Source organism: Cottoperca gobio, chromosome 7 (genome assembly GCF_900634415.1).
Source record: "Cottoperca gobio chromosome 7, fCotGob3.1, whole genome shotgun sequence".
NCBI lineage: Eukaryota > Metazoa > Chordata > Actinopteri > Perciformes > Bovichtidae > Cottoperca > Cottoperca gobio.
The window spans coordinates 9615681-9743180 of record NC_041361.1 but is presented as its reverse complement, the minus strand read 5'-3'; the positions used below and the strand labels follow the sequence as shown (position 1 = coordinate 9743180).

At 40.4% G+C, this 127500-nt stretch overlaps 2 protein-coding genes and 1 long non-coding RNA gene across 4 annotated transcripts in view; 2 read left to right on the top strand and 1 right to left on the bottom strand.

Annotated features, from left to right (window-relative positions):
* LOC115011313 (uncharacterized) overlaps positions 1-2650 on the top strand; it is a 78311-nt gene extending 75661 nt beyond the window's left edge. Inside the window, exon 3 of the long non-coding RNA XR_003832572.1 lies at positions 2571-2650. This is a non-coding gene — a long non-coding RNA (uncharacterized LOC115011313). The remainder of the gene's footprint in view (positions 1-2570) is intronic.
* A 35675-nt stretch (positions 2651-38325) lies between these two features.
* LOC115011061 (chemokine-like protein TAFA-2) lies at positions 38326-105390 on the bottom strand. 2 transcript variants are annotated; one of them, XM_029435993.1, is made up of 5 exons: positions 104861-105390; positions 71021-71121; positions 47766-47915; positions 42863-42987; positions 38326-39256 (listed from the first exon to the last, which is right to left on the bottom strand). In XM_029435993.1, exons 2-5 carry the CDS (start codon positions 71118-71120, stop codon positions 39245-39247), a joined length of 387 nt encoding a protein of 128 aa, XP_029291853.1. In that variant the 5' UTR covers position 71121; positions 104861-105390; the 3' UTR covers positions 38326-39244. The 2 variants fall into 2 exon arrangements, with proteins under 2 accessions (XP_029291853.1, XP_029291854.1); XM_029435994.1 differs by lacking the exon at positions 104861-105390 and adding an exon at positions 88737-88767.
* A 13289-nt stretch (positions 105391-118679) lies between these two features.
* LOC115010789 (rho-related GTP-binding protein RhoA-D) overlaps positions 118680-127500 on the top strand; it is a 17740-nt gene continuing 8919 nt past the window's right edge. Inside the window, exon 1 of the mRNA XM_029435578.1 lies at positions 118680-118837. The gene's annotated coding sequence lies outside the window, so the exon portion shown is untranslated. The remainder of the gene's footprint in view (positions 118838-127500) is intronic.

The following is a 127500-nucleotide window of genomic DNA, read 5'->3' as shown; positions in this document are numbered from 1 at the left end:
ACTCGCAGTAGCAAAGCTGCATTGTTAGTCATTCAACTGTGTTTTTCATCGGATAATGATAAGATATAATCTTCTGTGAAATAAGTTTGACTAAATAATAAAATTATAATTATTGGTTTTGGCTAGAGTGAAAATGACTAAAATGTTAATAACTAATAAGCATTTTCGTCCTAAGACTGAGACTAAATCTAAAAAAGCTGCTATAATTTACACTGTTGCTGCGGGTTGGCCCTGTTCTTCAAATGCGGCGTAACTAAATCAGGCTATCATGCTATTATCTGGCTAAATTATCCCGTTAATTCTCTTCTAGCTAATTTGATTCTTTGACCGCCATTAGAGATTTGGTTTGTTAATCTTAAATGAAGTTGTCTTGAGTAACAGTGCACTCTTGAAATAAAAGCAATATAGAGTTGAAACCATGAGTGCCGAGTGCTGATCATGTGCTTGCAGTTATATGAGGTAGGCGTTTAGGGAAATTTCCCTGGGGAGGGAAGAATAATGTAATGTGTGCTCCTCCATTGTTACTGGTTTTATTGTGTTCTACATTGTGCTCCATAATGTTTCCGTTTTTACACCTCCATGGTTGTTATGCAATAAGCTATAGAGAGATGTTGTTTTCATGATTAAGGAAACTTAATTGCATGGCCAAGCATCAGCAAAGACTGACAAATAATAATAAGACCGGTAAATAATTAACCTTTCAGTTATATAAATTAATTCCAATGAAAAATTGATTGATTGTTTTAATTCACATAGATTATTCTGTATTTATAACATACATTTTCATAAATGCCATGTTTTTTTGTTACATTGGTCTTATAACAGTCAGAGTTTTATTAGTAAGAGTTTATGTCCTTTGAGTATCTTTTTTGTTTACTCATTTCTTATTTATGTTATATGAAGGTATTTAACACTTTGTTGATGGTAATAGTTTCTTAATAACCTACATGTCGTCATGTAAAATAAGCATACATCTAAGAAAAGGATAAAAACCCTTGAGCACGAAACACTACCGCACCCTTTGCTTTGTACATCTACGCTCTATCTATCTATGTCTGTCTGTTTCTTTCTCCCCCTCTGTCTTTCTACCTTGTTGCCTGTAAGTTCCTCTCAGTATTCAGCTGCGATATAGTACGGACTAAATGAAGGAAAAGGTCAATTGCTGTTGTCAAGTATACCCTTATCTGGATTTATGACAATCGTCTGGCAGAGAGAGAATATGCGAGGAGGGGCCTCGTTCTGCCCTCTGTATACATTGCTTCCTTGTCCATTAACTACACACTTGTCACATAAACACTTGCACAAATATCTCCCTCTCCCTTTTTCTGCGTCTCTTTCTTTTTTTGTCTCTCTCCCATACACATATACAACCCTGTCTAATTAATTCAGGAACATGCTGGCAACCAAGAGCTGACCTGAAAAGAACTCTCCTCTTTCACTTTACGCCTCTCACGGTCTGCTCTTTCCCTCATCAAACTTTCTTTGAAAATTTTTTTAAATATGGGTTGACAGAAAGTGCAGCTACCTGTAACCTTCGCCATCAAATCTAGATCTTGCATAGTACTGTGAGCCAGATATTAGCTGTCTACTTATTTTTCCTGCCGCTTTTCATTGAACAGGAGGCCTGCCTATTGATGCTCGTTAATGCAAGTTTTTCTCTGTGTGTGGTGTGTGGTGTGTGTGTGTCTTTTAGTGTGCATTTGTGTTTTTACTCTGTAATTACTGCTAAGTCTCCATTCTGTAGACTACATTATTTAGCTCGACATTTTTGTCCATGAATGGGCAGATGTTCCTTCTTCATCTGGTTGCATTCTTTTATCACATGTCCCTGTCAGGACTTGGTGTGTGTGTGTGTGTGTGTGTGTGGTGTGGTGTGTGTGTGTGTGTGTGTGTGTGTGTGTGTGTGTGTGTGTGTGTGTGTCATAGGTGTTTGTATGTGTGTAAAATGTCCATTTATTTGGCTTGTGTGAACCCTTGTTTAATTTGGGATTACTTTGTCACTTACCTTGATCAGTGGCGGAGGATGTAATGAGATTTGTAGTAATACTACCGTGTAGAAATACTCTGATACAAGTAAAAGTCTTGCATTCTGAATTTCAAAAGTATCAAAAATATAATTCAAGTTTTATTTCAGAATTATTATTATATTCTAATTAGTAATGCATTCATGTTTAAAATCACTTTAATGTTGCAGCTGGTGAAGGTGGGGCTTATTTGAATTACTTATGGCTATATACTGCTGGTTATCTAGAGAATTCCCCACATAATTACATATAATAAGAATAATATTACATCACATTACAGATAATTTAGCTGACGCTTTTGTCCCAGAGCGACTTACAATAAGTGCAAAACAATCCGGAGGATACAACTCCGAACAGCAAGTACATTAGCTTCAATAGGTGAAATAATTTTAAGTGCAGAACATAGCTTCAAATAAGCCAAAACCAATGTTAATGCTACATACAGAAACAATACAATTAAATCTCAACCATTGGCTTCAAATAAGCCAAAACCCATGAAAGTGCTACATACAAAGAAAATATGTTTTTTCTTCTTCATTTGCCCAGGTGCAGTCGAAACAGGTGTGTTTTCAGTCTCCGATGGAAGATGCGAAGACTGTCGCTGACCTCACAATCAATGGGGAGCTCGGTCCACCATTTTGGATTCAGGATAGCAAACAGGCGGGGTTTTATTTGAGCGGTATCTGGGTCCCACTCGCAGTGAGGGAATAGCGAGCTGATTGGCCGATACAGAGAAAAGTGAGCGAGCTGGGGTGTGTGGTTCGACCTGGATGTAGGAAGCCAGCACCAGAGTCTTGAAGCAGATTCTGGGCAGCCACTGGGAACCAGGGAAGGGGAGCGGAGGAGCGGTGTAGTGCAATACATCATCATTAATCCTTGATTATATTTTGTATTATTAAAAGTGATTGGCAAAGTAACCAAGGTATATAACATTAATATATGGAGTAAAAAGTACAATATTTCTCAAGTTCTCCATCGCTTCAGCTTGCACAGTAATGAAAAATGCTCAATTATGAAATAAGTCCCTCCCGCTGACATCAACGTATATTGGGAGCGAATGGTGGGGCCTTGAATTTCTCTATTCCCTGCTCAGTTTCCTGGGTGGTTAAGATAGAGATGGAGATGGCAAACACATCGAAATTAGATCAGGGTGATTAAATGCTGCACTCGACTTCCACAGCGTTATTAAAGAACTCTCCTCTGACTGACACTTTCACTCACTTCAGTTTGGCAAGAGGAAGATGGAAGTAAATGATTACAGAGCTGGAGTTCTCAGAAAGACAACGGGAGAGAACAGAGAACTCCAGGAAAGAGGCTCACGCATTGCTGTCAGGTATAAGTGCGGGATAGCATCTTTGTAATTGCCTTTTCCATTAAACGGTCCTTAAAATCATAGTTTCATACTGATATATCTTTGCTGCTTAGCATTTTGTATACTGTTTTGATTCATTGTTACATCCCTTCATACTATCGCGACCATTAGTCTATTATTCATTGGACACATCATGTAGATCAGTTCATCTATTTCTCTAAGTAAAGTCATTTAATTGAATCTGGAAAACAAATTTAAGTGTGATTTCTTAATATAATAAAAAATGTCATAACTGAGAATTACATGAACATTTGCCATTTTTCATACAGTCTTAATCCTTTAAAACACCGTGTTCATGGTCCTGGATAGTCTGTGCAAATCTGTTCAGGACTCTATAGTCTCTATTGTAAAAAAAACATGGACAAAGAGTTCCATCCATGGCCCTGAAACTCTGATATAATCTGTCGTATCGAACTGTCTCTGCTCTGCTGTAGCGTCTCTCCTTAGCTTTAACTGTAAGTGACTAAAGACGCTCTGTACTTGGTTAACTGTTTTGACATGAGCCCTGTCAGATGACCCACAACCACACACACACACACACACACACACACACACTGTCTCACATAAAGCTGAAAGCTGTTATTAGCGTTGTAACCACTTTGTATCTCAGAGCCATATACATGTCGCTGATGGCTGTCACCCTTACGGACTGCGCACTGCTGGATGATAATGTCTCTATGACTGACGACCAGTGAGGTAATTGGTTAATAGTGGAGAGAGCATTGCTTAATTACTTCCTTCATCTGATGGGTTAGGAAGCAGCACTGAGGTGACATTTGGCTACATCATGTCCATCCCCTTAGTCAATTAGCCAACCCAGTGAAAGGGAATGAATGAGAATGGAGTGGATGCATTAGTCTGTTGAGCGATGGTACACATATTTTACCTGACTAGAAGATTAGTTTAATTCTGCATATTTATGCATGCATGAACACAAGTTGTCTCTAACTTTCTCACTCACTTTTTCCACTCTACACACACGCACGCGCACAAACAGACACAGACACACATTATAATTAATGTAATCGCCTTTGCCTGTCTTTCCAAAATCATAGAAGAAGCTGGGCAGCCTCCTGCGGCTAGAATAGAGAGAGAGAACTTGTTCTTATTATAGAGCTGTCTGGATAAGTGAAAGCATATAGAGATACAAACCGAGCTATATACTTTCCAGTCACATACACACATATATACACGCTCACACATTCACAAACATATTCTCTTGCTTATACTGTACAAAAACACAAGGAACCGATGTACAGATATATACACAGTAACACACACATTATGTAATGGCCTGTGGTTGTATATCTCTCTTTGATGTGGACCCAGTGGACATAAATTTATGACTCCTGTCTCCACAATGACTTTTCGTGTCAAAACGCTGTGGAGCACCACACAACAACAAATACTGCATATGTGTGCACAGCAGGCTGAGAGGTTGTATGTGTCCTCATGTCATCAGAATGATACATGCACTTACATATATATTATATTGAGCTGCACAAAATGCACCCAAGTTGAAAAAGCTTCTGGAAATACTGTATGAATAATATGTGATGGATATACTAGTTACTACCCAGAGATATTTGAATATGGAGCTAAATCCAGGCCAAAAGATTTAATCATTTTAAACTGAAAGTTCAAGTTTTGATCTTGATATATATATTCAAACTAAAACAAGTGTATTAAAAGTTTTTTCCAGGTTGAATATTATTTTGATTCAGTTCTGTAATTCTTTGGAATACATTATTTATTTAAAATGTTTCACTCTCATAGATATTTTTGATATTGGAGTTCTTTTTTTTTAATTTGCAGATTTTATGTTTTCAGATTCATCTCTTAGTTTTTCAAGTTTCAAATCTTATCTTTTCGGCTTCAGATCTTTCTTTCATATTTAAGCTTGCTTAGTTAACGGAACTTTATCACAGGCGTCAGTTTTTACTGCCAATCACGAGAATATGGTGGACAGAACGTATTGAATCATACTTCTCGAGAGACCTACGTTTCCTGAAGGCAACATGGTTGAAGGTCCTCAGCCTTCTTTGTTCTGCTGTCACTGGAACTGAAAACATACGGTCTGAAAGTGAAAAAAGATCTGAAACCAACATAAATCTGCAAAATATCAAAATATGTATAAAGAAAAAGTGAAAAATGAAAATAAATAATTACAGAACTGAATCAAAATAATATTCAATAACAAACAGCCCAAGCCTAACCACAGACACAAACAGCCAGTTTGAATGTTTCGCTTTATACTGACAGGTTTCTACACATTGTCCTCCCCATTTATAGTTTAAATGTATTTTGAAATGATCAAACTTTTGCCTGGATTTAGCTCCATATTTGAAGACTTTCCTCTGTCTAGTGTGATTGCTACCTATAGCCCACAGTTCTTGGAGTGTCTAGTTACCAGTTTATTAGATACACTTAGCAAAAACACATGCAGTCCAATATAACAGTCCTGCAATTAATCATACCTTCATGAAGTTTGTTATGTTCAGTTTTTGTACAAACAAAATTGAAAGAGGTGTTGATCAACTGTATCATTTAGTTTGTGGTGCTGTTGATCTGTTTATACAGAGAGTTTGTTTCTGTTAATTAGCCTACCCTCATTGATAAAGATATCAATTCAGTAAACTGGCTGTTTGTGTCTGTGGTTAGGCTTGGGCAGAAAAAGCAGGTTGAGGTTAAGGTCAGGGAAAGATCATGCTTTTGGTTAAATGTTAATAAACACATTGTGTCTCAAGTCACTGCGGACATTTTCTAGATTAAACCAAAGTGCTATGAATACTAGTAGTTGTATATTGTAATTGGATACTTTGGGTGCACGACATATGAAATACTGGGGCATGAAGGCCCCATGTACCAAGGCTTGATCCTTACCGCAGCGGCCCGCAGCACTTTGCTGCATGTCGTCCACTCTCTCTCCCCAAATTGCAAATGAGTTGTGTTTAAACCTTTACCATGTCATCAGCTTAAAAATGAGCTGCCTCCCTTTTGTTAATCACAGACACTGATTCTGGCCTGTATACAGACTCTCGTAATACTATTGTAAACAGAGCAGCATTAGGAGTTCTCAAGAACCCCCCCAGCCTTACTCCAAGGGCTAGCAAGAGGAGCCCTTGGGACAAATCTGGATTTAGCACCAACGCGGCAGCCCCAGGAATATTACCAACACAGGAAGCAAACGCTTGTCTCAATCAAATTCATATGCAGAAGGATTTATTTTATATTTAAGATTATAAAAGATTGTATGAGCGTCTCAATAACAGGGTCTCGTCATAAGTAATCTCTTATGAGAGGAGGGAGGGAAAAGGGGAGGAGACTACTTGTATTTGCGGCCAGTAGTTTACGATAAATCTTGGCATCATAGACCTGAGTATGTATACACTTTCGGCCTTTGTAAATGAGCTCATAAAACACAAACTGTGCATTTCAAGTGGCTGCACACGCACGGGCCGCTTAGCTCGTTTAAGCGTGCATGTCACCAGGGCTGCCAACCATAAATTAATGAATCAAGTTGAAAATGTCAAAGCAGGTCCCAGATCACTCTGCTGTGGCTCAGCTGTAGAACACTGTCAGCACCAGGCGGCTAACTGATAGTAAGAGGCCTCACTCACAAAACAAGCACAGTCGCACACACATACAGACACTCGCACACATGCACACACACTTCCATTTCTCTTGTTATAAAAAAGGTCATTCTTGTCTCTTCTCCCTTTCTCTCGCTTCAGTGGGTGATCAAATCTCAGCACTTTAGTATGTATCCTGTAGTGATTACGGCATGTGTTGGTACATTATTATTATGTACAGTATGTCTTGCTGACATATTTTTTTCTATTTGTATATGAAAATGTGTTTTTCCTCCTACAACCATATTGACATTCTGATTTCATATCCATCAGTGCTTTACATCTTGCTTAGGTCCACCATACCCCCATAACATTTCCTTTGTTCAGATTATCATTAGTAGACAGCGTATGCATTCATGTATGTGTATGGGTAAAAAAAAAAGTAATCACACAGCTGTATTAAGGGCAGCAGGGTGATACTATTCTCTACTTCACTCTCTTCTTTTCCTCCCCACCTCATCTTTCTTTGCCTTTCATCACCCTCTTCTCTGTACGTGCCTGCAGCAACACGTGATTGATAAGGAGAGTACAAACAGTATGACATGAAAAGCAACTGATAAAGAACATCGTGTACTAAAATATATGTGGATGCTTAAGAAAGACATACGCATGATTAAACCAATCATTTAATGTATAAATGCAGAAATATAGATTCCTGCTTCCCACTTGTTTTTCTCATTTCTGATGACACACGTGGTACGGTGTGATTCATTATAAGCATCAAGATCTTACAGGAGCACCTAAACCAGAACCACTGGCTGACAATTTCAGTTGGCAGTAAATCAGAGAAAGTACAAGACATTTTTCTCCTCTTGGCAACATCTTCGCATGTACAACCAGAGCAGTTTTCCAGCTCTGTAATCAATTCCGTACCACTTTCATGAACACATATTTCAGAGTTGCTCAAGCACTAAAGCACGATCCAATTATTTTCTAGCTGCATATAAGTGCTTTTTTTTGCTTTTACACATGCTTAGATGCAAAATACCGTCTTAAATGCTGTCACACGTGCACTGTACGGTTGGATTGTCACTTGAATGTAGAGCCATGCACATCTGTCAGTGGTGATGTGGCTAATGAAGCTTTCCACAGTTAGTCATTCAGACGGTCAATCAACACTCAATTATCTCCAAGACATCTTTTAGAACTAAAGTACAACATACACCACCCTCCTGTCACAGTCTCACCTCACGCTCTCTTTGTGTTTGTTTTTTCCATTTACAAACACTTAGAATATAGACATTTCAAACCTCTACAAAGCGGTTTAACTTCAAAACATATTCAGTGCATGCTTTATGTGGTTTACTTAACAGAGTTTATGCATTGAACCATTTTTCATGATCAAAAACCTCCACTTACTTTAGAGGGAGAAGAAAGTGAAGGTGAAAACATTATACATCATTATAATTTTCACCCCAGGACATCCCACAAAAGGTGCAGAGTTTACCTCTGGTGATTTGGGAGCCCACAGAAGATATTGCATGTCTTGCTAGTGTACATGAGGCACTCCTCAATTACTCTTAACAGTGTATAGTGTTACCTTTGAGTACGGGGACATTATGAGGGTGGACTGTTTGCTTTACAGAGTGTCGCTCTCCTTGCGCAATGTCCTCCTTGACTGTTCTGACGACAGTGCAATCATTAGATGGAGTGACTCTCAGTAGATAAATGCCCTCATATGACAGCATACAACACCATATGTTTGGCAACTGTTATTCTAGGCATTTGGTTTTCTCCATATGCAAAAGTGAAAGATGACTCATGAGATCACGTTGCTGTCTGTTAGGCCAGCTCTCGTGTTCCTTATGCCGACATTTCCCAGTCTGGGGGTCTGGATCCTCACAAGTGTTTGCTACTGTATTAAGTTAGAGGTCACAAGCTGATCACCTATCCACAAAATAATAAATAAATAAAAATTCTGCTACAGAAAACAATGTTTATTTTTAAGATTGTTCTTCAATGGTTGCTTCTTTGGAAATGCTGTACAGTTTTACATCTCCAGGCCCATAGAAACAATCTGAGAAGAGAAAAGAGAAGATCAGCATGGGACTGAACTGCTGCCTGTGATGATGTGTTGTATGAAGGGTCAAACTCAAATGAGTCAAATGAAATCAAAAGGTTGGAAACCATTGCTTCAAGTTAACTGTATGTTACCTAGATAGTTGTGACATATCTGCAGTAACATCAAATATTTTATTTGACTATTTTAAAGCAATCTGTGCTTTAATGTAATTTAATAATTGAGCAAAAATGCTGTAATCGTTGTCCTAGAAATAAATCAAATTTATACAGATATTGCGTCACTCTAATCCATTGTGTCTTTGATTGAGTGTGTCTATAGTGGAAAGGTACTGTATAGTATGGGCACAATCGTTAAAAGCATCAAGTCGATTCTCCCACAGATAGCTGATGCTCAGGGCAGGGGAGGAGTACAGTTTTGTCACCTTTCTTTGCCGTCAGCCTCAGGGCCAGATGCTGTTTGAATATTTACTGTCGAATGTGGTCTGTCTGACACATACATATTTCACCTTCTTCTGTACTTCATATGTGTCCAAGAGCTGTGAATCAGCAGTGTGTGTGACTGTACACAGCGGCAGTAAATGTTGGTTGATCATTTACCTATTGCCAGAAATCAAGCATGCATCAAAATAGTGCAAATAAAGGAGAAAACATCAGCAGACCAAAAACTGGACATGTTTTGACAATTTGATTGAATAGAGGCATAACTGAGTTGGCATGCTTTTTGAACTTCTCTAGGCCTGAAGGGGATAGGATCATCAGGTTTAGGAACATCTAAACAGATGGTTGACATATAGGATGTAAAAGGGCACTCTGAGAGCGTGCAGACCTCCAGCAAGGCCAAAAGCCCTATCTGGCAAAGTTAACGCACAATAACGTGTGCCTCTGTCCCGTGATTAGGATCCACTCCAAAATGTAATGGGTTCTTCCTTGGCCCATGATACACCCTTCTAAAACATTAAGGTAACAATGTTGTGTTAATTGTTAATCACGTCTTAATCTGGTATTGATCACATTAATGACATATTAATGCTCTAATATGCAGAGGACGTTCAATGACTTATGTGTGAGGGCAGTGCTTGATTTTATAGTATATTCTTGTGTTTTACCTCCGGCAGAAGGAAGCCTGATGTGTTTTTTTTAAATACAACGTTTTACCTTTTCAAATCTTTTCAGAATGGTGGCTGATAACAGGTGATAAAATGCTGACCCAATAATAAAAATGGTTCTCTAAAGCTGAGTGATGACTTGCAGAAACAATACTGATGGCTGAAAGAAACAATTGCACACACACACACACACACACACACACACACACACACACACACACACACACACACACACACACACAGATGCTCACTCTCACATAGCTGGGTCTAAATAAAGTACTGTGGTTGCACTCTGGGAAAAAAAAGTTCTCAAAACACATTAACATTTTACATTTTGCGCACTTAGCCAGGGCTGCTATCATGACTCACTTAAGACAAACACTAGACTATAAGCTGTTTGCTTGTTGAACTTGGGAAATGCAGCTTGATTTAGCACATTATGCTGAATCACATTATTCCACTTTGTCCTCTAAACCTTTAATGGTCTCGCAAAAATATATTTACTGTAGTATCTGTGTGCATGTTTACAGGTACAGTATGTGTTTCTGTTTGTCCACCACCATGCTGATGTCCACTGCTTTTATGAGGCTTTTGAGTTATACCCTATAATAAGAGGGCATTGTGGGCATTTTTGGTGTCTACGCTGTTTTCCAGAAATATAAGCCCATCTGGAGAAGTTGTGCAGTGATAAAGTTGTCAGTTGAATATTACCCACCCTGAGAGAATTTACTCCCTTTTATAAGTGTGTGTGTGTGTGTGTGTGTGTGTGTGTGTGTGTGTGTGGTGTGTGTGTGTGTGTGTGTGTGTGTGTGTTTGCTCAGCCTTGTGGTCATGACATTTACTGCCTTCATTATTGCTACATGAAGGCCTTTTGACTGACAGACGTTAATTGCACTTTTTTATTTATTTTTTAACCTTCTTTCTGGTTTACAGCATTCGAGACATGTCTGTGCTCTGCTAATACTCAGGAGTTTTTCCTTCCGACACATTTGAAGAGCCACAGATGCACCCTCCATGACCCACATTCTTACCCCACATTTCCACCATTCTGCCCAAGAGACTTGTTCTCTCGGAGGGGAAAGTTCTAGGTTCAACCCCCTTCTCCTCCCTGGATGTCTGGACTGTTTGCTGGTGGTGAAACTGCCAATGATGGATGCTCGCCGCATAAAAGCTGTGTGTGTGGTCCCACAAATGAAGTCTTTTATGGGGAGCATAGAAGGGTGTTATATGGAGTTTATTAACCACAGGCTGAGTCTCACCACTGCATGTGGATCAGAGTTTATGATGATTATAATAATAGCATGTGGTAGATTAATATGCAATAAACAGCCTGAAAAAGCTATAGATGCAGAAAAGATACATTTCGAGTTATCTCTCCTCTCCCTCTCCATCTTCTTCATCTTCTCCTCTCTCTTATACCGTATTTTTGCTTGTTCTTTTGCAGTTGCAGCACTCTGTGTACTGTGATTTGTACTTTACCAGTTAAAAGAAAAAATAGGAATAATCATGTCATGTGTTGCCTGTGATAGATTTTACACACCGCCAGTCCTCAGCTGTTTGTGGTTGGGTTATGCTCCGTCTGGCTGACTCTCCTCTCAATGCAGATTATTAATGGGAGAGAATGAGAGACACAGAAAGAAAGAAGAAAGTAAAGGAGAGAAGTCTACCTCATCTTCCACTGAGAAACTTGGCTCATACACTATTCTCCTTGGAATGTCTTAGGGGATGCTGGGAGTTGGAGGCACTTGAGTTGCTTGACTGTAGTTCTTTAGCTAAATTGTGCTCCAGCTGAATTGCCTGTGGGTTATCCCAAAACAGCAGCCGGCCTCACTGGCAGCTCACAATTGTCGCCCACTGTCACTTCAATGCCCGCAGTATAATACAGCAAGTCCACCATAGCTTTTAATGTGGTAGTGAAACATTATTAACGGGTCATCAGCCCTCTAACACCTAACAGTGTTGACGGGAAGATGGAGTTTGACTAAAATATTCCCTGACAGCGTGTCTAAATATGTGAGAGATGATGAGAGGGAGGGGAGAGGGTGATGCTATTAAACTGTTTTAGAGACCTTTTTACTGAGAGAAAAGGTGGTAAATCAGTCTGAGTGAGCTCAGAGGCTTTGCTTATTGCAGGGGTTTGCAATTTGATGTATCATGCAGAGGATTGACTATGACTGTACGAGTTTCTTAGCAGCCTCACAGTAGTTTTGAAGCACACAAATACACATGCATATACTTTTTTATTTAACAGATTCTATATATTCTGATAACCAATCATGACACAGTTCTTGTAATGCAGAAACAGACAACTACATCAAAGACTGAAACTTTTAATCTACATGTAATTGTGGACAAAGGAGATGAAGGAGAGGTAAAACACACGGAAATCCAACGTGGCACTAAGCACATTTTTTACAACACGTGAACACTGCGACAGCTGGAAGACACGGTGAAATCTGATTACCATGACAACACAATCTGTTCAGTGCCTTGTGCTTTTGCATGTTATAAACTGCTGTTTGAATTAGTAGACGACTGAAGTAAAAATAAATATAAATATATAAGTATAAATCATTTATTGTCACAACTGCAGCATTGAAGGATGTCTTGACAGCTAACACATACTTGACTTAAGCCCTTATCGCATGGACAAGTATTACCTCTTCATGGGATTTAGATTACCCACTTTTGTGTTTTGTTTGCCGACATTAATCTCCGGGTACAATATCAAGGCTGTGTGTAACATCCGCTAATATAAAACATATTTTACTATATGATATTTAGATTTCATATTATGGATATTATTATATCATATAGGCCTATTTATGTGTCTATAATATTCACAAAGTCCTCCTGCTCCGGTGCTGTGTAGCCAGACGAGCCTCTTGATTATTTTTTTTTACGGTAAGTGCTGTCAAAACTTTCATTTATAATTGCCAACGCAGCCTCCATAATTTTCAACAAGGAAAGAGGTAGAAAAAAGACACAGAGTAAACAAAAAAACACAGATTTGTAGGGGATTTAGAAGGCTTATTTTAAATGTTACTGCAGCGTGTTAATACTTACTGTTGGCGTACATCACCTGTCAGGCCAAGTTGGATTCCTCTCCCTCTTAACTCCAAGCCTCCAACAATCCCTGGTCAAGTCCCTAACCAGATGCTAATATATGCTAATCCACTCTGAATTTACATGCCACTTTTAGCCAATGAGCTCAGCTAGAACAAAAGGCTGGAGGTAACCTTTCTCTCATCACTCAGCCGCTGCAGCTCAGGATAAAAGTATTTTCAGAGTAGAAGATATGCACAGAGACACATTCAGCCTAAAAAACAGCTCCCGTTGTGCATCCTTGATTTTCCAACACAACTTCTAAATGTGTTAAAGTGAGAAAATGTCCCAGTGAAGTCCGAGCAGGTGGTTTTATATCTGTGTGCATTTCAATGGCACTTCAGCTAACAAGACAGTCCTGTGGAAATCTCCCAGAGAAGAGACTTTTCTTCCCTCCAGATTGAATTGAAAGCATGTGTTCCTGCACCACTAGAGTTTTCTTTTACACTTCTGTGTGAGTGGAAGGCTGAGTGTGAAAAGCCTGGTTAACGTCAGTCAGGGCCTTGGGGGATATCAGTGCTGTATGCTACATGTCAGAGGCTTAATGATGTCTCACAGTCAACTCCAGCTCAACTTAGCCTCCACATTGTGAATGTGCACGTGGCTCACATGTGTGTGTTCGAGTGTGTGATTATATGTCCGAATGTGCCTGTGTGTGTTTCTAAGATCAAAGGTTAACTACATAGGGCCCGATGTCAAAGGCAGGTCTTGGGTGGTGAAAACACTGCCGACTCCACTCAGCAGTTACCATGGAGACAGCGCTGCTAATTCTGGACAGCTCTGCCACTGTTATCAAAGTTACCTGCATTGATTATGTCCCTTTTTCAAATCTCTGTTCAATTGAAAGGCTTTTTAAATTTAAAGTCATGGATTATCTCAATTGTTTCCTGAATATAATTCGGCGTCGTAGCAGACATGTCAGAGAATCAGATGCATTTCAAAGTTTCAGATATATTCAAACTTATATTGAAGATTAGAGTTGCTTATTTTCTGCAGCACATTGTGCTTCCACCTGGAATGAAATGTGCTATATAAATAAAGTTTTGCTTGCTTACTGGCGCTGCTCTATAGCAGTTTTGGAACTGTTACATACACCAGCAAAGGGTGACAAGCCTCTTTTACCTTTTACCCAAAAGGCCCTTTTTTTTGGAGCAGAGATCAGATGGAAAAGGAGAGGTCGAAACATGCTATGTACCACTCTGTACATTAGCTGTAAACAGACTAGCACCAGACACACTGCCCTCATAGCTTCTAAAATTCTCTATGCGTTCTATCTGAACTCTTTCTCACTTAAGTATTTACTTTTGTGATTCCAGTTCGTTGTGACTTTACTAATTCTTATTATATGTTTTTGTAACTATATTTTTTCGTCAAACTCTTGTTTATGGTATCTTGTTTGTTTCGGATTTGTAATCACTTTCCTTGAACTATTTGTCCAATGCAGTTTCCACAGTTTTCACATGGCTTCCAGTTAAAACCTTTCAACCTTTTAGCTCACATAGCTGTGCAATTACATGCAATGAGGGCAGGAGATATGATCTGAACTATACTAGTATGCAAGTTCTCACACACACACACACACACACACACACACACACACACACACACACACACACACACACACACACACACAGACACACACACACACACACACACACACACACACACACACACACACACACACACACACACACACACACATCCCTTAGAAGAGTTTCAAAGATAAGCTATTTATGGTCATTTGACAGTTTAAATCAAAAGAGAGTAAACTCACATTTGAGATTATTTTTCTCTCTTACCAAAAGTACTGATATTCTTACAATAACTAGACAAGAAACTCATTAAAAGTGGACATTGGAAGTCGCAATCTTTTAAATTGAGCAGACTGGAAAAGCTATCAAAACCACCAAAATATTTTCTTATCTAAATTGAAGTGCTTTAAGCTCAGCAAGACATGCTTTTAGATATTAGAGCTATGAAATGACAAACTCAGGACCTTTCATCTGATATTTAATTTGATTTGTAAGCTGTTATTTTACTCAGATCTTTCATTTCTATTGAAGCACAAGAACTGAATAAAAGTGGTAGTTCTGATGCTCTGAGGACACATGAGATCTCTTCTGCAGAGAGAACAGAATCTCTGGATGGTTCTGCAGGCTTTGTGCTGTTTGTTCAACTGCTTTGTCAAATCATATTGAATTGCTAATCCTACAGTAGCAAGTACTTTGTTATGGTGGTGAGTTGCTAAATACTAATCACTTATTAAACTGATTAGAGGCAGTTTGTAGCATGCCTCATGTACTTTAATGGCTGATTAAAATACAGTATGAGTCATCATGGACATCATGAGCACAATATAATTGCATTGTAACTGTCTTGACTGTTGATGTTACTCAGACGGTATGATCAGACAATAACAACAACTAATACAGCTGCTACTATTAATAATAACAGGATCATTTCAATCGCAGTGCCTCACAAGATCAAAAACGGTCAAACAAAACAATGACTAAGAATGGCTCCTTCAAATTGTGTTTATATAACTGTGTTGTCTACATATGTTGTCTCCTATGACCTTGTACTTCCAGGATTTATAAAGTTATTCAGTCTAATCTAATGTAATCTAGTCTAACCCTAACCCTAACCCACTAAGTAGCAATGCTACCTGAATTACGTTTGTATGTCTGCTCACAGCACTTAAGGTTGTAGAAAGATTGAGATCTTTGTTAAATATTGGAAAATTCACAAGAAATTCTGTGTTTATTTTATTAAATGTTACCAATAGCAAGATCCCTAACCTTAACCAAAGTGCCTACAGTACATCGAAACACTCTAATGCGCTAATACATTCAGGATGCAAACCCTGGTCCAGCTGTCAAAGTCCTTTGTGATTGGATTAAGTGCAGTGGACCTTAAGACGATCACCGCCCACGGCATCTTCTGACCACCCTGCCAGTGAGCCAGACCTGCGGGCCAAACACCACAGAGGGCGGAGTGACCGTCCAGGAGGAGGGGTAAGAGAGCCGAGAGGGGAGCTAAATTAACCCAACTAGGCCCTAACGCTATTCCACTACCCAGCATGCTCCTGACCGATGTCCACTCGCAGGAAGATAAAGTCCCTTTCACACATGCAGTCAATCCTTGAAATTTCCTGCATCGGGTCGTGTGTAAATGGAAGCAGGGAACGATATTCAGAGAAATCTTTACCGCCAATTTCCCACCTGGGATCCGGGTGAGACGAGAGGAGGCGAACTGTGTTTGCATCGGTGGTGCTTGGTGCTTAAACGTCGACGTTGATGGACAGTGTTTCCCTGATGTCAAGATTTGAGGTGTTGGAGATGCCGTCCATGTTATCTGCCCAGAGAATTCACCATTGTTCTTGTTTGTTTACATTCCTCCTGTTCTAAATGAAAAAAAATGCACTTGAGAATTACACTACTACTAAGAGGAGAAGCTGGACCAGAGTGACATGGCGCTTAAGGAAAAGTCAGGGGGTTACCAAAGTCAGTAGACTTCATCCACAATAAATGTCTTTAAACAATGTAATAGAAGTTCATTCAATCGTTGTTGAGATTTGTACTGTCGGACCAACATTTCCATTTCTATTCATTACATTATATTCCCTATATGGACTACTTAAAATGTATTAATGAAATGTAGTTTAGACCGAGTTAACTTGAGATGTATGCAGTGGATCCCTGAAGTTAAGGCTGCTTTATGTTTGCTAAAGTGGACTACTGGCACTGCCAGTGGTTAACACAAACCCAAAAGACTTGACTAGTGTGTACAAAGAATTGTTCGTACGTGCAGTAGTGTGTGTGAGTGGATGTGTATATCAGCCTTGCAGGGGGTTTATACTGTGAGAATCTCCAGGGCCAAATATCTGTTGAACTCTCTGGGGCCCCACCATCGCATCCACAAACACGCACACAACCATGACACAACAGCCAACAAACAACTCTATTTGCCTTTCCCCAGACACAGCTTCCTTCGTTGCAGCATTAAAGGGGGAGAGATTATTCCCTCTATTTCCAGGGAAATGGATTTTATATCAGTTGTGTGTTTGTAAATCAGACCTCCATTTCCAAGAAAGCAGGGGGTATTACTCTTATCTCCTTGACTGTATTTGTAAAAGCTCAACAATATAGGTTACAACTTCTCAGATTTCCTACCTGGCTGCCTTGGGAACATGCTTTTCCTGTTACAGCTGGTATATCTGCAATGGAATAAATCAATTAAAGTGCAAAGGCAGAATAAAGAAACATGAAAATGTTTCCTGCCTCTTTTGAAAATAGATTTATTTTTTTACCTCGTTCCCAGATCTTTAATGATTGGTTATCTCTCTCACTTTGTAGATTTGAACCAAATCTCTCAACACTAAGTTAAGGAATACAGTATATCATTTGCATTTAGACTGATATGTTACTGGAGGGAAGTGAGATCATCCTACTGACTACGCTTGCTGTATTAAGTTCAATTTTGCATGCCTTCACTTGTCATGGAAAGTTTAGAAATGCTGATCCCGGTTTGCTGATAAAATGGGAGCTCTGGGATAAAAGATCCTGGACTCCTCAAACATTGCTTATCCTGATTCTTACCCACACACACCCACTAGGGCTCAGTAAAGTTGGGCGCAGTTACCATCAAGGTTTTTTTTGCGGTTCATCCTAGACTTGTAAGATATCATACCGACAAGAGGAGAGAAGAAAATGCAGAGAGCGAGGGAGAGAGAGCGCAATCGCAGATGGAAATCGATGAAGACGACGAAGATTTAGGTAGTCTGATTGAAATCTGCAGGGCTTAAGTCATTTATGAGATCTGCAAAACCAAATGTGATTACCCATACCTCCCTGGACTTCCCTCACCATCCCCCCTACTCCTTCTCTCTTTTCATTCTTCACTGGATCTGTCACTCAACCCTGAAATATTCATGCCCGGCTCTGAAAAATGAATGCATCTGCCGAAAGGAGCAGAAGTTGAAGAGAGAGAAGTTAGTCGTTTCAATAGATACTCTCTCATGATGAAAGTGACAGAGGGCTTTGAGTCAAACTATTGCTTCAGGAAATGTGGATTACGTGACGGCTCGCCGTGGCAGTAGTCTGTTATTGTGTGTGTGTGTGTGTGTGTGTATTTGAAATTAATGTTACATTGAATGTTTGTACATGTATGTGCATCATGTTTGCATGTGAGAAAGTAAAAGGTAACATGCAATTTTAGGCGAAGCAGACTCAAAGACAATGCAAGTTGATTGGGAGTGTCAGTGAATGAGTGAAAGATCTGAATACTTCCTGAGTTTGTATTACTACCACATGGATAATTGAGAGATGAGCTCTGCTAAATTTGACCCCAGGATTCTACTAGTTGATGATAAATGTCAACAAACTCATACACCAAGTAACAACAGGGTGAGGCTGGGTGTGTTCCAATCAGTGCATTGTTCTTCATCAGAGGGTCTCTATCACCACTACTCAATTCTCTCTCTCTCTCTCTCTCTCTCTCTCTCTCTCTCTCTCTCTCTCTCTCTCTCTCTCTCTCGCGCTCTCTCTCTCTCTCTTTCTCTCTCGCTCTCTCTCTCTCGCTCTCTCTCTCTCGCTCTCCTCTCTCGCTCTCTCTCTCGCTCTCTCCCTCTCTCCCTCTCTCTCTCTCTCTCTCTCTCTCTCACTCTCTCTCTCTCTCTCTCTCTCTCTCTCTCTCACTCCTTCTATCTCTCTCTGTCTCTCTTTCTCTCTTTCTATTTAATTGGCTTCAGAGTTTCTCCGCTCTGTCTCAACAAAGTACATTTTGTATTGATCCTCTTTCTTGGCTTCACATACTCTGCTTCCCATAGTTATCCCATCTACTGCTGGTGTCTCTATCAGTTGTACACACACACATACACACACACACACACACACATACACACACAAACACACACACACACACACACACACACACACACACACACACACACAAACTTACACTGGAGAACACAAACTCTTAAATAGTGCCTCTTTATGTCTTATGTAAAGCCTTGGGAAATTAAGTTGGGCAGGGTTTGTCAGAGATAATCCTGGAGGTATTTTCTTTTAGTCTTTGTTTTTTCCAAATCACTCCACTGTGCAATTAGCTCTGGTGTAACTTCATTGTAAAATTAAACAAATATATTTATTTTATTTTTGACAGTAATGTCACCCCTTGCTATAAAGTTCATTGTGTGGATTAGTGGACTGGCAACCGACTAGTCTGGACATGTAATATTTCATACCTTCAGTGTAGTATTCCAGAGTAGCATAACCAGGTGCAAACCTATAATCTATTGATATAGTGAAGAAAATGGTTATCTCGTGACCTCAGCAGGAAACAAATCAAACCACTATACACTGAAAGGGGTTTTACTAGACGTGGGGTACTCATGAATTATACGTACCAGCCAGGTTGTAGACAAAACACAGCAACACTGACACACAGTCGACTTGTGTACCAACATACTTATAACATCAACTCGTCTGGAACAAGATGTTGGGATTGATATTCATGCTGTTTCACGCTCATACACCGAAATACACTTGCAGTTGTACGGGGCGTCCCACAGGTAGCTAACGCAGAATAACATTGTTTCCAGAACACTGGGCTATTAATCATGGATGAACTCCTGCATCACTGACAAATCAGCCTAATCTCACAAGGGAGGGTGTGAGTGTGTATACAAAGGCACAAATACACACAGACACATATGCATGCATGCACACAGATGAGTGTGTGTGTGAACACACACATGCATTTTATCAGTCTAATCTCATAGGAAAGAGCATGCTCTGACTGGCAAACAGAGAATTAATGCAGAGCAGGGGTTCTCCCTCCCTCGCCCTTCTCCTGTCTCAATGTTTACTTATCTGTCTCTCTCATGTCCTTCTCCTCTCCTCACGTCTTCTCTCTCTTCTTTTCTCTCTTGTTTCTTTTTGTGGAAAACAACAAAACAACATCTGCAAGCAGTCTGCAGATAGTCTGATCAGCAGCAAGCAGACATAGCAACAAACTGGGTATTTCTTCTATTTTTACCAAGCAGCACATCTCTCACATCTAGGGGATAAAACAGGTGCTTCTTCATACAGCGCACACAAAGACACATAAATGCACACATGCACACACACTTAATGGCTAAGCAGACTAATGGCCGGAGGAAAACGCTGGAAGAGAGGCTACACTGCAGCAGATCAGTTGAGTATACACTATGCATGAGGTGTGTGTGTATGTCTGTGTGTCTGTGTGTGTGTTTCTGAGTGTGTGCATGGTCAACGGAAAGAGAACAAATGAAAGAGGTCTGTACAGAGAGCACATGTTTGGCTAAATAAATAAAATGGTGCAGGCTGACTAAATCTGTTCAAAATGAAGGAGGAGTGGATGGGAAAAGGTTTGGCATAAGGGGTTCATGCAAAGTGCTGAAGGTAAAATGTATTTCATTCATGTTGGCAAGTATGGACACCTGTGCCATGTGCACATATAGTAAGTTGTTGTGGATAGAAACACCTGTGCATATATGCTGGCTCATATGGATCACAAACGGCTATTTGACTTCTTACGCCTCCTTCAGCTGTGGCTTAAACACTTGCATATCTCACAGCCCTGTTGGAACACACAATGACATGCTGTCCCCTTAACGCCCACCTCTGTTCCATTCCCTTTTCCCTTGGCCCTCTGACTGGCTGCTTTGTACCCTGACAGATATACAGCTCCTGGCTGCCCTACAGGACTCTGGGGAAATGAGATACAAATGCCACAGTATCTGCGGTATCACTGCCCAAAACCAATGCTGTAGCCTGTGGCAATAAAACAGCAGCTAGGACACCGACACCACAATGGTTGGGATAAAACAACACAATACATGACAAACCAACATGATTCTGGACACACAGCAGAGCTACATATTGCACAGGACTGCTTTGATTCTAACTCTTCTCATTTAGCCTGGCACGTAGTTAACTTCCTTTGTTCCTTTGGTAATCTGTAAATGTGTGGCTTTGGTGCAATTAAGGGGTTAAGCTTCAAAGCATTATATAACTCATTACGAATGCAGGGCATATCTTCTTTTCACTGCTTGTCATGTAGTGTAAATAGTCTTTTAATCCCTGATCCAAACATGGAAGACACACAAATGTTCTTACACCACTGTATATCTAACACAGTGTATCTATGTGTCCTTTAATTTGCCTGGCTAATGCAGCACTCTAGCATAGTGATAACAGAGTGTAATCTTCTTAGGTGTGGCGAAAGCTTAATCAATATTAACATATTCCTCAGCTCCCTCTCCATTGAATAATTGATATCCCCACACAGTCTTGCTGAGAATGAAATAAGATGTAGGAGTATTAAAATAACTTCCCCGAGATAAAAGAAAATTGATTAAAAAAAGATGGCTGAAAATTAAAGAGAAGGAAAGGGAGCCTAAGGGATTGGACTTTGCATACAAATGAAGAAAAGGGGTTTGGAGGGTGGAGAAAAAAGGAACTTTAGTGAAGTTATGAGCCCATTTATCTAACTCCAGTCATTGCACACTCGGCCGGCTGGGTTTTTTACCGAACCAATCAAAGCAGTTAATCTGAGGGATCTCCTCTGTAGCCTCACCTCCTTGTAGTCTCTGACCTCCTTGTAAAACATGTAGTTATTAATCAGTGATTACTCATCTGTAATTTCCGCATGATTACCTCTTCATTAAAACTTGCAGCAGCGACATCTCAGGGTTCACCTGACAGGCTACCTCTCTGTTTCCAACTGTAACATCTTAAGCATTCTTCAAGCCCTAACTGTGCGTGCCTGCAGGCTCTGGCCGACCTAGGTAATAATGTCCCGGCAAGAATGATAATTAGAATTTATTTAAGTTTTTAAAACTTATTTCCATGAGGTCCTTCAGTTCAACTGCTGTATTTAAAGTTTTTAAACATATTCTAACTAGCCACAAATTGCTTTAAAAGTAAAAAAGAAAAATCGTAATGCATATAAGTCCCTGGTCTGGAGACTATACGCCTCATCCTCCACAGATGCAGGGACAACACAGGGAGGGATTTTCAAGTTGGATGATGCAGTGAGAGGATCAAGCTTAAGAGGAATCATGCATTTGGACCACCTCAGCGCTATCAGATCACTGCTGACACCTCACCTACCACCCCCAGGGTTTTAGCACAGATCACAAGTTGAGAAGGCAGACAGATGCTTGTGAGTTTGTGCTTGTGTGCGCGCGACTGTCTGTGCAGGTTACATGCATGTTTTGTGAGAGGTAGAAAGAAGGACAGAAAGTTCTTCAGCTGTCACTGGACGGGCACAAAATCAGCCCATCTCAAGGTTGCTCCACTCTCATAGGCGAGACATGAAGGACAAATGTTTGTGTGAAGCGTTGAGCGACACGTCTGACAGCTGTGTTCAATCAGCGAGGGGAAAACTGATGGGTGAAAATGAGATGTCAACAAGATGAGGATGAGGCCAATATGGAACAAAGATAAAGGCAGCAACCACACACACGCACACACACATGTACAGCGTTATATGATATGAATACACAGGAGGTAAACAGCACTGCTCTGTGTGTCCTCTGCAGAAAAATAATCACATGTGAGAGATGATGACTTCAGAGTAAAATGAGACGAGTAGGTGCAAGAAGCATGTATCTGTAAGCATGTATCTTGAGCTGTGTGTGTGTGTGTGTGTGTGTGTGTGTGTGTGTGTGTGTGTGTGTGTGTGTGTGTGTGTGTGTGTGCACGCCTTAAACTGGTCTCTCATTCATTCAACACTGTATCAGATACCCTCCATCTCCATTTGACAGGCAGCTGACTTGCAGCGAGGTGAGATAGCTGTTCCGATCAATGTTTTCGATCTACACAGACTGACAGTTACTAACACACTCACAGAGCTATCCTTCATGATTAAACAATTAAGCTCATACTGTCTATCCTCTCTATCCTAAACTGAATCAACCATCTGTCACAATTAATGGTTGAAAGATTCACTCGAAACACATCCCTTAATTCTTGAAAAGCTGTGGTAGATGGCCATAATGACAACTTATGTATTTCAATTAAAAAATGATTAAAATCTTTTTGATAGCCTGTTTTAGTGTTATACTTTTAATAGCAGGCATTAACATGTGGAATTCATGGGGGAAAAAGGGAAATTGTAGCCATTGTGTCTCCGTCTCATGCTTCTGACTAATCAAACTCTCGCCCTTTAAATGTCTGTTCTAATTACGCTGCATCGATACAAAGACTGACTTTACTATCTGTCTGAGGGCCTGGCTGTGCTCTGTTACAAGTAGAGAGGTACGACAAAGAGTGGAATTGACAATGTCTAACTATTGCTACAAACTCGTAGCAGGCTGACACAATTTTCTTTCTAATTTTTTGGTCAACCTCCCTTTACAAGAGTTTTGGTTATATGTATAAAGGTTGTGTCTGATGTGACTGAAATCACTCCTTTCCTCAGTCCCTCTCTGTCCTCTGTCTTTTCACTCTCTGTTCTATTTCCTTTCTCTTTTTTTTCCTCCCTGTCTCTGCTGCCCTGGGCTCCTGTCAGCTGAAACAAATAGCCGTGTCTCAAAGAGCCCGAGCGCTGGGCAGGTGTCAGTCAGGCTGCAGAGCGCAGATATTGATCATGGTTGGGTACAAAGTCAATACTTTTTTTTGCCAGCAATATACACACATGTAATGTTCATGCAGTACATTGGTTGTACATTTTCTATCCAGAAATGTATCTATCCAGTATGAAATATGTCTGCAATGACATGCAGTAATTTAAAATGGAAGTATAACCTCTATAAACTATATATTGCATCGCTCATCTCAAGTCAGTAAATGTATAATTTGTTGCAGTCTTCACACTTAATGTTGGCACATACTGCTATTTAAGATGCAAAAGGTAAAGTGTTCCCACCATCAAGTCAGAGATCTTTGGTAGTTTAGGGTCGGATGAATGTATTGTACTTGATAAGACCGTATCATGCTTTGAAAGACTACTTCACCGATTAGCACTGCACACCTACAGTATATCGTGCTCAGGCTCACGATGGATATCGATGGAGCAGAACCAGATATATCACCCCTACTTGTTAATTCCACGCGTTCTTCTTCCTTGATTAAATCTTGCACCTACAATACCCACGTTGCAACTCAAAAGCAGATGCTAGTAGCAGCTAATGTAGCTTTGAGCTGCTAGCGTCAAGCAGAGCTCAGGAGTGGGCTACCTGCAGTCACTTTTGTGATATGAACAAAGGTGGGAAGGTTTGTCCTAAACATTAGTTTGTAACACTGTTTCCTTCACTTTTATAGAGAGCAGGGGTATAAATGATAGAAGTAAAGGTAAAGCTTCAGAGGACTGTAATCAGAGGTGTAGCAAATCATGAATCTGATGTAGTGATTTAAAACATGTCAATGTGTTTAGTCAAGAACAATTTTATTTCTGTTCAGAATGCAGATGACCATCTAGTTTCCAAACCTTGTAAACTCCTGAAAGCATCCCCCTTGTAAGGTTCCTATGGCTACAGATGACAAGAATGGTGTCAGCTAATGTTGTTCCTGTCGTTGTGTGAGTCAGACCCTGTTTACAGCCAAACCCCCGTCTGGCTTGCTCTGCCTTCTGGCCTCAAAAGTAGAGCAGCATTCGGTCAGCCATCTTCGCTCACAGTTTCAGTTTCTCACTGTCTCATAGTCTTCTGTGTTTTGTGCTGCTTGACTGAAGCATTGATGAAGGAAGACTTTTGTCTGCTTGGATTTGATTTGATCTAGTCTAGTGTAGTTAATATCATTTTCATGACTTTCAGTTGATTAACTGTTTTGTTCTAAAAAATTACAGATTAAAGAAACATTCATTCCAGATTAAGAAAAAACTACATATACATTAAAAGAATGTGTGCATCAAGTTTAATCTTCAAGTTCATTGTTTTGTATGACCAAGGTATTCAATCATTTTAGCATTTTTTGCTTGATAAATGATTTAAGTAATTAAATAGGTGTGGATTAATATTCTATACATTTTTTATTAGTACATTAATATTTTCATCACTAATTTGATCAAATATTTCACTGACATTCACACAACTAATCTGACCGCACACAATGAATCAACACTAAATTTAATTCCAAATGGAAGAAAAGAATAGACTTGAGTCTGTTTAACCTTTTTGTGTTGACATCCCAGACAGGACAGGTGTGTAAGTACAAATCAGATAGGTGGTGTGTGCTGCGTGTACGGAGCTGAAAACCTGTGACAAATATAAGTGAATCACCTGAAGCATCACCATCTGACAATGCACAACACGCAGAGTGCTTACACTCCCACCAGTAATTAAAACCCAGGAACACTAAAACCATCAAAAAGGAGGTATTTTAACTAATAAATGTAAATTAAGCCAAGTCTTGAGCTTTACGGGGAGAACTTATTCCTATTGTTATGTTTTCTTGCTCACCCATGGGTTTGCTGATTATTATTGTACACTAAAATGAATGAATGAAGAAAAAAAAGAGTCTAGAATTCATATCATGATATACAGTATATCGATATCAACTGAGATGGAAAAAGAACAAACAATGTTTTGCTATATCACCCAGCCCTATATAGATATAGTTATTTCCTGCCTCACAGTAATTATGTTGTTGACCAGCAAGTCAATAAATGAAGCCAACCTGTCTCCCACCAACAGCTCTTAACACACACATACAACAAAGGTGCTCTGACATAAAGGGTGTGAACATTTTAAAACAGTGCAGGATCTGCCGGGTGTTTTACAGGTCCTTTCTTGTCTAACAGATGTCCAAACCACAATGCAGCTATTTTCTACTACCGGTTCTCTGCCCTTTTTAGTTGACATGCTTTGGAGCTGACTTCTTCCGACTTTTGGAAAACTTGGAAAGAGAGCCTCTTCTCCCTCATACAGGAAGACCGAGAGCAGGAAATGTTTAAAAGCACAAGAAACACAGCTAAAAACTATTTCCATCATTAGACACACCATCATCTCCAACGTCACTCACTGCCCTCCCCACACACACACTAAAACATTTATACTGCCATGCCTGTCTGCTGATGGTTCTGCCTGTGAATTATTTACCAGTGGAAATGCAGGACAAATCTAATTGAAGAGAAGGGAACTCCTTTGGAGATTTATTTCCCCCTTTTTATAAGGTAAATGCTTTTCCTTCGATGCAGCCAGATTCTGTTTGTGTGGTTTTGTATTCTCAAAGCTCGCTGTCTGTAGCTGTGCGCAATTACCACAACGTTAATGACTTCTGCTCTGTGAGCAACATATCGGAATGCTACCTTTAACTTTGTAGTTTCAGTATATGTCTGCTTTTAATTACTAACACAGTCGGAAGCAGTGCGAGGCAAATGTTGTCATCTGGCCAATGTTAAAGGATACAGTAGGAGATTTCAATTTTCACACCTGTGTAGATGACTTCTAAGTCTTCTTTTTTGAAGTTGGAGATAGAGAAACCAGACGGATTTTAAACAAACCCTGTCCTTGTTGTAATGAAAGATGGGTACGAAGCCAAAATACAGTTTTCTTGAAGGAAAGTTGCGATTTATACTCAATCATATATTTTGCTGTTTATTCTTTGAATTATTCAATTCAGATCTCTACAACAGCAAGTATGTTCTCCATCCATAACATAACCTTAATGGGAATTCCTGAAATTTGAGGGGAAAAAAATGGAGTTGTTTTATCAGTAAAGATAGGATGCAGAAAGAGGTTAATCAAAACAGAGTGTTTGAATAAAAAATGACTTTGCGGGAGCTGGTCACTTTGTTCTTTCTATTCTATTTCCAGCATGGATGCTGCTTTACCCCACTGTTGCCAGATCCCATGTCTTTCTCATCTGAGAGCCCAAATAATAAAAGCACAAAAACATCAACCACAATGGGGGAAAAGCTGACGCATCAGATAAGATGCTCCAGACAAATCGTTATCTCTTGGTAATTGACTTAAAGGGCCTACAAAATGATATTTCGTCAGTGTTATTGGGCTTGGTATATGATAGAGGTTGCATATCTATTGTGAAATGTGCCATATACAGTATATATTTTTAATATTGATGTTTTCGTAATAAATCACGATCATAACAGCATAAAAATGTCTTCCGCTAACAACAATCAATCACTGCGCCGAGAGCATCCACTTCGGCAATGTTCGGGCGATGACGTCACAAGTAGAATACAGCCGCCGCAGTAACAGCCCACCAGTGTTCGTCTGCGTTGACGCGTCCAGCAAAGACTGCTGTCAATTATTAGGAGAAAGAACGGACAACAATCGATCGTCAAGGATAATTGTGAAGCAATGTGTTGTATGGGGATGTGGGGCCGTCTCCAAATCTAGCTTTCTGTGGCCAAAAGAGGATAAAATGTTGCGTTTATGGACAAGACAAGTGCGTCGATGAAGCCGACGATTTGTGGGCAGCACTTTGAGAGATCGTGTTTCGAACAAACTATGCTCGCCAAGGAAATGTAGGAAAAATAATTTAAAAGTGAACGCAGATGCTGTGCCTACAATACTGCCGAGATCCCAGCCAGCACTAGCCAGCACGCCGATTCAAACATGTCCGCCGGTGCAGAGTCCTCCACCAAAGAGACGACGAAATGCATTCGCCAAAAGGGAGAGAGCAAAGGTAAGCCGTGCTACTTGTTTACTGTATTTATTGTTTCAAGCATAAAGCCATAATCGGTCTAAGCCTACTGTATGTAACGAGTTGACATACAAATGTAAACTGTAATTTAAATGTTTCCTAAATTTCCCTCGGGATGAATAAAGTATCTATCTACACCAGGCCCTAGCCAATATCTGTGTGTTATTGTTTGTGGTATTAATAACTTTAGCTAATTATACGTCATTAGCTTAATTAAGTATAGATTCAATGTTTATAACAGGCTTCCCCATTTTATTCTGTAGTTTGAGTAAAAGTGTGAGTCTATTTAACTTTTAACTATCACCATATTATTACAGAGGTATTGAAACATTGGTGAATGAAGCCACTGACAGAACTGAGGATACCTGTATGATCAGTGACCATCTATTGGACATCCACACTGGGGAGGAAGCTGTGTGTACAGCAGTAAGTATACAGACTGTACGTCATCTGTACATTACAGTTGTAGTACCAGTAGACCTGCACATGACGTGTTAAAAATACAATCACCACATGCATGTACATAATTCATATATTTAATTGTTTGATTTGATATCATTGCTCTCTAAATCACTTCAACCACATCTTTTATTATGAATGTTATTAGATATTTTCTTTACGCAGACATATATAAACATGCAATACAATTTCAAGCTGGTTTGAAAGATTTATTAGTAAAGTTGTGTTTTGTACATTTCAGACGTGTCAGAAAGAAATTAATGTGCAGACGGATCCCCCTCCACGGACACACCACAAGTCCATGCAGGCCCGAACACGCGTTAGGTCAGCTGGACTGCAAGTTCCAATCCAATTTGTTTGTCCCAAAGGTCAGCATCATAATATATATATATATATACACACACACATACACACATACATACATACATACATACATACATACATACATACATACATACATACATACATACTATATATATATAATGCTTGATTATAAAACATTTGCAGAGTATGTTACTGAACTCTTGATCAAGACTACGCTTTGTGCCAAGACAATGTTGATGAGGAACCTTTCGAAGTCCCAGCTCCACTCAGCAGTCGGTGGAAGAACCAAACAAGAGGGATGCTGTTGTGCTGTATAGAAGCAGATTCAATCACTGAACTGACATTGTGTTTTGTTATTGACTCTAATAAAGTGCTGATACTTGAACGACGTGTAGTTGTCAGATGGAAACGTAGCACAGATCTTTTGAATGGCACATGATGGTATTCTGTGGTTCTTACCAAGTATTCCCCAACAAGATCTCACCAGCTGGCGGTATGCCACATAGCGATACATTCTGTAACATACAAGATAATACATGTCAATGGTAATCACTTCAACCTTATTTATCTATTTATTCTGTGACTGTGCCAGAGTGACCATTCGACTTCCCATAAATACATCAAAGTTTCTGAGCTCTACACATTTGTACACACAAGTAACTTACTCATTACGTGGCTGATCACCTGCTTGTTGTCTGTCCCTCTTCGAATACCTTTGGCAGGTTGTCTGCAACACCCAAACATCCAGACACTTTGATTTGAATCCTGGGTGATCTGTTATGCAGGTTATGTTTGCACCATGTCCCTCATATTCATTGAATTCCTCCATGACATCCTTTTCTTGGCAGCAGCTCTTCAATTGCTTCCATAATTGTACAGTTTTCACATGTACACCTAAATGTACTAAAGAAGAGTGGTAAGGACATGTACACAATATGCAATATCCAGAAAAAGGCCAATATTAACGTCTTCTTAATGTCATACTATGTATATGCCTGTGTTTGACGACAGGCTCGTAAGCAGCTCATGAGCCTGTTATGGTCGTACGGAGGTCGGATCCATCTAGTAACAACTTGTTACCCGTTTCACGTAAGTCTCGTAAAGTTACGACATCGTAACTTCCATGAACATCTGGTAAGTGTTCCGGCTACTATAGGCAGCCGTAAGACGGTCAGTAGGCAGACTATACTTTATAAACCAGCGCTGTCCTCCGGTCTGTTTGTTAGCTAATAGCTAATGCTTTATATACAGCCTCGTAATATATGACTTTTGACATCAGACACAACGATAGAACCTCAACCGCAGAAACTTCGAGAAAGAATCAAGTTATCAAGCTTTACAGACCTCGATGTGTCCAAGTAGAGAAGTAATTGAATATTTAGGGATCGAGCAATTTGCCGACAACTAGTCGGGTTCATAACAATTCAAGGAAACCAAGCTATCGCCTCGATATAGGATAGCTTGCGTTTACGTTTTATTATGATGTATTTACTATATATTGAGAAGTTCTATGAACTATAGTCAAATGTATATACCTGTCTGTGTTCTGTTGCCGCACATGATCTCCGCCAAATCCAGAATCACCGTCACCATCATCCACATGTTCGCTCCCGTCTGTCTCCATCTTGAATACTGTGTCTCTCACTGCTCTGTTTCCACCACGTTAAACTCGCCCGCATGATCTAAATCCACGACACCGGCATCCTCTTCAATGAACTCCTCTTCTTGAAGGTGCAACAAGTGACGACTCACTGTCACTCGATTCTGTCGAAATATCCGAGCCAGAGTCCGACATCGCCACGTCTGCCATGCTGCCGTGCTGTCTGTGTATACTGGTGGACTGTGTTCTACTTGTGACGTCAGATCTCGGCATCGGGTGTTTCCGGTAGCGGCAATGTAAACATCGGTGGTCGACATACTAAATCATGATTTATTAAATACTGCGATTATTGTGTCATAAATAACACATCATTTTACACCACAAATAGCATTTACTATCATCAGTAGAAATTCATGTTTATCATTTCGTAGGCCCTTTAAAATTAGCATTAGGTGGAGATATACAGTACCTACTGCTGCTGCTAACAAACAAACGTCCTTGCAGGACGTCACACTTTTGAGCAAAACCCAAGATGCTTACAGCACATTCCAGATTAAGAAAAAAAGAAAGTGTTTGCACTGCAGGATAAATATTGGCTGGGGACATCACTGTTGTGTGCCTGATGATGAGATTCCCTGCACATAGCAAAATAAAATCTCTCACTTACACAGTATTGTACATGTACACAGTCCCACAGTTACACGCACACACATGCAGCTCTCCCTCCTTTGAAGTGCTGCATCACTAGACTGTAATGGAATTCTATAGCTGACTGCTGACTGGAGGCTTTGGAGGGGGATGGATGGCGAAATGAAAGGAGAGGTAGGTGGAAAGGTGGGAAAAATTGATTGAAAGAAAAATGGTAGACTGTTTTTGTGTTCATGCATTTGAAGAATTGCGCCCCCTGTTTCCACAGGGTTCTGTGCATGTGTGTGTTCGTGCGTGGTGTGTGAGAATACTACCAGGGTGATGCCATCGATATTAAGTGTGATACGCAGAGGTACAAAGGTTAATTTTCTTCTAATGCCCGTTTTAAAAACCCCACCTTGCTAACTTCAAAAAGGTTCCCCAGGGTGAGGATGTAAGTGTAAGCGTAACACCTCCCACCCTCCTTCACTTCCTCCTGTTCAGCCTACGTTTAGGCAGGGGACAAGAGGGCACTGTAAATTACCTTTTGATTCATCCCTTTTAATTATGCAAATAGACTTCATTATCTGCAGTGACTCCAAAGTGTTGTGGAATGTATTCATTAGTCTGCGTGTGGAGCTGCGAGAGAGTTCATCGAGGGGTATTCGAGTGTGTTCAATTGTGCATGCTCCCTTTTTTTATAGGTGTAAGTGTACAATATATTCAATGTGGACATGTTTGTGTAGACATGTCTGTAATGTGCACTTCTTCTTTTAACTCTTTACAGTCAGAGTAAAGTAAGTGTTTTTAAGTTCCCTAATGAGACGTTATTACGATTGAAATGAATATGTGGGTGGGGAATGAAATCAGATTCTTCAGATTTTAATGGCGAGCTCAGAAGTGGGTGTAACTCGGGTGGGATACAGAGCTGCAGAGAGATATTGAGCTGTAGAGGACTATCCGCCCACCCACACTTCCCTCACCTGTGTTGTCAGACAAGGAGGTAGAAATTAATAAATGAGACTTTGACCACATTTTCCGGAAATGTACACAAAGTTTCAACTGAGATCCTAACACAAACCTCTGACCCATGATATTGCTATAAGGACTACACCGGCATCATAAACATGTAGGAGAAAACATGAGCAGCCCAAGCTGACGTTCACAGATGTTGCGGTCTCCACGTGGTATCCCTGTTGCCAATGTTACACTTTGCATGTCAGCTTTGGTTCAACGTACAGCGCAACATAAACCGGCTATGTGCTGTAACCTCCTAACGCACACGTAGGAATTCAGCTGTGCACATCTGTCTGCGTCCATACTTATTTCACTCCATTAAACTTGTATGTTCTCACAACAGAAACTCTCCTTTTTGAGTTTTGGATTCAGCACAAACTGTATGTGACTGTAAATATGCAAAAGAGGTCATTAACTTAATAAACAGTGTCTATAAACAACAGCACAAAGACAAAGTTTCCTTGCGTCCTCCCTTCTTTTCTCCCTTTCTCTCTCTCTCCCTCCACTCTCTGGTTCTCTATCTGTTACGTCTCTCCCTTTATTCCTCTCTAAATTTAACACAGGGTCTTTCAGTCTTGGTGATGAGCGTCTGAATTTGAGAGAAGCGTCTGAAGTCGAGAGAAGAAAACATCCGCACTATCTCAATAGCTGAATAAACAGCTGATGGCGCAGCGAGGGAGCTGAATGGGTTTAATGAGTAGACTATGGCAGTGTGACCCAGATCTGCTTTTGAGACTGTCACTAAGCTGCCTACAAAAAACAAACTGACAATAACAATCATCAACAACTATCCTCATTAATTACTGTTGCGACACTCATGGTCTCCATTCTCAAAATCGACCCATACCAACGGCCCCTGTGTCTGTGTGCGTGCGTGCGTGTGTGCGTGCAAGTGAGATATCTTCCTCAATATTTGTCCCTGTCTCCCCCTAATCTCCTCTACTTCTCCTCATCCTCCTATTCTGTAATGCTCTTATTTAACTTGGCATCATCCCACCCTCACATCCTCAGTGCTCCACACTAAATGTCAACAACTGAATATTCATCACAGCAATGACACCCCTCCCCTTTGTCTCTCTAAATCTCATCACCAACCGGGGACTCTCTCTCTCTCTCTCTCTCTCGCTCTCTCGATCTAGCTCTCTCTCTCTCTCGCTCTCTCTTGCTCTAGCTCTCTCACTCTCTCTGTAGCTCTCTCTCTCTCTCTCTCTCTCTCTCTCTCTCTCTCTCTCTCTCTCTCTCTCTCTCTCTCTCTCTCTCTACAGACTGATTAGCAGCAAATTTGAATATTACCAATTATCAATATTAGAATAGTAATTTCCTGCAGTATTCTGTTTCTCCACCCTCCTTGTGATTTAAATAACTCAGAGCTTCTTTGTCATAATTGTTTAACTAATTTCAGGGCATACAGCGTATTTTCTGTAACGGCATATTAAAATGATTTGGTTTAATTGTTGAGTTGTTCAGTTTCAAAATATAAAAGTTATACATTCTTACTGTACATCTTACCGAAAATCTAAAACACATATTTTTCCTCTTACCTGTAGTGCGATTTAACAGTCAACATTGTTTTAGTGTGAGTTGCAGAGTGTTGAAGATATTGGCTGTAGAGATGTCTGCCGTCTCTCTACTATAATGGAACTAGATGAGTGAATGCATCATAACTTAGGGCCCAGGACTGCATTTCACATCTGATTCCAATTCATAAAAGGTGTAGACAGGTTTGCCCTAAACAATAGATGATTATTAGCAAGTCTGCATGAAGATGATGGATGCAGGTTTTGTAGTATATAGTATAGAACAATTAGTTCACTGTCTGGATCTCATGAGTTTAGGTTTTGCTACAAGAAATCGAAAAATGAGTTCACTGAGAATTGCTTGAACTGGAAGCATTGCATCACATTGAAAAATTGCATTGAATGTTTTGAACAAATAGTGTGTCTGGGGCACCAGCTGCATGGCCTACTTCTCATCTCAACATTATTCAAAAACAATTTTGTGGATAATGAGGGAGAGATTTCAGAAACAGTCCCCATGTGCATTGTGCAGGTGTAGGTATGTTTCATACTGATGTCTCAGTGAAGCAGAGCACTTGCCAGTCATCTATTGCACGTCACAGGTGACAGTTGCCTGTCCCACGGAGATGCATCTGAAGCGTTGCCTGACCACAATAAACAAAATGCGTGGGTTGGGTGTCAACAGCCTGCTAGTGAGGCTAGATGTCATGGAAATGAATACCACAAGACCACAAATGCAGAGCAACAAACACACACACACACACACACACACATTATGCAGCAAGATGAGAGGTCATCTTATCTGTGCGAGTCATCAGTACAACCTTAATCACTGTGACTCATATATAACGCTCATTCAGGAGCAACTCATAGGGAATAAAAGAGAAGCATACACCTCCTTTCATGCTTCCCTTCACATGAATAACACCGTCAGGGTTGGGGTTATCTGCCTTTGTGTGTGTGCGTGTGTGGAAGTGTGTTTCAGGAAAATGACAGGTTGAGACCGCCATGTAAAGAAGCCTTTGGGCCTTTGCTGCTTATCAGTCTCACACACATTCTTTCCTTCTTTCTTTCTTTCTTGCATGCTATCCACCTTGCACACACATACACACACTCAGCGGAATTCTATGTCACGTTGATCTGTTGAGTTCATTTGTAACCTGCTCAGATCTGCTCTGTTCTCCAAGTCTCACGACAGAAGCCATATTATTTTTAGGCCGTCACTTCACACTAGCATCATAGGACTCCCTCTCCATTACTTTCCACTTCCACTTTCTCGCCATACTCTCATGTCTTTATCTATGTGTCAGAATCAGACGAGAAAAGGGTTATGGCTGTATGCCTGCATAATTCTGGCCCAGTTATGCTGTTTGGTTTCAGAAAAAGTCTGAAATATTTGAGCGACTGTGTCAAATTTAGAAATCTTTGTGCATGGAAATCTAACCACCTTCACCGGCAATGTCGACACTTTTTGTAGAGTAATGAATTGTACTTCTAGGTCTCCTTGTGAACAATGCGTTGCAGAGGTCTGCTATGATAACTAGCAATGGGGATAAGCAAACAATGGCTAAACATCAACTCCAATTTTTACGTGCTTAATTTATTACAATTCAAAGTACTGGAGATAATGGAAAAGGAAAGGGGAGCATCATTATAGTTTAGGAAAGACAGCTTGATTCATGTTGGACAAGGGAACAATTACAGCTGTTCATTTTCTCATCTGCGTCAACTGGCACTGTGCTGTATGCTGTGAATGGCAACACTGTTGGCACATGATGCATCACACTTGAAATACATCATTGAGCTTAATATTCATGCTTGTCAAACACGTCAAGTTATCGACACATTTTTATTTACTAAATGACATGCCAGTCCTTGTAATTGTCTCCAAAGTATGCAGATTTTAGTCACTATCAATAATTAAATATGAAATAATAACATAATTATTGTTAATTATGACGTAATTTACCAAGTGAAGTTTATTTACGTCAATTAGCTTAACAGGCTCAGCCACTGTTAATGAATCACAAAAATGAGCTTTAGAAACAGAATTCCACAATGGGAATAAAGGACTAAGTTAAAGTTACTGAACAGAAGTCAGAAAAAAAGTAAAATAATCAATATCATGAGAAGCCAGGATCCGAATGAAGCGTGTTTCTGGGGTTTACTTTCCATTTTCTAAGACACATTGGCATCTACTAGATGGACTCATTCGTGGACTTACCTCTTTTGTCAAGTTGTGAGGTGTATGACTTATGGGAAATGGTGTTTGTTTAAATACTGATTAAAATGACATTTTCTCACCCCTGGAGCAGAATTTAGTAATTTCACTACGGCTCTGTATGAAACATACAGACATAGTTGAACATTTTTGGGCAGGACATTCAACCCTCAATGTGTCACCTTCCTCTAATCATCATCCTCGTAGTGATGTGTCAGCATCTAGGAACGCCTATCTCATCGCTTGGCCGGACGTAGCATCTGCTCTGGCATCTGTTGCTAGCATCGCTAACCAGAGAGCATACTGACTCATCTCAGCATCGTCTGAATGTTCAGAGTAAAGACCCAAATATCTATATTGATGCTTAACAACAGTGTTGATGAACTGCCAGACAGATAGGAGACTGTTAGAGCTACACCTGATACCTCGATTCAGCGCCAGTGTTAAATATTTTGTGTAACTACGAGTGAGTTGGTATTAAGGGTGCTGTTGTAAGAATATCAACAAGCCTCACATGGTTGATTCATGATTGGCTTCACATGCAGCTTGAGAAACATCTTGCGAGCGGTTAAAATTAATGCTCAAAAATTGAGGCTGTCATATTCTAATATCAAAAACCCTTTTACACATTTTTCACTCTGTAATTATAGCAGTTCATGCTCAGTTCCTGTTTCTCGCCTCTTGTGCGTGTATGTGTGAGAAACTGTATGCGGGTTTATTCTCTGTAATCTTTTAATGACATGCACTAACGACGCGTTGAGGCTCAGAAAGAGCCCAGGCCATGAAACACACACACACACGCAGAATGACTGCGGCTCAGTGGAAGGCCGCAGCCCCTGAGAGGATCCACTGGGAGATTATCCAAATCAGAAAAGGGTTTTAGAGAAAGGCAGCTTTAATGCAACACAACACAGATAGTGTATGTGTCATAGTGAGAAGAGAGATAGATGTCCACAGCTTCAAACCCAACATTTTGTTTGCAACTTTCTAAGTCTGAGCCCTCTAGTTTTAATGTCGTTCATCATCAAGTTTACAACAGAGGCTTCCTGCCACTCCGCACTAAAATGATCAACCTTATCTAACTGTAATACTTAATGACAGTATTTGCCTCTCCTGGGTTGTGACTGAGAAATATTTCTCGCACAGATAGTAGGAATGGGAAATTGAGAAATTTGGGATATATACCGTACACATAATCTGATGGGATGTACAGTACATAGTGTATTTGACTCAGTACTTCATGGTAGGCACTTGTCATGTTCCTGTGACTATTTAATGTTGATCCATCATACTGTTGTCAGTGACTGAGAGCTGTGGTACAGTTTTAACATGTGCTTAAGTTTGCTGTGCACGGCTACTTGGCCCAGTTGAAGTGGATGTGAGGGAATTCGTTCTGACAAGGAACCATATTTATTTGATGCAAAGTGACCAAGTTGCAGAACTCACAAGGTTGTCTTTCCCGCCATATATACTACAAGAAACATGGTCTTTATATATATAGGTATTCAACTCAACATCGATTGATTTTTTGAGGCAGATACAATGTCAATATTTGAAAATGTAAAAATTCACTTAAAGAAATTGTAATAGAAAAAAAATAATAATAATTAAAGGATTATGACCATACATTTTCAATATTCCAGTTGAAGCACCCTGCTTTGCCTGAAATAAGAGTGACAACATCATTGTTGAAATTATTACATTTCTTTATGAAATTTGATACTAGGCTTAGTTCACCTCTGCTAATCAATGTCGTGGGGGAAACTGATATAATATGTGATTCCAACACTTTATAAATAACCTCAAATTATCTTATACTGTCTGATGTACACCACAACAAGATATATCTAATGATAGGCTTGAATCGGCTGATAATATGGGCTTGAGTATACAAGTGATGTACTGTGAAAAGCATCTAAACCAGGCCTCCACAGAACAACAAATACAGGTGGCAGATACGTTGATCAAGCGATGCCAACAGCTGTTTGATTTTAACATGTCAGCTCAAAGTTTCAGCTGTAACAATACAATGTCTGTTGGTAATAAATAAAGTATCACTGCCAATTCACAATCAATGTATTAAGAAAAACTCACCCGTTGATCGAGCTCCACAAAATGCCAAAAATAGAGTCACAACATCCTCTACTAAATCTTGTTTACCAGCCCAGTTTGTTGAAATATGCTGCATACAAATAAATGTTTCCTTCCTCACCTCACTTTGGATTTCTGTGGTGAAAACTCCAAACAAATGTACAGGTTCCTCCTGTAATAGTTTGCCTATTGTTGACTACACAGAGGTCAGCAAGCGGCCAAGGAAGAACAGTATTTCATATCTGGTACAGTTGACAGTGTTCAGAGCTGTTTGTTTGAAGCAGGAAATCAAGATGATAACCTTTCATTTAGAAAATAACAGGAAAGCAATTACTAGTTATTGATGACATTTCTTGGAGCCAATGCAATAATAGCAGGAGGAACAAATACATGGTTTCCTGTCGCTTCAAGGTCTCTTGGATATATATTTCAGACTGATGTTATCAATAATGCTTACAGCTCCAAGCATCCATTGTGAAACAGTACAGTTCTATGGACCCTTCAATTCGGTTGAATCTTCACAAAGGTTAATCTGCAGGGCGGAAACGAAATGCAGAGATTTCTCTTTTCTTTTGAAAGGTTTTATTCATTTCATATAATACTGACACATGTACTCAATAGCGGTTAACAGGCGTTTAAAAACACAGATATTAAAACCATTAGAGCGTCAATTTATTTTTAGCCCCGTTGATTCCATGGACCTTTTTTTTTAACACGTTTACATGTTTCAATATACCGTAACATCTACTTGGTATTAGTCTATACTCACCCCTGAAAGGATTGTGTCCTTTGTCAAAAAACAAAAGAAAAAAGAAGACTGACAAACTGTCTCCCCATTTTAAAAAATGACATGTGGTAAGCCACAAACTATTCAAGGTAAAATATTCTTATGGAAGTGAAATCTGAAAAAAAGAAAAGGTTCGGTTTTAGATCTGAGAAACATTTTGACAGCATCAAGTGTGTCATATGTGGCACGATTAAATTGAAATGTGTCATCCCGACTACATGAGACAGCCTTTTTGGATCAACTCCCCTTTTTTTTGTAATGATGTTTGTAATGCAGGATAGCTTTCTAAAATCCAGATCCCATTTATTCCCAGTATGCGTATGGAACACAACTAAGCCATAGAAGAGAGATGAAGAATACAGATTGTTGTAAAGAAAGTTGTTTTTTTTGTCTTCTAAGCAAGTGCTGTTTAGGTCATTGTTCACTTTTTTTGAAGTTGTTGTTTGTAGTAGCAGTAAAGGATAGTGGATGATGCAGTCCTCCGCAGTAAAGGACCCAGGACACTCAGTTGTGTTCAAGGTGATGGAGGACGGTGTTAGAGTCCTGTCTCTTCTGCCTTCACATCTACGATATCCTCAGAAATATGAAACAATTACTGGTTCCTCATAGAAGTCCATCTGAGTGTGTTTCCTCACCACTGATAGATCCATTGTGCTGTATAAGTGACTCCACCGCCATTTCTGCTGTTCTTGAGACAGGCAGGACTATCGGGTCACCTGAAACAGGGAGAAAAGAAAATGGGTCACTGAAAATAGTCCCTAAAAAAAAGTTAGGATGGAGTCTGAAACAGTAAAGGTCACAGAACACAGTACGAAGCCAGTACTGGTGGAACACGTCAACTGAAAGTCTGAAATAATGCAGTGCCGGTGCTGCACGGCCTGCTATTTGCAAATAATGGGATGTGATTCTTGTTGGTGGAGCAGCGTCAATGTGGCTAGCACGGTCTCTGTCTCTCCTGGCAAGAGACTAAACAAGACACAGCTTGAATTATGGCAGTCGGCCCACAATGACTCACTCTCATCGCCTGGCCCACTGCCAAGTCATTTCGTCTGTTTGTCAAGACAGCTTCTCTAATCACATGGTCTCTTCCTCTTGTCCATCCCTCTTTCCATTTTCTTTGCTCATGCACTCACTTTTGGTTTATTTCAAGCTATTAGGAGACATTTTCAACCAGCCAACGACCAAACAGACACAAATTGCTGTATAACTGCCCGTGCTTGGGCATGTAATAGACCAGACTCCCCAAGTCTATTCTTCTGTTTTCTTGCATGCCTTTCTTTCTTAATGTGTCTCATTGTGTTTCCCTGTGGCTTCCCCTCTAAGCCCCAACACATGCTGTCCCCTCTGCATTTCCTCTTGAGGGACTCTGTCTTTTGTCCGAACCAGGTGCCAGCTAACAAAGTGTGAAGGCCAGCCATCACCCAGAGAGCTCAGAGCAGCGTTTCCTCCAAGCTGGCAGCAGAAGCTGTTCTACTGTATCTGCTCTCGGTGGCTCGAGGCCACCCTTCCTGGGTCCGATCCCGTTGCCTTCAGGCATCTACCCCTGTGCCAGATCAAAGAGTCTGCAGGCGTTTGTTGTCAGGCCAGTTCACTATGCACTGCTGCATCTCTGTGCCTGCAATGCTTTAAGGTGCTTCAAAGTCCCTTTAGGTGTTCATCCCCTTGCCTGTTTAAATATGCCTGTAGGTGGCAGTTTCTGTGCCCAATTAGGAAGTGGATTGAGGTAGTTAGAACTCAATTTACAAAGAACACAAGCAGTGCTCAAGTGTCATTTCTATGGGCTTTTTTAGGCCCACGAGTGCCACATTTTCCATAGCTTATTCCACAAGCTTTAACTGTCTACACTAGTGGCTCCTCAGATGGCCACGCGGCTGATGTCCCCTTCTCTCCGACATTATACACACTCTTTATGACTCACTTAGTCACACAACTTAGTCACACAAGAGTAGATTATGGAAAGCCATTATTTAAATAGTTTGATCTTGATTTTCTTTTTTTATTATTATTCTTTTCGTAATACCAAAGCTGCTTAAAATGACTTGACATCTTCATCCACTGTTGGTACACTATTGTTTCTATCAAAAAGAAAGGTGTTTTCAGAATATGTTGCCCACAGAGGTTGATGGTGCTTGCAGACTGCCACATCGTTTTAGTATTGATGTTAGCTTTCTATACTGGAAGTGAAACTTACACCTTGTCATTTGTTTGTTAATGTGCGTATATGGCTGCATGTCTACACAAATGCACACACACACACTTGCCTTGCAGTGTACGACAGCTTAGTGGCTTGGAAACCGGCCGTGTCTGTCTGCTCATCCATATGATATTATTTGGCATTGATCGAGCTGTCTTCCATCCCCTCCCTCTCTCCTCCCTCTGCCCTCCTCCTCTCCTCCTTTTCTCTGCTCTGAGCCATGGATGGATGGAGGAAAGGATGCAGACTGCTAAACCCTCTTTTGTGTTCTTGCCTGCTCCGTGTATCCAGACACAAGCATAAGCTCCTTGTCAGCTGACCATTTCCAATATTCTTATTGTTCCTTTAACTACCTATATTATTTTTGCTTTCTTTTTCCCGTTTGGCTGCTCTCTCTCTCTCTCTCTCTCTCTCTCTCTCTCTCTCTCTCTCTCGCAATCCATTGTCAATTTCAATTTACGAGCGGGCCTTAATGGGACAATAAGAGAACGTTCGATGCTATGGATCTGGATGCTTGCACATCTTGACCTCAATGTACCACACCAGAGGAGAAAAAAATTCACTCTTTTCATCATCAGACATACACATCAGCTAATACGCTCACATAGTGTACACACACACACACACACACACACACACACACACACAGAGATCATCGATCAAAGACCTGAATGCAACAGACAGCAAATATTTGTTTAACGGAAGAGTCAATGATAAAGCGATGCTTGGCTGAAACGGATTGGCTTTGATCTCATTCAGGAAATTATGAATGCGCTTTTTGGGGTTGATACAAGTAAATGCATGAGATCAGATATGTGAATCAACTTCTGAATGACACTCACATTCAGAAATGACATCATCTTTATATCTGATCAACCCTGGTTTTGTATTTTTCTTCAACCATGCCCGTTACATACTCTAAGGCCACTCTTTAATTTTCTATTTCCAACTCATTGTCTCTTTATCTTATTTTTATGTGAGCGATGAATTTGAAAAGTTCAGTAACACTTGAAAGCCTAACCCAATTTTGAGCTTGGGTACTGGAGCAGAAAACTATTTCAGGGTAAGAATAAGAGGAGGGGCTGTTGAGAAGGAAAGAGTGTAACTTGAGGGTGCGAGATCCACTTTGCTAGGTGAGAGGTGAGCAGAGGAAAAAGTAGCGACGGAATCCTTAATCAGCCAGGAGTATAAGAGACTGTCTTTAGGTGTTTTAAAGAAAGAGAGAGTGGGAAAGAGAGACGAGCCCACATATGTCTTAGGCTTTACTTATTCTTCTCTTTTTTTCCAAAAGGAGATGCACTCTCCCTCCTCTGGCCACGCCTTCAATCAATTATTTAGGCAGAAAACAACGGTCTGCACCCAGCCATGAATAATGGAAGATGAGAAGGCAGAGAGAAGGATGGAGGTTAGAAACAGAAGCATACAGTGACAAGAGGTGAGTCTCGCACAAATTCCCTCGTATGACAGACAGCTAATAGTCTGCTCAGGTCGAGCCACTGAAGAGAAGCCAACAGGTGTCAGGGCTGGGGGCTGAGCACAAATATATATATAATGTACTTCCACACCTACACACACATGAAGACACAGACAAATGGACATTACATGAGAGTTGAGGAAATACAAGGAAGAGGACACACACGTTCACAAACCGCACACACTCTATTATGGGCGAATCGGAGCATAAAAAACTATCCGAGGACAATTACCACTCTGGTGTATCCACTGTGCTGAGTTGTTTTTGCATCGAGTCAGATGGCATGCCAGTCAGACGCAGGGAAGCAAGGCAAGTGGGAATGAAAGGAATTGTGAGTGTGTGTGTGTCTGTGTTATTTGCCTTATTCCGGTTAGCCTTGTTTTTCTTCAGATACTGTTTGATGTTGGATCCAAGATGGGCGTAGGAGAAAGTAAAGAGAGAGAAATTGGGTGAGAAAAAGAATGATATGGAGGGGAAAAAAGAAAAAGTAGGTGATGGAGACTAATGAAAAAGGAGGAAGAGTGAGAACATAGATATAACATGACGGAGGTGGAAATAGGTCACTGGGCGGTGGGTCTGATCGTGTGCATGCATGTATGTGGAAGAGGGATGAGAGAGAGTTTGTACAGAGAGAACCATTGTGTGAACACCAACCTTTGTGGTCTTGACTTTGTTGCCTGTGCTGCAGCTCCATCCTGTGAGGTCTGGGAGAACCTTACACTCTTCACCATCCATACACGGTTGCATCTGACACCACCACTTCTGGGCTACAATGGAGGCTGGGGGGAAGAGAGAGGAGGGTGGTACATATTTAGTTTGGTAAAGACGTGTCTCGATGTTTGTGGTTGTGTTTTTCATTCAGTGCTTTCATGTGTTTCCTGACCTCTATTTGTGAATTTCGATTCCAAATTAAATTTATTTTTGGAGAATTGGCAAAAGAAAATTGTAATAAATGTGCGTTCGCATTCACTACTGTTATGCGGATAATAGGAATCGGGTGCATCAAGATAAAAGCATTGCAGAAGAAGAGGGTGTTTTAATCTGCCACACTTTTCGTCTTCACTTTCGTCTCTTCAGTGGACCGGCAGCTTCAGTCACATGCTCCATGGACCTTATGATTTCTTTGCCAAGTCTGTTTCCATTGCAATTTGTTGCATTGTTATATCAATACACTAACTTTTCCACTTCAGCCAAGTGTAAAAAATGTTTGCGACATTTTATCCTTTTATTTTACAGCATTTCCACTTCCAAGTTGAATTGAAATTGTGCATAAAGACAGGTTGTCATGATCTTGGTTTCTGTTTCCTGTTTTATTTTGAAATGTTCCCTTCCCCTTGTGTCATGTCAGATATTACTTCCTGCCCTTGTGTTTTCTGCCTTTCTCCCCAGGTGTGTCTCGTTCCCTCATTTAGTGTCTGTGTATATATATATCCCTGTCTGTCTCAGTGTTCTTTGTCGGATTGTGATTCATGTTCCTGCTCTTCCCCTGATTGGTTTGTGTTGTTTTGTTACTTTGTATTTCTGTATGTTTATTAGCTTTTGTTAATAAAGCTCTCTTTATGGTTAAAATCATCATCCATTGTACTGCATTTGGGTCCTCACCTTCACCGAACCGAGACACAGGTGGATGCAAACACACTTCCTGATAGAGTACTTTAAAACATTAATTTACCAACAGCACGATCCTGACACAACCATAAATTAATGATTTCTAACTTTGAGAACGCATACATGCCAAAGGTGCAGAGCAGTGTGACCAAAATTAAAACACGTCGCACAATTGATGTTTATTCACCGAACATTTTCAGCTGCGGGGTGGTGACTGAGGTGGTACGCTAATCACCATCTTTCTAAAATACTTTTTACAAAATGCAATATGTACTCACTGGTGGATACAGAATAGAGATGTATAAATGATCATAAATACAAAACATACAATATTATAAGCATCTTTTCAAATTATTATTATTAAGCACATAGTCATTCATCTTTTCCTTGCAATGGGTAAAAAGTTTTCTCTTCTTCAGCCTCATTTTTCAAACACACTATACTCAAATATTTTCCATTTCCTCAAATGTACAGGTAACCATAACTCATTTCAGATTCAACCTGTATATATTATACATATACTTAATATTGTTTCACATCAGTATCCAGATAAGATCCTCATGTTTCACTCCTATTAACGTTTCCTCTGGAGAAATGTTTTCAAGCAATACCTTTTAAGAAATGCTGATTATTACTGTACATGGGCACAAGAGTCATGTTATTTTAATTAGCTCATGACATTTCTTTATTCATGTGGGGAAAAGAAAATACAAAACTGGAGGCATGATGTGCATGAGACAACTGGGATATGTTTTGATCTTTCAGGGTTCAGAGTTGAGATTTGTTCACAACAGTCACATCAGATAAAAATAAATTGATGCCTTTAGCAAACAAAGAAGAGAAACATGCTTAAAAAGACCCGGCACATCAAGAACAAGAAGATGATTAAATATCCTCACAAAGAAAAAAGTAAAAGCAGAGTGTGAATATATGAAGAATATTCTGATGAATAGCCTCCTTCACTGTAAAGACTTGGTACTTGCCACAGTCAGTCACTAGGTTTAGCATGTAAGTACCTCCAACCAAGTAACTATCTACAAAACAGCCTGTATTCAGTGACATACTTCCCAGGGGATTAGTGCCACTTCAGTCCAACTCTGCAGGAGTGTCTGAGGAATTTCTTAGTAATCAGATATTGCAGATGGTAGCCGCTTTGAGCAGAGAGGTCCCAGCATACAAAGCTTAGGGAAACCTTCAGCAAGTCATCATTATGTGGTCTGTCAGAATTTGTGTCAGCTCAATGAGAGTTTTATGGTTAATAAACTATTTCCAAGTGGAAAGAACCATGAGCACTTATAATTTATTAAAGTTATATTATGGTGGAAATGATTCCCTAATACTTAAAATAATAATAAGTAGTGGAATATAACTTTGTACATTTACTCAAGTACTATACTTGCTGTAAGTACAATTTTGAGTTACTTGCGATTTAGTTGAGTATTTTCATTGTATGCTACCTTATACTTTAACTCCACTGCATTTTTCTGACAGCTATTAGTGCTAGTTATAATTTTTTTTAGATCAAGATTTTACAAACAGCAGATCAGCGTTACAGATTTAACTACCAAAAAGTATACAACAAAAAATTAAATTAGCTCCACCTCAACGAGCCATAACATTAAAGCACTGTTTACATGCCAACGCAGTGATTTTCAACCATTGTGCCGTGAGAGATCGTCAGGTGTGCAGTGGGAAATTATCCAATTTCACGTAATTAGTCCGACAGCACCCTCCACCTCGCACCTCATACAACCCCACTTCAAAAGACCCAAAGTATTCCTTTAATCTATGACCATCAATGGTGTCCACACATACTGTGACTGTGTTCACCTGGTGAGTTACACATGTCATTCTTTAAGTAATTCAAATGCTAAAAATCTATGTAGTTAAAGCTGTACTTCCTCATGTGTTCACGTCACATACTGTTTATAGATTTAGAGTTTTATCATGAAATCCAAAGGCAAGAAACAACAGAGCAGCAAAGACTGTAGTCTGTGATTTCATCAAGTGCCACTCTTCATAGCTGCAGGGGGAGTAGGATACAGATTTTGTAGACACAGGGACAGTAGCCAGTGGGATTTTCCGGGTTTATGGGTAAATTTTCTAGCCCAGAATTGTCAGCACTACTGCAAAACAAAGCTCATTTATGTTTAAAAGCCCAGAATAAACCTTTCTTTCATTGTCAACAAAGCAGCTACAGAAAGATAACACTATCTGCAGATTATAATATTTGCTATAAGGATTCATGTCTATGCTCACATAACTTTGACTGAAGTGCTCATTGTAATAGCAGGAACACCTGAATTCCTCCTCATGGAGCATTTACCCTGTTTTTTCTCTCAGTTAAGAAGACATTATGTTATATTAGAATGTGTAATATTCAATGTGTATGTGTCATCAGAGTTATTTCCTTGGTGTTGAGGCACAGATTACTTTTACTGTTCAGAATAGTTCAGATTTCTGCTTCTTTTATCTTTACTGTTTGTCTGTATAATAGCCGGAGAAGGCATTTTATTATTTTTAAATTGCTTGTGTGTAACCTTATGCCATCCATCATCTTTGTAATTCCTCTGAATTCATCACACAAATATAATTGACAAAGCAGGAAACACCGTTCCATTCACGTCTGTTCAGTGGCTACAAGGACATATACAGTATTTTGTCAACCACTACACAAAATTACTACCAAGAGAATATTGACGTGTATGACATCAAAAATCAAGTAGCACACACCAGAACACATGTTTGAAATGGTGTAGCAGTATATTGTAATGACATTTCATACAGGAACTCTGGGTCAAATAACACCAGCTTTATTTTTGAGTGCCACGTTTGATAGGATTACTGCATCAGCCGCGACCAGAGAGAATAAATACAATTTCAATGAGAGAAACTTGTGTGAGGAAATTGACCATTTATAGCAAATGGTTGTAATGTTAGATTACGCAGAAAATGCTCTGCTCTTTGTGGGAGCTCTAACAGAATACAAGTAGCAACAAGGTGTGTACTGAGGGAACTAATCCCTCAGTTCTGTAAAAAGAAAACAGACATGTACATTAGGTCTTTGTTAAATAGGGAATGCCAAAATATATAGTACATACAGTCAGAAGGTTGGGGTGATGGCGGGAGCTAAACAGGTGAGTAATAGTGAAATAATCCAATTTTAATGGTTGTGCTATGCACCTGAATGAATGTGTTTTAGCCAATCCATTTTATCAACTAAAATGCTGCCGACAAGGTATTGTTTACCTGGGTCAAGGTTTCCCCATGAATTAGATATTCTCAACACTGTTTTGGTGCATGTGCCTGTAAATAAAACATCTTGTTATGACTTGAGTAACCAGGAGGAGTAAAGGGGCCCATATAATCCATTTGAACTGCTTGTCAGATTGTCAAAGAGCCCCCCTCACACACACACACACACCTTTCTGATATCGGCTTAGGGGGTTTGTGTCAGACCATTTCTATAATGGTACAACAATCCGACATTCACACCCACACTTAACACTATGATTGGCAAGCTGTGTGGAGGTGAGACAAGGGGGACAGGGTTTAGAAACCTTTTTCTCACTTTTCATGTAAACAATTGAGTTCAGAATTATTAAAGGAGAGACTGTGTGAAATCTGCACACTTTTCCCCAAATTTTAAACAAAATGTAAGTTTTCTTTCCAGAATTTTATGCAGAATTTGTGTTGGATCTGTATCGATGTAACCAAATCTCTAACGCTTTGTATTGGTTTTATACGTAACGGTTCATAATTGCACCAATCGGGTAATGCAAGAACAACTTTAGTGCTCTGCCTGAACTATACTGCATTATCGTACACAGAAAAAAGTATAATCCATGAGAAAATTATTAAAGGCAGTTTGAGACACTATTAAAACCAGGTGTGCTTCTGACAGCTCCACATACAGAATGTGCACAAACACACAAACTGTAGTACATACCATCAACACAGGAGGGCATGGCCCGGGTGGTGCCAGCGACCTGTCCAGGGAAGCAGGAACATTTGACGGTCTGAGATCTTTCCTCGATCTTGTTTTTGTTGCAGCAGCGATGGGCAGCGATCACCTCACACGTCCCTGCCTTCACATGCACTGTGAAACAGAGAGAGACACACTGTGTTTAGTATTCCAGGCTCATTTACGCAAGTGTTTAATCCAACATGTGATCTAATATCGAACAATGACAAGTAGTGCGCAGACATACGGAAAGAAAGACATTTTGTTTTTAGACAAGCCTGGTTCCAGAAAAAATTCATCGCTGTCCAAGTCTCACATGTTGACCACATGCTTGACAGAAGAGATGTGCAGGTCAGTGCCCCGACAAAATAACCGCCCCTATGCCAAACCAAAAATGTAATTTAGTGTTTAATTGTAACCCTATTATCAGATAGCCATTAGCCACATGATCAAATTAAGATTCTTTATTTATCTACAAACAAAATCATGCACTCATGTAAAAATACATATTTGGTTTACAGACACTCACACATAGCGATTCACAAATATAGCAAATCTTGAAGTGCCAGTATCTTTCTACATGGCTGCTGAGCCTCAGCTGCTGCTAAACTAAGAAGATCTGTATATGAAATGCCTGCTAAGTATCTTGTAGCCCTTCTGCAATACACAGGGAATAAAATGATAACTCTGTAATTGAAAGGGAGAAAAACAAGCAAGTTTGTATTAGAATATATTAATTTCATTGCATGGTATTGCAATTCCAAGTGACAATTAGCCTTAATACTAATGAAGGGTAGATATAGGGAGCTCCTTCACTTCTTCTATAGCTTCCACTTTGTGTGCACTTTTATACACACACACACTTTAATCAGACAGCTGTGTGCTTAATTAACAACAAGTCCACCCCGAGCACAGAAGTCCCTTGAGTCAGAGAGGGAAGAAAAACACCTCTCTACATTTGAAGATGTGTGATGTCAACACATAGCCCTTTCATACCATCTTTTCATCAAATACATGAAAATGTCAAGGACAAACAATCCTTGTCAAGAATACTGTGTGTGTGTGTGTGTGTGTGTGTGTGTGTGTGTGTGTGTGTGTGTGTGTGTGTGTGTGTGTGTGTGTGTGTGTGTGTTTGTGAGCACCTACGATGTATACTGTTCCTGTCTTCAGCTATGCTTGACTTTGCATGCTGTGTGTGTGTTTGTGCATGTTTGTATAGTCTTCTGGTTGCTAGTCAAAGTCTGGTGTGTGCGTTTTGACTTTTCACATAGTTGTTAGAAGTTACTGCTATTTCCATCACAAAAGATTCCACCCACAATACAACAAAGGGTGCACACTGCGTGACAATGAAAACTAAAGCAGCAAACAATGACTCTGTTCTGTCCAAAGAGTATTTAAAAGTGAGGCAAGCCGAACTGAAAGACAGAGTATGAATACATTAAACTACATTATACATTAGGCTGACAGAGATTTGAAAAGTTCTTAATTTGCTCCGTTAATGAGAAAAAGACAAAGAAGCAATCCTGCAAAGCCCAGTCCAATTAATATCTCAGTGAAAAGCACAGTCTAATATCGCACCCATTGTGTGTGTGTGTCTCTCATCGTTCTTTCATGTCGTCTGATTTTTCCTTTTTGATCCACCAGCAGTGGATAGTGATATTGGTTGATTGATCTGTCCATCTGTCTGTGCATCAGGCCAACACTTTGGGCCACAGAGAAATATCTCATCGACTGCAGATTGCCACAAACTTTTATGTCAATATTTATGGCTTCTGGAGATCGACTCATCTTTATCATCACCATCAGGCAGAGAGTTTCATTTGTATACAAGAAATATCCACGTGACTGAGGTCACATGATGAACTCTCTATATTGCTATTACTATCTATATTACTCTATATTACTGTAAGTGACCCTTCAACCTTTTCTCTATTCCCAGACATCACGCCACGCTGTTACGATCCCCACAAGATCTCTGTCCATTTAGGTTTTACATGACCTTTACTCAAACGCTGACTTCAGGCCAAATGTCAAGTTTGTACTAATGACAAATTAATGGCCAGTTTGCCATGAAATGTCTCGATTTGTTTCTCTCCCCCGGAGGATGAATTATTTGGACTCTGCTGATGCTGTGGCTTTCTCTGTATCACTCTTAAACAAAGATGTCTACTTTCAGAAAGAGATGTGATTATCTAACCTGTTAACTGTTATACTTTCAACCCCAAATAACTGCTTGTACACTAGATTTTGAATAATATAGTAAATGTGTGCTTACCCAGAGGGAGAACCTTTGTGAATTTGGCGATTTCTTGAGTTTGACATATTTATCTCCTGTCGGTGTAAGTCTGGCAGAATATCTGAATCAACCGAATGTCATTTATTCCATCCAACACTTTCATGCCCTCGGCTGAAATGAGCGTTGCAGCCTCTAGAGATTGCTATGGTGCTTTAGAGTTTTCCTTTTGTTTGATACTAATACCTCTCATTTTGCCTCTTGCTCGCTCTCCCTATGCACCACCCTAATTTGCTTGCTTTAAAAAAAAAGAAATGTTTTATAGGCTTGACAACCTTGTCGGCTGGTAATCAGCTCAGAAAAAATCAACACACAGAGTAAATACCTTAAACCAACCCCCACCGGCATACTCCCCCCCCCCCCCCCCCCCCTGCCCTTTTTTAGGCTCAGCACCTGCAGTAGTAATTGACTCAGCATTAGTAAGAGCAGTGGTGCGCTAAGCGGAGCGTAGAGGAGTAATGAGGAGTCGGGGGTGTGAGGATTTTACAAGAGGAATGTAAAAGTTCATTGAGGCTTGATTACACAAATCAATGTTATTAGATGGGGGAACATTTCTTCAATATGGACCGCATGGTGAAATGAATATGAGCTGGAGACATATAACTGAACGGTTGAGTGCTTATTTTGGCACCGCTTGATGCGTAGATATCTACAACAGACTGTCTTCTTTGTTTTACGCATCCTCTAATTGACAGCTTAATTATTGCCTGTTCAGGGTATTACTCTGTAAAGTTCATTCGACAACTTCTAAACAATTACTGCTGCCAGGTGACAGTAATGGTTTTAAAATCACAACTGTAGTTGCTCAGACAGGACAATTGAAGACTGAAACGGAGCGCTGAAGCCCCCTGACTATAATTGTTTGATTGCTGCTATTCATGGTTTTTACAAAATGGTGGCAGTCATCCTGCATGAGGTCTAGCTGTGTTTTTAATCCTCCAAATCAAACTTTAAACTCTGCTTAAACACATTATGGGGGCAAGTTTTTTCTTTTCTTTTTTAAAGTCTGTCTTGTTAGGTGTGAGCTCATGTAGGTTTACTCAACATTCATCTCAATCGGTCCATTTTTCAACACTCAAAACGGTTTCTGGTCAATTTGTGCTGAAGGTGTTGAATTTAACTTGAGGTATTATTGGGATATTTGTTTCAGACCTCTCTGGTTTGCAATGAAGACAGTGCATAGTTTCAGACTGTAACTTCCTTTCTTGGTTTGACATGTTCCCTCATCAGGAAGTAGGAGTGGGATTTAACATCAGGAGTTGAACATTAAGCAGGCAAGGGCAGAAAAAAGATTTAGAGGCACAATACAGCAACTATATAATGATAGACAGTTGATCAATACTCACAGGGAAACAGTACTGCAAAGGCATATGTGCCTACAGTGTTTAGTGCTCTCTAGCTTTTCTAATACAGCTGAACATGTCAACAGTTTGAGGCTGTGTAGTGCTAAGATGTTAATAATTACCAATCTGCCAGATAGTGAGTCAGGCAGGGGGTCACAGACTCCAATAAACTCTGATAAATACTCAGATAAAATAGGCATTACTCACCACATGTACATCTACAGAAGGACACACACACAAATGAATACATAGCTTATGCGCGCAAACTCACTATGTGTGTGTGTATGTGTGTGTAAGAAGACTAATGATGCTAAACTACACTAAAAAAGCATCCAGTTCAGTCTGCAAACCTCTTACTCTATTTCATAAATGGCGCCCATCTTCCTTTGCAAGCTCTCTTTCACACTATCAATTTTTGCTTTCATCGTCCTCCTCCTCCGCCTCCTCCTCCTCCTCCTCCTACTCCTCCTCCCCATCATAATCAACCCCACCTTTTTTCAATCTCTCTTAGCTACTCGAGCACCCCATTTTTCTTCTGCTCTCTCTTGCTCTTAGCTCTGCACAGCAAACTCAGCAGGGTAGCAAACCATTATCCTCAATCACAGGCCCTAAATCAGAGAATTTTTACACTTTGGTGTTCTCCCTCTCTCACCGTGTGTCTTTCTCACACTGTCAATGTCTCTCTCCCTCTCTAAACACCCTCCCATCTCTCTCCATGGCATAAGGACTTGTTATCCCGGCCTCTCTTAACACAGCAGTGGCTGTTAACCCCATTTAGTAAAGATGATGTTCTACTGACAGACTAGCAGATGGACTGATTGCCCTGCCCTGCCCTACCGTGTGTGTGTGTGTGTGTGTGTGTGTGTGTGTGTGTGTGTGTGTGTGTGTGTGTGTGCGTGTGTGTGTGTTTGTGTGTGTGTTTGTGTGTGTGTGTGGGGTTGGTTTTGCTGACACACACAAAGCACTGAGATAGCTCTGTCGGTCCCAGCGGGGTACTTCTTTCAAATGTCATTCCCACCACTGGGGGCCTCTCTCTCTCCCACACACACACACACACACACACACACACACACACACACACACACACACACACACACACACACACACACACACACACACACACACACACACACTCTCGTTGCCCCATCCACCCAAGTCGTCAACATGTCACCAAGCTTCCAGTGCCACCTATTTCGTGAGGAGGAATTTTGCAGTTCCACTTTCTGCTCTGACCAGGTAGTAAGCTTATGTCAAGCCCCCAGGAAGTGTTCACTCCCAAAATATCAGCTCATGTGACACCATGGTACAAGAAAGAGTTTTTGCCACACACATCCATTACAACAGCTGTAAAGCTAAGAAGAACATTACCTGACCATTACACATATTTACAAATGATTCTTTGAATTATAGCAATCCATTGATCTATTTGATCCAGTACATATTTAATATCTTAAGCTTTTGGTGTGATTCATGTGGATGGGCAGTTAGCCAGGTGGAGCCAGAGACAGATGCTAATGTGAATGTGTTACAGACACACACTGTAGGAAGATGGGAAAACTTTGTTCATCGTATATTCTGTGTGAGCAACTTTTACGAGAATGACTGAGCCTCCATTTTTTAATTCTTCATCATTTGATACATTCCTGTGTTATTTCGATCGTATGAAGCAGCCAATACAAAAAATGACCGCTATGGAAACAAATGCAGCAATTGTGTCGGTGACAGTGTCATCGGTTTGTAGACAATGACTGAATGTTGTACTGATTGTATGATGTCTTGACAGTTCAAGTTGGCTCTTTTTTTAAAAACACAAACAATCTCTGTAGACACACATTTAACGGCAAGAGAGTCTGTTGGCAAAGCAGCGACAGTAGCTGACAATCCCTCAGATTAAAGTACCGACATGATGTATGAATAGACTTACCACTGTGATAAACGTGCCCTCTGGTTTTTGTTTATTGTTGTAGGTGCTGGTTACACAATTCTCTGATTATAAGAAAAGCCCCTGTCATACTTTTACAGTTGAGAACTGCTTTTGAATATAAATGTATGTGGGACCTGACCTTGTGGCCTTAAGTAACTGACTCAGAGAAAAAGATGCTTCAAATGACAAAATGCATCCGTGGTGCATATAGATGCACTATATTAATCACATATTTAGTATGAATAAATATTTAAGTATTTCCCCAAGGCCCCATCGTGTTCTTTTCACAAAGAGCATATTTTGAAATGGAAATTCAGTTCAGACTGCTTGCCAAGTTAATTAGATTACAATGTACGTTTCTCAGTGCATGTGTGTGTTCCCATCAGTGCATGTACGTCCATGCATTTGTGTTAATAATTAGATTACGTTGGCCTCTGAGATGGCACCATTCGTTATGAATCGTAAACACAGAGCAAATTAAAATTCTGTTGAAGAGCCTGCCAAGAAAATTAGCATTGAGAGAAAGCGAGGCACGCACATTCGACCATGACTGTCTTCTCTTATACTCAACCCTGTTTTCTATTCTTTCTGTAAGCTTTCTGCATGTCTACATCCCACTTCCACTTCTTTTCTGATCTACTGCCACACGTATAGTTATTCTTTAAAACTTAAATAAAGGGAACGAACAACAACAATTCTCTCAATCTGGAAGAACTTTAATAGAGCTCCATAAATTTCTCTTAGATGTGATCTAACTGCATTATGCACAGTATAATCTGCATTATACTGTGTCTCTATGCTCATAGTGTGTGTGTGTGTGTGTGTGTGTGTGTGTGTGTGTGTGTGTGTGTGTGTGTGTGTGTGTGTGTGTGTGTGTGTGTGTGTGTGTGTGTGTGTGCGTGTGTGTTGATGTTTGCAGGACTACATTGATCAATGGCAACCCCCACAAGCTAATGCCCCTCTCTGTTATTATAACCTTTGTGACCAGCAGGGTAAAAACACGAGGAGGAAGAGCAAGCATGGCACTCGTCCAGGGCATGTGCATTTTGAAGACGATGGCTTGTTTTCTTGGTTTTACAAAAGAATGTTCTAATTGGAATAATTATAAATTATAAATATGTTTTAGTCAAAACAGACATTTAGAGATAAACTAACTTAATTCTATTTTCCACTTGGGTAGCCCGAAGAACGAGGCTGAATTGTATGAAATCAAGTTTTGCCTGTTTTGTGCAGTGCTACAAGCAGATGTTACAAATGACCCAGCATTGAAACCATCAAAGCAAGTTGTCAGTTAAACATAAAAGCAGGAATTTGTCTTTTTTTCTCAGACTTGTAGGTTTGTCCTAATGTTCCCTCATTTTTAAAGCACAACAAAACACAAAGACATTAAAATGAACACAGCTTGGCCCCAAAGCAAAGTTGCATCACATGGCTGATTTTTCGAACATGTGCTTGCAACAGCCGAAACTGTAAAATGGTTAATTAAACTTGTCTTGTCTTGGTGGTCTGAACTGGCTTCCTTTCACAACAAGTCCTTAAAAAAATACGACAAAACACATTATATGTAACTGCCCTCCCGGACGAAACATTTAAGCCTTTTCTCTTACATCAGCAGAACAGCATCATTTGTCAGTTCCTTCCAAAACTGCAAGAAATCAACATTGCAAAAATGTAAAAAAGGTTTTCTGATATGATTAAGGTTTTGTGAAGTTTAGGCACTATAACAAATGTTTAATGTTGGCAAAACTTTGTGGTTTGTGTTTAAATAACTGCTTAATTAAACCAACAATAACTGATTTTTAGGCTACCTTGGAGCAGGGGAAACCAGTTTTGAACATATCATCACCTTTTAAGTTGATATGGCGAACATGTAAGTAAACAGCTGTTTGTTTTCACATCGTCTGATTCCTACCCAGTTTTGGGGGAAATATCTGGCTCTTTAGCTGCTAAATACATTCAACTGTGTCTTTCTGACCTTGCTCGGATCACCCATCTTTGAACTCGGCCTTTATTGTGATCTTAACTACATATTTAGTAAAGTTCCGTGACGCTATAGCAATCACTGGTAATAATAGCTACTTGGTCGGTTAGGTGCTTAAAAAAGGATGAAATTGGAAGCAAACTGTGGCGTCCAGTTTCAAAGTACGAAAGTAAATAAATTACCATAAAAATGTTTTAATAATTGTATTAATCCCAAATAAAGCAGTAAGAAGTATTGCATAGATATGTGGATGGAAGCTGAAGTAACTGGATGCAATGATATCTTGCAGTTGTGTACCGAAGAATTGAGGAAGTCAATCAAAACTAAAAAATCAGCCACAAAACTGCCTCTGCTTGGAAAAACAGCCGGTTGAACAGAGATTGCAGTCCGAAGCTGCTCTACTCAGCACATTCACACACACACACCGTCCTGCCACACACTCCATCCCTCAGCTCAGCGACCATGAATGAGTGACTGACTCCTGTTGGAAACTGTTTACTCACAGCGGTGGTTCCTGCTTACAATGTGACAAAAATAAAATGAAAGAGAGAGGAAGAAACACTGGGATCTGGCTCATCAGAATTTAGATTTGAAAGGAAAAACAAAATACCGTGGACATCCACACAGAGGGGATCATCCCTGTCAGAGAATATGCTTGCCAAAAATCACCCAACCCATTTAGATAAACTTGTCAGCCTGCACAGAAAACACAAACTGCCTGAAATACTCATAGCATCGCTTTGTAATTGCATTTACTCCTCTGTCACTGTTACTTTCTCTCTTTCACCTTAACAAAGTGACAATTGTGTCATTAAGGATGTGATGTGCCGCCTGCTGAACCACTCCATCTGTAACACGCTCCATTCACCACCACCACCCACTCATCCCTGTACTAATCATCCGCACAGCTTATGCCAGATTGTCTCCTACTCCCCAAAACCACGCCTCTGGTTCGCCGTCACTGATCTCTATGCAGTTTTAATGCAGCACTGAGAAAGAAATTATCTCCGCCACAACACCACCACTGTCCTCCTGCTACATCATATAAGATATTAGCTCATGCGATAGGACGGGCCTGGTGACACATGCCGTGTCCTGACATATCAGTAACCCGCCACCACCATTGCTTGCACCCCACAGCAGACAATTTGAACTAATTTGTGCTTCGGGCAAGATATTAGGGTGGTGAATTGGGTATAAATTGTTAATATGCTCAGATGTATTAACACAGCATTACCACTCAGCCGTTAACCTGTGACGGCGTGTGTGTGTGTGTGTGTGTGTGTGTGTGTGTGTGTGTGTGTGAGAGGCCCTCATGTTTTAAGCCCTGTGTTAATTGTTCACTGCTGACTGGAGGTGACTTTTCACAAGCCCTTGGGGGATGTCCAGGTCTCCTTACTCATCTGTATTTCGGTCTCCCTCCCTCCTTCCATCCCACTCTTTCTCTCTGATTTTAGAAACCCATCCAGCACACAGGAATATTTGCATCTTCCTTCCCCTCCTACAGTTTCTAATGTGCATAGTTGACGGGCTCTCAAAGCCTTGCAAGCTATTTTCCTTTCTCCGACTGAAGCTGGTCTCTCTCTCTCTCTCGCTCTTTCTCTGTCTCTCAGTGTCTCTTTTCTCCTTCTCTGTGTCATTCTGGCAAGCCAGTATATACACAGAAACACAATGATTGAGTTCAGTCCAAACACCCCCCTCCTCTGGTTTTCTCTTTGTCAGTCAGAGAACAGAGAGGAGAGGAGAGATCTATAGCACCGCAGCAATGTTGATGATGATTTCATTCTGTCTGAATTCTGTGCTTGTCAGAGGATTAAGGACGGACACTCGTAAACGCCAAGCTCTGAGTATTTCACTTTAACAGGTTGCCGTGTTCGTGAGTGCACGTTTGTGTGAGTTATGGTCGGTGTTTATGTCACTCTGTTGTAGAGGTGTCGTTTCACAGATCTAGATAAATAACTTGCCAGCACCCTTGTTACCCTAACCCTGTGAAAGACTGGACAGTCCCATATGTTACACCACACACCGCCGGTCAACTCAGAGCACACGAGGCTGCTGTCGTCTGCAAACCTTGTAAGTCTAATGTTAGTGATTCCGACAGCTGCTTTGGAAATGTTAACATGTTTTATACTGCAGTTAACAAGTGAAATGATGCATAAAGCGTGGTGCTGAAACTATAGATTTCATTCATTTGTTTGCACACAGTACGAAGGACGATGAGGATTTAAAAAAGGTTGAAGGCTAAAGCAAAAGCTGTCTTTGAAAAGTCACAGTTTTAGCTGAACATATGCTTGCATTGTAGGCCTACAGGTGCAGTAATAAATTATGAATAATGACATGGGATGCTTCAGTCTCTGGACTGATTCAATTCTTACAGGTCACAGCCTACTCATATCCACAGTCTGATTCCTGTAAGGGCTCCAGCTTTTATAACTGACATTTCAGACAAAAAATAAACTAATTTCAATTGTATCACTGCAAACAATGGATCTGCTTGTTGAGGTGAAATTAATTTGTGTGCCGCTTTGGTGCAGATTTTTACTGTGTTGAGCTTTGACTTTGAATTTTCGCCGTTGGCCAATTGCAAATCTTCTTCATAGTTTTGACCTTTGAGGGAACAGAGCAAACTGGAAAAGCCCAATTCAATGGAAGCTACCATATTAGCCACGTTGCACCAATCCAATGTTATATTACCCTGCACTGTCGAGTGAAAGAAACGCTTTCTTCTTTGTAAACATTTGGACATTAATGAAACTAGCCTTGACCAACAGTAGCCTCTGTACGTCATCCCCAAGCTTTCATCACAACTTATTTCATGAGTGTGCATAAAAGGCCTTTATTGTGCCACTTCCCTGCCTGATTTTAACGTGTGGGGACGTTACAATCCATGGTCTTCTTCTTAACCCCTAAGCCATAGTTGCTCTCCCTTTCGAACTTTGCTAAATAAAAGTTTATTAATTGATGATACGCAGTGTTTTTGACAATAATAAATTCATCATTGATTACTCATTAACAACAATTCAATTTTACAACAATTTAACAACTTAAATAAGTGTGTGACTGTAAAGAGTAAAATCACCTTTATTGGCTACTTACAAGAGAGACTGTAGTGTCCCTCTTTCCCTGAAGTAAAGAAACATTGCTCCTGGTTAGAGTTAAAATTGCAATGTTAAATAAATTGTGGTACATATTGAGTTAGCGCCTTAAGAATTGAGAACAGAGCAGTATTGTTTAAAGAGGTCCCTTCGAATGTCTTGTAAAGATTGAGCACATTTGATGGCATTAATAAATCAAATGTTTTCTTTACACAGTTCTTAAAACATTTCAGGAGCAACAAACAGATGAATGTTCATCCTTAATTATGTTGGATTATAATTACTCAATGAATTTCTATGATAATGATGCTTGGGTCATAATTTAAACACTTCATTGGACGTTGGACATTGACAGGTGATCTGATGAGCTCTGTGATTGGTGCATTAAGCCCATCTCTTCTTAGAGCCTCTTTCATTGCGTCAGCACTTTCTCTGCATTCATCAGGACAGATCATTACATCCTTCCACTCCTCTCCTATCTTGCCTCTCTCCGTCTCTTATCCCATCCCTCACTACCAAATGAAAGGGAAACCCTGGTGTGTCTGAGGCTGGCTGGCAGCAGAGCCAGAGGTGGAAAGATGAGAAGAGAGGGAGCGGAGATAAAGGTAAAGGGGAGGAGAGAGAAAAGCACAGCCTGCTCTGACTGTAAATGGTGTGAGGGAAGATGAGAGTTTGTGTTGGAGGGATGGGTGCAATCTGTTCGAGCTTCTGAAGAAGGAAACCAAAGAAACACCAGAGTTGGGCTATTAGTACGCAATTAATGGAACAGAGCCATTGTTAACAAACATAGTTTCACCTACTTTCAGTCAACGTGTCTGAAGGATAACTCACACCTTTATCTTTATCATGTAGATTTGGGTGATTCCTAATTCCAGGGTGCTTGAAAACACCTGTGTAGGTGTGCAGGACCTTTTTACACCCACCCTTTTTTCACTTACCTGAGCCTGATTAGATCTCTCCTCTGGACTGTGTGGGCATATTGCTTGACTGACATCTCCCTGACTCTTTTGTTACACTTTTATGCTGTATTCCAGTTATAGTTGGAGGTCGGAAGTTCCCAGCGGAAATTTCCAACTTCTGGCCTTTAAGGGTTCCAGGGACAAAAAGGAAAAACATGGCTGACCGTGACAAACTGATGTTTTTCCAGCAAGTGTGCACACAATTGTCCTGTCAGCAGTGAAGTTTTCTTGCATGTACCCAATCGAGAAGGAGAAACATGTGCAGTGTGCAGGGAAGATATCGATATCTTTCAGAGATTACCGCAACCAGCTACCTAATAACACCGGCAACATATTCTGACAACAGTTTACATGCAGAACAGGTTTTACTATAGGATAGTATTTCTGATTTTATTTAAATACAGGCATTGCCTTTTTAGTTCATTGTTTACAATCAATAGTACACTTTCATTGGCGCTGCCATTGTTGTTGGACAACTGCTTTTACAAGAAGTTAATGGATTTGCCCAAAGTAGGAACTTTGAGTAGCGTTCCATTCTACGTCTTCACGTAGAAGGTCGGAAATCTTTGAGTGTCGGGTTAAGATCTTTGTAACTTGTCACTTAGACTAACTAAAAACCCCTGTGTGGGTGTGCACAGCCTTTAAAATAGGCAGGACATTGCCTTAAATGACTTTTTATTTATGCATATTCCTTTGGCTCTAATACCCTGACAACATCGGAGGATGAAAACATTTTGTTTTTTGTTAAAGGAAATCACACCAAAGCTGTTACCGCTTCAGGCACCTTGTATAATTCACTTCCGACCCACAAGGGGAGATGTTAAGGAACTCAGTGGCAGACTTTCATTTTGAGAAAAAATAAATACAAAAGCATTTATTTATTTGATACACATTTTGCCCTTTCGTCATTTTTCTTTTCAACAGTATTTGTTGTATTTTTCTGTAAGGTACAAACTGCAAGCATTGCTTCAGGAGATCCAAGTAAATCTGTGGGCTACACTGCGTACATGTTTATTTGTGTGTATGCAAGCAGCTGTATGTTTATCCTCACCCTTCATTAACCGCATCTTATTTACACATACATGGAGGTCGACGGCAACTCGAGTTTTTGATTATTTGTGAGAAACACTTAAATGCAGAAACACCAAACCCTGGAACATTTATCATTTAAAGTGTAATTTAAATTCCACAGCAATTAGTTGATTAAAATATCGTAGGAGCAACTTGTTTTTTAATTATCAAGGAGGATTTCCCTGATTAATTAGGTTTCCATGCTCTTCACGTGTCCTAGTAATTATACTTTTGTACACAGTTGACACAACTAAACCAAAATGTCGCGAAGTGAAAGACAAATTCACCCTGATTTGGTATTTATGGGCAGTAATTGTTTGGCTATTACGATAATAATGGAGAGAGGCCACTGTACAACAAGCGGGGGAAAAAGATAAAGGAGTTAATTAAGTTTTATACATTGCAACACAAAACCCAAACAGATCTAAATAAAATGTGTGAAAGTGAGGATCGGAAGAGAAGACTATGAGTGCTGTGAAAGATGTGAAGTCATCCTTTGAGATATGTTGTCCAGTGTAAAGCAGAACACACAATCCTAGAATGAATGACATCTACACTGACCCCTGTGTAAAGCAGTAAATGTACAGGGCTGCCTCGAATCCTCTCATTCAGTCTTTAATCTTTAATATTTAATCTCACACTGAGTGTTGTATGTGCACACTTCCGTATAAATATACTATATACAAACAAACAAAAGCCACACAGAAAATATCAAAAGTCCAAGAAAAACCCAGTTATTTACAGGACATCTCTCTCGTGGATGAAAAATAGAAGAATTTCTATTAATCTAAACCAAAATAAGCATAAAACGCTCAGTGAGGGATTGAGTGATTTGTGCTTTAATGCAGCCCACAGAGTATTTACAGTGGTGTTCTGCTCGGATTAGTTGTGTGAGAGGATTAGTGAAGCTGCATTACTGCTGTTTTATTTAACTCACAACAGCAAAAGACTAAAAATAAAAGCCTCTTAACCACATTTAGGCAACATGAGAGGCCAGGCAGGACAGTTAAACAAACATGTTTGTGTCCTCTATAAAGACCTGTGCTGGAAAGGGATGTTCATAAACACACACGGTTTCTCACATGCTCAACTTTCTGTGCTTAATCTTTAATCTAGTAATCTGCTGAAAATTGTCCTGTGCAGCATATGCTATGCAAGAAAACAGTGTCATATCAGTTAAGGCGATGATGTTGGTGAGAGTGCAGCATATGCAGATACTGGCAGGGTCAACAGAGTGGGAAACTCACAGAGAGAGGAGAGGATTAATGCAAAAAAGACTGTCAGAGAGAGAGAGAGACGGTGAGATAGAGAGAGAGCGATGTGCAGAGGCAGCACATTACCTCTCTCTCCCTCTCTTTCCTTGCATCAGCATTGATCACAGTACATCAGTAAAGTAAAGAGCACCCCATCCATCAGTGCATGGCTCTGGAGCTGCTGTAAAGAATTCTAAAGCTGCTCTCCACAGCGCAAGCACACAGAAGCACAGTCATATGCATACTGTTAACCATATCAACATTAGCATTAAAGCGACCTACAATAGAGGCGCTGCTAATCCACTAAAATACTACATTTGAGACTACACTCTAGGACTGTTCTTATGTCATGGTGCCATTCTCCCAAATTATATTTTTATTCAAATCACGACTGGTGCCAATTTTACATGGAGCTGTGTATTCAGCATTTCTTTTGGTCCAAATTTGGTCAATTTATAGTGTTTTTAGCACCAACCTTTCTATTTTACATATTTCTTCTGCATAATTTTCCATTCATTATTCACATAGCTTCAAGCATGCCAGCTATACTGGGAAAACTCTGGAAAGAGGCTATTCTGGTTTGGTCCTCCAACAGAAGATAGGCAACACTTGTAAACCTTAAACAACAAACAGAACAAAAGAAGCTATAGGTAAAGAACACTATTTAATGTTCCTGCCTCTCCTGGAAACCTGGTTGAAAAGGTAACATTCTGCCATTTGTTTCCTCGCCAAACATCTGGTTATTCGCAGAATCTCCTGAGACTGTGAATGAGAAACTGTGTGCATGGGGAATAAAAGGGGTCAAATGGACCCCAAGGAGGCAGAGCAAAAGGCTTTGATGTGCCTAGAGCTTGAGTGTTTGCAAATTATACAACAACATGCAGGGAGTCATGTTTTTCAATGGTAATTTTCAGCTACACAAATAATAAACAATAACTCAATATAACTCAATATATACCTCTACAATTCTCTTTGTAGAGTGCTGTGGTTGCTTCTCACAGTCCAAATGCATTGAGATAAGGTGAATTTGAATATAAATGTGCCCGTAGGTGTGAATTTAAGCACAGATGTGCTAGTTCTGTATAAGTACTCTGCCTCTTGCCCTGTGCAGATTGTAAAGCCCACTTTGTGATTTTGAAACAAAATACCTCTCACTATTTTTATTGTCTATAGTAATTTCAAAGACGAGCTGGCCTACTGTAAAGAACTGCGTTACAGCACATTTACAACCAAGCAACATGTATTCAACTACAATGGTGGGGAAAGCATTTAACACTGTGATAATCTCCATAGTTAGGAGATTATAGCTCACAGTTTTGGTGAAATCTAAAACAGATCTTATATTTACTATTAGAAATACATAAAAATATATATTTTAGTATGGAGCGCCTTGGTAGCCGAGTGGTTACAGCGCATGCAACATGGTACAATTCCAGCTGGGGACCTTTTTTGCATGTTATACTCCCACAGGTTCCGTATTTTCTTCTGTGGGGGTTAACATGCAGTGTAATGTACACCCTCCAGCAAGCAAGGTACTTGTAATCCTTGGTCAACTGTGGAAAACACAAGTTTTTTGTCAGAGGTGGTGCAATGAACCAACAACCTTCAAGTCCCAAAGTAAGCTCCCGTGGTCATCCTTGACTCTAATAAAAGGAAATGGTATGTATTGGTTATACATATTTCAGAGCATCTCTCCTTGCTTGCCAAGAGCTTACTTGAAAGAGCGATTCCAATCTCAATGTGACTTTCATGTAAAACAAAGCCAAAGGAATTGCAGACAGAAAATTGAAAATTCAAATGCATGTATTCGTAAGACTGTGTTCCTATGAATACCAAAGGAGAGTATTGTACAAACACATAAGAACAAAACCTCTGCGCCACCCACCAGGCAAATACCTCTGGAGGACAAATTGGAAATTGAATCATAAACTATAAAGAGCCGAGGTTGAGTTCAGCTGCGGAAGAAAAGAGAGTATATACGGAGGTGGAGAGGAGAAAAGAAAGAACGGCTGCATTAAATAGAAGTTCACTCTTTCTCTCCTGCCCCTGCAAAAATTCATGCTGTGCTACCTGATTGAAATTTCCTGGTTTAATAGCTATGAAATAAAGTAAAAGTTGGGAAGAGGAGGAAAGAGGGAATATGAAACAGAGGGCAAAAGAGAGGAATGGTAGCGCAACGAAGACGGGGAGAGACCAAAAGATACATGGATTTAATGGAACGCCAATTACTTTATGACTTGTAAAAACGGCAATCAAGGCTAATTAGTCATTACAAATTTAAATGTGTGTCCCTGTAGTTCTCCCACCAAAAATGTTTAATCCACACTACTGTTGTAACCTTCCTAGTTCAACGTAGTGGCTTAACCAAAGGCGGGGAGTCAATAAAGGCTTAAGTTTTACTTAAGAAACCATACAGATGTACCAGGCGGGGTTGGCTGGTGAGCTAACAGGTAACGATTAGCACTAATGAATGCAATAAACGACCCCAATGAGGTAATCTCGCTGTGCTGCCAGAGGAAAGTCTCCATTTACACCTATTACTCAAAACACATAATAAGACAGCGGCCATAGCACCCCGACACATACTGGAAATTATTTTAATGTTAACGCCTGAGGGTTCAACGTTTTGTGTGAGTGTATAATGTGAATCTCTTCCTCAGCATCTTTCCAAGACTGTTTTTTGTTAATTACATGTTGTAATAACAGGTTTCTGACGGGGATTTTTACTGCATTATTTGTCCTAATTGTAGATTTACCAAAATACCTGTCACTCAGGAATTTCATACAACAGGGAAGAAGGACATCTTTGGGTCTTAGTTGATCACTGGATTGTTGTGAGGTTTGGTACAGACATATTCATATTACATTATTGTAATAACACCACCAGAAAGTCAAAGTTTTCACTTGTTCTGTGAAACATCCTAACATCAGCGAGATGAATTGCCATTAAATTACATTCATGGTTCCCAGACGATGAGTCCTTCCAACTCTGGACAACTATTGGATGGATCTCTGTGAAGTTACAGACACAATAACTTTATATAAATCAGCAATACACTTCTACCGTTTTATCTCATGATCCTATGTATCATCCAGAATAGCTGCCCTAAAAAAAGTGAAACACACACATGAGTGGCAGAAGACCCATATACATAGTTAGATTTATTCACGGCACATGGCTAGTCTTTAGTAACCCAGTCACACGCTCGCAGTCCGCTTTTGTTTATCTGTCGACCTGGTTCTTCAGGCATAGGCCATGAATCATGCTGACTCCTAGCAGAGTGCATCTCGCTGTCTGACATCACCTTTCTACTTTCATAGATATTCATTTTTTGCACTTGGTGGAAAATAACGGCTATAAACACACTCCCCCCTGGTAGGAAACCCATTTTAGGTGCTTTGTGATCCTCTTGTTCAATATTTCAGCAAACAGGCAATCTGCTTGACAGACATTAGAGAATATATTTCTCATCTCAACATCCCTTGAATATGCAATGGAAACATGTCTGACGAGGAATAAGCACAGAAGATTATCCTGTGATAGACGACAAAAGTGTTTGTAGCCAGTTATCAAATACACTCCTGGCACCTTAATAAGTGAATACATCATGGTTAAAACAATACATGCGTTACCAAGGACACACTGATTGGGCGAAGGTGAGTTTATGCAAATGTATTTCCTTGGAATTTGTCAACACCAATTGAAGTGGAGCGAGGGAGAAAAGATGAGACAGAAAAAGAGCCAGGGGCTATATAATGCCCATAATTATGAACAAATGGGCTGATCATAATTAACAAGTATCCTGATTGCTGTAAGGTAATGGGACAGAGATCATGCGTCTTCATTTGAAACCATTGTGACAAAATGTAATGTAATTGTAATTTGATGATGAGCAAAATGGTCATTTTTGAACATGCCATGACCTGTTTGGACTACAAGAGGTGTTGAAACTTCCTTCAATCCCTCTCGAGACAGATCAAGACAAGTGTCTAGCTAGCCTAATATCACAAATGTGCCTCAAAGGGCTTTATAATCTGTACAACATACAACACCCTCCATACAGATAAGGTATTGGATAAGGAAAATCTTCCATAATCATACCACTGTGTTTCAGTTTTAATTATTGTGGAAATGTACCCTTTAAGTGTACAACATATCAGTGCTTCCAAAATGTCTTTAAACCAAGGTGGCAGTGTATAAAGAGGTATTCAGATCCTTTACTTAACGGGGATGTATTATGCTAATCTTCAGGTTCATACTTGTTATTCTTTTTGATTATATTTGAATTCACTCTCTTTTTGAAACGCTCTGTTTTAGCGTCTGTCTCTTCCAGCCCCCCTCCAGTCTGCTCTGATTGACTTGCGAGACAAATGTAAAAAATATGGCGCACCTTTGCAAAGGTAGTTCTCAAGCCGTGGGTGATGATACTCAGATGGGGGGGGGGGGGGGGGGGGGGGCGGTGTATGAGCCTGCATGTGACATAAATGTTTGGCCTTCAACAGTTATTTAGACGATTTCATCTGATAGATTTTTTTTCCATTAACATCTGAAACATAACAAGGGGCCCCAACTACACGCTACTAAGGGGCCAAAAAGGCTGAGAACCACTTGTTAAATCTATAACAATAAGAGTGTGGCAAAGGTCTAATTTATATATTCCTCTCTCTGTCCCTGCCACCTGTTCTAGCAACGCAGGTGAGGGAGGTGTGGGCGGAGGAGAACAGGCCCGTTCAGCATTATAGCAGGTGGTATCCCATGACAAATGTGGTTCTCAAGAGACTCCATGCTGCGTAATCAAATCAAATCCCTCTCTATACCGTACCCTACTCACACTGCCATTGTATTGGGACTTTAACCTTGCTGTAATTATTTTCTCCTGGCATGCTCGTCATTTAGTATGGAGGTTTATGACACTCAATGAAGGACATTTCTATTTTATTTGTTCATATGAGCTGCTTTGTTGTGTGAATAATCACTGATCTTTATATATGTATTATATATATATATATATATATATATCTCAATTATCTCTCCCTATAATCTCCTAATAATTAGTTTATTTCAATAATTTGTCCTCTCTTTCTCTCTCTTACATACATGCACATAAAAACATTCACTCCGTCTCTTAGCCAGTGAATTAAAAGGGTTAGGGAATGCTGGGATGTTTGTCACTTTTGTAATTTTCATCTTGAATTTTTCACAAGCCATATGGAGGCGTGTTGTAGACCCAGCATGGAGTGCAGTTTTACTGTGGAGTAGCCTTTAAGGAGGTCAGCCTGCCTCTGCACATCACATTAGAGAGCCTCTTTGAGTGCATGCATGTAAGCGTGTGTGCATGTTTGTGTGTATCTTTCCTTGTGCATTTACTGCAAGCCCGTGTGCCTGCTTCACTGAATGCACATGTCTCTCTGAACTTGTGTGAGAGTGCTTTAGCACATGAATTTTAGCATACCTATACATCTTTGTCTTCACATCTCTGTTTCCCCTTCTTGGCAGACAGAATGCCTTTCAGAGTAAGTTAAGTTCTTAGCAGCCTCTAATCAGTGGCGATGTATGAAGATTGCAGCCTATAGACTGAGAATCAATGACTCAACAGTGTGCGGTGAAGTGATCAGCATAATCGCTGTTTCGCTTTATTTCAAAATCCCAGCCAAGCTGTTTCTCCAGGACTATTGGCAAAGCCACTGAGACGTTTAACCAAGGCCTATCTACAAACAAGATCTCTTCATTGAAGGAGATCTGTAGTCCACTAAGAGTGTTCGAGCTCTGTGGTCTGGATATACAGCCTGTAGTTCTTACACAGTTCTGTAGTGATGTGTATGATAAAGCATGTGAATCAGAGAAAAAGACAGGAGGATGGATGGTTCAACAGATGGAGAGGGACCGATGGCTGAAGAGAGGCTTATTTTTCTGTTTTCTGGCCTGTGAGATAAAAATCTGGAGAATAAAAGGTGAACAGAAGTTAGGCAGGCACGCACACACATTCACGCACACACATTCACACACGTACACACATGCTGAGACTTCTTTTGCCACTTCTCATCCCCCTCGACTTTCCTCCTGAGGTCGCCACAGCTGTCTTGTCAGCACATGCCTCTTGAGCTGGTGACCAGAGCACACTTACACACATATGGGCTCTGCGGATGGCCAGAAAGTGAAATCTTTTTTTTTCTTTCTCTAAGCTTGGGGGCTCACGACTTTAATATTCTTTTCACTGCAAAAGACGGGAGAAACTAAAGCATGATTTCTTTCTTTTTTTTCGAGAAATATTAATAAAAGGCCACCTGCAAGACCGGTATGCATATTTAAAAGAATACATGGACATATATGGACAGTTAGGTGGGCGTGGATATTCACTCAGTTTTAACACAGACAAAGTCTATTCATGTCCAAGTTACAAGACCTTTACAAGACTAATAGAAGGCAGCTATCATCCACGTTTTTGTGGACTTTGTAATAACTTGATTTATAAGATGTAGCCACTTTACACATCGTGTCGAAACAATAATTAAAATGAATCAAATGAGTTTGAATTAATTCCCGAGACCTAACACACATACTCACTATCTTTGGCATAAGCTACAAATAGAGTTGTATGAAGGAAAGGAGGATGTAATTGCAGCAACTGTCGTGGAGTAGGCTGCTATTTTCATGAGAGCTCAATTGAATGACTTGAGTCTCTCCCTCAGTTTAATATATTGCTGTGTGTGTGTGTGTGTGTGTGTGTGTGTGTGTGTGTGTGTGTGTGTGTGTGTGTGTGTGTGTGTGTGTGTGTGTGTGTGTGTGTGTGTGTGTGTGTGTGTGAGAGAGAGAGAAAGTGAAAAAGAAGAAAGAAAGGGACAGTATGTGTGTACTGTATGTGTGAGAGTTTCAACCTTGGAGTGACCTAAAGGATTGTATTTGGTAATTATCTGATTACTCGTCTGTTTTTCCCCACTCAGACAACCTGCAACTGGATAACGCTGTAATTCCCTGATTACAACTTAGTCTACAATCAATCACCCATTAACAGGAGCACTCAGACGGTACACATGCCCAATCACACACACACACACACACACACATATGCAACTGTGTCAGACTAAAATACTTACACCACCATTTCTGCCACTATTTCAGCGGATAGTACGATAAAATAACCATGAGAGAATCTTCAACGACACAAACCCAAAACTGCTGAATTTATTCTTATTTTGTGACTTTGCCATTCATGTCTCTCACCCGGTCATTATAGTGTTTTTGTTGCTTTGTGCAGACATCAGCACTTCACTGAAAGCCCGGTGATGCACCACAATAAGAGAACATCTCCGTCCTCTCTATGTATTTTCACCATCCTTCCATTTATGAAAATGTTTGCCCTTGCCATGTCAGAAGTCTCTCTGTGAGAGGAGGAGATAATGCCTGGCAGCCAGAGAACAGCAGAGTCAATCTTAAACCCAAACAGAAACAACACACACGGAAATCCGTCGTTACAGGTACTCCCGTTCCAGCAAGGACAGACACATACTTAAAACAATCATAAACTCACACAAGAAAACCTTGTAGTCTCTGAGAAGTGATAACATTATGAGGAATTCTCAATTTCCACACGGAAGGCCAAAGGACTCGCTCACGATCGGCTGGTCTTTTTTTTTTTAGGAAGAATTAAAGACTCAGACTCATCAATCATTTTCCCTTTCAGTCATCCGCTAATGGAACATCCGTACGAGGCAGATGTTAAGACACACAATACACTGACTGCAGTATATCTTTAGCATCAGTGACGTTAGACACGCAGTAACAACAATGACAAAGACAACCAGTTCAGACGAAGGGCAGATGGTGCACGCCACTTTATCAACACATGAAAGCCAAAGGCAGAGCTTAACATTTTCAAGCCATCACTGCCTTTCATATGTAGTCAAACCAAAGACAAGCTCCACTATCATCACTTCTTGGTTGTATCCTTAGGTCATTGTTCATTACTCATTTTGGTCAGATATGCTTTTCAGCGTGTTAGTCACGTCCATGAGTCTGTCTTCTGTTTGCTCCACGAGTCTGGAGGAGCATTGTTGAAATACAGTTTGCTTGTCTATTGACTATGTCTTGAACAGAGGCATCAACCTTTAAAACTTGCAGACTGACATCTTGCAAACCCCTGGTGCTCCAAAGATGTGCATCTTTGTTTACATTGGCAAAGTGCAGACTTGGAGGAGGAACACATGGTGACATTTGGGGCATATTTACAACATGTGGGATTTTGTTTTTATTAATCAATAGACATACATTCATCCCCATTGACATAATATGGCTGGACAAACTACTTGAACTATATTTTAGTTCTGGCTCGCTGTCCCTCAACAGATTTAATTGAAACTCCTCTTCATTTACAACTAAAGTAAATGAGAGGTGTCTTTCTTCCGTCCTCTCTATTTACAAACATAAGGACATCAATGCTAAAAGATATGATTTAACACCTCTATGAAAGTGTACACAAAACCTGGACTATAGGCGGGATTATATGTATATATATATATATATATATAATATATATATACAGCGATAAAATCATCACATTATAATGAAATTCATAACAAGGTGAAACATAACGTGTTTCACCTCTCTGACCCGTTTTCAACAAATTCTAAACAAATCTTCACAGAGGAGTTTATATTCATATCTCCACTCCACAACTGTATTGTGAACAGCACGGTCTCAGTGAAAAGCTCTTATTCACACATACACGTAGAAGGTGCAGTCATGCTCACTATTAAATCTTTTTTCCCCTGAGGAAGGTAATTTTCAATGCCACACAGGTGATCAGTGTTAAGCAAAGAGGCGAAGATCCTCAGCCTCTGGGCTCAATCATGCTTGTGACTCAGCCACTTGGCTCACATGGCAGAGGTATCACACAGCCAGGGATTTCTAATCCATAAGACTCACTGCTCGCTATGTGTGCTGTAACCTACAGGCATTTTGGAAAGACGCTCCACTCTGATGGGGACTGCAAAGATGTGAAAGCCCCTGAACTGAGAATACCTTTCTTGTTGGATTAGTCGCATTCCCCTTCCTTCCTTTCATTAAATAACTTTTTGTGTGTTCTTCATGGCAGCCAGCCTATGTGGTCTCGTATTTCCTTCTGAATCCGACCTCTGCATTCCCTCGGGTGGCACACAGCCTATTCACTCTAACTTTACAAAACGGGAAAAGAAATTGGGTGCAGAGGCTGACTGCAGTGGTAATCCACGATAGATCCAACACCGTGAACGCTGCACAAAACACTGACCAAGTGACACGAATATGTACTGTACACACACATGATTGGACATACATCTACCTACCTGTGTGGCTCCGGTGTGCCTGTGTGAGGGAGGCCAGACAGAGGGACAGCAGTAGACTCCACACACCTACTCCACAAATGCAACGACCCCGTTCCCGCATTCTGCCAGAGAGAAACAAAAACACACATAATCCATTAGAGAACACACACAAACAAAAGTGTTGTGTACATTGTAGGACTTCTTTTTAACTGTTGGTGTTCAGTAAATGCAGATATATTCCCAATTACTGCCTTATTAGCCGTGCTACCAAGATCAATCCTAATGACTTTGGGGATCTGTTGACTTTTCTAGCCTCACCAGCAAGTCAAACGTTTCACTTTAAATGCACATTAACATGAATCCAACATATTGTAGTGAACGAATAAATTGAGGCAGAAGATGTTTTATTTTAGTCAACAATGCACACATTCAGTATTAATTGAATAGCTTAGTATTGAATGCACAATAACATGATAGTTTATACATGGCACTAGAACCAGTTTAATATAAAAGACAATTTTATACAATATATATATATATATAGTAGGGGGTCCCTGCTCCATCTCTCCATCAGTTTGGGGGTCCTTGGCCTGATAAACGTTGAAGACCCCTGCTCTAGCGTCACAATGAGCTTGACAATTGTGGCTTTGAGTGAAATGTCTCAAGAACTTTTGAATGGATTCATTCATGTTCCCTTCAGATTAATGCTCCTGGTGATCCCTGACTTTTCATAGAGCATCATTCCCACCAGCCTCAGCTGTAGTATAGTGCTAATTAGCAAATGTTAGCATGGTAACACGCTGAACTAAGAACGTTAACATGGTTAGCATTATCATTGAGGGCATCTTAGCGTTTAGCTGCCACAGCCTCACAGAGCTGCTTGCACGGCTGTACACTCATCTTGTTAGTTAAAGCGCAAATGTTTAAATCTTCGAAAATAAACAATAAACCTTCTAATGAAAACAATAATGAAAGTTTAATAAAAAATTAAACCAACCAAGAATGATGTTTTATTATACTTTTAAGGATGTTTTTTTATATTTTTTATTATGTTACTCGAGATAAGATGCAAACAATGATGTATAAACACTCCAAAACACACACAATCTGTTGTTGTGTGTCTCTCTTTGTGCAAATGCTGGAAGGTGTTTGCATCGAAGTGGTGAGCAGGGATGCATATGATTAAAGCTCTTTGTAGTCTGAGCACTCAGTAGGACAGAAACTTCTACAACAGACAAACAAACTCTTTCTCCACCAGGGAAACTGTGTTTTGTAACTAAGCTTGTATACGTGTGTAAGTTATGTGAATAAATAACTGCAGGACGCTAGCGAAGAAAAAGCAAATGTCTGAGACTAAGATACGACATGAAGACTCTTGAACACCTCATGTTAACATAAAAACAAACAGGAAGTGAGTGTATCTAAGTGGTCGGAAGGATTTGCCCAACATATTTTGTTCAACTTTATATTTCTTGATGGGGAGCTTTTGCTCAGATTGGAGTGAACATGATGTACTTGTAAATGCTTCCATCTGCGCAGTGAATGGGGTTTGCAGGTATCGTTTGGAAGAAAGAAAATAGTAGATTCTGTAGATTATATAGTTAAAAGATTATCTTGAGTAACGGGATCATTGTTTCTGGAAAAAGACATTGCTGTTGAGTTTTTAATGTATTTTTTTGCCGCTTTTAGCACCACAAGCCGAGTGCTATTTATCTCCATTACATTAGAGAGAAAACAGAATCTCAACGGCCGATATCTCCAACACTCGGCGACTCACACCAAAACAATATAAATTGATAAATAGCATACAGGTGATTGAAAAAATAGGCATTTTGATTTCGGGGTGAACTGTCTCTTTGAGTCACTCTTAAATACTTTTCATGGTGGTTGATTTACTTTTCTAGTAAGACAGCAAAGGTGTAGGGAAGAAAAAAGAAGCTGCAAAGCCAGACAGGCTGAGCCAAGTCTTTTTGTGGTTAGAGGGCATCACACACACAAAGAATCATACACATATACGTTTTATTGTCGCTTTTTGTCTTTTCTCCTATTTATCCTCGTTCCTATATCCTCTCCTCCCTCCCTCCATCCCTCCTCCTCTTTCCCCCTTCCTCCTGTCCACATCTATGCTCCGCTAGAAGTAAATAATTAGGAGACAAAGCAGAGATGCAGCCTGCTTCCTCTCCAGCTCATTTAGACACACAGCAGTGTTTGTGATGATGCAGTGCCACTTTATTCTGGCTGGTTGTTTGGTCTGTCTGCCGCAGAAATGAGTAGTTGTGCAATATAGAAATGGATTCAGAAAGGAGCAGGAAAACAGAGGAAGGAGGAAGGGTGGGAAGGTGTGAGTGTGTATGTGTGTGTGTCTGATTGCTGATAGGTACACAGGATTCTGATCAATAGCATCTAAACAGTTTGACTCTCCATCAGTATCAAACTCAGCAGCGGGCACACACACACCCGTCTGCACAAACTCACAAATACAAACTCATAAATCCTAAAAACTTTTTGAAAACTGATCGCATGCCAGCATCTGGTAAACAATTGTGTTTGCACTTGTTTACATCTTATATTATTCCCATGCATACATGTTGAGAAAATGTCTCCAGCAGCTCCTTCAGGTACTGTAGACGTCAGGTAGAACTCTTCTGATCATATCTGCCAGTATGGATAGCTGTAAGGAAGCAGCATTGGATTCTATAACCCTGGGTGATGTAGCTTTCATTAGCCGAACACATAGGAGCAAGAAAGAAAGGAAGAGCGAGAGGAGAAACGGATAGAGTTGGAGAAAGAGTGGTGGTCTCCGATGAGTTCTGCAGTCTGTTCCATCCCTTTAATTAGTCCCATTGGAATGGCCTTCCCGCTCCATGCGGCGGATCAGCTTCCCCTCTATATCTCCAGTATGTATTTGCGTGTATGTGCGCGTGGGCGTGTGTGTGTGTTTGTATGCATCTTAGCTAAAGCCGAACAGACATCTCACGGGCATATGAGCTCTGGTTGATCTCCCAACGGTCGAAGAGAAAAGATGTAGTGGAAATACATTAATATTCAAGGAGATTCCATTGCATGAGATATGCAAAATTTGGAAAATCAGTTACTGTGGCAATTAACATGAATATGTTCAGTGTTACCACATTATATCTTGTCCAGAAAAACTGAATCTGTGTTTTTTAATATTAAGGAATGGTTTTAATTTGTGTCGGTGAAATAATTTGTGGTTGAAAGTAAATTATTTTGAGGCAGCAGGTGGCGCCGCTAGAGTATTAACCACTTAGTTAATACTCTATGGTGCACTTCAAGTCCATTAAACAGTGTGTGATGCAGTGATCCCATAGTAATATCCCCCTGTTGTATTAGTTCATTTAGTTAGTTGCAGACAAATACAACAACAAAAGACCATACAGTTAAAGGTGGAGTCCGCGATTCTAATTCAATACACGTTTTGTCAAATTCAGCGAATATCTCCACACAGTCTGATGGTTGTCCGTTCTGTGTGTGTGCGCGGAACACAATCTGGTGTTCATACACCAGATGCCCTGATTCGGTAAGTGGGAAACATTCAAAGTAGCTCAGGCCGAGCCACACAACACTGACGGGAGGGGGGTATTTGTTAGGGTGTTGAGTTGCTGTACAAGACGCCTATTTATCCTGTCTCTACCTGTGAGTCATTTTTCATAATATGCCTTTAATTTGCAGTCTTATAATAATAATAATAATAATAATAATAATAATAATAATAATAATAATAATAATAATAATAATAATGATAATAATAATGATAATAATAATGATGATAATAATAATAATAATAATAATAATAATAATAATAATAATAATAATGACAATGATAATAATAATAATAATAATAATAATAATAATAATAATAATAATAATAATAATAATAATAATAATAATAATAATAATACTAATAGTCAAATTTGGTTCCGATGATGCAGGATGACAGTCTGAATGATTTCATCTTTACTCGTCTTGGTTCATTACTTTGTAACAAGTCAGTGTGAACATGAACCGGACCAGAACTAAAAGACCTGTTCTAAAGGACGTGTTTTTTTTTTTTCTTTGGTTCAGACCAAATCCACTAAACTACAGGTGACAAAGTATCCCAGTGCTGTACTGTGTCATATTGTGTTGACGGTCATTGTATCATACTTGTTGACCTACTGTATATGTGGGTGATATCGGGGATCCCTGCAAGCTGTTGCCCTGTTTATGCATGTTTCTGTGTCTTTGTTTCACAAGGCGTTCATGTGCCCTCCCTTACACAAATGCAACTAGCAATTGTATGACTATGAAAAAGGAGTAGTAGATGTTGTTCCTATTCATCCTGAGACACAGTCTGCCTGTGTAGTGGCACCAAGGTTGTGCTATTCAAAGTTACAGAATCAAAAGAAATGGAAGATATTGTTTGATATTGTCAAGAGGTGGCAGAGAGGATCGGAAAGGACAAAGATGTGATAGAAAGGAACGATGAAAGGTAAAGAGACCAGTGCATTGAAGAGAATGAAGAAACAAAGGCAATAGTTCAAGGATGAGAGGGAAGGAAATAAAGGATTGTGAAAAGAGTATTTGTGTCAGCTGGTATCACAAGTCAAGAATGATTTGGTTGGTAGTTGGTCGGCACATTTTTTAACTTTTTCCTCATCAATCAGTAGATTGTATTAAATGTACTGCTGTGTTGTGTACTATAGTGGCATGGCTCTAGGGCTGTCAGTCTGTCAGTCAGTCGGTGGGTCACACTACCGCTTTGGTCCGGGTGCACATTTCCAGTCTCTCTCCTGGAAAGCATTCATAGTGTTGCACTCGTTTGTTCACATAAAACAGATCACATAGCTAGAAGAGTTAAAATATCTGATGCATCTCTTTCTAAACTCTTTGTAAATGTTTTTAAGCATATTTTAATTGATCCATACCCACTTATTGTTTGCAATGTCTCAGGCGACTGGAGCCTAACACATATAGGACATACATAACTAGTTCTGCAGAGGTACCATAACAGTGAAGTTGCTAAGTTAACACACAGCAGTGGGTGAATGTAAGGCTGGAACACAATAGTATGATGATTTGTCAGAGGGAATATGTGTATTCTTGTGACTTAATGGAAGGGTTTGGTTTGTAGCCAGAGTTAGGACTGTGGCTCTCCAAACCTAATTGCAACCTCGGGAGGTTTCGGCTTGATTAGGCCTCTCTGATCCTGCCAGGAGCGTGCGTGTGCGTGTGCGTGCGTGTGTGTGTGTCTGTGTCTGTGTGTGTGTGTGTGCGTGCGTGTGTGTGTGCTTCATTAATGAAATCCACAGTTTGGCTTTTGTGGCTAAATTCACTCCATGTGACCTGTAGAGAAAGCCAGCGGCTCCAAATTAAGCCTCCAATTTAACAAGTATTGTAGAAACTCAGCTCTGTGTGTGTGTCTGTCTGTATGTCTGTCTGTCTGTCTGTCTGCCTGCCTGCCTGTCTGTCTGTCTGGTGAGGGGAAATGGGGAGGAAGATTGTAAAAAGGGAGAGAAATGAGGAGTGGGAAGCTTTTGGCTCTCTCCTCCTCCAGTCCTCAGCCTGTCATCCCTCTTTCACTCGGATTTCAACTGCATTCTATGACTTCAGCAGAGTGCACATCACACACTTGACATTCCCATCTTTCAAATCAGCTTTTAACTGCCGCTACATGTGTGTCCCTAACACATCCCTTAAGCTCGATTCGACCCAAGGGTGTCACTCTCCATCTTTCTCCCCCCTCTCTCTCTCTCCCTCTCTCTCTCTTTTGCCCTGTCTCCGTCTGCTGCTCGCTGTGCTAACCTGGAGAACTCGCTGCACCTCGAGGTAAAAATCCTGATGTCACTACAAATCCATCGTCCACACACGACACAGCATCCCCAGGTCAAACACACATAAAGACACGCATGCACACACACGCACAGAAACAACACACAGCTGCAGAGTTTGTCTGCTGACAGTGCAGATCCAGGTGGTAAATGCCGTTATGTTGTCTGAGCCTTTCTATCACCCACAAGTCCAATCGCATCAGACAATAAAATAAAAAGGGAATTGCCAGCCCTCACCTACAGGCGCGAGCTACACCATAGCTATAAAATGGCTTAACACTGCAAAAATAACATCAAAGTCCCTTTCTCCATAGAATACACAGCGCTCCACTTTCATATTTATCTATCACTTTTTGACTGCACTTCAATTTTCTGCAAGGTTTTTGGGCAATAAAAACACTTTGAACTAAATAAACAAATGCAAAGTAGGGATCTCTTGAAGCGTTGGAATTCAGGAAATATATTAAAGCAAAATGCAAATGGCCTCCAATGTGTGGTCCCTGATGCGTGGAGAGAGGATAGTGTCAGGCATTGGAGAGCGCGGACGAAAAAATAATCCAGGGGGGAAGAAATGGCTTCTTTAATTCAATTTCAATCCATGTTTTTTGCCTTTTGTAGCCTCTTGGCTGGGATTATCTAACTGCTAGCAAAGTGGAAAACCATCCAATGCTAAGCCTTTGCTGACAAATGTAATTTTTGTTCTGCAGAGTAAGAACAACTGTTATAAATACAACACTTTGTCTGACGATGTTGCTGAACAAGCAACATTGGGAATTAAAGCAGTTCAGTTGTCTCATCAAAAAGCATAAAACAACAAGGAACTACTGAGCCTCAGATGCTTTAAGATAACTACCTGGACTGAAGGAAAATGGGTGCAGCTACTCTGAACTCACTGAAAGAAGAAGAATGTAGGTTGTACTTTTCCAGCACACTTTAATAGGAGTCTAATTTCATCCGTCTATCTCCCAGACAGACAGGTGAAAGTGACTGGCGGTAAAAGCACTTTCTCTCCCTCCCTCCCACGCATCTGTCCTTCTCTCTCTGCTCTCCCCTCTCTCCTGCGCCTCTCAATTTAATTTTTCATCACACTGTGGCTTCCAGAGGACTGGAGCTTTTTCCCCTCTCCACCGCCCTCAGCTGGTATATTTAGATTGTGTTCCTCCTCCCTTTCCATCTGTCTCTCTCCTTACTTTCTTCATCATGGACATGAATCACTTTCCCAACATTTATGTTTATATTAGAGTTGTGTTCAATCAATTAATTTATATTATTAAAAATGTGAAAATGAATAGCTAACAATGTCTATATATCTCATTTTTCAAGCGTAAAACAAGAAAACATTTGTTGGCTCCAGCTTCTGAAATGTGAGGATTTGCTCTTTTTCTCTGTTTTATATCTTTTTTAATTGACTATCCTTATATTTTTTTATCCATGGTTGGTTGTTACCTTGGGCTTTATAAAATGATGATAATTGTTTAGTACATGTGTGAAACAAATCTTTAACAAAAATGTTTTTTTTCCATTGTCACTGAACGAATGAGTAGCTTTTAGCAGTGGAGCTCCTCACTGGTGATTGATAGCGCTTTTGTCAGCTCAGCTGTGACACACCGTACGTTACGTCCTCGTTAAAATCTTATTAAAAGGCTGCAAAAGCCACAGAAACAATCGTAATGTGATAACTCAGTCATTCAAATCAAATGTACTGTATTCCACCTCTGTGATGGGTATTTTTTCACAACGATTAGTCAAATTATGGAAATTATCGTTATAACCCTATTAAAATCCTATTTTATAAACTGGCAGTTTGTGGCAAACAAAAACACATACAAGTTCATGCATTTACTTTAAACCCTGGGTTGTTTTGTTCCCTCAGCGCATTGTCTCTACATGCCAAGTTCAAAGATTAGCTATGTTACTCAGAAGTGGCATCATTCGGCATGTGAGTAGTAAAAAAGTTATGCACAATCTGAAAAGGTTTTGGTTCTTTGCCTTTGTTTATATCTCTTTCTCATTTCCCTTAGTGCATATCTGTGGCTCATTCTTGTCGAGTGATGTACGCATGAAGTATGAAGTTGCTGTGGGGTCAGCTAGTTATTCCTATTTGCATTTCTATTTCATTGAGTTATGACTCTGACATGTGATTTTTGATGAAAATGCTTCAGTTGGGTGCCAAAGGTTGAAAACACACACACACACACACACACAAAAAACACACAGCCTGCTTAGAAGATACCACTCATGTTACTCACTGGAGATTACGAATTGAAGTGGCCTAAAAGAAGCACGCACGCACACGCGCACACACACACACACACACACATACACACACACACACACACTAAGACGTCCCCCCTGCAGGACAGCACTCTCAGACACTCTGAAACCAACACCTGCCACTGGAGAAAACACACACACACACACACACACACTTAAAAGCACAAAGTGAGCACTCAGTGTGGCAGACTGGCACGCAATATTTTGTTTATTTTGTTCATGTTCGGTTACAAGACGAGCATTTGGGGAAACCTCAAGAAACCTCAAGAATCTGAGCATGAAAAACTCCATCCAGAACTGGATTCATCCATGTGTGTCAGCGGAGGACGACCAACTGGTTATTGTTTATGTAGAAAAAAGTGTGGCTGAGAGACAGGAAGCGATGGAGCAGGGTAAAAGTATAAAAGGAAAGTCAACAAAGCACTTTCCCTCTTCTTGTTGTTTTCCATTTCAGAGAGAAATAGATGATGATCAGTGATGTGAGTAGATGGGAGGCAGGAGGTAATGATTAGTGTCCAAGCTGCCCTTAGAAACTTCTGCCTCAGTTTAATGAATACTTAAAGAGGGAAAAAGAGCATGGGAGATGGTGAAAGGGCATCGGTTCATCTTCTCTCCCTTCCTCTCTGTCCTGTCTTTATCTCTCCTTTTCTTGACAGATTAACATACAAGGCAGGATTTACAAAAGAACAATGTCGAGATCTCTACGGGGCGTCTCACTGATGGTTTCAGTCCTCTCTGGTCTCATTCTGTAACTCTCCTAAACTCTCCCAGTTCAGACCTATTTCTCTGCCCTAAATCCATAATTTTGTAAAATGAAGCATCTGCTTGGGTGGTCCCAGTAGGCCCATGTGTATCCGGCTGAGGCTGATAGACACACACACACACACACACACACACACACAAAGCCACATACACCACCATTGAAAAATAGTTTAGCTAACAGTCCCCAAAAAGATGTAGCACTTAGGAAGTACCTTTTAAGGGAAATGACAGCTATGTCTTCAGTATGTACAAATGTGTTAAATGTTACTAAGCATAAGACGAAGCAATAGGATGTGTGCAAAACATTTTATAACATAAGATGTGAGAACAGATGCTGAAGACTGCAGAGGCTATGAATCATGGCACTAAAAAGGTGGGCTGCTGTGTCAAGCGAAACAAAGTCTGTTTCTAGGTTTTCCCAGATTAGGACAGGTTTTTATCAGGAGTCTGTTACTGGAGCCAGACAGATAAAACAATACACTGGAAGCTTTCAGACAACTAATAAGATGGAAATACTGCGGAGATGAGCCAAGAAGGAGTTGTTGGTATTAATCTTCACAAAATCACTTTTAGCATGACGTCAGTGTTTCTATAGTAACATAACTCTTAGTGTATTGGCATGACAACAGAATTCCAGTGAAGTCATACAATACAAAACTGCCTCTGGGGAAGTAAAAGGTATAATTAAAGGAGGTTTGTTGTATTTTAAACACTACGCACTGTTTATTCAACTTCATACAGTGTTTTAAAAATTAAATTAAGAATATCAAATGTATCTATAAATAGTTGTTGCTATGGAGCTTTACAGCGAAGCAATTATATCAGTGATGGAAGGCGTTAGATGCTTGTTAGTGTGTGTTTGGAGTTGTGTGGATGCTTAAACACATGTGTTTATTATAATTAAGTCTTCCAGGGATGCTCTATACTTTTCTTGATAACAAAAAGCAACGAGTCTCATGCATTACACCAACTTCACCCCTTTCTTTTTGTTTGTCTCTCCTCCTCGGATCACTCCTCAATTCTTTCCTATTTCACCTCGCAGCCTGGTGCACATAACTTATGCATGCTGTTTTCATACAGGTAGCCATGATTTTGTGTGTGCCTGTGAGTATGTTCAGTGTGTGTGTGTGTGTGTGTGTGTGTGTGTGTGTGTTTTGTGTTTGCGACCAGCAGCCATAGATAGCAGCAGAGCAATAATGGTGTATAACTCATCCTAATGATGCAACAGTGGAGCAGCAGGTAAGGTCAACCCAAGAGAGTGTTGGAAGGTGAACTGCCTGGACACACAGACACACACACACAGAGTCATGAATGAATCAATCTCGTACAAACACACCTCCAGGCCCATAAACATGTACCCTGCCAATCTCTATATCACTCCCCATTCACTTTCTCCCACATTTGCCTCCAACCCATATTTTTCTTTGCCTGTCCTTTTTCTTCTCTCCAGTTTTTCATCCCTGCTCCTCTCTTTCACCCACCCTTCATCCCCTCCTCTTCTCCTCCCTCCCTCCCTGCCTCTGTCTCATGGTGATATTGTTGGAGGTCAGTTGAAGCCCTGAGGAAGACGGTTGATGAATAGATCCATGATCACTGGCTGTAATTACAGTGTCAAATGAACTGTTAGCTGTCCTGTGTGTGTGTGTGTGTGTGTGTGTGTGTGTGTGTGTGTGTGTGTGTGTGTGTGTGTGTGTGTGTGTGTGTGTGTGTGTGTGTGCGTGTGTGTCTGTGTGTGTGTGTGTGTTTCCTAATGTGGTAGTCAGCTCCCCACAGATGCAGTTGCGATATCAGCATACACAACAACAGATGGGCTCCAGTTACACACACGCATCACGTATCATAGTCTGAAGTAACAAATAATAAAAGTAGCACGTCCAATTAGAATATTTATAACCGTATGTTTGTTTATGTGCATGAACGAGGAACATGGTGCTTTTGTCTTTATCCTAATTATACCATTTCTGTACATAGGAACAGACAGGTTAGTCTCTAAACATTTAACCACAATACATCCTGTCATAGCAGACTCAACTCGGCAGGACCCTCTTTACTCTGCCAGTATGTCTGGCAGATGTGAAGTTTTGGCACACACGCACACACACACCAAAAGTCACGTCACAAGTTATTGCCAACAGATCAGGGTGAGCTATTGACTTCAACACACATCCTTCCATGAGACATGATAATGGAGTGCTGAAGCCACTGGGGCAGGCAGATCAGCAGCTGGGCTGGCAGGAATCAGAGGCAGACAGACGGACAAACAGAGAGTTTAATTTTTCTGGTGGGTGAAATTATGTCTCAATTTGTTTCTCTCTCACTCATAGAGAGGACATAGGGGGGAAAAAGACTGGTCCAATCTAATCTTGAGTATTGTCATATTATAATACACTTACCCGAGTCAAAGCTTAAGTAAAATAATGTAGGCTTTGATCCGCTAATAGAGGGATTTTCTTAAACCTGCAGTAACCACTTGGGGGGAAGTGGAAACAAGTTGTGACAAAGCATTGACATATCATCTCTTCTTTTCACCTTTTAAATTGATTGCAAACTATTTCTTATTTACACATGCAGCAGTTATGGAGAAACATTATCATTATTTTGTTGTTGTGTTCACTTCTCTTTTAGCTCTATTTTTGGTCTTACCAGCTCTTGATGGAAATATTTTGGCTCTTTAGCTGCTAAATGCTTCACTATGTTCACCAGCCAGTTGCTAACTGTGCTGGTTTGAAGTATGGTGCTGAGCAGCAAGTGTACAGTGGGCTTTTACTTTAGTGCTTTTTCTCTGAAAATTGTACCTGAACATTACACTTTGAGAGTAAACAATACAGTTAAACAATGAGTTCTAACGCTACGAGCAACCCCTTTCATATTATTACATTTTTTACATTATCATTGATACATTGTTATGTAAAAATATTGATTATAGCCACTTTAATCTCTGCTATCAGCCAACATACATGCATTCGAGGTAGAAGCAAGCTGGTATAGAGAGACTGAGAGGTTTTTGAGTGATTTGGTTTTCTACATCCTGATATTCTGGGCAGAAATGTTCCTGCACTGTCACTGTAAGTTGAGTAAATCATTTATACTGCTTGGCCTCATGCACCCATGGGCCTGCAAAACACTCACACACATGCATGCCTCTGTTTCCATGGATGCATCACATGCACAACAAGAAAACATTTACATTGCCGGGGCCGAGCACCTAATCAAATCAGAGCTGCATCTAGAGGAAGAGGAAACATGGAAACACATTCACTGCCACGTGTGAGTGTATGCCTTTGAGTTTTTTGTGTGAGCGTGTATGCATCTGTATGTGTGTGTGTGTCAGGAAGAAAGACAGACAGAGAGAGACTGTGTGTGTCGAGTTGGTATTCCAGGGTGGCTTGTTGTGAGTGTGGTTTCCCACAATTCTTATCAGAGTTGTGATCACAGAAAACTGGTCTCCTCAAATGGAACACATCCCTCCCTCGCACTATCACTCACACACACACACACACACACACACACACACACACACACACACACACACACACACACACACACACACACACAGAGTCATCCACATGTTTCTCTGTTCGTGATTCCTTTTTTTGAGTCAAATTCAATTTATAACCCATAGCAGAAACACGCATAGCCAAGAACATGAATGCAATTTGGAACAGTCTGAGGTGAGTGTGTCTGTCTTATGAATATATATAAGAGTATTTTCTTTGGAAGTCCTGCTCAGAACCAGCATCCAGCCTGGGGACCGATAGAACAGGCTTAAAAAAATGATTTTTTTTAAACAAAGGGAAAAAATGTATTTTGCCACATACAAAGTACCAGAGAGAAGAAGACATAATACTCAGAGGGAAAAGTGAAAAGGTCGACATTTTGAGGACTGCTGGGGGAAAGAGGGGGCGAAAAAAGAGCAAATGGCTGCCAGTGATGCCGGGTTGATAGGTTTTCAATGTAACTTATTACAGTCCTGCAACAGCCACAGATTTCAGATTTTTCTTTTTGTCAGAGCAATTGATTTATCTATTGCTGTCAGGATGTAAAGAGTATTTCAACAAATATAACAAAAAAATGTTTCTATACCACATTACCCACCCTAGCTCTAAGTGCAAACCATGCTTTTATACATTACGTCGCTGGTTTAAGTAAGGGGGACATAATGTGTGGATATGACAAGTCCTAAATTTCCCTCAGGATCAATAAAGTATCTACCTAGTGTGTTGATGAGCGTCAGAGAGAGAGAGATAGACGGCGGGAGGATGCGTTCTGAGCAGATCAGCTGTTTGCCGTTTGTTCGCTGCAGAGAAGAAATTAGCCGTAAAGTAGTCTCGTGTTATCAAATGTAAAGTGTCACACACACACACACACACACACACCTGAAATTAATCTGGCACCTCCGGTTATCAGGGAATAAATAGGGTGCGTTTGCTGGACGCATCGATGGCGATTTCATTGCGTCCCTTGAGATGTTAATGCGTCAGGCAGGACGTGTACATTAACATCACTGGGCTGCCAGATTGTACTTGAGTTAGCCTCTTTCATCCTGCATTATATTTCCTGAGATTGAAACACTCGCTTTTATCAAGAATTTGACTAATTGGCAAGCCAGTGATGTAGTCGAGTAACTCAAAGAGCATAAGCCGTGTACTCACTTTAGAGTAGCAGTGAGGAAGATCTGCATGCTGATATGCTGAGGAATGCATCACACACAGCAGCTGAGGTAAAAAAGTGACAAGAAAAAATACTGAGATAAGAAGAATCGTGTTCAAAATCTGGCTTTGCTTCATTCTGGAAAATATGTCCTAGTTAGCATCCTGCTGCTCAGTGTACACACACACTCACACACGTTTATATGCCGCTAATGAACAGGCTGCTTCCTCACTTGGGATTTCTCTTCCTATATGTTTCTTTCTCTATACTTTCACTACATCCCTCAAAAACGTTTTAGAACTAACGTTAGTTGATTTGTTAACAATAACTTTGCCAATAACTTATTTGTTTAACAAGTTTGAGATATCCCCCCCCCTTTATACAGGGCTGTGAAGGAGGATCACCATCCTGACTAAGAAGCAATCTGAAGCTCCCCCCCCCCCCCCCCTCCACCTTCACCTCCAGTGAGTGGCCCAGCCCTTCATATATTTGTCTGTATGTGGCCCTCAGTGAAAAAGGTTTGGACACCCCTGGTTTTAGACGTTTGACGTGTGTCACTCATACACACTCAGACTGGCAAGTTGTGAACCCAAACACATTTGAATCCAAATACTACGTAAAATGACAAAACATTTTTCCCAAAAAACAATTAAAATGTAATGAAACGGTATTGAGATAAACTTTGTGCTTTATCACATACACACACACACCTATGATCGGAAGTGATCTTCAGTCACTGCATACATTAGCACAAGGCAGTTTGACACCTCTTGTAAGTGACTGAGATGTCCCCTTTGCATCTGCAAATTGGATGAACAAATACATCTATAATTCTCAAACATCACGGGCTATTTTGCGCTAATCCCCAGATCCGTAATGTATTCGTGTTATTCATCTTCACGCTTGACATGCACAACCCCTCGTATTCAAGTATTTGTTTTCACATCCTTTTAATCAAATTTGCATGGAATGTTTAAAGCTTTGAATCTCTCGCCTATAGATAGCTCTGCAATCCTTTTGAAGACTATGATACACTTGCATCATAGTTTAACATTGTATTGTTGTAATATGTGTGGTAATTCAAGCAACTAGTTATTTCTCAGCTTTTGTTGCTGGTCACAGTTGTGTTTCATCAAAGACTTACAGCTGTGAGCTTCAGTGTGAAACCCCTCTACATTTGGAGGCAGACTTCAAACAGTTCATTTTTAGTCAATCATATAAGCTGTTTTACTCGGAGGCGGAAGACGATGGATTGTTCGAGCCAGGTTAAAAACCTTTGAGAATTATCTGGTGCATGCAGATGTGTGTTACAGAAATAGAGAGAATGGATCATCATTACTGATGTAAGCTAACACAAGTCAAAACTGATGCCATGTTTGAAACCTCATCTTCAGTTCATTGAATCCCTAACACGGGGAATCCTGGGAAATAACAAAGAGAGTATGAATTTAACCTTTAGCCCCCCGCAGTTCAGCCAGCAGGATGCTAGCACAATTCAGACCTTTGACTGACTTAAAGCACAACGAAAAGTTACACAAATATGAAAATGTCAGAGTATACAACTGAAAGATAAAAAAATATGGTGTATCCCAAACATTCAAAACAGTCTGGCAGTGCAACAATGTTACAAATCCCTGATAACTTCACATCCAATACCTTTGGCAAGAAGTGCATTGCATTCGGTATTTAAATGGTCCACAACTCTAAATGTATCAAAGGTTTTTCTTGGTTCTTGGCCGCTGCCATATCAATGCATATTCACTGAGAAGCAAATAGGTACCAGTGCAGTTCCTGTACAAACAGAGCTCTAAAAAGTTCAAATCAGTGGAAAAGATTAGTTGGTTCACTTTTTCACCAGTATGTTTGCAGTCTGACCATCATAAATTGCCCATTTGTTTTACAATGGGTGGACCCTTCCCCAAAAGCAAGGTCGTTGTTAAAGGGTTAAAGAGATAAATCTTTTTTCTGTAACACCACATGTGTTGTGTTTGTGCCTAAGGACCCACATTAGACACCAGACACCTAAAGGTATTCCCTGTAGTGCCAATAAATTATGTTGTTTGTTAATTCACTGGTTTTACTATCTAGCAGCTGTAGTTAGCTGGAGGGTGCTAACTCACAGACAAGGCCAAAAACAACAGCGGACAAACAATTAAGTGGTCACAGAGGTTTAAGAATAACAGAAGTAGCATGTTAAAAAGGTAAGAGAGAGTTTTTGATCTGTGTGTGTGTGTGTGTGTGTGTGTGTGTGTGTGTGTGTGTGTGTGTGTGTGTGTGTGTGTGTGTGTGTTTGTGTGCACATTCATTCCCACCACCTGATTATGCCTGATTACAGACTGCTGTCTTCTGGGTGTGACAGCAATTCAGATGTACAGCACGGTACACACTTTCCCACCGTCAGCACAACCTCTCTTGCACACACACACATGCACTCACACACACACACACACACACACACACACACACACACACACACACACACACACACAGCCAGTGTCCCACCGCCCCTTACAGCACAATGCCAAAATAAACAACATCAGCCCTGTCAACACAAAGATCTCTCTCTGCAAGCGAGAGAATCAGACATACACCTGGTCGTAACACACACAAATACAAATCCTTGCACACACACACACTCTATAAACACATCTGGCCATCAGAGATGTGCAGCAACACACACAGCAGGGAGAAGAGGATCAGTGGGATATTGATATTACAAACACACATGCATACACCTGCTCTGCTCTCTCTCTCTCTCTCTCTCTCTCTCTCTCTCTCTCTCACACACACACACACACACACACACTCCACCCCTGACAGAGATACAGACTGTTACTGACAGGCTTGAGAACAAGTGATTTCCTGGCAGCCATCGTCTCCTTGCCTTCTAATCCAAGCTGTGGGAGGCGGACAGTGTTGACATCTGAGACCAGTGTGTGGGATCCTCTCATATCTGACCTTTAACACAGCCAGACCAGACCAGGTAAAGGTCTACAGCTCCCCAGTGACTTGCATAGATTTGATACTGCGCACCAGAACTAGAGAGAGAGAGAGAGAGAGAGAGAGAGAGAGAGAGAGAGAGAGAGAGAGAGAGAGAGAGAGAGAGAGAGAGAGAGAGAGAGAGAGAGAGAGAGAGAGAGAGAGAGAGAGAGAGAGAGAGATAGAGAGATAGAGAGATAGATAGATAGATAGATATGGGAGAAACCTTGAATAAAAACCTATTAGCTACAATGAAACGCAGGTTCCTTTCTCTTTCTTTTCAAGATTACTGATTCAGAATTCTACTCTCAATAGAGCTTTGTGCCCATGAGACGATATGAGCAAAATCTTGAAATGGTATGAGTTTCAATATAGTCACTGGACTATTCTGTTTATCTCTGGTTTGAATTCATATTCATAGAAACAGAATACGGTCCTCAATGGGTTGAATAGGTTGCCTCAGTCAAGGCCCTATTTAAAACACTTTCACAACACCTATGATTGCGTCATTGATGCAGAATTATTATGAATAGTGTTGGCAAAGCTAGTGTACTCTGAAACTGTACCTAGTGAAGCTACAAACTACTGACAAAAAGTGGCCCAGTAGTTGTTTAGCTCTCTCACATGATGAAACATCTATTGTTAAGTGTCATGACCTGGCTCCAGGAAGGACAAAGTATGCAGACCACGAATGAATCTTTAAAGTAAAGTACATTTATTTAAGGAATCTAAATTAAGTATGCAATCAGTTCATCAGTAATGTGTGCAGTGTGAACTTGAATAGGGTGTAAGAAACCAAAGATACAAAATCCAAAGTCCAAACAAACCACATAACCTAGAGCGGGGGTGGGGAACCTTTTTCCTATCAAGGGCCTTTTTTTTTTTACAACATCCTTCGAGGGCCGTACTAATTATTGAATTCATAACTTCTGCAAAAAAATTTTAAGACACAGCCCATTCATTTCACTTTTCTTTTATGATGTGCAAAAAAACAGCTTTTTTATCCGTGTATCTTTCTGTTTAATCAGAAATCAGCAATCCTTTATTAGTCCCACAACGGGGAAATGTATCTTGTCACAGCAAAAGAACATGTGAAGTAAAAAGGCAGTACACAATAATTAAATAGAATAAAAAATAATATAAGTACCAAGTGGTTGATAGAAAATAAAGTGAATATTGCACATGGCAGTGATAATTGCACAGCAGTGGTGGAATAGTCAGTTCTTGGTGTGGTGGTCTACCTCTCTATCTCTCCATGTTTGTATGTTCCACTCTGCAGAGAGCTGCTTGTTGGGCCAAACTCCGCCGAAGAGCGTTAACTTTATCCAAACGCACTCGTCCTTTCAGCTCGTGCAGTTCGGCATGTTTCGTGCAGTAATGACCGTCGAGATCATTTTTCATCACCGCAAGTACGTCCACACAAACTAGACACACTGGCCTTTTAAGAATTAAGCGTTCGTCCATTTCTCCTGGAAAGTGCGACATTCCGCGTCTAGCTTTCTCTGTTTCACACTCGCCATGCTGCGTTCGCTGATGTCAAAGACAGTCTCGTTTAAAATCGAAGTTTTCTGACATGACGTGACCACGTGATGACACGTTCCGCTCGTGTTGTGTTCAGGGACCCTGACCTTGGCCAGGAAAAACAGTCAGTTGGCCGTTTAAAATATTACCGTCTAGTTTTTTGCTAGTGGATTCTTTCTGCGTGCGTTTTACGAATCACCTCGTGGACTGGAGGTTCCCCACCCCTGACCTAGAGACTCAGGCACCCATAGATATAGCTGAGCCGTCACCCTAATCCAGGTGTCAGCCATCACTCATAATCAGCCACTCCCCAAATCAAATCAGGAAATCAGTTTTGAGGCCTAGGGGCCATCACATAAGAAACGTATTTTACAAAATGTCAATGATTGCCTCAATTATACCTTAACCCTTCTGTAGATGCTGTGCATGTATTTTGTAAAATAAAAATAAAAAATGTCCTTCAATGTCAAAAACGTGACTGAATGTAATCCAGGATTATGCCGAATTGTCCAATATCCTCATGTCTATAAATACGTTTGCAATAAGACTTTTGTCCGTGAACGTTTTTTTTGACATGGCATGGCATTGTGGCAAGTGTTAATCATCAGTCAGCATCACCGAACGACCTCCCACATCCAGAGCTTTCCCCAGCCAGGAGAAGGGAGATAAGGACAGGCTTTGACCTGCCACCCGTACATATAACTGCCACAGGGGTCAACCAGCCAGGGGTGCCACGTCTGTTAGGGCCAGGGTGAGCTGGGTAGCTGGTCACCAAGCAGTTTAATCTCCAACAGATTCCCACCACCTGGCCCTACTGGCATTGTACCAAACCCTGCAGCCCTCCAGTCTGGCAACTCCTACTGTCATGTTGCACAGGAAGTGAACTGGAAATAGATGGAGCACATAAGTGCAGGCAGGGCATGCAGCCTATATGTGAAGCATAATCTCTTAAAGATAACGCATTATGACCTGTATTCCCCTAATCAGTTCTGCACTGTGCTGGCTATGGTTGGAGCAATGGGTGGCCCACAGGCTGTACTGCTGCATAAGTGTATGTGAATACATGAATGTTTGCCTCGGGGGAGGATTTGCTCGTGGGTCTTTGATTACCAGTTTGCAGTCAGGCTTTTCAAAATGACACAATTCTTAGATTCCCCTTCAGCAATATAGCATGTGGCTTGTACTTAAATCTCCCATCTGTTGGATGAGGACTTGTTGTAAATGTCTGCTGCAGAATTGTTTTATCCCTCTGAAAGCAGTGTGAGGTTAACCATATATGGCGTAGCTCCAAAATGAGGCTGATGAAAATCAAAGAAATGCTTGTCTTAGTTTTGTAGAATCATAAAGAGGATCATACAGCATTTTGCATTGAAGGTATAACTGGCTACACTGGATTGCATAACCGAGGACAATCTGTGACAACATTTGGACATAGCAGCTTCATTTCCCTATCCTCCAAATCCTCCACTCAGCACATTATAAGCCTTTGTACACACAAAAAAACAAAACAAAGATATGCACACACACACACACACACACACACACACACACACACACACACACACACACACACACACACACACACACACACACACACATCGCTTTGTAAGAGGTTTAACTAAAGGATGTATCTGTCTTTTGTATTAACTTGCACTTCTGCGACACACATGCACAAAAGGGTCAAATCTGTTTAATTAGGGCTGCAACTAATCACTAGTTTCATTATTGATTAATCTTTTGTTTTTGATTATGGAATTAATCATTTCACAGTAAAACACTTTAAAAAAGCAAAGACAAATGCAGTTATTACAAGATACTAGGGGCGAAACTTATCTCCTAAAATATATATTTTTCTGTTCCTGACCAACAAACAATACCCCAAAGGTTTGCAATCAACAATGATGTGAAGCAGAGAGAAGCCATAGGCTGCAGATATTTGGTATTTTTAATAACTGATTCAAAAGATTAATAAATCAGCAAATATGGCGACAATTCAATGTTCAAAATGTAATATTTTATATATATATCATCTAAAAATGGCGATCTTATTTAGTAGCTTGGGAAACACTCTTCATTAACATTCATGCCAATATTCCACAGAACTGAAATAAAGTAGATTTAAATTAAGACACAAAACAGGAGAGACAGGCATATCTTTTAACACTTAGACCCTGAAGGAATAACACACAGCGCACCATCTGATTCCGTCACACTTCTGTTTTCCCACTCTATTCTGTTTCTTGAGTGATTAATAATAGTCTGCACCGTGCCAAAAATCATGGTTATTAAATGCAGAGAGAGAAAATATTTGCACCTTAGTCTCCTGGCTACTAACTTTTCGCAGTCTCATTGAGTTGAGAAAGTTAAAAGACACAGACGCTCACTATAACAAACAAAACAGCATATTCATAACTCAGTAAATGAAGAACCTTTATTTGTGTTGCACTCAGCCATCACTTGAAAACAGCAGGGCAAAGTCTAAGAAATGGAGAACCCAGATTGAAATAGATGAGTGTAAAACAAAAAGAGAAGCCAAGAGGCACCGAGTGATGGAGACAGAGAAAGAGAGAGGAATGGTTTGTAGGTGGGAACCTTGAAACGCTTTTGTTCTCCGAGCAACAAGGGTTAGTGAGGCAGCACTTGGCAGTAGGTACAAAGCAACAAACTCTAAATCAATCTTTTACAGCTTGTCCACAACAGACTCGCACCGACATGTACATCCGGACACAAAAAAAGGACATACACACAATAGCAACCACAAACAAGCAGACACTTTGTAGTATGCATGGTATGCTTGAAATAGGAGAGAGTCTTGTGTGTTGTGTGTGTGTGTGTGTGTGTGTGTGTGTGTGTGTGTGTGTGTGTGTGTGTGTGTGTGTGTGTGTGAGAAAATGTGTGGTCATGCTGTGTTTCTTTAATGAGCTCAGTTTACACACTTCGTTAATTGGCTGGCACAGCAAAGGACTGTCCAAGATCTACAGGGCAGTCCACACACACACACAGACACAAACACACACACACACACACACACACACACACACACACACACACACACACACACACACACACACACACACACACACACACAAAGATACACATCTCCATTTCACTGTGCTTATTTATTCATGTATTAGTTAGTTTGTTCCACTAGGTTCACTTGCAGGCTGCTGTAGTAATTGCCACTATATTCTCTGCATTGATTTCCACTCTGACTGCAACGCTCGGTGCCATGCATGTGAACACACACACACACACACACACACACACACACACACACCCATGAATACACGGTTGTCGACTCCCAGTGCAAATCTTCCTTTACAAGAAACAAAGCAGCTGCAAATTGTAGTCTCACGCAATTTATCCGTCCATTTATCCATTACGTGTATCTGCTGAACATGTATTAATTTTGTAGTAACAAAGAGACAGGTGAGACAGCAAAAACTGCAGCATTTCTAATTAAAGTATACAGGAGGGGAAGAGAGTCGAGCTTTCTTTCAGCATACCCCTCATCACACTGGCTGTAAAAATAGCATCAACCCCACAATCCCGGGCAATGTTGTGTCTGCTTCCAGCTCAGGGCTTGTTACTGGTGAGCAATAGGAGAACAGTGGAGAGATTTTGCTGTTGCTGCACAACAAATACAGAGCAGCCAGACTTGGTCCACATAGGCATTCTGTTCGAGCTAGATGTGATAGTGCACTCGGACTGGACTGTGTATGTGTGCGAAAGCGCCATGCTTAACATGATTACAGATGGGAATGGTGTATGTGTTTGTGTGTGTTTGTGGATATGTGGGCAGGCAGGACAGGAGGCCTGCTGGGAGAGATAACTGCTCAAGTCTGTCCTCTCCTTCTCACTCACACCCTTATGCTCAGACCTCTAAAAGCTTCCCCCTTAGGCTTACCCTGCGCGCACACACCCACACACATACGCACAAACCTCAAATCAACCCTATCCCCAAGTCCCATTTCAATGTTTTCAGTCTTCACAGTTTACCCAAGTCCATAGCAGCTGTGGTTGATTTGAGAGAGATGGACATGGAGAGACAAAAAAAAGGGGGGATGGACAACAAGTGCATTAGCATAGCGATGTCCGGCGGTGGATATCATCTATTAATGAGGTGCAAGTTTACACATGCATGCGCATATATGCACATATGCACTCACTTACACTAGCAAACACAGATTCACAGAGTGAGAGAGACAGTTGGAGAGGGGCCGTTTAATATTTAAACAGGATGCTTTAAAGTCGAAAATGAATTAGGGTGGCACAGGGAGACACTGAGGTCCCCCTAAAAAAAATTCAAATGTCATGCATTCTACAGATAATTATACTGCATGAAACTCAAAGCGAGAGCACACAAAGCTTCTCCACCTTTTGTTTATCCTCCATGTTCTCGCTTTCAATCATTCCTTTTTGTTTTTTCAGCAGCTGTTCTTCCTTTGCAGCGACCTGTTGCCCTCCCCTTTCCTCTTCCTCCCCATGAACAAACAACTTCATGTCAGATAGATTTTCTCTACACCATGCCTCATTGCATTATCTCCTCTTTTCCAAACACCTTTGGGGGTAAGAAGGACCAGGCTATGTCAAGGAGATTTTTAAGATCGCCATCTCCCCATGCTGGGAAGTCTCAGCTGTGAACGAATCTGTTCTTACACCCCCATCTCTGCCTCGGACTGCACAGGGCAGCACTGTCATCATCATGTTGGGGGGCCAGCATTTTGGGGAGTGACAACGATCACAGTGAGAAATGATTGTGATCTGATCAATTCATGTCAAGCATACCAAGTGGGCAACAGCGCCCACTAGTAACATGCTAGTTTCCTGGTGTTTGTTCCTGCAGCACCACGGACAGCTCCCTCACTGAATCCTGCTGCACTGCTCAGCACCACAGAAAGCTCCTTACTGCATATGATGCAGTCTGCATGACACAGGACAGCAATACTCAAAAAGGGGGTCAGAGGACCTAAATGGGTCTCTTTTGCGTAGTCAGGGGTATGCTGAGTGTGCAACGTAGTCCCACCTCTAAGCAGACCATACTCACAGCTCGGTCTGACACTAATTCCTGCAGCGTACATCATGGATGGTGAAATCTTACATCACATGGCATGTTAGTGATGAGATTTAACTGATTAACAATTAATTCTCATACTTTCCCTGTAGATTATCCACTGCTGTAATATTTATTTTAATGTAAAATACATATTAGAGTCATCCACATTTCTGTTGCTCAGTGAAAATAACAAGCAGTCAGAATCAATAAAGGGGTTGTTAACATCAAAAGTTTGATTGCTGATTAAGGCACTTAAAAAAGCAAGACTAGGACTCTTCAGGCCGGCTAGCAGCTTTGTGAGGATGTAAATCCACATTGTGCTAAATCCCAACACCAACCATGTTAACAGTGACAATGATAACGTGCTGATGTTTAGCAGGTATAATATTAACCATGTTCACCATCTTAGTTTAGCATTTCATCTTTTTTTCAATGCTAATTAGCGCTAAACATGGTACAGCTTAGGCCGGTGGAAATGTCATTAGATTTATAGGTCACAAGACAAAATATTAAACTAATTAAGTGCTTAACCTTATAATGGCGCTACATACAAAGTCAGAGAAACAAGTCATTACAAATTATCCTGAGGTGGATATTAATGTACGTGTCAAATTTCATGGCAATCAATTCAAAAGTTGTTGAGACATTTCGCTCAAACAAAAAATGTCAACCTCATGGGGGTGCTAGAGTCAGGGTATCACAAAAGTCATCAGGATTCATGCTCCGGCAGTCATGACTGTCCATCTAACAGATTTTAAGATAGTACAGTCTGGACCAAAGTGAGACATACCTCGAGCATAGCTATTCATTTAACTTGCTGCTGTCTCATTTTCACATAATAGTATAGATGAATAGGTCAAAGCCAAATCATTTCTATGTGAGATAAGAGCAACAAAACATGTAGGCAACATATTGACAAAAAGTAATTGACAATGTAATTCCTTGTGACCGAAAGCCCTAAAGCCATCAGCATCACAAATAAAGCTCCTTTTTGTGCCCTTCTCTGCCACAGCTGCAGTCCGGGAGAGGACACAAGGCCGGCTCAGCCTCATCACATAAAGGCAAGCGGAATGCTAATAAAGCTGGATTCAATCAAATTGAAAGCAGTCTTTTGGTAATTCATGCCTTTAAAATTAGAATTCTTGTTCTGCATTCAGAGCGTCTCTCTGCCTCTCACACACAACCCGAGTCTTATCCTGACTCAAGCTGAGGGAATGTTGTTGTATTGACCTACTTTGGTACTTTTATTGTACAAAAACGTAAACAACACTAAAAAATACTACGATTCTAAATGATCTTCAAGTGGTTATAAATACAATTCTCTTTTTTTTATTGCAACATGATTCACCAGAAATGACCAAACCAGCACTGGACGATGCCAAAGAGCAAATGTTTAATTAGATTTTTATTAGGTATTTAAAATCAAGACAACTCAAAAGAGTATCATGACACAACCTCCCAGAGGAAAGCACTTAAAAGCATTACTAAAAACACTTGTTTTCAAATCAGAATTGATGCTTATTTGTATTAAATGTTGCAGATTAATACTTAAAAATGTCTGTTTGTGTGCATATGTGCATGGCTATAGTGTCCTTACTGTGTGTGCCCTCAGAGTGCTCTGGCTAATGGCAGTGTCATAATAATTAGTCATATTAGGACGGGATTAGTAAAAGAAACCGTCTTAAGGATGTGATCTCTGGGAGGGGGTGTCAGATACTGCTTGTATTACTGTCAGCCCTGTTTCGCACACGCACCGCGAGCCTAGCAGCCTTTCCTGCTTTTCTCAATAGGATCTGTAGAGAAACATGACACATAGAGGCACACCACCTATTGTAGCTCATTCCCCTCTTCCACTGTGTGTGTGTTTTTTGTTTAATCTCATCTATTGGACTGCTGGTGTGAAACATGTCTGGTAGAAAAACAGAAACGCTCAGGCTACGTTGGAAGGTTGAAGCATGTGGATTAGCAGAACCAGACCTTCGCTCTTGAGTTTATTAACAAGGTGTTCCCTCTTACTGGGCAGACTGTGTCATTTATGGTTGAAACCAAAGGGACAAGTGACTTCTCTGTGACTAAAGTGCATGACTAACAGTGTGTTTGTGATAATGCAGTGTTGATAACAGTGACAGCTGGCCAGTGGAGGACGCACATGCAGCGCCCCACCTGCCACAGAGCTTAATAAGGGACACCAGCCTTCATAGGACCAACCTATATCTAGCTATTACCACAATATCATCCATTTCTAGCTGGTCCAGTCATACAGCGGCAAAGCCACAAGAAATAGCTGTCAATGGCAAGATAGCATGGCACACATGGGACACATCTATCTATCTATCTATCTATCTATCTATCTATCTATCTATCTATCTATCTATCTATCTATCTATCTATCTATCTATCTATCTATTGAAATTGCTGTAACAGAAGCAGAAGGCCTTTAACTTTATAAAAACTATGATTTATAAATGGTACATTTATATTTAATTAAACTTCAGTTCATATTTGTTTTACTGCTAACAATGAACTGATCATTTTTAGTGTTTACTTATTATTAGTAATGCTGTATTTGTTATTTTAACATTTTAAGTATTTGTTAATGATTACCAAATGATTTGTAAACCTTTAAGAAGTCGTTTGTAAAACTTCTATAAACAGCTGGACCAGATATTTATAACACTGTGTTAATGGTTAACCGTGTGCGTGTCCGCCGGCGGGCCCAGCAGGTGTTTTATTGCACCTGTACATGGACATTTTTTAATTCTGAAAAAAAAAATATATATATTTTTGGAAAGCTTAGAATCTCGTCTATTTTAATATGGAGATGAAAATCACAACAGCGGTACAATCAGCTCCTCAAACTAGCAAGTACACTCAAATTCAAAATCATAACTTTGAGCCCACTTACCTATAAAGCCTCATAAATATCCTCTTTTCAGCAATATTTTGAAAAAGACGCTCCTAAGGCATTGCCAGAGGTCCACACGTTCGTTTCCAGGAAAAAGATATCCACTGTGAACCTCGTCACATCGATAAAAGTCCATGAACAGGTGTTGCAATCTGTGAAATCAGCTGATCGAGTTTTACATTGTGTGATCATAAACAGTCATAACTTAATATCTCGTGCGCTCATCACGGTTCAGACACGTCCTGGTTTTAGCGCGGGCTCTCAGCATTAGATTGACACTTCATTTGAGCCAATCAGAGCTTTGATGGGTTTTTTACAACCTTCATGAGCCATCCTCTTCTTTTGTTACAGACTGACCCTGGACCAGCTCAGCGCCCTGGTTGCGTGCGCATCGTATAGAAAACGAGCGCCTCTTTCGTTAGATGCGTCACTTCCCTTGGTTTGTTTTTTCAAAATTTACTTTGGGTATGTCGTTAATTCGCCCACCTTCCTAAGAGGTTAAAAACTGGTTTGCAAACTGTCTATAAACACTAACTAACTGTCTATTAACTAAAGTTGAATGAACTATCAACATACCACTTATTAATGATGGTTATTATAAAGTGTACCCAATATTTTATTAGGTTTATGAGAGAGGTAAAAAGAGACTAGATTAAGATGAGCTGTTGGTGTGTTGATTTAATTGTTGAGTAAATGTAACGTGTAATGTAAATGTAATGTCTTTTATAGTTGGAGTCAAAGTTTAGTGGACCAAGCTAACATTGCTAGTATATAGGCAGAAGCTCTCAGTGCCTGTAGCACCACCCAGGTAAATAATCACCATCCACCATACATGGACAAGTATGAAAATGTGTTTGTGTTCGCCCACACTGTATATTTCAGTATATTAGGTTGAGGCCAACTACTTATAAACCAAACATATACACAACCGCCTCCTAAAACTGCAGTAATTGCTACTGTGAGTGTGCTCCAGCTCAAACATACCAATCTACAGTATATAAAGCTTCATACTGAATTCATAATTGCATAATTAGATGTAATTACATGTGCTGTGGGCTTGCCTGACAACCTAATGAGGCAGCCATAAAATTGCTAGTGGTTCGACTTATGAGAACATTGTGAAAGACTATAAGACAAAAGACCATACACAGGCAACCACAGGCAGCCAGAAGCATAGGCCCTGAACGGCAAAAGAAAGAGTAGGAATTATACAAAAAAATAAGTGAGTGAGTTTAGGACTCTCATTATATTCTGTCAACAGCAGCTCAGTTTATCAGTGATCGTGAGTGTCTCTGTGGTTCCCATGTCCCAGCCTTTTGGGAGGTCATTTGCTCCCTACCTTTCCATCACCATCTCCAAAGGAATGACCAAGACAAGACTCACACAAACACGCCTCAGGAGAGCAGAGATAGCACACACACACATAAGAAACACACACGAGGCCAGGCCTAACTATGCTGTCCTAATGACCACAGTAATTGCTGTGTAGTTGTTGTTGATGTAGAAAGCTGCAGGAGCCAGAGGGTTGTATGTGTGGCGCAGCTCTGACTTCTGGTTAACGGCTCCTCTTTGCCGTCAGCCATAATGAGTCAGCTGTGACGCCGCCAAAGCTACAGTCTCTGTGCCGGTCCGTTTATTACCGCAGCTGGAAGTGATATCCCATCCCAGCCCACACACTGGTGGAGTGTTCCGTCACTGCAGACTCATTATCAGACGCTATAGCCACGCCAAAATCAACAAATCAAATTGCTTTTTAAATAAGTTGCAACGTGTCACCGCACGGTTGGCAATGGCAACCATATAGTTAACCTGCACACCATGAATTGATCTACCACAGCAATGCATCTACACAATCTAATGTTTCTCAGTGAGCCTGCAGGTTTTACAGTTCTGCAGCACAAAACTGACGCCAATCAAACAACCGCTTGCAAGTCAAGTTGTTTGCTTTGCAATCAAAGTGAAACACGGCTTTAAAACAATCTATTGATATTTAGGAGAGATTTAAATTATTCTGAGCGTCATCAAGGTAGAAAAGCAGAAGAGTGTATGTAGTGTAGTGACAAAGGTGTAGAGACTACACAGCATTGACATAACTTGCATACATGCAGTTCTCCATCTCAAAGTGCGTCAGTGTGAGAGAGAACTTTTAAAGGAGCATAACATAAAACACTGTTAAACAGTCTTTGTCTTTCCATTTTGTTTAACTTCCAAGTCCACATTCTAGCATTTGGATAGTCAAGTACAACATAACTGGAGTCCATCTTTGTAGGAAAATGTTTATTTTTGTATTAATTACTTTCAATGATTAGCTTTTCTTTTAATACAATGCATTATGTAGTAATGTACAAGTCACTCTTTGTTTTTGTAAGATTGGGAATTTTACTTGCATCATAAACCTCGTAGCTTTAGCAGTATTGTACTTGATTATAATCATGCCAAGAAAGCAAACTTGACAAAAGAGCTGGTCAGTACACGTTGAACAAGTCTTTAATAACAAATCTTCAAAGTGAACTGACTATACTGAATCTTTATTGTCACTGACTGAATCAGTGTGTCTCTCCTCTCTGGTGACTGAGCGCACCGGGGTCAACTCAGACGCAGTACCTTATTTCCTGTTGAAAATCTTATTAAGAGATCACTTACTGATCTACATACTGAAGTGCATTGGATTGCTTAGCTCAGGAGAAAAGTGAACAAACTGCATAGTCAGTGACTATGAATCTTTTTTAACCGAACTGAACCAATCAATCAAAATCTCCCCCTCTATTTTGAAATTAAATTTTGAGTTTGAGAATGAGAGACAGCCCCGACAGTGAGACAGCAGAGGGTTTGGTCAAGAGAGATGGCCATTAACAGTTTAAATGAAGGGAAACTTGTAATGACAGGACCCCAGAGTCACTGATGAGGGTGATGGATGGCTTTCAACTCAAATACATGGCAGGTCTTCACTCACCGCAGACATAAACACACACACACACACTTCCTCACGGTGCATTTTCACTCACAGCGTAACACACTCACTCATGCTCTATCTCATTCTCTCCCTTATTAACCTTCTTCACATCCACTTACACTGCCTCATGCTCTTCATCAGTGTATTGCCGGCCCTGCAATCACGTATATAGCTTCGGAAGACTCATGTATACACAAACACACACGCACAGCAACAGTCACCATTGCCCTATCACCTACCCTCATTAGTCAAAGCAGGAAAGCACTGCCACTCAGTATTACCCTGTCTTCTCTGTCTCTTTGCCACAAATTATTATTATTTTTTGTCACCAATCGCTCATTGCTTTCAGTTAATTTATTAGTCGAGTTCAAATGTGTTTTATCATGTTTTAATATTGCTTATTTTGTCTGATTAACAGTTAAATAAATCACACAGATATTCAAATTACTACAATCTGGCTGTAATCTCGCAATTGTTTACTTAATACGTAATAATTAAATTAGGGCTGCAATTACTGGTTATTTTTATTGTTGATTAATCTTTTTATTATTTTAGTTTATTTAGTTGCCTTCCAACAACTGGCAGAAGTTTGTGGTTTCTATGTGATGAATAACATAAACAGTTCATTTAGGGCTGCAACTACATATTATTTTTATTCTGGATTAATCATTTAGTCTACAAACATCTCTTCAAATTGATGGTTTTGTCAGATAAATGGTCCAAAGCACAAAGATATTCAATTAGTGGTGATATTAAATAATAGAAAAGGAGCACATCCTCATATTTGAGAAGCAAGAAAAAAACATTTTTAAGCATTTATCAATGACCTATACAATTTTAATTATTGCACTTAACACTGCATTTGCTTGTTTTGTACTTTTTTTTTTGTCTTGGCATCTTATGTTGACTTCCTAGTTTGCACTGCTTAAATGTTCAACATAGCTCCATTAGTCCCAGAGAAACAAAATGTCCTCCCTACTGTATACTTGTATATGGAAAGGTTGAGAATATACTTCTCTCGAGTCTAAATAATCACTAGTTTACCAAAATTATTGCAAGTAATTTTCTAATTCTAATTAATAGTTACTTTTCTCTCATTTAACCACTGAATTAACCTCTACACACTACCCTGACTGTGACAAAGACTCTTTTAAAGATAAGCTTTGAGCTTTCCCAACATGCAGCTTCTCTCCTCTCCCTCTGGTCTTCACCCCTACCTAGGGAAGCAGTGTGTGGGGCAAAGGGTTGCTGGGTAAACAGTTGTTCTGCAAAGTGCTTTTTTCCGGGCTGTGTATACCTGGGTAATAGAGGCAGTAATGGAGTTTGTTCAGGCTAAGGTAATCCTGGAGCTGTGAGTGCAGCATCTGCTGCTGTTTCCCTCCGATGCTGTTCTGTTCCACAGCAGGTACTGATGCTGTTGTAGCTGTCACCGTTACTGTCCCGCTCAAGACAGTTGGGAGAAAAGCAATGTATGTATGTGTTTGTGTATTTTCTGCAACAACAAAAAAGTTTGAGTCACAAACAAATGTGTGTGTATATGCCTGTGTGCATTCTGAGCAAAAGATTGCATACAGATAAAGTGAGGTTTGGGTGTCTGTGTGGGAGGGAAGGTGTCTGGATGTGTGCGAGTTTGGTAGAAAAGTGTGTGTGTGTGTGTGTGCGCGTGTGTGTGTGTGTGTGTGTGTGTGTGTGTGTGTGTGTGTGTGTGTGTGTGTGTGTGTGTGTGTGTGTGTGTGTGTGGAGAAAAAGAAACTAAAAAATAAATGTGTTTGGATGTTATAGCTCACCTTTGGGAGGTGGGATAAGAACAGGGCTGGCGGCTAGGAATTAATTTACGGGGCCCGATCTCCCAGAAACAATTTCTTTATGTGGGTTACACACATTTAGAGTGGCTACTCGTCCCCCCTGGGCCTCAGCACAACACACAGCTACTAGAGATGGCCGATGAAATACAGAACACCTTTTATAGGACACATGCTTTTTATTTATTTTTATTTATCCCCTGTAGCTTTCTTTTCTCTCTCTCCCTCTCTCTCTCTCTCTCTCTCTCTCTCTCTCTCTCTGTCTGTTTAGTTCTCTGTCTCTCTCGTTCCTGTTTCTCGTTCTTATTCTTTCTCTTTTCCTTCTCCCTTTTCTCTTCTCATCCTGCACAGCTACAGGAGGTTGCATATATCACCTTTTACGCATTCTATACTTTTTATTTATTCCTGGTTGCTCTCCTTGTCTGTGTGTGTCTGTCTCTCTGGACCACAGCTTTGACATTATTCCCAAGGCCCAGAGGGCTTATTGGTAGAAGAGAAGGATAGAGGAAGTGAGAGAGAAAATCAGGAAGAGGGCGTGTGGGTGTTAAAAGTGCACAGGGAAACATAAAGAAGTTGTGGAATATATAAAGATGAAAGCTTGCTATATTTTTAAAATATGACGCTGTTTGTGCTTTTGGTCATGTTGCCATAGAGAGGCAGGGTAAAATGCTCCGATTTTAACAAGTCATGTGTCCTGCAGTCTCCTCCGGTGTGCCCAAGATGGCAAGGGTACACTGTGTGTGAAACATCACATTTAACATAATAACATGATGATTGGAAAACCAGGGTGATTTGATTAGTCTGCTGTTTTTGCAAATGAGTGTATTATCCCCTACATTGCTCTTCACGTGAAGCAAACGTACACTTTTGCTGCGTCTCTGGCACAGGGATTACGATGCACATCATTTCCTGTCACCTTTTCAACAATCACTTCTAATAAAGGCATAAAAGTAAAGATACACATTTACACACACAGAAGATTGTTAGCCTAAAAGCGAGCCATGCCCTAAAATAAATTGTTTTCCGTGTAGGGACCAGGTTTGATTCTCCACAATGTGACTGTGACAACAGATTAGCATCCCTGCTGCATGATTAATCAAGTACACACAAACCTTGCTGTTGTTATACCTGTGGAGACCCCCTTTGATAAAATGCAGCCCATAACTTTAACCAAGCCTTAACCAAAACCTAAAAATGTCTAAAATCTCATAAGTATATTTGCACAAACACACAAACTTGTCTTCTTTACCACATCATATTCTCTATCTCTCATGTTATTTCAGTTAAATAATTTACCTGGTTTTGAAGGCGATAATGTGATTCAGCCAACATGGCAAATCATATTTAAGTAATAACACTTGAGGTGTGCAGCCTGTGGCAGAAAAGAGGCTATGCTTACTAAATGTGGATTTAATATACTTAGATAAATGTATAAAAAATTATTAAGCTTTATAAAAAAGATTAAAATCTAAACACTGTTATCTACTCACTTGAACATCATTCCTATTCTTCATTTCCTCTGTTCTCGTTTTTTATCTTTTGTTTTCGTTCTCTCCTTTTCTAATTTTCCCTCTCCTCTCTTTGTCACATTTATGTACCTGTGATTAGTAATGTGATTAAAAAGTGTTTATTGAATGAACAGGTGATGTTGTAACATTTAATGATGGTTTTCGTCAGCCTGTGGACATAATGAAAATTCCTTTAAAAACAATTCTAGGAGCAAGCATCAGTTACCACACATGTATTTATTTCTTTAAATGTCTTCCTGTATTTTCCCCATACCCAACATCCAATATTCCTCCCCCCTCTACCCGACACATCCCTGCATCTTTACTCTCCTGTCAATCGTGACTCACTATCAGTTCGCTTCCTTCTTATTTTGTAACTCCCTCACTCCACTCATCTGCCTCATTTCTATGTGCAGAGGTTCATGAAAACAGAAAGAGTAAGAGACAGATGGAGCAGAAGCTTGTCCAAAATATATTCACAGTTGGGATGGCCATCTTTGTTTTAATTTAAAGCAGCTTGTGTGCAAACGCAGGGATTTTATAAACAAGTCAAGGTCATGTAAAGGCCAGAAACAGCCATAAGATAACATGATCAGGAGACACAAATGTTACCATGTTACCTCTAACTGTGTATGTTAACATATCCAGAGCTTACAGAAGCCACTACCATAATTTCAACACCTCACAGCCGCTACCCTGCTACCAAATTGATGCCCTATGTGGCCACTGTCACCAATAAAGGTCATGTTGTGAATCACCATCTACGGTACATCAGGTGATCCATGGTGCTGCGCAGAGGACGCCCATGACTGCTGAGTTACCCTACATGCTCCACACACAGCTTCACGTTTTTGATGTGTAAAAGCAGTATGCAACTTTTTTTTTTATAATGTGAGACAAGTAATAGTGCAAAGGAGACGTAAGGTTCCTTATCTTCTATTTCTCCGTGAAATAAGGCGACATAATACTTATCATTTAGCACCTCCAGACACAGCACAGCTCAAATAATCAGTCAACAAGAAGTGAGCAGCTGTTTTCCACCGCTAAACACCAGCTATGCATAAAATAGCGCACTGAACCCGGCGCCATATGCCCGTATACGCACAGCTATAAGACCTACGTACCCCCGTGTGTGTGTGTGTGTGTGTGTGTGTGTGTGTGTGTGTGTGTGTGTGTGTGTGTGTGTGTGTGTGTGTGTGTCAGAGAGAGGGGGTGGGGGCAAGTCTATATAGGCTGTGCAACACCACACCTGAAACAACCGCAATCATTTGTCTTTGCTATAAAATCACCACCGTGATAATAAAACTGATAGCACACCAGAGCAGGCTGATGGGATATTACCACGAGCAATCTTTTTTGATAACTCTCATGCCTTCATAAAATCAAATCCTTGTCTATTCCCTAAAATGGAACAGATGAAGTGTAATCCATTCTGTGCGTAAATGGTTTTCAAAGACGAGATAACCACTAGACTGTTATACATGCATATTCAAGCGTGGCAGGTGTGCCACTAATTTACTTTTTATCACGCACACTTTTAATACAGTTGACAGAAAGCGCATTAAAGCCGTGGGATGCACCAGGCGATTCTGTACAGGTGTAAAAGGCAGTGATATATACCTGTTGGTGCGGTGTGGTCTTGTTTGTTAGCCCAGCAGGTGATCCTCTCTCCTCATAGCCGCTCCGCTATCCGAGACGGAGGAGAGGCTTGCATCCCCTCTCCGGTACCATAAAACGGCTCCTCTCTCACACCGGCCGCTCAGGTTTGACTGGAGCGGAAAAGTTATACCATACCATCCACCTCTGCAGCCGGGCTGGAGAGAAACGGAGCCGGTGGCAGATGTGACCTCCTGGTTTAAAATTAGCGAGTACTCCGGTGCACGTAAAGGTCCCCTGAAAGTTCCGCTCTTCTCCTCCTCTTTTGCACAGCGGGTGAGACAGGAAACTTATTTATTAAGCCATACCTTGGAGGGAAACATCCAACCTAAACCTCTTGAATCAGTCTTTTGGTTTGCCCTGAGAATCTCCTCTTTATCCTCTTTATCCTCTTTAGGGGGGTGCGACGAGAAAGTAGCCGAGTGTGTACAGAGGTGCGATGCGGTCGGGGAGTCAGGCAGACTGCTCGTGCGCTCCCGTCTGTCCGCCTGGAAGATGGAGAGTGCGGCTTCACTGTCAGCTGTGAAGTGGAGCAGCGCTCCCTAGCGGCCTGAAAGGGGAACAGCTGACTTAATAGGCGCATGCGATCAATGTAAATGATACTGTACAGTAATGTGAAGAAGACCATATGGGCTGCGCGAAGACCTGTTGGATATTTGATATGTGTCCTCTCTTGTCAGCATAGACTGGCAGACAAACAGAAAGAGGCGTGTACTATAATGTATTAGTACACACACACACACACACACACACACACACACACACACACACACACACACACACACACACACACACACACACACACACACTCACACACACTCACACACAGTCACACAACTCCAAATGCGTCAGCAATGGCTCTCAGGGGGTTGGATGTTGGACATGGGGAAAATCTGAAATGTTTGTGTCACTTCAAGAAGGACAAAACAATATTGGATCTCTCACTCCCTCCCCCCTCATCTCGCTTTCTCTCTATCTCTCAACTGTGTGAAGTTCAAATTAAATTGAACTCACTTTAGCTGAGCTATGAGCATTTCCCAGTAGACTTGATCAACAGAAGCAGAGGGGTGATCGACACCATGCCTGACCAAACTGACCTGTGTGTTTGTGTGTTTGTGTGTTTGTGTGTGTGTGTGTGTGTGTGTGGACTCAGTCTTTCATTGCCTGAAAGGACTTTAGCTGCCGAAAGAAGTTTACTCACAACAAATGACTTTGTCCAGACTCTGTCATTCTGCAGTTCATTTAAGGAAGTGGCCCCACTGGCTTTGTGTGTGTGTGTGTGTGTGTGTGTGTGTGTGTGTGTGTGTGTGTGTGTGTGTGTGTGTGTGTGTGTGTGTATGAGCGTGTGCGTGTGTGTGTGTGTGTGTGTGTGTGTGTGTGCGTGTGTGTTTGTGCGCGTGCATGCGTGTTTCTCCTCTGGCTCTTAGAGAAACGGGTAATAGGTATTAAGGCCACAGAAGTCAGGCAGTAGAGAAACTTGGTCGTAAAACACTAGACAGACACACACACACACACACACACACACACACACACACACACACACACACACACACACACACACACACACACACAGCCAATGAAAGTACAGTTGAAGTTCTAGCGGTGTGTGTGTAGTAGGCTATATAGGAGTCAGCATGCAAGTGCCAGAGTTGTTGTGTATGTGTGAGATGTAATCGAGGTGATGATGTATGGTTGCACACATGGATGACAGGGTAATTGATCCATAGTGGGGGTGTGATTGTGCGCGTGTGCATGTGAGGAGGCCAGTCATATATCATTTCACCCAGTGAGCTAATCTGTTACGCTGACAAAGAGTTCCGATTACTGATCTCTCCTCTCCTTTCCGTCCCCCTTCTTGAGCCTTCAACACTCTCCTCTTTTACACTTTTCCTTTTTTTTTAACCCTCTGTGTTTTCATTTCTAATTCTTTGATCCCTTCATTTGATCTTCTTAATATACCAAAGCATTCTCCTTCTTTGTCTCGCTGTCTGTCTCCCCATTGCTTTCTTTCTCTCTTCGAGTAACACTGGTGAATCATGGATAACCTAGCAATGGGATTTGTCTTCTGCACCGTTCTTTGGCAGCACAGTTGAACTCAGCATGTGGACTGCAAGATAACAAATAGAAACACACATGCATGCAAGATCCCAGGGCTGCTTGGAAGCCCTCAAAATCAACCTAATTCCTTTGGGATCTGTGGCATTTGCACACATACATACATCCTCACCCACAGACGCACATGCACACTCCGGTTGGTGGCCTCCCAATGGCACAGAGAGGGATTTTACATGTGCCAATCAGAGACCTTAGTGCATTTCTGTCACAGAATAGATAGTCAATTCCCACAGAGAGAGGCTTTACAGATCACATAACAGCTTTGGTGAGGCTGTTGTGTAGCACATGCTAGCGCACACACAAACACAGCCACATGGACATATTAATAGAGCAGCTTAAAATAATCTAATCACGTTCATTTGTCCTTCAATCACTGAAGTGAAATCAGCTCAACGAAACAGTTGAAATGAAGACAAATGCTGCCAAACTATGATCTAATCCATAGAGGCATGAGGAGTTAGCCACATGGCCCTGTAAATAGTCAATCAGAGCTGTTAATGAATATAGACAATGTGCATGGTACATTGTCTATATTCATTAACAGCTGTCACATGAAAAAACCTCATAGAAAAAAGTTACTTTTGTAAGTTTCAAAGGATGGGACTATATATTTTAGTTAAAATCCTATGAGAATACCAAAACCAGCAGTGTGTTTTTTCATCTCTCAATATTTTACGACTTACTCTGCCTGTCCGTGGCTCCAAGCCCTTAGTCCATTGTTTCCTACTGAAGAAGTAAATCTTTAAAGCAGCTATACTCAATCATTTTATAATAACAGACTTAGGATTTATAGCCGCAGGACAGAGTACTTTGGATTGTCTCCAAATAAAGTACAGTACCCTATGTTCATTGTAAAGGATGTGGCTCATTTAAGTTTTTTAAAACTGTTTTTGGACAACAATGAAGGTCTAAGACTCAAAGGAATAAGCTACAGTACATCCGATTTTGGCTCTATAAGGAATCCTTGTGTTGGTCTTTTCATGGGATTTGTTGGCAGTAAGAAAAATATAGACAATCACCAGACTTTTAAAAAATGCCATTTTTCTTCAGGTCGCCATCTGTTACTATATACTTTAACTGCCATCATGAAACGTGCCCAGTACAATACAGCGTAACATTTCATTTTCATGTAAAAACATCAAAGTAAAGATGAAAGCTTTTTACGCAGTATTCTGTGTGCACATATGCATGTGTTTAAAGCCTTGCCAGGTGACTCTTATTATCAATACCATGTGGCACAGAACGGCGAGTACATCGCTTCATTTGGAATAAACACACAAAAACACACACTTTGTGTTCTGTGTTGCATTGGCAGGCAGTAATACCAGCATTAGCATATGAAAGACAGCAGCTGGAAGGTGTAGCTGTCACTGTTGTTGCTGCTTGTTGCTTGTTGTGTTATCCATTCGGATGGCAGCTCCTCTGTTCTTGCTAACCCTCGCCTCGCTAACTTTCGTTGTTGCACTCCCTCCTGTCTTTTTGTGTGTCTCCTTCGTCTGTCAGTCATGCACCTTCTTTTCTCTTCTCTATTTATGTCTAATCACATCCCTCAGGGAATGTAAGGGACATACAGTACATGCATGTACGAACCGTGGGCAAACGTTACAGACAGCTCGGACAAAGATGGCAAAAACATGCATTGTTTATCATATTTTGCGTAGTTTTTCTTTCATTTATGCTGACTTTCTGGAAATCATGAAACTTAAAAGTTCCCTCTAATCTAAGAATCATTATTCATTTGTGAAATGAAAATAGCTGAAGAAGCCCTTTTTTTTACTCTAGCAGTGCTTCTTAGAAGAATGCGAATTACAGTGTAAAAAAGATACAGTAGATCACTTATCACAAGCTGTAAATTGAGTTGAAAGACAGAGCTGCCCTCGGCAAAGAACACTTTATCTCAGATAGCAGCAGGGTGCAACCTACAAACTGAACTTCCTCCTCTTGTCTGTTTCTCTGTTTCTCTCACTCAAAGATGTAAATGTTCAAACAGACTAATTCCTTCAAAGCCCAGATGAATATGAAAGATCCGTCTACGCCTTCGTTGCCAATTGATGGCCTTGCATTGCAGCATGAAAGCTACATGAGCCTTGCTTGAGACTCTCATTAGCGGTAACTACACTACAATTTGCTCCATTAAAATTACATTACAGACATTCTAGACACACCTTAGTGATCCCCTTTCAGTCTAATGCTTTCATGTTAAATGTCATTTACAGTACACAGAGATTAGCTGAATGATCTCGTTGCACCCATCAGGGGACAGGATAGTCCTCTGTTATTCAGATGGTCAGACTAATGTTGCTCTCTTCCTCACCTTTCCTTGTCACCTGTCGGACCTCAAGAGCATGGTTCTTTTTCAGCTTGAAGCCTTTCCCCTGGGAAATCCAGTCTGGCATGTGACTGTAGGCAGTGGTTGAACCTCAGACTCAAGAGAAACATGACAGTGACTGACAGCATTTCCAGGGAGAGCTGGAAAAAAAGCTTTCTAAAAGCAGCGTCGTCCTGCTTTTAGAAAGGAACTGTGATTTTGTGACATCTGTGATGTTCTGTTTGCCCTGTTGCCACTGCACCTTAAACCTGGAGGAGCTGCTAGAAAGCGGGTGGATAAATAAAATGCAAGATATGAAGCATTTGGTAGATTCAGGAAAATAACCCTAACCTCCATTAACGCAGCATTAATTAATTTCCTTTTTTTTGGCCACTAGGGCCACAAGCTGAAAACCCAACATTGTAATATGTTGACTAAATTCAGTTTGTATGGAAAAAGTTGTGCTTACACATCAAGCAGATACTTGGAAATTGTAACGCCAATATTCACTTACCTTTAACTCTGTGTTGGGCTCTGGCTCTTTAGCTGCTAAATGCTCTTTGGGCTGTAAAAAGAATTGAGGGGGAGTTGAGGGGAACCACAAAGGGTTATAAGCACACTAACCCCTCATACACACATAGTCATTTGATCCATTGTTTCAATAAAAAAGTTTGATAAGTGCAGCTTTAAGCACACATTGTCACTACAGTATCATGTTGTGGATTAGTGAATCCGAAAGTACAACTCGTATAATAATGTGATGAAGTGATTACTTCCCTTATCTTCCCCTATCATCCACACGAGTTATGTCAAAAGTGGCAACAACTTCACAAATCCTTTTCAAATACAAACTCAGTGGTCCAACGCTCACACACGCAGACTTGAGGACATGCTGGACAGCAGCTTCCTCTCATCCAGTTGACTTTGATAAACACAGCAAGGAGGAAATGAAGAGAATTGTGTCACTACTTGATGTTCTGTTCTGCTGTATTCTCAAAATGTCACTCCTTTACGCTTCATCAGGCTTTACACAAACGCTGAAGCAACAGGAACAAGGACACCTCTACAGGAATAGACTGTCCTCAACAGACATAAGCCAGCATTGTGTCTTATGTGCTTTTAGGCTGTTTGAGCAATGTTTGTATTCAGTGCTGCACCTGGATCTAGTGTGATGGTTTACACACATTAAGCATAGAAGTAAGTAAAACAGAAAACGCTCATAGGTGTTAATTAGGAACGCAGTGATACCGGTTTTGCCGCTCTGGAACGAGAGGACCCAGAGTGATGATCATTTAACTTATCAGATGTCCATGTGTGATGGAGTCAGTTATCCCATACATGGAGGATGATATGCACACCAGCTGGAGAGCTCTCTCAGTGCAATGAGAGACTTGTTTCCATGGCTTTTTAAAATATTCAGTGGTGGAGATGATGACACAGGTTCAAGAGGCAGTGCAAATTAAAGCAGTATTTCTCAAGCTATTTTTACACTTACTGAGGGACAATAGAGAGTAACAGAGACAATTTAGCTTAACAAAAAAAGAAAAAAAAATGTTTTTATTCGTAACCAATCCTTAGAAAAAGGGCATCTTTCCATCTCCTTGTGTATTGACCTCTCAGCTCCACTCATCTGAGCAGAAGCAGGGCCGTGGGGTCCCGTTTTATAATCTCCTGAGAACAATGAGATACAGGCGTTATAATGCAACAGCTACTCATAATCCAAAAGCTTTTCAGGAAAAACAACAGCTATAAAAATATGGGATTATGTTGTTCCACGCTACCGGTTCAGGGACAGGAATATCTGTCGCTCCTTCCTTCTTGCTTTTTTTTTTTAATCCTCTCTGCACTCAGTTTTTCTGCCTCTCTCTCTCTCTCTCTCGCTCTCTCTCTCTCTCTCTCTCTATCTCTCTCTCTCTCTCTCTCTCTCTCCTTCTCTAAATCTCATAAACAGCTTTAGTTCTTATCAGGATGGAATCAGACAAAGGGCTCTATTTGGAGGCTCAAGAGCAAAGTTTTCTGCAATGTATTTGTCAGTTTTATACTGTACGATAGTACAGTAAAGACACTGAGAGACGGAGAGCATATAGTTTCTTAAGGTTTAGAGACTTTCACTTGCATTGAAAAGTATTAGTAGATAGTGTGCCTTTAACCCATCCCTGTATCCATCACCCTGCTACACTGTGCATGAGATGGATTAGACACAAACACATGGATGCACGCCTTTAGCTTTACATATTTGAGCAGCACTGCTGGATATTTGGCCCAAGTGAAATGGAATTAAACTTTTACTGTCTCCTCAATTCCGGATTTTTATGTTTGCGTGGGTTTCTCATCCCTGTAAAGCCTTTCAAGAAGCAGGCAATTGTTTTTATGCTTGTGAACATGGTCTGCTGAACAAAGGTCTGTCCAGTCTGGATTCACATTCATACAGGTTTAAATTGCCTGATAGTCAGACAACATCTCATCCATACAGATGTGTGTCTATAACCCCATAGAGGCATCACTGTGCAAAGCACGGCCACAATTCAGTCCGTTTGTATACGCTGCCAGTGGGACTACACTGCCTTCATTCATCCGTCTCACCCCTCCCTCTCCCTTCCTTTCCCACCTGCTTCCCCTTTCCTCCGAGCTCCTTTCCTCCGAGCTCCTCATTTCCCCCTGATGACAACACCTACACATGATTAATGATAATCCATGCTGGCCATTGGCTGCGATTCTGTAGCATTTTATACAAGGCAGCAAGGAGAATTTTGCCTCACTCTTTCTCTGTTCCCAGTTGTGTATTTTACTCAACTGACTCCAGCTTACTGAGGAAAAAGACACCAGAGGGAGCTAAGATGGAAGACACTTTGGAGAGGAGAAAACCAGTGAACCCACATTCCCTGCTACTAATAGCACTATTTTGAAGAAAAATCAGCTCCAAGCATGAGTAGGAGGCAGACGAGGTCGCTGTTTATAAATATCATCTTGTGGAGAAAGATTATTCTTTTTATTTGGTTTTGCCCTAGTTTAAAAATCCTAAACGTATCTTCTGAAGGAAGAACTTTAGGCAGGGGTAGCTCATGGGATGTCAATTTTGGGAAATATGTCTCTTAAAAGATCTTTATATAAAGGAAATAACTTGTTATGCAACCATAAAGAAAGAAAAACATACAGAGGAGTTGTGTCAAGTGTCACTTTTTGACTATTTCTGTGATTTTAGGGCCCTCTAGTGGTCAGGTCTGCTTTTTACCAAAAGTTGTATGTGGATGGAACAGTAATACTTAAAAAGCTGATTACTTGACTTTCTCACAGATGAATATTATGGTAGTTTATGTGTATAGGAAATTAGAAATCGTGTATATCATATCATGGACCTTCGTCGGGCATCATATTCACAATGTGAAACAACACATCTTTAAACTAAAGCCACACGCCGTGACAATCAATAAAATGTCAAAGACCTGAGACTGTTAACGCATCAATAACTTACTTTTTTCTTGTTTGGTACTTTGATAAATTCTTGACCCTTCAAAATTTTCGAAAAACAAAACCCACCTGTCTTCTTCATTGTTATATATATATTACATATTATACACATATTGGCCACATGATGTGTAACATTTGACCATTTACTTGAGTATTGACATATATATTGTGGGATATCTTAATATCATTAGCATATGTATGATTTGTTTTTCTTTAAGGTTGATTATGAAGACCCACTTTGTCAGAATTGCCTCCCCCATCCCCTTTTTGAGCTTTTCTTGTTGATTAGGGCCGCAGCTAATGATCGTTTTCATTGTTGATGCATCTATCGATTATTTTCATGTTTAACTGATTAACCGTAAATGTCAGTAAATTTGGGAAAATGGCCATCCCACTTTCCAAGGAGCCCATAGCGATGTTTTCACATACATTTCATAAAAGACTAAGCAAAGTTTAGAAGTCGGAACCAAAGTCTTTATTTTCTTTTTTTTCTTATTTCATTTGTATTTCAGATTTTGACATTTATTGTCTCATTTTAAGGCTGTTTTAAAACATCAAAAATCAATTAGAGGTGTGTTGATTTGAGGTGTGAGGTGTCCAGAGTCCAGATGCCGTCTCCATTCTGATGAGGTGGATTTCCTTTTGTTCCTTGTCATCAGCGTTCACTATTCCCTCCAGACTACTTTGTACAATCAGTGATATGTATGCAGGTTTTAATATGTGTGTTACACCACTAGGTGACGCTGTGTCCTCACATTGTAGCTGTGTTAATGCCACAAGGGTTGAGTGAGGACATCTCGTCCACCTCCTCTCTCATGAGTAAACTTCCTCGGGGACATGATGGGTGATGCAGTAGTTCACTGCAGCCTCGAGCTTGTTCTCTTGTTTTCTGTAATCACTGATCCTTAATGACCAGTGTGGGAAAAAGATGAGAAATGCCAGAAATTGGTTCACATAGATATTAATGATATTTTGGTGTTGTGTCCTGAGGGTAAAGGAACTGTGTAACTGAATTATATAAGCGTTAATAAATCAATGAAAGGCTTAGGTAATCGTATGTGCAACTTTTGATGCACAAGCTGTCCTCTAAAGGTTTATATGCTACACCGGACACTGTGATGCAATATCAGCAAAGTCTGTGAGACTGTATGTCCCGTAATCTATTTTTGGATAACAAAATCACAACAATGATATATGTCATGGTGTCCCTTAGTGTGGTAGTAAAGACCAAGTAATGGCCAAGACATGGCACTCCTCAAGTTGATCTGAAAGATCCAAAGTTTCCAAAAAAGCACCCACAGAAAACACAGAAGACCTCTGGCTTGATAAAATAAACAAAAGGTGGAGTTGAATTTTATGTGTGGGAACTTTCCTTTGTTTTCTATGTGCACTAAGGAGCTGAAGTCAACATTACCATCTATATTCAACACTCCTTTTCCATGTCATGCTCCCTTTCTAAGTGTAATAAAAGTGTTGCATTGCATTGCAAAATTTACAAACTGCTTTGTGTTTTCTTTTGGATGCTGTTTCACAGATTAACTCTTTGTGGTTTAGGTAACAAAATTTCATTACCGAAGATTTGGCGAACATCTCCTCCCAGTAAGCCACAGCTTCTTTTCCTGTCTCCCGAGTTCACTTTCTAGCAGTAATACAAGTGCAGCCTTTAAACCCAGCTAAACACTGTAAACTGGTGACGTGTCAACAGGAGAGTCTACGGTGCGACTCTATAATTCATTTTTAGTTGGTGAGTCTGGTCCAATTTATCTATTTCTTCAAAAAAACCCAAATCATCAGATGACATTATAATTTGAAAACATATTATAACAGATGATTTCTGATGAAAGCCATACAATCCCACATCTGTACGCTTTGTCCTTTGAGTTTCTGGCACATTTCTGCATATGATACGGGAGTATCCCACAGACCCTGCATTCTTTGCAGAGACAACACTGCTTACTTACTTTTCCAGATATTCTTTGCATAGAACAGTCTGTTGCAAGGACACATGGTTTTACTAAACGGGTGTTGATTGTGTTCTTGGTTTTTGCCATGGTATTGTTCATTGCGTGGATGAGTTGCCATGGTGCTGCCTTGGTGGAGTAAGTGTTTCATCATGGTACCACATTTGCACCTGGCTGTTATGACGACGTCCCGTTTGAGTTTGGTTCAGTGCTGCATGTTTTGGTGTGGTGTTTCCAGCTGGGGCTTTTTTGTTGTTGTTTTCTTTGTTTATTTTTTGGTCACCACCACTCACATATAGCAGTTTTGTAAACATGGTTCACATCTTTGTAGGGAATTGCTGGGGTAGTCCCGTGGGGTGGGGCGGGTTTGGGTTGGGAGGGAAGGAAGGGAAGGGAGGGGGGTTCTGTTGGTCTGTCATGTACTGTATGTGTATGTCCCATGAAGTTTTTTCTTTCTGTATACATGTTTTGTAAAATCAATAAAATATGTAATCACAAAGAGGGGTCGAGTGGACGGTGATGTACTCTAACAATAATGTCAAATCCATCATTTTCAGTGGAAGGTGATTGGTGTAGTGTCATGACACTAAACCAGGGGTGTCAAACTCATTTTAGTTCAGGGGCCACATGCAGCACAATTTGATCTCAAGTGGGCCGGACCAGTAACATCACAGCATAATAACCTATAAATAACAACAACTCCAAATTCTTCCCTTCGTTGTAGTGCAAACAAGTACAAGTACATTCTGAAAAAGTTCAAATTTGATCTTTTTACAAAACGTTATGAACAACCTGAAATCTCTTAAGAAGAAAAGGTGCAATTTCAACAATATAATGCCTGAGTTTATCATTTACACATGTGCATTACAACTTACAGATTACAGTGTATTTACTTTATGATCAAAACAACTCATTTTTATACTTTCCAAAGTCATCCTGCGGGCCAGATTGGACCCTCTGGCGGGCCGGTTTTGGCCCCCGGGCCGCATGTTTGTCACCCCTGCACTAAACTAACAACACTACAGTACCATTTTCCTTTTTGAGCTTGTTGTGTGTTGCTTCCGGCAATCAGCCTCCCTCTCTACAGTAAATCACTCAGCAGCTCTCCTCGACTACTTGCTCTAACACTTGTACTGTATGTCATCAACCCTGTTAGAAAACTCACTCCATACGTCTAAATACTGTGACAAAGTTGAGCTTACTTGTAGCAGTGTGGGTGTTGACATAGCTTTCCTCTTCAGGCCATTCAAACTTTTTGTACTGTGTATACATGAGCCCACACTATAAACTCAACTAAGTTTGCATGCTTGTGATACTGGATACAGCAGATAATGATAGTTTCATGGCTTGTTGTTTTGTTAAATTAGTCAGGATATTTATCTCTTGAGATAGAGCATAAGCTCATTGGTAGTTGTCCAAAATAAAGAAGTCTGACGTCTCTTGCATGTGGAGCTCCTGAAGGCGCTAAATATTATAACACTTGACTTCTGTACTAAAATTCAGGCTCAGCAGTGGTGCTAAATACTGGAGATACCATCATCTTGGTCCATGCTGCTGTGCTGTTAAGGGATTGGCTCAGGTATGGCAGAGTTTGGTGCAGCAGGTTTTACAGCCTTGTTGTTAATGTTATCATGTTTTATATATTGGTAAAAATGAAACTTAAATTCTCCTAATCTTTCTATTTTTTCAACTCTCATGATTAAGAAAAACAACACTGAAGTGTTTCTAGCTTTAGAAAGTAACACATTGCAATTCAGTCATGTCTCCTTGTGAAATAGGTGGAGCCGGAAGCTTGGTGGTGTAGTAGTTACTTTGGCTCTCGGTTGCTGACTTACGTTCAACAGATTTTATCTGTACCATCCACTCCTGTCTCACGATTACAAACCATGCCACTTCTATTTTTTGGAGCAGTTTATACTCCGGCAGAGCAGTTTTTTTTTTAGATTAGATAGTGTTAATATGATAGCTCTCTATATTAGAGCAGGTCTCTCAGTTCCCTCAAAAGCCTGCACTGTCCAGATGAATTATAACTGGTCAGTGGAAACATTTACATGTGAAAGAGTTCGCCTCAAACCTGAAATGTCAATGTTAGAAATGCTAGTGCACTTAACCAGAGAAACTCCAAAGTTTGATTAATTTATACTCAACACTGGCTCTGTGTGCACTGATCCAAGTGAATTTAAAAGTTCTCAACACTATAGATGTCTTTAAACAATCGAGCCGTCTAAATGTACAGATCAACTGATGCACCAAGTAGCCTATTGTCAAAATACCAGTTCAAAGAGGGACAGAGGGAGAATGATAGAGAGCAGAAGGTTATAGGCTATGTTCTCTCTGAACTGAAGCTGCACTTCAAACGCTCATCTTTCTCTAGTCGACACACATCAGCCAGCAGCTCCCCCTCCCAGTCAGTTTACAGAAATAGCATCAGTGTTCTTTGGGACTGGGAGGTGCCACAGTGCAGCGTTTCATCTGAAACTACAGTATGTGGGTATTACCATGGAAACTGCAGATCTCTGTTATAGAGGATAGTGGCTCAAGCCTTTTAACAACTAAATCTTTGTTTTGACTCAAGTAATTACCACAAGTAATGTGCCACTAGGTGTTTTTCTTTGGGTACAATAAAACTTCCTAATTTACTTTTTAAAATAACTCTGTCTTGATAAGCATGTGAGTGTTTATAATAGGCTACTGCGGGTTAATAATATGCCTACTGTATGCCATGGAATGTTCTTCTTACCGTGGAGCTGCTGTGTTTGTACAGTGTACTGCAGTCTAGGGCGAATGAACTTATGACCTTACTGAGAGAACAGCATGTTAAAAAGCTCAAATCCCTGTTGAGGGATTTCCTGTTGCACTGTGGGAGAAAAGCACTTGGTTCAAAGTCCATTTCCTTACACAAGAAAGTATAATAATAATAATAATAATAATAATAATAATAATAATAATAATAATAATAATAATAATAATAATAATAATAATAATAATAATAATAATATTGATCATTTAAAAAAGAAGAATAGAAATATTGATCTCAGATTTTACAAACACTGAATAACATTGAAACCTTGCTTGTAAGATGATGGAAAATGCAATTAACGTTGACAATTTAAATGACAAATCACCACTTAATATAAATGATGTCATTATTCTGTAACCGTAAAGGGGCGGGGACCTTGTAACGGTTAAATCCTTTCAGCCAATAGCGTGCAGGCGCTGGAATCTCAAACAGCGAAGACGCCGTGCTGCATTCAAGTACAATTAGGGATTGTATGGCCACAAATGTATGCTTCTAAAGGAAGAATGTGCATCTGACTCTCTTTTCCAAATGTACCAGTTTTTCAGTATGTATGGTATTTGTAAAATGACAAATAGAAAGTCTTTACATTTTTGAGTGTCAAATTGTTGGGCTAAGATGCAAAACTAAGAAATAAATGAATTGATTCATACAAAGAGACTCTCACTGTGCAAAAAAACAAGCAGACACACATCTAAACTGTAATAATTTAACTTTAACTGTTCTATATTCTAGACTGGCTCTTTGTCAGGTACAGAAGTTTCTCATGAGCCAGTTTGGACACAAAACTATTTCTGATGTTTTCCCATTTCAAATTGGCAGTACCGGAGTCACAGTTTGATTGACGTCAGTATGAGTATCAGTATCAACGTAGAGCACAATGTGTACATGGTGGTGTTTACTCTATGGTATTGCAAAGTAGTTATTGAGTATGACATGGGGACAAGTTATGTTTGGCTCTGCGAAATTAGGACTTTTTCACGTTTTGACATTATAGGCTATGCCAATCAAGTATTCAATATATCAAATAAATTGTCAGCAGATTAATGAACAATTCAAAAATATATGTTAGTTGAGTCGCTAACATATTACGGAGCTCCCGAGGTAAATTATTAGTCATTGGAAATTAGCTAGATACATTTCCGAGGAGACCATGAATGCAGCACTATGGGAGGGTCTTGTGAGTATCGGTTTGGTAGGCTTTCACTCTGACTACAGCTGCTTCAAGGGACGGAAGACAGTAGGAGGGGAACACGGAGGTCTTTGATATTTGAAAGCACACTCTTGAAAAGGTAACGGAACATTTATTTTTATTTTGTTACACTCATTTAATTTCGCAGAAGAGCACTTTGATGTTAATAAAGCGAGTTTAAGGTTAGAAGGAAAAGTAGCTTCAGAAGACACGTTAACGAGCCGAGAGACTACCAGCAGCAGCTCGGCGAGTTGAAACCTGTTACGTGTTTAGAAGTTTTTGCAGCGGAATTGCTGAAGTGTTTCGACGTTTAGTTGAGAGAAATATATCAAGGGAAAGTATCATTAACAGGGGGACACACCTATTTGTTCTCTCCACTCGGTTATATGGATCATATGTCGACATTCCTACTACACAAACCCAGCCCTTTCTCTACCCATAATTGACTTCATTACGTAATTTAATTATATGAACTTCAGCTGCGGGGGCAGGAAGAGAGGACTTTTACTCGATGTAAAAACTTTATCGCCTTTTTCTTCTTTGGCAACCTGTTTGGCTAGTAAAGAGGAGTTCATGGTATCGGATGTTTTTCCTCTGGACAGGAATTATGGGAATGCAAAATTATCAAGACACTTTAAAGCTACCGTGTGACGGGCCGTTTTTGTTTGGTTGTGTGGTCAAAAAGTCTCATCTTCGCCTGTTTAAACATTTTTCCGTCCCGAGGAAATTCCTCTCCGAGTCACCACACCCTTGTTGTGCTGCGCGGCTACTGTAGCGCAGACCCTCATATCTTACATAGGCTTGTTCTCGTCTTTGCGTGTTCCCTACAACAAAAATGCGCCATCACCTGTATCTGAGCCCTGCAAAACTAATTTCATGCATCATTTGGACTATACCTATTTGTGTTAAACGGGGTGTTAAAGGGCAGACGCATACACAGAAGAGTGCGTAGACAAATCTTCTTACATCTGAAGTTCCTAGCATGCTTGTATGTCAAATGTTTGTGTTTGTGTTTGTGTGGCTACTACAGGAGAAAGTATGATGTCATTGTAGCTGAAGAGCTGACCAAGCTGTTTACAGGTAGTGCTCAGAAGTGGAAGAGTTGCCCAGTCACACGCACACACAACACAAATCAGTGCCGATGCAGTGGAAGGAAATCCTCAATCTAGACTACATTAATGTGAAAGTAGAAGTCATGATGTCTGCTGTTGTTATCACTATCAGTATTTTTTTGATTGTCTCTTTACCAAGTGATGTAATCCAGATCCACTCTGTGTGAGGTGGGCTCTATTATCCTTGTAAAAGCTTGTAAGTAGTAGTGGTGTTATTTGCACATGCAAATGGATGTAGATGGTGTGGATATACTAGAAAAATAGCCCAAACACGTTGAATATCTTTGACAAACTATGCCTAATTAAATGTTTTTTATGGAGTTGTAGTGCATACACAAAAAAGCCCAAATTAAATGTATTTCATCCATATTATTCCGATAATCTATGTTTATAGTTTTGAATCGGGACCCTCAGTATGTGGATCAAGTAGCTTGCAAGATACATATTTAATTAAGTATTAAGTTGAATTTGGCATCAACAGATGCTAATGTTAAAGGGCTTGGATCAGGATAGGGTAAACAAAAAAGCTTGATTGGGAGAAATATCTTAAATGTCAAATTAAAATAACTAGAAATGGTGTCATATGGAGGCAGCACATGTGACAAATTGGATACAATACAGATATTAGGATGGCCCTTGCGAAAGGTTGACAAAATTGACATTTCCAGCAAACGCAAGCCACGATGACCAAGGTCACGATGCGGTGGCCAATCACGTAACCGCCGATCCAGAGCAGTACAACCCTGCCATGAGGAAGAACACCGACGTTAATGTTGTGCAGTCGCTTGGCTTTAAATGGGTCATTTAAGAAATAATAATAATAATAATAAATTGTATTTATAAAGCGCCTTTCAAAGCTAAAAGCAATCTCAAGGTGCTAAAATGCAGGATAACAACAACAACAACAGACCTAAGAATTTACGGAAAGGCTTTTGTGAAAAGGTTTTTAGGCTCTTCTTGAAGGAGTCGGTGGCCTGTGGAGCCCTCAGGTGGTCTGGGAGGGAGTTCCACAGGTGAGCGGCTGAGCAGAAGGCCCGATCGCCCATGGTGCGGAGCTTGGTCCTGGGGGGGTGGAGCAAAGTTTTTTTTAGAGGAGCGGAGGTAGCGTGTGGAGGTTTGTTGGGGGAGGAGTTCCTTGAGATACGGAGGAGCATTTCCATGTATGCACTGATGGGTGAGTAGGGAGATTTTGTATTCGATCCTGAATGCGACAGGAAGCCAGTGGAGGGAGTGGAGAATGGGTGTGATGTGGTTATATTTTCGCAACCTCATCAGGATCCTAGCGGCGCTGTTCTGGATATATTGGAGCTTTTGAAGGCTCCCGCTTGGAATCCCGATGAGAGCATTGCAGTAGTCCAACGTTGAGGAGACAAAGGTGTTCAGCATCTGACAGGGAGAGTGTGGGGTGGAGTTTTGCAATGTTCCTGAGGTGGTAGAAGGAGGTCTTGCACAGATGTTTGATGTGGATGTCAAAGGTCAGATGAGGGTCAAATCTTACAGTGACACTCTCACAAAGTGACACTCCCACACCACTGCAATGTCTGATATGGTGTGAATGAAGCCTTATTGTTTTCTTCTAGGCTTATTGAGGTCATCTCAGAAGAAGCAGAGTAGGTCAGTACGAAAGCCCTAATGGAAAACTATTATGGATCCAAAGCTCCAATATGCCATTTCACCCTGATGCTGCAACCCATTTTGTTCCCCTTGGCATGCTCTCCACCACTGACCTACTACAAGAGTTTTACTTGTCTCCTATTGTACGTGCCAAACTGAGCTTCAGGGATGGTGAACGCAGGAAGTTCTCCCAAGCAAAGAGATAGGAAGTGGTGCATGCACAGAAGGGGATTTCCCAGATAGCAGTTTTTACATCCTTCCAGCTGATATTCGTATTCTATGGGCAGCTGCTGGTTTGTGTTTTGTTAAGCTATTCCTGCTCATCAGTCGAGGTGTTCAAACACGATGTTCCACAGTATCCTGTCTTAGATTAGTCAGGGCAACTTTCCATCAACAGTATCACACTGTCAAGGAGGCCAGTATCACACTGAATTTGTCTGCCATTTCTTTTACACAGAACTTCTGAGTTTAGGCTTTTATATGTTTTCTAGTTATCTAGTTCAATTTTTGAATCCAGTTGGCAAAATACCCAGATTTGTTTAGCAGCGATGCTAACACATCTCTTATGAAACCTTTTATCTCTTCTAACTCTTTTATTATCAAAGAGCAATGGAAAACAGAAAGGCAGCAGGGTATATATTTGAAGCGGACTGTCGCTGGTTAAAATGACAAACATCACAATCAGCTGTAGCTGATTCTGTAACAGGCTACAGTGAGAGGATTGGCTGTTCTCTAGTTATTGTGTTCTCGGCAGCTGGTGTCTGTATTCAGCCAAAGATTGTTTGTTAAAAGACGCATCACTCTGTAGCGCCACTGTAAGATGACTGAGTGGACTGTGTTTTTGTAGTTCAGCAGGGACCAACAGAGTGGTCTCTTCTCTAGAGAAATAATCTAGCTCATCACCTCACGTCACTTTAAGAATCTAGCTGGTAAACCTTTATTCATATCATATGAACATTTGACACTGATTCAACTTAATAATTCGGAATCAGGATCGTCGGTATTTGGAGTAAGTCTGCTAAAGATATTAATTGAGCGTGTCCGAATGTGTCCAGGTTGCAGGTGGACATTAAAGTCGGAAGTGTTTCTGCCTTCTCAACCAACAGAAATGTGATTTGACATCTTTGAGTTTCAGTTATTGAAGCATTTAGTTGCAGTCAAAGTTAAAAGGTAAACCTAATAAGATAAATGATTTTTAAGGATTCAGATTTGATGCTGCATTTGAATACGAATAAAATGCAATTGAACCTCACCCCTAAGCGCCATAAAACTTCACATAGCTGAAGGAAGGAGGAGAGAAACTGTCGTGTGTTGGGGGTGGTGACTCCATCTAGGCTGAGTACATGTGTGTCAGCTTTGGCTTTCATTTGTGCTGTGTGTGTGTGTGTGTGTGTGAGTGGGAAAGGAGGAATGCAGCACCCTAAGGATACGGAACATTAGCTCCCTCATGGTGACATCACACTGCAACACAGGAAGAGAGAGAGAAAAAAGATGAGATGAGGACAGAGAGAACTAAAGACTGGAGGAGGATGGTTAGGAGAGAGGGAATAAAGGAACACATAACGAGAGAGTAAGAAATGAAAACGGAAATATATTCATGATTTCCAACCAAATCCTGATTAGCTCAGTTTCCAATCCACACCATGATTAATTCATCCATTTATTTATTTCCTACTCATGAAATTTTAATCAAAGAGTTACTCACTACACTTTGGTATGTTTTAAGTTTCGCCATATCTGTTGCTTGTGCTGCCACACGCTCATGTTGTAGGTTTTACCACCACGCCTCTCCTTCCTTCCTTCCCTCCATCTGGCCGACTTTTCTATCTGTTGGTACTGCAAGCGGAGGCTCAGGGGCGGAATGAAAGGATAATTCTGTGTGATATTTTTCTCTCTTTCGTCCTCTGCTCTGAGCTGAGCTGTATGCACTGTGATAAATTGGGCTGGGGGAGTCTCAGTGGCTCTGTCCTATTTTTGGGCTCCTGCTAGGTTCTTTGACTTTTGGCCTGGATCCTGAGCAGCCACTTCTGCTCTCAAATTCAATTCAAAATTTGAGCTTGTCTCCAACTTCTGTACAATAATTTCTCTAATCCAACCTCGGGCAAAAGGTTGCTCTGTGTAGTTGTGTCGTAAGGAGAGATAGATAAAACCTGATCGAACGCAGCAGTGTTATTTTTCGGTACAATACAATCCTGATCTTTTTTTTCTGCACCCCCAGAGTTCCACTATGTATATATTTTAATATACATTTTTAATTTGGTCCTTACATTATACAGTTCCACAGTACACAGTTATCCTTAAGTAGTACTGCACATTCAAAAGAATAAAGCAGTCTCAGTACGTTTGTCAATTAAATAGATCTACATTAAGTAAGTACAGCTGGCACATCCTTAAATGGTTAAAGAAGTGTGCTTACCAGACCTGTAGCATAATACACCCAAATATTCAAACCAGTTAGAGTTGTATCAATCTTCATGTTTTTTGCTGGGTCCACATGATGTACATTTTGTCACCTGCCCAAGTCCGCCAGCATCATGAACTGTACACAACACAAGCGCACCGACTGTGCATGCCACTTGTTTGCTGCGCTGTATCTATGAACTGTATTCCGCATTCTCTGCCCAATTCTCGGTAAATGGTTGCAGACACCGTCAGAAAATCGTGAAAAATATCCATCACAACCTCCAAGGGTTGACCTATTTAAATTGTTTGTTTTGTTTTACCAATAATCCCAAATATTTTCAAAAACCTTTCAATATTCACATCAACCAGTGAATATTTGGCATTTCTTTTGTAAAAAATGTAGTGATTTATTAAAATAGTTGCAACTAATATTCTGTTGATTAATCGTTTAAGCTTTAATATTTTGGAAACTGTTTCTATAATAATTTGTATAATATCTGGAGAGGAGTGTCAGTGTGGATCTGTTGTGGCAGGAAGATTTGGACTGGATGGACATAATTCAGACAGCCTTTCCTTTCCCAGCATGATCAAAACACTGAAGCTGAAATGCAGACTACAAAACAGGTGGAGCACCTGAAAGACATTGCTCCAGCTGTTACAATGTTGGTTAACATTTTAGTTGCTGCAGTTTTGCCTTGTGTCTTGTTTCCCATGCGGCTTTCATGTATAATCCAGTCCTCAACCGGGAGAAAGAGGGAAAGATACTGGTGGGGGAGGGATGTTGTGTGTTTAGAAGAAAAGGGTGAGGGGTGTTGAAAGTGGGTGAGACATTCCTCAAAGCTTACGTCCTCCCACATTTTTACGCAGTCAGACAGGGTTGTGTGTGAGCATTCAGTGACCTGTTATTAATCATCATGTGGAATGCATTTTGCTGCTTTCACCAATCAATGTGTCAATACCTGAACTGTTAACACTCAGTTATGATTTGTATGTAACAACTCAAACTCTTTGTTTATATGTGTAAAGTTAGTGTACATTTGACAGGGGTTTTCCCAGCAGAACTTTGTCACTTTCCAAGGAAAAGGAAATCCATGACGACCAGGTCTGCTGAGCAGCTGAAATCAGTTTATCTTCTTGTATTTCTATATTTACCTTTTTCTCTTTCGTTATTCAGTCATTTCTGGACAACATCTTTAGCCAAGGTCAGAGATGTTGTATCTACGGCACTTAGCATTTAGCCAAATAGGGGGTAAAAAGACTTCCATACCCTTCATTCAGTACAGTCTGTATGCAGTTTCTTCTCTCAAACGGGATGGGAAGGTTAAGCGACACCTTCAGGTCTCTGTTGATTTTCATTGCCGTTTAAGTCCAGGTTGGACGTAGCCACATAAGGTCCTGTAATTGACTCTGTTCATCATCTCCTCCTGACCTCCATCAGTTCATCTGGCTAAGAGGCGTTTACATATTATGACTATGCCTCCACCAGGTTTCATCATAGGAAATGTATAAGAGGGTGTTGAGATGGAAAACGGGTACTGGTGGTTTTCAGGCACCAGTGAGACATGAAATATCCAGCAAGTCCAGTTAACTGATCAATGATTCTGAGAAAGGATTCTACAACTCTCAAAAGTTATTAAGGCGGCAACTATTTTATCTTTTGTCACAACGATCACAAGGTAAAAGTAGAAGTATGCTGTTCATGTTACATAGTAATCCACCAGGAAAGTGTGCTTGCATGTATTTAGTTGGTTAGTTATGTCAAATGACATAACTAACTTTTGCGTTACAAAAGTTGAGCCAGGTTCGAGATGTAACATTAAAGTCAAAAAGTGTTAATATTAATGTCCTGTAGTCGTGTATAATAGGGCTGCATTGTTAGTGGCAGGAAGTTGAACAGCTTCCCACGCAAGAACAAAATACTGAAGTCCAAATGCAAATGTCAGCAATCAGCATTTTAAATGCGTGGTTCCCCTTGCATTTCTTGCTGCTGCACAATTCATTAGTGAAACAGCTGTTTTCTCCACATGTAGTTCACTCTCAATTCTGTTTGGTTCCACTGTGTTAGCAGCACAGCAGGGCATTTTTCAACAGCTGGCACGACCAGAAAAAAACAAGTAAAGACTGGAAATGCATCGTGCCTTTCAATAGTCATCATGGATCCACCAATAAATACCTGGATCAGCTCTGATGCTTAATGTCGTCACAGTATAATGGGACTTGCAGTTACTGTGTAGATGCTTGTTGCTTATCATTTCAACTTTTGAAGATCAGTCTAATGGCATATGAGCAACAGATAAAATCAGACCTTTGCTTTATGGCTCCTCACCTCAAGCTGTTTTCGAGTTGGACACTTTGCGCTGTTGAGTTGAAAACACACACATACCTTTAAATGTACTTTGATGACTATGCTGGGCCATTGTACCTGACATTTAATAATGGGAGTATTATGGCTTGTACATGCTCTTAATCAAATGGGCCACTAAGTGCAGAATTGGTGTAAATACCTTGAGTTTACTGATCCATGATTCAAATGTTTTTATTTTTTGCTATTCTTGCCTCCTACCACGTCTAATGAACAAGACTGGCTTATGTGTTACCACTGTGGGGGTGAGAAGGGAGAAATAAGCGTCTGTGCTGCATTTGAGAGGAATGAGACCTTTGTCCTTTGCTTCGTCACACAGGGACAAACATTATGCAAGACGGGATCATTCATTCTGAGACGCGTGTGAACACATCTCCTGCACAGTATACCACCTCTCAATATGGCTGTAGTACATTTTCATTGGTCTTCGTAACGCTTGGGCTACGGCTTTGTCTATCGAATTCACTGCTGCTTCTACGAACATCACACAGATAGATTTTCACTTAAATTATTAATGAGTGTATTTGGACTGTTTTCTTCTCTTAAAATAATTTCCCCCAAACACTGACAGATGTCTACTTAGATCTACATAAAAGCTAGGCCACACTTAATTGTTGAATATAACAACATAAATTGTTAGTCTCATGATACAAAAGCAAATGGCAAAACAATACATATCTGCACACACTGTAAGATGATATTCTGCTTTTAATTTGCTTTTAATGAGATAAACATAGTATGTGTAGTATAATTAATAAAATGTATGCATCATTTTAAGATTCAGAACTCACTTTAAGGCCATATATGAAAAGTGCACTAGTTAGTTTTGACTGGATGTCCATAACATTTACATGAAATCGTACAACTTCCACTCTGTTGTATGGGTGTCTGCTTTCCACAAATCCTAACACACACTGCAACTATCATTCAGCAGACTCTCGTCTACGAACATCGAAATCCCAGTCCAGACTTACAGAAAAAGAAGAGGAAGGACCGTTTGGAAAGCCTAACCTTTTGGCTCTCCTCCCTCACTATTGTTTACGTCTTTCCAGGAAGGCACTTAAAGAGAGGAAGGTGAATGAGGACAGAAATGCCATGGGAAAATCCACAAAACACATAAAGCACCTGCAGATGTTCCCCTAACAAAGTATCTGTTTATAGGTGAACCTGAGCTACCAGCAGGAAGTGTTAACTGTGTAATAAGAGCATACAAATGGATAGATCATAAGTTAATAATTAATAGAAACCATGACACTTCAAGAAAATTATTTT

Bases quoted from the DNA above. Each gene is read 5' to 3' on its own strand.
- LOC115011061 (XM_029435993.1), bottom strand. From the start codon at position 71,120: ATGCGGGAACGGGGTCGTTGCATTTGTGGAGTAGGTGTGTGGAGTCTA. The intron at 47,916-71,020 runs GTAGGTAGATGT...TCTGTTTCACAG, and splicing joins GGCACACCGGAGCCACACAG to TGCATGTGAAGGCAGGGACG. The intron at 42,988-47,765 runs GTATGTACTACA...TCTTCCCCCCAG, and splicing joins CATGCCCTCCTGTGTTGATG to CCTCCATTGTAGCCCAGAAG.